General features: G+C 37.7%; 3 protein-coding genes across 3 annotated transcripts; all 3 read right to left on the reverse strand.

Annotated features, from left to right (window-relative positions):
• Positions 1-804: 804 nt before the first annotated feature.
• Positions 805-16,485, reverse strand: ACBD3 (acyl-CoA binding domain containing 3). The gene is made up of 8 exons (XM_026682091.2): positions 16,163-16,485; positions 10,738-10,879; positions 10,091-10,231; positions 8,676-8,834; positions 5,929-6,103; positions 5,176-5,359; positions 4,250-4,534; positions 805-2,983 (listed from the first exon to the last, which is right to left on the reverse strand). The coding sequence occupies exons 1-8, from the start codon at positions 16,440-16,442 to the stop codon at positions 2,772-2,774; spliced, it is 1,578 nt and encodes a 525-aa protein (XP_026537876.2). The 5' UTR covers positions 16,443-16,485; the 3' UTR covers positions 805-2,771.
• A 7,734-nt stretch (positions 16,486-24,219) lies between these two features.
• Positions 24,220-50,146, reverse strand: LIN9 (lin-9 DREAM MuvB core complex component). Its single transcript, XM_026682067.2, has 15 exons — positions 50,053-50,146; positions 43,756-43,788; positions 40,577-40,671; positions 38,805-38,909; positions 37,668-37,801; positions 36,656-36,781; positions 35,344-35,501; positions 34,340-34,473; positions 33,639-33,758; positions 33,403-33,501; positions 30,222-30,302; positions 28,900-29,025; positions 28,338-28,520; positions 27,459-27,556; positions 24,220-25,381 (listed from the first exon to the last, which is right to left on the reverse strand). The coding sequence occupies exons 1-15, from the start codon at positions 50,129-50,131 to the stop codon at positions 25,276-25,278; spliced, it is 1,677 nt and encodes a 558-aa protein (XP_026537852.1). The 5' UTR covers positions 50,132-50,146; the 3' UTR covers positions 24,220-25,275.
• Positions 50,147-55,070: 4,924 nt separating this feature from the next.
• Positions 55,071-92,591, reverse strand: PARP1 (poly(ADP-ribose) polymerase 1). The gene is given in 24 exon segments (XM_026682051.2): positions 55,071-55,562; positions 56,375-56,489; positions 57,326-57,387; positions 58,030-58,157; positions 58,910-59,062; positions 60,489-60,587; positions 62,999-63,127; positions 63,613-63,735; positions 65,042-65,125; positions 65,604-65,732; positions 67,153-67,348; positions 68,780-68,912; positions 69,471-69,539; positions 71,545-71,787; positions 73,548-73,688; positions 74,658-74,799; positions 76,509-76,685; positions 80,386-80,502; positions 80,990-81,086; positions 85,585-85,799; positions 86,852-86,932; positions 86,934-86,971; positions 87,969-88,131; positions 92,225-92,591. Coding segments are annotated over 24 exon segments (3,036 nt in total). The 5' UTR covers positions 92,345-92,591; the 3' UTR covers positions 55,071-55,480.
• Between the last annotated feature and the right edge of the window lie 51,588 nt (positions 92,592-144,179).

The raw sequence follows: 144,179 nt of genomic DNA on the forward strand, positions 1-144,179 counted from the left end.
TTTTTTTTTTTAGCGTATGGCACGTTAGCCAGGGATCACCGAGGTGGCTGGCTGCCTGTGTGAAAGGATTTTTTTCAGACAGTGTTATCTTTAGCCGTGGGATGCCTGAATGCCAGTAGGTATTAGGAAGAGGCTCCTTTCTTGTCCCTACGTGGTTTGTTCGCTCACGGGAATTGAGCTGCCGACCTCAGTGTGCATTGCCCAGTGTCTTACCACGTGAGCCATGGCGGCCCCATTGTTAAGTGGTCTGATTTCAAAGAAAAGAACAGATTTAGAATATTGGTTCCTTGTACATCTCATTTGTTGCAGGCTGAGTTAAACTCTGCAACTAGAATGAGAATGGTAGGTGACATGAAAATTATTGAAGTATATCCCATGTTATTCAAGTTTTGGTGGCTTGGTTCAATTGCCTAGTTGTCTGGAATTATTTTCGTACCTTCTTGCATCACAATTGTTCTTGGTTTGCAGTCTGGCTCGATTAGATTCACATGAGGAGGCTGATGGAATGTTCGTATCAACCTTCAATTTAACTCTGGCAATATGGCCTAATTAATCTGAATTCTGAAGGCAGAAATCTTTCTGAACGTATGGGCAAATCATGCAAATTAAATTTATGTTAACAGGCAAAGAAATATATAAAAATAAATACATGCTAATGAAACATGGCTTGACTTAATCTCTGAGTTAAAAATATAGTTTAAAAAGAGTTCATTAAAGGTACATTTCTAGTATTGTATCTAGTATTATATCTGTATTTTCCTTCAGCCAAGTAATGTTGATAAAACTTAAGAAAAAGACAGAAAATCCATATAATCATTTTTAATTCAGATTAAATATATTATTCCAAGATATTTTGAATGCGCACTTCTCTGCACTATTTAACAGTAAGAGGCAACTTTTGGAGTTTGGGTATCCACAAAGCCTGACAGCAAAAAATTGCCCCTGTTTACAAGTATTGCTCTCTAATATATGTTTTATTTTTGGATCATACTTTGTATGGTTGAAAACAAATGGAACAGAATAAATGCCTTCCTCTAATTTCCTTTTAAAATAACAGCTTTGAAAAAGCAAATTATTTTCAACTCCATTGCTTATATAGTATTATGTACACATGAGGAAACAACATGTTAGAGCAGAGCTGTCCGGACAGCATTAGTTGGACAGAAGCTTAAAATGTAAATCAAATAAGATAACTCTCCATAAGATATGAGAAAGGAAAAACATCATGTATATACAAATATTCAAACAATGTCCAAAATACCAACAGATTTATTTGCAGTGGAACAAATATGCATGTCAGCCTATCCAAAGAGAAATGGGTGAAGGGGAGTCGAGCATAACACATCTCTACAAACTGTTTTTTTAACATCTACACTCCTACCTTGCTTTTGGAAAGCATACTCTATAAAAACTGTTATATAACTGAAAATAAAGAACAAAAATCCACTTTAGTCATTGTTGAGCAAATATGTAATTTTAGTTTTGGTCTAGTCTTGATATGAACGTTGGAATATTATGTGTGAAAGAACAAGAGTGCCAGTGTTGGAAAAGCAAAAGTAACCTAAATTAAGATAAGGGTGGGCCTGGCAGTGATTCTAAGAACTTTAGTGCAATATTTATTCTACAATAATGCAAACTTTTTTGATAATGTATAAAGTGGAAGTGAAAGCTTCAGTTTTCAAAAAAAGGAAAAGATCCCTAGATTATAAAACTAGTGCAGACAAATGCTAAGAAATATTACCGGTATGTATTAGGACATTTACCTATACAGTTCCAAAAGACATGTAGTCCAAAAGGAATGTCTTATACCTGTTTTATTGCAAATTTCAAAAGCAAAAGTGGCTTTCATTAATTTTAGGTGAGATAAATCGAGAGTTTTACCAAATGTTATGCCTGTTTTAAAATAATAACAATACACAAAATAATATTAGGAATAGCAGCAGATACAGGGGAAAGGCAGATATCTGTTATTTTCTTGATGCCCAAAATCAATTATTTGTAAGCCTGTGATCAAACAAAATATCCCTGATGTATATAGGTAAGCATATGCATGTATTTATGTATATGTACACTCATGAGCGTGCACACCTTTTGACAAGGACACTTGCTTGCATGCGTGCACATCACACACACACACACAATTTCTTTATCTCATTCAAATCATATTATACTAGGCTCCAAATAAATTTTTCAATGAGAACAGACAGCAAATACTTTTCTAAACTGCATCCACTAAGGTTTCAAGTTTAATGGTGTAAAAATCTGACATTCAAATACAGTATTAAGAAACTTGTTTGCTACAGTGCAGATGGCATCCAACTCCCCTGTTCCCCACAAGTAAGGCTGGTACCATCAAATGAACAGCTAACAGATTTGTTTTTAAAAGTTCAAAGTTTATACATCAGGTAACATCATGACTGCCAATAATGAAACATCTCCCGGTGTGTGTTTGTGTGTGCGTGCGTGCGTGCCTTAGAATTGAGAGCATTTTGAAAGTCAATGCATAAATACAATTGACTTTTCTCTTGACTTCTGGCAAAGAACCATCACCAGAAAAGATGGAAGATTCTAGCCCCACCTATCTCATTTATAATGATCTATAGATAAAAGCCTCGTTCCCAGTATCAAAATTAACAAGCACACACTTATCCACACACAACCACAGCTACATTAAACAGGATAACGAAGTCAAATAGTCCAGTATGCTTGATGTAAGTTCCAAATAACATGATGTCTTCCCCACCAACCCAACCTCCAACAATATAAGAGCTTTATCTAGTATAATACACTCTGTAGTAAACTGTTTTTGACCTCCATAGTGAGTAAGAGTTGTCAAATTTAAGAAGGTAGACTCCTCTCCCTGGGTACTGATGGCTGCCAGCATACACTTCTTCATGACAGTCTCTTCTGTACACAGGCACTATTTCATCTAGCTGAGGTTTGTTCGCATTCTTTTTGGCTTTCTCTTCACAGCTAGCATGTTCTGAGAAAGAGACAGAAATAAAGTATGAATTACTGTATGCCTTAATGCCAAATAAATCCCAGTATCAATTATTTATAGACGATTGTTTATAAAAATAATCTAACCTTAAACAATTCACAGTCTGAGGTAAAAAAGCATGACTTTCTGATACCAGGATTTGCAAATAAGCAACTGAAATTAATCCACACATTGCAATCTGGGGCAATCTTCTTAACTAATGAATGAATGCTTTTGATCAATGTAAATACAGAATAACAAGTGTTAGATTTAATTCCATTATTTTACAGCTGTACTATTATCAGGGCCTAATAAAATGAAGATTGGACCTTTCTTTAAATATTTTTTGAACCTTTCTTTAGATATCTACTGGTGATGTTAATAAGACAGTTCTAAAAAAACTTTAAGTGATTTCTCAGTAAAATCTTGATCCCATTTTTTTAGGACAACAAAGTGCGGAATTATTGTCCTCATGATAATGGGGAAAAACTGGCCTAGTTGTAATAGCATTGTTTTCCTAGTTTTTGGAAATGGAAATGAAAGGATATTTGTTAATATAACCAAAATTGCTAAAAGGTTGTCTCACATGAAGGAATAATCAAAGATGGACCCCATAAATGTCAAGACTTATTTCATTAATAAATGAACTAATTTGAATTAATTCAAATCAAAATTAAATTAGTGCAAATGAAATAATTTGAATTAATTATCCTGCAAGCTTGTGTTATGAATTGCATGTAAATTAAGATTCTAGTTTAAACACGCAACTAGCAAAGAACACATATACATTTTTCTAGCACCCATTTGTCTCGCTCTTTGAAGTTGCCAAAACTTAGGAGTGAACTGGTCCTCACTTACTGATTAATCATTCAGTAACTATTCAAAATTGTGACAGCACTAAACAACTAAAACTTAAGACTAGTCCTAGAAGTTCCGGCCACCACAGCGCCCCTGTTGTCATGCAATCACAATTCGGGTGCCTGATAATCAGCTTGCACTAAGTGACTGGTTGCAGCAGCACCCCCACAGTCAAGCGATAACCTTCAGCCCACAATGACTTAACCCACTGACCAGCTGGTCATTCTGAAAATCAGTCCCAATATCTTTGGAAGTATCAGGATAAAAGATGATTATTTCAGTATTTATTATTTCCTATAGGATTTCGTTTGAGGTTTTTTTTAAAATTTAACAAGTGATGTAGACCAAAGAAGTGACAAATGGAGAGTCTCCAGCACGTTTAAACCTTTGCTAGGTATATAAATAAGATACCTTCTTCTTCTTCCTCATCTTCACTGGATTCACTAACATGAACACTGACAGCTGTGTTAGGGGAGTCTGTCCATTCAAAATATACCCCAAAACCAATGTCATAATTGTCTGTAGCAAACTCCCAGAAAAGATAAGAGCCCTCTTCATGAGTTGGAACTCGAACTGTCACTACTTCTCCTCTGCCCACTGTGATTACGGAATCTGCATCCTGGCGGATCTTCTCTTTGAAGTCAGCAATCTGGGGCCGTGTCCACATGGAGGGTGCTGCTATGACTGGAACTGATTCTAAAAAGAAAGAGGGGACAAAAGAAAGTGCAACAAACTAAGCAATTTACATTTTCCCACAGAATTTTCTTGGGATGGTATATATAAATAGATATAAGAATCACAGTACAAAGAAGAACTACATTACAGGGCTGCACTTCCCAAATTATTTAGTAGGCCCAAATGGAAAGCAGTCTCACTTTGCCAAAACCACATAGCATCCACTGGTTTGAACCACCTAAAGGCTTGTCTGTAAACAAGGGTTAAATCTCCAGCCATGTGCCATGTCCTGTCTTGGTACAGATGAGGAGCCAAGCTCAGGGTAAACAATACTGGGCTAAGCAACAGTCCAGGAATAAAGCAGTCTCCTATGATGCTACCTCGAAAGACCAAATGAAAAACCACAAGAAACTGCATTTTTCCTCCACTAATTTTTATTTAGCCAATTTCTGTCTGTGAATAGGATTCTGCACCCTGCATAGTTACATGGCAGTAAGTCACAGATCTGCAGGCTATTAGTTCCAATCATTACAAAGGGTGGGCATATAGGCTTTAGTTAAAAACAAAAAACAAGCAGGTCTCTATATTTTGTACTAAATATGATACTAAATACTCAAACTATTTCTTGTGTTTAAAGAGTCCAATAAACATCAGTCATATACCTTTTGGTCCATTCTCGAGTGCTTCTTCTAAAGCATCTATTTCCGGGTCTTTTTCAGGGCCGCCTGAATGTACACTAGCCTGTCCATTGACGGATGAGATTTCCCCTGCAGTGGCTGAATTTGCCTTTGATACTGATGTAACTAAAGCTGTAGCAGCTGCTTCTTGCTGCTTCTGTAAAGCTGCCTACAAATCAAAAACAAACAAACCCTTATTGCAAAATCAATAAAAATGTGCAATGTATTTGACATCTAATGCCACCTAATGTAAGCAATAATTTAAACAGAATTTTAAAAAATGTAACAGAACGTACACACACAATCATTATGATTAGGGCTCCTGGTGACTGCATGAGCATATTCATGTTCATACATAAAATACCATGCTGCCCTGGTGATTATATCCATATTGTTTTCTCAGTAATAATACAATAATGATTTTCCACCATCTTTTTCCAAGATGTTCTTTCAAATTCCCAACTTAGTTGATAGCCCTTGAATTTCCTGAGTCCCATCCAAACATTAGTCAGTCTGGAACTTGTTTAGCTTTTCAAGGTCGTCATTAGTTGCCTAGGTGCTGCCACTTGGCTGTAATATATTTTATTAGAATTTATTCTACCTTGATAAGTATTTATTCTTATTAGAATTTATTCTACCTTCAGAAGTACCTACATTATAACTTAGTAGTTTCAGTTTCAACAGAAAATTAAAAAGCTGCTATTCTGAGAGATGCATTGCTACCATGGTGTACTATACCTGCTGCTGTGCAAGTTGGACCTGATAAAGTTGCTGCATATACTGTTGATAATGCTGCTCCTGGAGCTGGCGAATTAGGATTTGTTGCTGCTCGTAGTTGCCTGGGTATTGTTGGGCTGCATATTGCTGGAACTGGACAGCAGTCTGAGAGTTCAATGCTGCCATTATCTGTTGCCTGGATTAAGAACAAACTGCTCCAGTAAATAATTCAGCAGACATAGAAACAGCAGCTATTTAACTGGATTCAAGCATACTAAATTTTATTTCTAAAATAGTAGTATCTAAATTTTTTTAGTGAAGTTTATATGAGAGTACAAGTGGAATATGAACCCTAAAGTCAAAAGCAGTAATTAAAAAATTGAATTACATGTCAGAAAATCTGTATTTCACACCTTTCCCAAAAAGACATTTGTGTTCTTACTTGGTATCACTAACATGCAAAATATGATAAATAATCACACATATTATTTAAGTATATATAGAGCTATTTTGCTTTCCATAATACCTAAAAATATAATTCACTTCTCAACATTTCCTTTTTGGTATCCAGAACAAACACCAAATTCACTGGGGAAAGCCTTACAATCTATTATGGGTAGTCCTCAACTTATGACCACAATTAAGCCCAAAATTTATGTTGCTAAGTGAAAAATTTGTTATGTGAGTTTTGCCCGATTTTATGACTTTTCTTGCCACATTTGTTAAGTGAATCAATGCAGTTCTTAAATTAGTAACATGGTTAAGTGAATCTGGTTTCCCCATTGACTTTGCTTGTCAGAAGGTCGCCAAAGGGGATCACAAGACCCTGGGACACTGCAACCATCATAAATGTGAGTTAGTTGACAAGCACCTGAATGTAAATCACGTGACCATGGGGATGCTGCAGCGGTCATAAATGTGGAAAATGGTAATAAGTCACTTTTTTCATCGTTGTAACTTTGAACAGTCCCTAAATGAACTGTTTTAAGTCACGGACTACCTGTATTATGCAGTGTTCATATTATCTCAGGGTCAGAGTCCAGAATAAAAAAAAAACATAAAGAGCTTCCATTCAATTTCCCACAAGCAGCAATCTATATTTTAAAGCCTTATTAAGATTGTATTTCTGTCCTCAAGTCTTCAAGGCATCTCCTCCAACAAGATCCAAATTAATATATTTTCTTTATCCTCTCCCTTCCGGCTTAATTCCGTCGGGAGAGTAAATCCCCTTCAGCACCTCAAAATAGCCGCTTTTTTTTCTTGTGGAAGAAATCATCAGAAAACCATCTTTTCCAGGAATTAAATTAGATAAATCTCAAAGCCCTGGGTCGACCAAGAAGAACTTTTACTTTCAATAACTTTCTCTTCTTCCTCCTGCGCATACTTGCCCGGCTGTCAACTTCTTTGTGGCGGCCATTACGGACCGCCGCTGCACCGTCCTGGTAACAGGGGGTTCTGCCCGGCCAGGAGGGGTCTGCAACACCCCAAACCCTTCCTTCGGATCCCCTTACCTTCAGCTACCCCTGCAGGGCAGCCTTGCTCCGCACCCGTCCGGGTCGGAGCCCCAAAACGCTAGCGCGGCAGGGATCAGCGCAGCTTCGCGAATCCCTACCGCTCGCGGCTTCGACAAACCGAAACTCCAGCAATCACCAATTCTAATTTGTATGAAAGCTCCCTGCATTTTATTTCTTCTATTTAAAAACCATTTAATGAATTCAGGGTCTGCCAGAGTAAAGGTCACATCAATGTTGGTTCTCTCTCAGGCTTGCTTTTGAAATTTTGGGGATGCATCCACAAGAAGTTAACAGCACCTCCCGATTGCAATTTCATAAATGTTCAGAGAAGAATTTTGTATTTTTCAGGCTACTCCAAGAGTTCATGCCGAATGTATTACAACTTTTATTAGCTTTTCAGTGTAAATGGTGAATTCTTATTCCAATACTAAAATTCAGGCACTACACTTGAATGAAAATTCAGATAAAGTGATCCAGGTTCAAAGAAGAGTAACAAGGATGAGTAAGAGACTAGAAACTAAGTTGTATGAAAAGAGGATCAAGGAAATTAGATTTTTTTAGGCTTAAGGGATAAAAAACTGAGGATGAATGTAATTTCAAATACCTGGAAAGATATTATACAAGGATAAAGCCTGTTCTTCATTATTCCAAAATCAAAGTCAAGAACTCATGCAATCAAAATACCAGAAAAACCTTTTTAATAGTTTAATAGTAAAACCAATTACTTGAGGAATGATAGATTCATCTTTCATGCTTCAAGCAGAAGCTAAATAACAGTGCAATCATTTAAATTTTCTGCATTATTGAATTTGATGGTTTAATGTCCTTTCAGGCTTTATAGTTTTATAGCTTTCTTAGCAAAACTCTCTTCAAATGGACTTGTTCCTAGTCCCATCAGTACATGAATTTAGATATACTTTTGAAGAATTATCTATTTAACAATATAAAATTTTGCCTTCGGTATTTTAAATAATCTCAAAAATGGTTTGCCTGTCAAAAATATTAGGTTGAATCTAAAGCTTATTGTCTACAAAGTTTATTTCTTGTAAACTTTGGCTTACTCCTTCTGTATATCACTTTGTGAGGGCCCAAAACATAATTTTAAAATTATTTAGTCACTTATAAACATTATTTGTATGGTCTTGGGCAAGGTGGCATTTCTATTACTGTGAGAATAAACGAGATCATCCCATATTCAAAACCTCTTAAAAAAAGACTGAAATGTATGATAAATCATGCATTACTGAGTCCTACTTTTGCTGTTCCATTCGGAATCTCTCTTCTTCTATCCTCCGTCTCTCCTCTTCTTCCCGTCTGAGCCTCTCTTCCTCTTCTTGCCTGCGTTTCTCTTCCTCTTTTTGTAAACGCTCTCGTTCTTCCTCTTCATGTTGCCTACGTTCCTCTTCTTCCCTCCTGCAATATTTGTATCTATCACTTAATTACTCTGTAATTCTTTACAGCTTCTCATGCTGCAATACGAAAAATGGAAGTTTCAAGTCAAGTGTAGCTACTCTCCAATCTATCACTGGATTTAACAATAAAGAATATATGAGATTATCTCCATAAAACTATCAATAGCTACTACTATAAGAATTATATTTCTTCTATTAGTTAAGGACATATCATTCCATTATCTACTGTGGGGGAGCACAAGAAAACAGAGTCTGTCCTGCAAGGTACTTTTTTGAGGCTTTTAAGAATGTTGGACGAAAAGAAATTATTTTCGAAGTGCCACTCATACAAGCAGAGGATGCTTGTGCTTGCACAAGAAGCTCCCCTCACTTGTGCTCGCATAGAAAGCTCCATTCACGCATGGAACTTTGCGCAAAAGGGCAAGCGCCCTCCACTTGCACGAGCGGAACTTCATGCATGCACACTTGCCCATCTCTCCCATGGCCCAGTTTCGAAAAGGTTGCGGACCAGTAATGGGCCACGGCCTAGGTGTTGGGGATCCCTGGTCTAAGCATTTCATGTACTTTATATACTTAAGTAATTGACATCATTTGTGTTAATTGATGCCAACAATGCCAATGATGTCAATTTAAATTTAACAGATATTTGGATTTAAAGGAACATCTTCCTTCCAAATGTTCTTTTACATCATGGTTTTACTGTAGTGTGATTTTAGGACTGTAATCTTAGAGAAATTTACACCCTGGAATCAATCACAATGATGGCTGCATAGTAAGGTTAAAAAACAACTCAAATGGACCACAGAAGTCTTAAGTAACCTCTTCTCAAAAATAATATTGTACACAGAACAATCGCAAAAACATTAAAATAATTTATTATGCACCGGAATAATCCAAAAGTTTACCAAGAAACCAGGAAAAATGCAACAAACCTAACTATATTCTGCTCTGGTGCAATACAAAACAGAACAAAATGTGTGTCTTCACATGATGAATTTGAACTGATTCATCTATAAACCACATTACATATTTACAAAGATTCTTATGCACTGGTGACAAGCATGTATTTAGCAATGTTTAAAATATTACTAATAATCCTCATATTTGTAACGTAAGCAAACAAAAATTGCAGTAAAAAAACTTCATCATCAAGACTGTTACAAAATAATAAGAATTAAGAGATTATTAGAAAAGATCCCCAGGACACAGGAATCTCTGTGGACTGGAACGTGGTTCCAAACAAGTAAAAAAGCATACCTTTTCTTCTCCTGCTCTTCTTTCTCTATTTTATGGGATGTAACATATGTTGAAAAGAGTTGACAACATCTATTCAGGAGTTTTACAAACTCTGTCATAGCTTCTTGCTTTGCCATACTGCCAAGCGCAGCCCATTCTTTCCTGCAATGAGATAAAATGAGTTGGAATAAAAAGAAAATCATTTCCATCAAATTAAGTATAAGCACAACAATTTATGCTTAAGTTGATCCTAAACAACCAGGCAGGTAAATGTTCCCAGAAAACAGCTCTGAACATGGATATTTTTGAAAGCAGTGCTTGTCCAGAATACTAGGAATTCCACACGATGAGACATATACACATACAAAATCTTGTCAGATGACTCCCCAAAATAACAAATATGGTGGTAATTAAATATTTCATTCATATTTCTGTCTTGTGTGAGAACAAGAATAAATGTATATAGAGTACGGTTTAACTATTAAATTCAAACCTGCTGTCAATAAATAATCACTTTTTAAGTCTTCAGGAATTTTAAAAATATGCTCAGATGCTGAATTGATAAGACATCACCATACTACCGATATTTCAACTCACACTGCAATCTTAGGTTAAAATGTCTTGGTCAAATAAAACAATCTATGTTATATTTATAAATATTTTTTTACCTTCTGTCATTTCCAAGTACATCAAAGAATCCAACTTCAGGGCAGCTATCTGGATTGTAAGGTCCCAGCAGAACTTGTTTATGCAGGGCTACCAGTCTAAGTTTTTCTTCATAGGTGGGATGAAAGGCTTTGCCATCTTTTTCTGAAAGTAAAAGATACAATACATTTCAAGATATAAATAATAAATGTCACAATGCTACGTTTCCATAGTTAAGAACACAGTGAAATGTCATATCTTCTATAATAGTCCCTCAAACGGATATCAATCATGCTAGGCCAGTGCAAAAAACTGAGGAATAGACTTTTTTTCCAAGACTATCTCCAAGAAAGGTAATAAACCAAGACTTACTTATATTTTCAGAGAAAAACAATCCTACAGTTACAGAGACCTAAATCCATGCGAACACTCAGAACATAGCTACAACCTTATTCCAGCACGTTTACATGGAAAGGCATCAAGAATGGTAGTTTCACTTAACAGCCTCTTATGTGGCAAGGAACTTTATTGAAAAAAGGTATAGTGTGATAACTTAGCATACTGAACTAGGATCAAAGATCTGGATTAAGTCTCAATTTAGTAATGAGCTTCCAATGGATGGCTTTGGAGGTCTGTCTTACCCACCCTGCAGGTATTGTGAAGATATAAATGCTACAAGCTTTCCAGCACACTTCATAAAACTAGAACAAACATTTTGCAATAAACAAAGTCACAAATCTATATTTATGCAGCATTATTTTAACAATGTGATTTTGATTTTACAAAAACAATGTGCTGTTCTTTTATTATTTGCAGTACATAAATCCTATTTTAACTATCCAGCTAGGATAAAAATACACCTAGAAAGTATTCATGCTATTTTTATATACCAGAATATAATTTATATATTAAATTTAAATAATATAAATTACTTAATAAAATTACAAAAAGATTAGTGAAGTAAACAAATAAGTTTTACTTTTAATTATTAAAGATAAGGTTAATTATTTACATATATGACTGATAAATAAGCTAAAAGAGAGGCAGGGATGGAAAGACTGAAAGAACCTTATTAAAAAAATACAGCAAATAAATAATGAACCATTTCACAAATTTAAACTAGTTTTTATAAACATTTAACACAAAAGGAATATCATCCATTTTAAATTTATGTTCAATAAACATTGATCTGGCTTCAAAGGATTCACCTGAAATAAGCATCAAATATAACTGTACTTAACAGAACAAACATAATACAATAATTTAGTATATTTTAAATTGTAACCCAAATCAACAAGTTATATTTAAAAAACACACACACATATTTAGGTTTCATGAGCATATGCCAATTATAGTACATTCAGTGAATTTGCAAAACACACAAAAGAGCAAAAGCTATTGATTGAAAAAATGCTGACTGATGAAACATGAAACAAAGATGCAAGTGCAAGAATTATTTTGTTATACAATAAAGCAAAATAAAGAATTTATTTCTGTTACACTATTATCATACTAGAGTCCCTATGAATACCTACTGAAACTTGCAAAATCATGCTCTTGTTGACACTGACATCAGAGGTCTCAAATACTGGCTACGCTAATTTCAAGCTAGACAGCATAGGAGGAATGTCTGTTTATTCTTTAGCCACATCTTCTGCAAAGCCATTTTATTTATCTGAATATGTTTGAAGTTGGATGGATAAGGTCTGGAATTATTCTTCTTATAATAAAACCAGCTTCCCAAGTTTTTCATAATCCATTTGCATCATATACTTGGGACTTTAAAAAGATGTACAATTACTATAATAAAACAAGCCTGGATTGCCATTTTGAGGTACTTTACCTGATATATTTATCTCAACTTATTATTTTCTGGGTCAGTCACAAACGCTAGTAAGGGACTCATTTTATGATAATATACTTCCAATAATAAATTATTTAGGAATTATCGATACCAGTGTTTCTCAGAATCCCAACTTTTAAAATGATGGAGGACCCCAAAAATAGCTTTTTTATATGGGTTATATTTACCAATATTATCCATATTAAAAATTAAAATTGATGCATTTGCTGTCACCACCACTTCTCATGATTGTTTGATAGGATTTTATTATTGTATTATTTTTCAACATAGACTGGCAAAAACATTTGACTCCATGAATCTCTGAGAGAGCCTTGGGGAGCCCCAGAAGACGTAGGTTATTGTTGTTTGGTCGCTAAGTCCTGTCTGACTCTTCACAACCCCAAGGATCACACCATGGCAGGCCTTGCGGAGTTTGCCCAAATCATTTTCATTGTGTCAATGACACTATTGAACCATTCTGCTGTCCTCGTCTCCTTTTGCCTTCAATCTTTCCCAACACTGGGGTCTTTTCCAATGCGTCCTCTCTTCTCATTTGGTGTCCAAAGTATTTGAGCTTCAGCTTCAGTATCTGGTCTTTCGAAGAACAGTCAGGGTTAATTTCCTTTAAGATTGAATGATTTGATCTTTCAGCAGTTCAAGGACCACAATTTTAACAATGCTAATTTGTACCATTTAAAACAAGATTAATGAGGCACAAAATCCAAACTGGCATTCAGGAATTATTTACTTCAAACGATATTCCTGACAATAAAGTGACAAAGTATAATAGTGACCTGCTTCTCCCCACTAAACCTTATTTTTTCTTACAGACGTATATGTTTAAATATCTCTTACTTATCCAACGAAAGAGAAATAAGGCCTTCCAGCAATGAAATGTATGTACTGTCCCTATCTGCTCAAATAATACCATTAAAAAAACCTATTCACACCAGGAACTTAATTGCTGGATGTCTTTCAAATATAGTTATATGCTCTTTTGTCAATACTATCCTCTGCTCTACCAATAACAAAGAAGTCAGTACCTACACTAGATAAAACTGGGAAGACATTAACACCATAAAAAAGAGGAAAAAACTGAAACATTAGATGTGCCAAAGATCTTTTTTAAAAAAGCCCTTCAAAATACATTTCAATAAGGATTGAACATAGTGTCTCCAAAAACAATGGAAAAGCCAGGAGCTCAAAGAGATAGTGATACCATCTTGATACCATTAATCCTCATCCTGAAATAGGGCAAGGTTGATCAGCAGATATCTCAACTGCTGCACTCTTTGTTAGGATACAGTGAAACATGGCAGATAAAATTTCTCACATTACCTATATGGTGTGTCTGCTGACTAAAATGACATAGATCAATGATATCAAAAGAGAGGGACCTACATTAGCAGTTCTGGACTCCATAATTTAGGACAGAATTCTATCTGCTGCCATCTAACAGTCATCAGGATTTTTTCAGCCAGATCCGATGGTAATATCCTACTACCCTACCTAAAACTCAGTTGGATTTCATTGGGACTAGAATTATGGGGACTTTCTTTTCCTTCCTTCCTTCCTCCCTCCCTCCCTTCTACATAGCAACATTTCAGACAAAGATATCAGATAATACTGTATTTATCTTGTATAAATCTGTGTTCTTTGAAAAGAATACAATAGATATATTGCACCTGTATGTCTGTATAAATCAACCACCCAAGGATAACTGCAAAGAGTTGCCAAAGAAAGATAATCTAGTCTTGTAACACTGCAACATAATCTACCAATTTAAATCTTCCAACTTTTAGAACATTCAATTTACCATAATTTTTCTTTCTACTTCACATTACTTTTATTCGTTTTGCTTTGTATTCCAAGCATAGCTCAGTAATAACTTGTATGCAACATTTTTTACAACAGTAACAGTGACCATATTTCTTGAATCCAGTTTGTGGCAGTAGCCACAATCTATAGTATGGCTGTTTGATATTTGTTTGTATTGCACTTTCTCCTGAGTTTATAAAAGATATTTAAAATGGGCTGTGAGGTGGTAAGTAGTATTTGGTTTAGCAACTCCAATATTTTTCAAAGAAAACTTGCATTTTTCTGTTTTATTAGATGGTCTAATAACTTAGGTACACGTAGATCCCCAATCCTTTCACACACCAAGAAAAGAGCAAGAACAAGATTAAGAAAGCAACCCTTTCTTACACAGAAGGTGACTGTTTAGGCTGACCTTCGAAGGTGACAGTATATTTCGAGAAATGGATATTCATGATAATAGAATATTGTATATTATCTCAACGTTTTTAAATGGGCAGTTCGGGCTCACTTTGGGCCCAAAATATGTATAAATATTTTCTTCCTGGAGAAGAAACAGCAATGAAGTATTTACATATTTCTATGCACTTGTTATGGCTAGCAAAGAACTACTTGAGACCACACTAAGTCACATGTCTTGTCACAGTTATGACAAGATCTTAAGTATTTCAACCAGTTTCCATGATCTGATATGTAATGTAAGTTAAACACATTATAAAATATACAATATGCCCAGGAATGGCACTTATTTTGCTCAGAAGTATAATTCTACTTACATCTGATATTACATTTTTATTATTTCATGCTTTGAAATAAAAATGAATATGACTGCACTACATGATAGATAATATTGAAAGCAACAGCAAAGATATGAGAGCAAGTTTCAAATGTGGGTTTTTGTATCTTTCCCTATTATTCAAAGATATTACATATTGGGAATTTCTGTAAAAGTTGAGTACAGTATTATAACACCCAACTCTTCCTCATCTGAAAAGAGTATTCCTTGATGACTTTTATAATTCACAGATAAATTTCAACACATAAAAATTGCCAAGTGCAGTAGTACTGCATGTACTTGTAAGCAGAGCATGAGCAACAAAAATGGATTTATAACATAAGTTTATGCAGCACATGCTATATTTTGGCCTACTATTTTATTTAAAAATGAATTTCAACTATGTCCTTGTTTATCTTTGCTTTTATATTATTTTCTGTGGCTTTATTCAAAATATATCTACCCTTAAAATATTCTGGGAAGGTTTTCAGGATTGTATATGTCCAAATGAACAATAGTTTACAAAATGGCAACCAATATTAAAAGAACAAGCACAGTATCATTTTATAGGTCTCTAGGTTCCCGTATTTCTATAAGGTTACATGTTTTGAAGAAAAAGTGTTTGATCCATATACAATTCAGGCTTAGTTTAAAACATTAATACACTTCATTTAGCAATTTCGCCTTTGCCTACATATTCGAAGCCTACTTAATGTCACTTCTGCAACTAATATGTTCCCCTGCAAACTGAATAGTGTCGTTCATTGAATATTTCTCTTGCTTCTCAACAAGCGTCTGAGGGTGACGCCGGTGTCTCTCCACAGACACAAACCAACTAAGTAAACGTACGTCTAGTTTAAGATTTCGGGGGCTCTACGAACGTGAGTCGGGGCCGGAGGCTACCAAGCTTTCTCCCCCTTAGACCCCTCTTACGAGGGAGAGGCCCGGAAGTCGAGAGAGAGAGCCGGGACACTTTAGTCACTTTCCCGACTTGGCAAGAGGCAAAGGCGGTCACCTTTGAAGAAGCGCAACGCCAGGCCGTACAACTCCTCCAGGCCGAAGCCCCAGCGCCGCTCCAGATTCAGCACTCCGCCGCCCTCGCCGTCTCCGTCTCCGCCGGCCTCTTCCCTCACCTCCTCCCCCGGCTGACCAGAAGTCCCCACTCGGCCCCCAGCCAGCGGGAGCGGCCTAACGTCTGCCTGGCCAGGCCTAGCCTCCTCCGAGTCCGGGCTCAGGGTCAGGCCGTCAATGGAAACCTCCAGCCGCTCCGAACTGAGCGCCGCCGCGGCCGCCATCGCCTTCCTCGCCCCCTGCTGCTCAGCTGGGCGGCCACGTCCCGACTTCCTCCTCCCGCCTCACGACCCGGATCTTCCGGCGAGGCAGGCAAGTCGGCCAGCAGCAGGAGGAGGAAGAGGAGGAGGAGGAGGTGCTCCCTCTGGTGGCAGCCGTGTTGTTGCTTACCTCCTCCTGAGGTAGCAGCGGTTTTTGCAAAGTTGCCTGCCTTGCCGCGGGCATCTTGGGGATATTTCCTGACCTGCCTTTCCTGAAGGCGGTCCTAGGGCAGTCAAGCATGTGGAGTTCAGGGCGATTTAATTCCGAGTAAACGCGAGCGAAGTTGCCTTCTTTTATTTCCGGACAGAAATCTCTTTGACGTCTGCATGACAACCACCGATTCACTAGTGCTGCTGTTCAAACTGCCGGCGAATTCCCTCGGATTATCGAAAGGCAGAGCGGTCTTGATAACAAAGTAACAACAATACTACCACTACCACTACTACTACCAAGTCAAAAGAACAATCAATACGCACCCTTCAGTCTGTCCACAATCTCAACCTTAAACTATCCACTATTGACCTCACCCCATTCCATGCCTACCGTCCCTGTCCTGTTGTCTCCATTTATTCGTACCTATTTCCTGTATTCTTACTCAGGTTTATACTCATACCTATTATCTTGTAAGCGATTGACAAATAAATAAACTTGAATTTTGCTCACACGACATCAGGCAGAACTGCTCCGTAAAGTAGTTCCCAAACTATGCAATAATGGGGTGGTGGATGTGTGACCTTCCAGATGAGTCGCTACTCTCCCATTTGGTATATTAGTTGAAGTTCATTTTGAGCAAGCAATTCTGTCTCTAACACATTTCTATATTCTGAAAACAGTGAACACACACATACACAGAGTGTTAAGTAATCTTGTGAAGGCTATGCTAAAGGACTTTTAAAACTTGTTTTCTATTTTGTATAAAAGCAATCTTCAAGTTTATGGAAATGATGTAATGCTATCTTCACCTCCTCTGGGACAGCATATTAAATCTTGTGCACAGTATCGACTTTATGAGTCAGGAAATGGGCTCTTCAAATCCTAGACCATCTGTAAGAAAGCAAAGAAAAAGAAGAAAGGGATAGTGCAGCTGTTTCAGTCAGAAAATATTTACACTGACTTTCCAAAATCTCCCTTCTGATGGAAAAAAGGCAGCCTTTGAGAAATCTTTGCAATTGCCCTTAGACACAGACAGTAGCACTGTCTTTAGAGCCTTAGGCTGAGCTCTTCTGTGAATATGAAAGACATTTGCTTTTCCTTATGCAAATTACAAACTGAACCACTGAACTGTAGCTTTTGGACTGTAAGAAACTGGCAGCCCTTAAAATAATGCTTGTGCAGGCAAGGCAAAGGAACCAGTTAGCAGCAAACTGGGCAGAGAGACAACAGGTCCATAATAAGTTCCTAATTTCTGGTTCCTGCAATCAATTTATTTGGCTTCATGGTGTTCATTAAGTACTTGCATGTTTAATTTTAGAATAAATGTCCTGTTCATAGCTTAACTACCTGGCAATCTGGAACGAGATTTACAGTGATATTTACAAATGGGAAAAAGCTGAGAAAAATAGTCAGAGAAACATCCATTACTTTCTCTGTCTTTTCTCTTCCATGCTCTGCTGTAGAGTACTATAGAATTTAGTTTTGAGTTGGCTGCCAGGCTGTAAACTGCAATATTTTATCCCATGCTGGAGAAAAGTGAATGAGAAAAATAATGAGTAAAAAGAAGTATTTTTATTCTTTTTTTCCAGAAACATCCTGCATCTTAACTTTCACTTCTGCTTCTGTCAAGATATTCGATATAATCCAGTTTTCTTGAAACTTCCACAGGGACTGGCACCTCCAGAATTCACAGATAATAATTCAAATCAGAGTTCAAAGCTGATTTTCAGAGAGAATAGCTGTTTTGTTTTAGTTAAGCCTGTCACAATTTGTTTATGTTCTACATTATACTTAATATAACTTGGCTGATGAAGTTCTATCAATTTAATTAGATCAAGTATTTAGTATGTGTTATAAAGTATATCATTTCTATGATGGTATCTTTTTCAAAGCTGGCTCTTTAAATACAGAAATAGCAAAAATCTAGAAAAGGAATACTGAACAATTGAAACTCAACTGCCATCTGCTGGGTTATATAATGAATTTTGCAAAGCAGATGATTTTTTTTCTTTTTGCTCAGTCAAGTATTACCATTTTAAGGACTATATATATTGTTAACACGAAAAATTTCAAAATCACATTTTTTAGGGAAAAAAAACTCTTTTTAAAGCACTACTAGAAGAATTGAATGGTAAACCACTTCCACACAGTTACCGGTAAGAAACTTGTAGTCTTCAAGGTTCAGTTCAACTTGAAGGAGCCTTTATTTTTAATCTACATATGTGCAAATAAAAAGGATACGTATCTGAAAAAAATGTAATTTTCAAATGTTAGAGAAAAGATTATGAAGAGTACAATTATACATTTCTTTCAGAGGTTGCCCAACCAAGGACTTACAAGATTACAAAAAGCGTCAGAATTCTGATAACAGGAAAGGCAACTGGGGGCCCTGCAAGTGATTTGATCTTCAACTCCTATCAGTTGCAGCTTCTATGGCCAATGAAAAACTGAGTCTTTTAATTCATGCTATCTGGACGGCACCTGGTTACTTATTTTTGCCAGTAGAATTTTGTGCTACAATTTTGATAGATATATTTTGCTTTCCATCTAGAAAACTGCTCCACCAATCCAATTAGGCTTTTAGAAAGGCTAAAAATAGGATAAGAGAAAAGAATGCACACATTCTAGATTTCTCTTGATAACAGGCATGTTCCTGTTGGTACAACTTTGCACTTGGCTTGGGTGAGGGAATTTTCCTCTGCTTGTGTTCAAAGGGAAGGGGAAATAGCTGATCCCCTGTTGAGATAATCTCACTCACACTGTCAGAGTAGACCATAGGATAGGATTTAACTTGGCACATAATAACAGCATGTAATCTCCAGTGTATTTATAACCCTCAAAGAAGGAAGGCAAACTTTACTGAAACATGAGGAAGGATATATGGGAAACTGTTATTTCTTATATCAAGGTAAATATAAACTGTAATACAATAGAAATATCAGAAGACTAGGTCCCTCTACTCCAGGTGACAATATCTGGCCACAACTATAAATCAGATTATTATATGCTAAATCTACCTCATCTTATTATTATATTATTATCTTATCATCTTATTATTATATTATACCTCATCTTATTATTATATTATTATTATATTATTATATTATTGAAGGTAATCTTGTGATGGAGAAAGAAGTTAAAGAGGCAGGCAAACAAAACGTAATAGTTGGGGACTTCACTTAATCTCAGTCTGATCTGTTCATGTTCAGACTATGAGAAAGGAAGATTTCTAGATACTGTACATTATGATTTTAGAACAGTTGGCCTTTGGAACTGATAGAATTGAGGCTATCATAGATTTAATTTTAAGTGATATCTGAAATCAAGTGCAAAGCAGTATTGTGGAATGATTTAAAACACTGACCATAATGCTAATACATTTAGTATACTTTCAGATGGGAAATACAAGCTAGGTGCAAGATGGTCACATTTCATTACAAAAGGAGAAACTTCCCCAAAATAAAGGAATTGATGAAAAAGACTGAAAGGAAAAGTCAAAAGGTCATAAAAGTCATAATTCCTGAAATTATTTGAAATAATGCAGTAAGTTGGTATTCAGATGGGATATATTATACAATGTAAGAAAATGTAAATCAAGTCCAGAAGAAAGTTGAGTTTTTTACAATTTGTAAAAGTTAAAAGTGTCTTCCTTCAGGAAGTACCATAGAAAACCTGTCATAAAAAGCAAAAAAAATTGGCAGGAAAAGTATTAAGGAATGTTTAAAAACAGGATCTGAGAAGTATACAGCAAATACGCCAGATGTCTTCCTGATGTCTTTAAAGTGAATCTACTGCAAAAAGATTAAAAATTTCCTGCTCTCATGCTTTCAGAGTTATAAGGCAAAGTGGGATTGGTTTTAACTAGAAGAAACAGAATCCCAGGAATCGATTCTTGATGTTCTCATGCTTTTTCAAAAACTGTTGGTGGTCTAATATAAAGCTGACCCAACAAAAGCATATTTCTCGCAGAGAATGGTACAGAGTTTGATTTTTCTTGTTCTCCTAGGTTTAAAAAATGCCTTAAAGGAGAGTTAAGTCCATTCCTAGGTCCGGAAAGTTTGGTTCCCTCTTTATTGTCCCTCTAGTCTAGATATAACTTCTTTCCCTGGTAATAGAAGTCATCTCCCCAGGACTACATCACTCCCCATCTGTCCAAAATGAAACTACAGGTTGTTTAAAATGTTGGAAGCTCGGGCTAGGCTGGCAAGAAAGGCCAAGGAGGGTCCTCGCTCCTTCCATTCAGCATTTCTTACCGTGTTTCTCACAAAATAAGGCTGGGCCTTATTTTTTTTTTGAGCCCCGAAAAAACGCTAGGATGTATTTTCAGGGGTGAATTAATTTCTCCCCCCCCCCCCGCGCACCAGCACTGTCTCCAACAACAGCGTCTGAGTCGCTCCCGCTTTTCCCCCGTCCCCGTAACAACAGGAAAAAAAAAGATTTTGAGGTACCTGGGAGCTCTTGCGCTGCGTTTTGGTTTAATCCCGAGAGGCTGGGTGGGCGTGAGAAGAGCCGGCGGCGTCTCTGCTGCTGCTACCCTTGGTGTTCCAGCCTCGGGCTCTGCAAGTTTGCAAAGTCCCGGTGTGCAGCCCGTTCCTGCATTCCAAGCGCCAAGGCTGAGCTGCAGCTGTCCCTCTCTCGCCAGCGCCGTCTCCAACAACAGCGGCAACAGCAGTGGGAACTGTGGAAGTTACGGAGGCGGCTCCCCCACCTGAGAAGCGGCTGAAACGCTTCCACGGTTCCTGCCACTGCTGCCGCTGTTATTGGAGACGGCGTTGGCGAGAGAGGGACAGTTGCAGCTCAGCCTGGGCGCTTGGAATGCAGGAACGGGCTGCACACTGGGACTTTTGCAAACTTGCAGAGCCCGAGGCTGGAACACCAAGGGTAGCAGCAGCAGAGACGCTCGCTCGGCTCTTCTCACGCCCACCCAGCCGCTCGGGATTAAACCAAAACGCAGTGCGCAGCGCTCCCAGGTACCTCAAAATGTTTTTTTTTTCCTGTTGTTATGGGGACGGGGGAAAAGCAGGAGCGACTCAGATGCTGTTGTTGGAGACGGCGCTGGCGAGAGAGGCGCCAGCACTGGTGGGAACCGTGGAAGCTACGGAGGCCTGAGAAGCAGCTGAAACCCTGCTGGACATCCATGCCGACGCTGCCCGTCTGCTGACCCAAATAAGGGAGCCCTCTGTGCTCCACCATGATTGGCTGTTAGGAGCGGCTGATGGTGAGGCGTAGCTGCCCACGGGGCACTCCTAATGGCAAGTTCCCCCCGCCTCCCCCCACAATTTTGCATGTTTTAAACTAGGCCTAAATTTGTGGGGGAGGGGTTTAATTTCATTTTATGCCTAGAAAACATTCTGGGTCTTCTTATTGGGGGGGGGTCGTATTGTTGGAGAAACATGGTAGTTTGGCAACAATTGGCCCAAGAGATCTTTCCTCCAGCTGGGGAAAAAATAAGCCGGTGACAGGAAGTGATTCTGGGAGTGGGGAATGTCTAATCCAGAAAGGTGTGCAGGGCAGTGGGGGAACAAATATGTGTGGGTCTCCAACTCTCCAACTTGCCTGTGCCTTTGCAGCCCTTCTCTGCAAAGTGTATTAAAAGAATAGCTCTTCTGAACAGACACCACCCTTGGAGTATATAGGCATTTGGAAGATATTTTCCCCAACAGCAGCTTTGAAAGTGCTTGTTTTGTAAGCAGGCAGCTTTTTAAAAAAATGTGCGCCCTCCCTGAATAACTTTTCTCTGCGCTTAGTTTCTCAATTTACCAATTTGGCCTTTTGGAGAGGAGTAATGAAGGTAGAATGTTGGTGCATATTTTGTGTATTGGGGCTAAACGTCTAAATTAAGGTATGTGGGATATAACCTACTGCACTCTTCCATTCTTAAAACCAAATAGCCCTTACCCCATTTATGCCAACCTTATATAGTGGCCTGATAGGTGTGCATTTGAGGAGTTCACAAACCTGGAACTGGCTTATAATCCTCTTCCTCTGTCACTACCCAAAAACCAGTACAGGTAGTCCTTGACTTATGACAAGTGAGCCCAAAATTTCTGCTGCTAAATGAAGAGTTTTTAGTGAGTTTTGACCCATTTTATGACCTTTCTTGTCACAGTTGTTAAGTGAATCAATATAGTTGTTAAGTGAATCTGGCTTCCCTACTGACTTTGCTTGTCAGAGGGTCGCAAAAGGTGGTAACATAATCCTGGGACACTGCAACTCTCATAAATATGAACCAGTTGCAAAGCATCCACTTGTAATCGTCATATGACTGTGGGGATGCTGCAAAGGTTAAGTGTGAAAAATGGTCATAAGTCACTTTTTTCAGTGCTGTTGTAACATTGAACATTAACCATGGTTGCAACAATTTACTAATCAAATGATTATAAGTTGAGGACTATCTTCCCTTCCCCCAATTATAATTTTACCTTGGTTTTTCACTCACTTAACAATAGTTTTCTCCATTTCTCTTTTCAGTAAATCACTGCATTTTACCATAAATTTCTCACACACATCTTCCATAGAACCTGTCTCATTTCTTTTCCTTGAAAACACTTGCTATTGCCTTTCCACTGATTGTATTAAATGTATTACATCCTCATTTTGGGGATTTGGCCAGAAATGATTAAAACTATTTTAAGTAGTGTTAAGGGGTGCCTAAACTAAATATCAGTGTCCTCTGTTCCCGATACTATGCTTCTGTTACATGAAACGTTGTACATTTTACTCAAGAGGATAATAGAATAGTATTACTTTCATTTCTTATTACTTTTGATCTTACTCAGATGCTCTCAATAGGCACATGAATTTCTTCACAGGTATCATTGTTTATATACACTCCTTTCTCCCTTTTTGATGTGTTTTGTTAGAACACATAATACGGTATTGTTCGAGCTCTAGATTTCAGCAATGGGTCCCATCCCACATTATCTATGACACCTATATTTTTCTATGTTAGGATTTCTAGCTCCTCCAATGGATTAGTGTACAGATTCGAGAGATCGCTATTTACTGGTCTCCCACCTCATTATAGGGATTTTGAATATCCTTTTTTGTTTTGAGCCTGTTGCACTGTCACACACAAATATGGCTCTTGTGCTGATGTGGTTTTTCATGATTGAGGAGTATAGTTTTACCTCTGGCATCATTGTTATTGGTTGCAGATTTGGTGCTGCCTAGAGTTATTGTGAGATGGTGGTCATATAAATTATGTAAGTAAGTAAATAAATATTCTCAATGCCAAGAACTTCTCTACTGAGTCTGTGTTTCTGTCTCCTCCTTTTGGTTTAATGTAATGCCTTCCAGAAAAGGCTTGCCAAACTTTCACTAAATACATTTTCCTCAGTTTTAAGAATTTTTTGCTTTACATCTCCATATCAGGTAAGAATGCATTTCTGAAAACAGTTTTTCATTTCTGAAAATTATTTCAACCTTTTCATGTTTAAAATGGTTTCCAATTTTTGTAAAACATTGCAGCCTTCTCATCACTCAATGAGAATAAAATTTATGCATTTCATAAAAGAACAGGCTTTGCTAAATATAGACTCTGCAGTTAAATTCTGAAGCAGCATAAATGCAGACACAGAATATAGATTCATTTTTAAAACTATACAAAATTTAAAATTGAAAATAATTGTTTACATTTTCTTTATACATTAACATACAAAAGACCTCATTTTATGAGGTACCAAGGAATCAAAACATTGCTACAGCTATCTGAAAATTCTAATCTGAAAACAATTTATTACACTGAAGCTTTACAAGGTTATACTAAATATAACAACTCAATACACCTTTTTACAAGATCAACATTTTTCTATGCTCCTCGGGTCTTTAGTTTTTAAGGCAGTTTGGAGGACTGGCTATCCAATTGCATTATAAAATTATATGAACTGCTTGATAACCAAATGTTTAGTTTAAATTGTGCAAACCAATCAGTGGAAAGTATTACCAGTTATTTGTGTGAAATATCTTAACTAAAAAAAATAGTCTTCTTTTCTATTCCTTCATTCAATTACTTTTATAAGTTATAATAAATTAAATATTCCAAAGGCATTAACTGATTTACAGGGATTCTCAATATCCACAAGTGTACAATAGCCATCTATTTGCTATTACTCCTTCAGGTATTCTATTATCCTGCTCTTTCTCAAACACAGGAATATATTATACTGCTTTATCAATTAGCACACTATTCAGAGGCTAAAATCAAAAAGCTAGTAAGTCACAGTATTAGCGATCATGGTTTCCAATAAGAAGAAATTACTAATATGATCTCTCAACTGTATCATATTAGTTTTACTGTTTTCAAAAACTTCTAATGTAGTTGCCAGCATTTGCTGCAACCACGTTTAGTTTTTCCTTTGTTATGAAAACGTGTCTGCATAACTTTCAGTTTAAAACAACAAATACACACACATATTACAACTAAAGTTTAGCTGTTAAAACAAAATAATATTATGTGCATAGCAAGTGATGAAGTCCATAGCAATGCTGGTAATTTTATGCTGGTTTCTTCAGAAGTAGTACAAACACTCTCAAAATATCCTTTTTTCCTTTGTCTTCCAATTGGTAGAATATTTGGTAAAGCATACACACCAAGCATTTTCCTCTACTATATTCGGTACACTTGGAGTATATATATTTCTCTCAGTCTCTGTTAGTGTTATTTGCAGCAAAAGCATGTAAATTTCCCATTTGGCTGAGGCCACTCTGGATATGTGCAACATGGATCTCTACATTATTTTGGAAACAGCTAAAGAAAGAAAAACAGTTCTTTTTAAAACAGTCCAAAATACATGCAGATGTATTAATGTGCTTAGATACATATTCTAAGTTTACATACAACAACGGTTTCATGATATTCAAGTATTTATTTGCCTTTTTTGGTATAATTTCAGGTAATTTCATGAAAAGGAACCATATTTCTCAATATCAACCATGAAAGAAAATAATGTCTTTTAACACAGTGAAGAGCAAACATTATTCACTTGAAGTAGTTTCCATGAATTGAGTAAGAGGGTGGTCTTACTGATGGTCTACTGAAGGGGAGGCAGTTGTATATTCCATTAGGCTGGATAACTTCCAATTGTTCCCCTTTTGGGGAAAGTAGTGGGATTGCAGTTTTAGAGTGTCCTGGAAAAAGCAGATTATTAAGATGCTTTTCAATGAGATCCTGGGCTTGAGAGATGGCATTGTTTTTATAAATGATCTTTCGCGGGACCAGGGTAGAGGTAGTGCGACTCTCCTGCCCTATTTGATCTTTTGGTGGCCTTGATACTAACATAGTAGTATCCTTCAAAAATGTCTGAGGATGGGAGCAGAAGGCATTGTAATAGTACTAATTTCATCATATTGGTATTGATAAAGGGAAAAGAGCGAGACTTAAACACCTGTTTTGCAGAGTTCCTTGAAGTTTAATACTTTCCTAGCTTCTGTTTCACATAATATGAAACTACTAGGTGTGGCCATCTACTACCATGGGACAGTTATCAATATTTAGATGATGCCCAGTGATATATCAAAACTGCTGACAACTGATTCTGTTGTGGTACTATCCAAGTTTTGGACACTGTTAGGATTTGAATAAGGAAGAAAAGGTTTAGGTTCAAACCAGCAAGACTGAGTGTCTGTGGATTCATGAGATCTTTATTACGAGTGGCTTTTCAACATTGATACTCAGTGGGATAGCACTTTCTCAAAAAGAACTGGCACATAGTTTTAGGGGGTCCTCCTGGACTTATAGCTCATGATCAAACAGGTAAAATTTTTGACTACCAGAGCCTCTAAACAAATCCACCGTGGGTTCCAATTACACCCTTTCCTAATTGGGAGGTCTTGTTCACAGTCATTTATGCCTTAGTCATCTTGTGCTTGAATTACACTAACAAGCTTACATGGGGCTGCTTTTCATGACTACTAGGAACCATCAACTGGTCCTGAATGTACAAAGAACCTTAGATCACCCAAGTAACACCTCTGCTCTATGAACTACATTGGTTGTCAGTTGTTTTCAGTTATTACTTGACATGTGTAAAGCATGTCTCAGGGCCTATTGCTAATTGCTCTGTTATATTTAATAAGGGCAGATTCCAGGCATTAATTGATAAAATTATGTCACCTTGTGGGATCTCAGACACTTGCTTCTTCCATGGCTATTCATTGGAACGGCAATCCCTCAAAGTTCATACAACCCTGACCCTGCTTATGTGGCTTTTCAGCATGTTCTGGGGCAGAGCAATTTGTGACACCCTCACTGATATATATTTATTAGATTTGTAAGGCTAATTGTCCAAAAAACACAAGGAAGTGTACAAGACAAGTTAAGACTACAATATGACAATACAAAGAGAACCAAATAGAAAACATTTGTCCAGGGAATTCAAAAATTGAAATAGTCATACATACATATTAATGAGTCCACAAAATCACAGAGCCCAGGACTTGCTGAAAGAGCCAAGTCTTCATAGCCTTCCTGAAGGACACCTGGACTTGGAAGGAACTGATATTGGGATGAATTGCTATTAATTTTTGGTGCTATGGTATTTTTCTTCTCGGGTATGGTTGTTTAACAAGGTTTGGGTTATTATTCTTTTACTTTTTAAAAATATATTGTACCTAATTTATATAATGCATTGTACCTAATTTAGAATCACTCTGTGATTAATGCAGCATATAAACTGAGAAATATGATTGTCTCATCATGAAATAGATTGACGTGCTGCTACATTCTTCTTCCATCTACTAAGAGGTCTGTATTGGCATATGATGGTGATCCCTTTGAAAAGATTATTGTAAATATACCTGAAACAAGTTTAATTTCAAGTTCTTACCTGATATTGGTAGAATCGATAGAATTCTTAATGTCATTCAGTGAATCTGTTAATGACTTAAACTCAAATGAATTTAGATCGCCTCCTTCTGCTAGACACTGGAAGAAATTTCATGAAAATAATCGTGTAAGTTTTCTGTTGTATATTGCTTAAATACATGTAATCACACATCAAAAACAGAAACATGGACAGGGTGAGGAAGCCATCCCCAGGAAAAACAATTGTGGACATGATTTTAATCTTACTTTATCCTGCAAAGGCTGGGAAAGAAATGATTACTACTCCAATATTCATAAGTATAAGTAATGGGGAGTCACTATAGACTAGGCTTCGCTAATAAAATGAATACAAGATAATTGAAGATTGTATAGGAAAATTACTTCCTATATCTAATAATTGCCTATTTATGAGTCCAGATTCAAGCAGGTGATTTGATCACAACAAGTTTCCTAACCCAAAGTGATAGAATGTATTTCTCAAAATACAACCACAATTAGGACTGGAATTTTTGTTGTAAGTCATTGCAGTCATAAGGCAAGTTAGATCCAACTTTTATCATATTTTTCTTTTTAGTGTTCATTAAGCGAATCATGCAGTTGTTAAGCAAATCCATCTTCCCTAATAGGCATTTTTTGTCAGAAATTGGCACAAAATCAGGGTCACATGACTGTAAGATGCTACAACCAATTGTAAATATGTGTGGGTTGTCAAGTGCCCAAATTGTGATCATGTTATCACAGGAGTGGTGTGATGGTTTTAAGTGTGAGTACAGATTGTAAGTCATTTTTTCCAAGACCACTGCAACTACAAATGGTAATTACATGAATGATTGTAAGTTGAAGACTAATGTAAGCGTTCTCATTTTCTTAATGAATTTACCTTAATCTGCAGTAATATTGTTGTGAGTCTAGCAATCAATTCTGTCAGATTTTCATTTTGAACACAAGGTTGTCCAGTTGTTGATGTATTTGATTGCCTGACAATCTTCCGAGCTTCTTCCTCACATCTTCGTGTCAGATCTGTGGGATGGTCTGAAGGTTGAAGACCTTGTTCTGGAGCAAGCTGAAATAGAATAAGGAATTGAGAATTGAGCCACTTTTAAAAGCCAAGATTCCAAATGCTCATTTAGGCCATATTTTCTAGGGTGGACACTGACATTTCAAAACTATAGCATTGTATCATATCAGCTTTTTACTTGTGACAGAAAATAGACCTCACCTACATCTGAGTAGCTTATCCTATTTCTTCAGTCATCTGCAGATACCAGTTAATTATAATTACATCAAACAGAAATGAAAGATAACTTCTATGCTTATGTGGCAGCATAGAAGATATATCAGTAATGTATAAATATAGGCAATGCATATCATTAGGAATATATTCAAAAGAACCCGTAGCTTCTCCTATAATTACTGAAACATGAAACCAGCGAAACACTTACCTCATAACAATACTGCTGAACTTTATGTAAAACTTTATTTAAATCCTTATTCAGCTGTTCAAGATCTAAAACAATAGTTGCATATCTTCTCTGAAATTCAATACCAATAGGCATAGAATAGGATTTCTAGAAAATATATATAAATAAATTAAATGCATTAAGAGGCATAATTTTTATAATGATCAGATTTTTAAAACACAAATTAGTCTATAATTTTTGTTTCCTAACATTTAAACATGACCAAATATTTCCTTAAGTATATTTCTGCTTTTACCTATCTCTTGTAAAAAAAATATACAAATGTATTTTAAATTTATTTGATGAACTAAGAATCCTCTTATTCAATTGCTGCTAACAATTAAATTAATAAAACTCTATTTTAAAATTAACAATACCTGAAACCCATTGTGTTCTAAACTTTACACTAATATTATTTTCATTTGATATTGCACTGTATATTGCACAACAAACTGTCACTCTTTTAATAAGAACCAATGAAGCCTGTGTATATTTTGCTGCCTACTGAACAAGACATTCAGTCACACTCATAAATATTAATAATTTTATTACAGCTGATATCCCCACACTTGCTTGAAACTAATTTCCTGTTATTTCAAATACATTTGGACTTTTATTATGTAGCTTTTCAAAATCAAAGTTCTAATCACCTTTTTGCTGCTTATTAATTTTTTAAATGTATTCAAAACTTATTTTATTAAGGATTAAATGACTCAACCAGTGTTGTCAAACTTGTAGATTCAACTGTTCCTTAATAACTGAAAAGCAGTCAAGCAATTTTCAAACGTGATTAAAAAAGGATGTTAGGAACCCAGAGTCCTTTTGAAGATGCTGACTGTTTAACAAATTAGATATTCCCTTTTTTCCCTGTGCTCTAACCCTGTCAGAGAATGCTATTTTTCAGTCTCCTTGTGAAGAGCAACTGTATGGTGCCCTTATGGGTGATCTCTAATCCTCTTATTTGGAGAGGAAGTACAAACAGCCGGTCTACATGCTGACTCTTCATTCCACCACAGTCATAGGCTCTGCTTCAGTTCATAATTTCTTCCCCAGAAAGAAATCATTATTGTATTATTTTTCAAGTTAGACTAGCAAATAATTTTGATTTTGTAGACCTCTAAGTGGGTCTTCAGAAACCCAAGAGTCCTGGGACCCCATTTTAAGAAACACTGCACTAGTGGAACAAATTTTTACTATCCCTGCAGCCTTTAGAGCATGCCTGCAACGTGTGAAGAAAAGACTAATATGTTTCGGGATCACAAGTTGATATAATAATGACCACTGAAAAAAGAGCATATATTTACCAATTTTTCTGCTTCTGTATTCATCTCCCTTAACTGCTTGATATGTTCCTTCTTGATCATAAGAATTTTTGATAATCTGGTCTGAGGAAAGCAGAGAAAAAAGTATAATATATTTTCCATTTATCATAGAAATTGGAAGTTAGTAATATAATGTTGTTTTTCTAGATTGGTCTATATTAAAAACAATAGTAGTAATGTACTATTTGTACTATGGTCTGGAAACATTTCCCAAAGAGCTTGCTATGGTGTTGGAATGAGAGAAAGGTACTGTTTTCTACCCAGTCTAAATAAATTTATTTATTAAATACTTAAAGTTCAAGCACAAGTCTACCATTTCAGGCTTGATGCATTAAGTTTGCGGCAGCCAATTCTACTAACATATCTCCTGCTAAATGCAATTTACTGATTGGTTGAATCTCTCTGCCTGGAAGATCTACCTCCACACTAAATTGTAGCAAACATTATTTTTCATTTTGTTTTTTGACATCTTTAGATCATCCAGGGATGCTGCATGTTGAATATACCCATGTAATAAATATTTGCTTGATTAGCAACCTTAAGTTTGTTTTATAGATACTTTGCTTACCAACTGCCTTGTTCACCAACCAAAGTTATGATGATGCTAAAAAAATAACTTTGCAACCCATGCCCATGTTTATGACCTTTGCAGTCTTAGTCACATGATCAGCATTGCAGTGAGTGTCACATGATCTGTTTTTCTTTCTCCCCACTGTTGCAGAGCAGAAAGATTGGAGAAGAAGGAATTACAAGAAGGCACACAATGGAGAATATACTGGCTGTCTGATGAGCACTCTTATGGCTCCCAATCCCATGCTTGGGATTGCTGGCATCAATGCATTCCTTTCAACCTGTACTTCCCTTTGTGTGCTTGCCTACTCTCTTGTGATCCCTTCCTTTCCAATTAATATAAATATAAACATCAATTCCCTTCTTCCTAATTATCCCAGTATCAGGATGAGAACTCTAAACAGCAGAGATGGGCGAAAGAAAAATACGGTTGCAGACAGGCAATCTCCCATTTAGTGACTGCTTTGCTTAACAGCAGAGCTGCCAATCCCAATAATTTAATATAAACGCCTAATTCCCATAAGACACGAAGAGTATGTCTGGGCTCCTACAATAAACTAAACTGCAATCTACCCGACTTTCATTTTAGCAGAATCTGGCATACTCTGTGACCCAAGCCTTCAAATTTCATACTTCAAATTTCATAAGTATGAAATACTAATAGTTTTACGTACTATTGCAACCTTATATAAGCACAGGATAATTTTGCTTCTCCAACCAGCAGAACAGCTTGCATGCTGACTCTGCATTACAGGATTTATAGTTCAACACATCTAGATGGTACATAAAATGTACTAATAAGGATATTAATTATATTAACTAACAAGGTAGAGGATGGTTTGATGCTTGACCAGTAGGAAACAGAAACGTGACTACTGTTTTCTTGTTCCTGATTTATGATTAACACTGTATAATGGAAGCTGTAAAATAAAATATGATATATTTCCATTGTATCTGCTCTAGAAGATTGGCACTAGCAGAAATGTTTAGATAGCCATATTGTGGTTAAACATTTCTGCTAGTGCCAATCTTCTAGAGCAGATACAATGGAAATATATCATATTTTATTTTACAGCTTCCATTATACAGTGCTAACACAAATGTGCTATTATTTTTCTCCAGAGATTCCACAAAGAATGGATAGACAAGACATGTAAAAATCTATCATTTTATCCAGGTAAGAGGAAGATCTGATGATTGAGTCCCCTTCATGTCATTTATCAAAATGGGTGGAAATGAAATATGAAGATTACCCATGAGTAAAAATTTCTCACTTCATATGGTTTCCCCTTTAGATTGTGGAATACTTTTAGAAGTATATTTCCTCTAGGAGCTCAAGATGACAAACATAACTTCCCAGCTCCATTTTTCCCAGCAACGGGAGATACATAAGATATATCTGGAGCGGAGAGTAAGTCACCCTCTGAATTTCCATAACTAAAAGTGGTCTTGAACCTCTGATGCAGAATCTCCTTGATTCCACATCTTCTCAAACAATGCCCTTTAAAACAGAATTCGCCAACCGGTGGTCCATGAGAAAATTTTGGTGGTCTGCAGAGAAATGTCACCGCCAGAGCACCCCCCAAAGCAATTAATCCAGGCTGCACGGGAACACAAGGCTGCGCTATCCACATGGCCCGCGGGAACCCTCCCCGCCCATTCACTCCTTACCTGGCAAAGTTTCCTGGTAAGTTGCTATTTTTCCTTTTTCTGATCATCAGCTGTTCTGCTGAACTGGGAGATTTAGATTAGCTAGAAAGCAGGAAATTGTTGGATTTCTTGCTTTCTAACTAATCTTGAGATCTTTAGCTCTGCTTAGGACTGAAGCAGTGCAGACTCAACTAGCCGATGGCAGAAACACAGATCTCTAAGTGAATCTGTGATTCTGTGAGCAACTCAATCTGCCTGCTTTGCCTGATTTTGGGTAAAAGTTGCTCTTTTTTAATAAAAAAATTCAATATTTATATAAATATTTATAATATTTACATAAAAGCCATGCCCAGCCACTCACATGACCACCAAGCCACACCCACAAATTAGGCCACACCCACAGAACCGGTTAGTGGTCCCCAGGATTTAAAATTATGAGTTTGGAGGTCCAAAAGGTTGGTGACTCCTGCTTTAAACTATGGCTAAAGGATATAGGCTGAAGAAGAAACTTCAAATTATGGTTAATCAATTCAAATATAAAAACAAACCATAATTAAAAATCTTAGTTGTGGCTTGATTTGATGAATTAAAGTCCACTTTCTACCATAATGGCTGCAATTCAAAAATTGTGAAAGTAGTTCTTAAAATCACATCTCACTGCTTTAATATTTGCTATTTTTGAAATAGAATTTTCTCAGCTGATTGCATAACAGTAAACCAACCTTTTTGGGAGAAATAGTTATTAGTAATCAACAGTTCCTCCGGCCTGCAACAAATCCTTGTGAAACCCCATGCAATCTTTGATTTAATAATGATTTCTCACAAACGCTGTTCTCTAATATGACACATAAGAATTGATTATTTTGAATTGCAGTGGTTTATCCCTGAACAAAAAGTGTCAATCCATCAATATGGGTAAAACTGAAAAACATTTGAGACTCACCACTTGGATAAGGAATTCTACTGGAAAACCACCTAATGTTTCACTGTCTGAACCTGAAATTTTGTTTTTCCAAGAAGATCCTAATAAAGGATCACTGTCCTACAAAAGAAAAAAGTATTTAATAATTATTATTTTTAAATTGTTTTAATTAAATGTTTTGAACTATTAATGTTTCTGAGTCTTTCAAAATTCAGCTAATTAGTAAATGAAGCAAAATTTTAATTTACATCACTTACTGTAATTGGTGATTGAAGGGAAGGTGTATAATGTAATTGAGGAGGTGTCATAATATATCTAGAAGGTCGTTGTTTTTGTCCAAAGGCAGCAATTGGCATGGTATCATGAGGTTCATTACTCTGAAGTTATAAAGGAAAAAATAAATTAAAATGATTTTGTATACAGGTAATCCTCTACTTATGATCCCACTGAGTGAAAATTCCTGTTGCTAAGCAAGACAGTTAAATGAGTTTTCTCCCATTTTATGACCTTTCTTGTTATAATTGTTAAGTGAATCACTGCAGTTGTTAACTTAGTAATATGATTGTGACTTTGGCTTCCCCATTGATTTTGCTTGAATTGATCACATGACTTCAGGATACCGCAATTGTCAGATATACATGCCGATTGCCAAATGTCTGAATTTTGATCACATGACCATAGGGATGCTATAACAGTTGTTAAGTGCAAAAAATGTCATAAGTCACTTTTTTCAGTGTCATTTTAATTTTGGTCCATTAAGGAATGGCTGTAAATAAATCTAGGACAATCTGTAGCTAATGGAATGATCAAGTTTTAGTTGTGTTTTGAGAGAGAACCAAGTATATTTTAGAAACATTGATAAAATTGACAGTATTGATACTGTTATCTTTTCATCCCTGAATTATCTTGTAGTTTTTCATTATTTTACTTCTTTAAAAAATGAGAATACAATACTTACGAGGACTTCATAATCTGGGATTGTGTGTGTCCCAAGTCCTGTCCTCTCAAAGGTTACTCTGTAAGTAGCATTAAGAGTGTCAACAGCATCAATCTGTCCAGTGAAGAGTCCATCATGGGAACCACGTAACCGTGCTATGATCAATATCACATTATTAATTGGAGAAAAATACAGTAAGCCTGCTGAGCTATGACAAAATTTAAATTGCATGGTCAATTTAGCTTTCCAAATTCTGTAACAAGCTGAATTCTGTAACCATTATAGCAATAAAACTAAGTAAGCATCATTTTTTAAAAGTATTTGACTATTTAAAAATAATTATTTAATTTATTTCCAAGTGAAAAAAGATTCAGAAAGGTATCTCTAATTTCAGACAGCATCTCTGTAGCATGTGATTTTATTTGGCTTTGCTTGTGCAATGTGAATGGCTGTCCTCATAAAATTATAAAAAGCTAGATTAGATTTTCAGACAATGCCTATGCATAAGTACATATTGTTAAAAGTGTCAAAACTCAAAATGGTAGGCAGTTAAAACAAAATGGTATTACTGCTGCTCAATAATGCTAGATAATGTTGAAATAATTTCATTCTAAAAAGCTGACTGTAATATTGCTGGGTATCAGTGGGGTTGGATATACCCAGGATTATCATCGTGATAATCAGACAAGTTGTATTAACTACAGGAAACAGATTAAATGAACTTTGGCTACTCAGAAAAATAAAACACTGAACGACATCAACCACAAAGATGATAAACATAGTGTGGACATAAGATTTCACGATATGATTCTTTGTCAATGATGGAAAATTTTGAAATACTATTTTCATATATTTTATAACAAACTGAATTATTTTAGACTTGAAATACTTAAATCAGCTGGAATCTCTTTATGGATGGATGTAATAGTACATGCAAAAAGAAAAGTTATTTTCAAACTAAGCTAGATCAGTAAAACTCAACATTAGTTAAAAAAAGATTTTTATGTAAAAGCAGTAAAAATTACCTGTAACTTTTGTGCCTATTACTAATGGCAATGGGATTTCTTCTGGAAGATCTTTAAATTGAGATATATCTGCCACTTTTCGCTGTTGCAATAATCTAATTTTTTGCCGTTTCTGTTTTAATGCTGACCTTTCCTCTTCAAAGAATGCAGAAGAACATCTGCAAACAGAAAATGAAACTATTCTGATGTCTTTCACCTATGCTCATGAAAATATGTTAAATCCTGCAGATGGTCCTCTGGAAGTACAGTAAAATGTTTTTATGAAATATTTACATGTGGAAATCCTTTCTAAGCAAAGCTAGCAATAAGCAGCATGAACTGTTTCTTGAAGGACAAGAGCTAAATATTAATGTTAAATGATGGGAAAAAATAAAACCCAAGCCTGCCAAAAACAAATTCACCCATTAAAGAAAGAACAGTATAGTAACAGCTACATCACAGTATGGCAGGGCTAGGCAACATGTTGCTCTCTAGATTTTTCTGTAATTCTATTCTCATAACTATAACATGAAGTCATGTTGCTCATTTCTAAAGTGCTGTTGACAGGCTTCGAGAATCATGTTTTTATTTCAGCAATTAACAAATCAATTTTGTGCACTGAAAGTTTATTTGGAAAAACTTTTTCTTTACTACCTATTGCCCTTCAGTGAGATTTACTTTTATGTAAATGTACATATGATTACAACTCAAGTATTCCACAGGACAGAGCTGGTATCATCAGCATGTTAATGATACTTACTCCAAAATACAGCATTCTCTTACAAAGTAGTTTTGAGAAGATGAAGGGTTAAGAATAGACCCAACTGAAGGAGTTCTTTATTTTGATTCTCAAAGTAGTTTGATATCAAGTAATAAATGACTTTACCATTATGGAAAATCAAAGCAGGAAAAATTGTTATTGTGTTAATCAGGAATTGCATTTTTCACCTACATAATTTTTAATGGCCCAGAGGAATTAGAGGATTGTGGTAAGAAATGCACTCTATATGTTACTTTGTGATAAGAATACAATATATGATTTTAAATTTAAGACACAATGGGCCAATTTTTAAAATTTATTACCCAACTTTGTAGAACTGGTTTATATAGCAACAGCCATAAATCGTATCATTTTCTATTAAGATACAAAAATTGCATCTAACAGTTTTTTGACAAAAAAAAAGTATATTTTTTTCATTTTCAACTGTACTTATAAAACATAATCTGTATTTTAAAAACTATTCAACACTTTTTAAAAGGAAACCATCAAGTAAAAGTAATTGTCCCCAACAATATAGCTTAAAAGACCTAATTCTTCAAAACACAGTTTTACCTTCGTGGTTTTCCCATTAATCGTCTAATTTTTCCCCATTCCACTCTGGTTAATTTCCTTGTTTTCAGATTTGGAAAAGATTCTTTCAGGCAAACACAAAAGTCGTTATCTCCTTCAAACAATGGCCTATTAAAAACAAGTGATATTCTGTCACTATAGGCATGTATGTTTTCAGGAATTATGTAATAATATGTTAGGGCAAATTCTATATACATATATTGAAGATAACAATGTAAATTAAATGTAACTTGAAAGTAAACATTGATTCCTAAATCTGTGAAGAATGAACAGTTGTCAATTTAATGTAAATATCAGCTTTCATTCATAATTATTACTCGTAACGAGATACAAAAATAACATTAAAATATTTTACTATAATTTCTCTATATACTATATGTCTATATTCTCATTCCCTCTCCCTCCCTCTCTCTTTGTATATACTAGATAGTATATGCAGTACATGCTGTTATCTGTTAGAAATCATGTTAAGGTACAATATGTAATTATTTATGCCAGGGGTTCTCAACCTTTCCTATATTCTGGACCAACCTTTTCTATACCCAGCACCCCTAGAACGCTTCTGATATATTCTCACACCTGTTAAAAATAAATAATTATATGCATATAATTATGCACATACACTATAATTTTGAAACTTCTAAACCCAAGTTTTTGCACCTCCTAGAATATCATCTCGCACCCCCGGTTGGGAACCCCTGGTTTAAGCTATGAAGCTGAAAAACATTCCCAGATTGCTGTCAAGAAAAAGACATAAGCATGACTATGAAATCATCATAAGTTGAGCTTGATAGAGTTTTATCTTATTAATGTTTTATTTTGATAATATTTAAAGTTTACCAGCAAAGCTGTTTTAACAATGTTAAATACTGTCAAATATATTTTGCTATACTGCCATTAGTTAAATTTTTAGAGGACTATGGCCAATGAAAATAAACAAAAAGCTTAATAATCATAAACTGATTTAAAGTAGTAGATGAAAAGTCATACATACTTATCTATATTTGAATAGAACCATTCATATATACACCATTTGTGGGCCTTAGGAAGTTTGAGTAAATTACGTAGCCGCAAACCAATCTTTTGTGATGCCTTTTTGTCTGGTGTTGGTACAGTTACAGTAAATTTCTAAGTAACAAAGATAAATAGAGGCTTATTAATATATGACATTTAAGCATTTAAAGTGAAATATTAATGATCAATAGAGACTTACATGTTTTGAATTTTATCTACCATATAGAATACAAATATATTGTTTTTTAACAATTTTTAACACCTCAATATAGTGTTAGCTCCAATTAGTAACTTCCACAAAAGGACAGGCTCATCTATTCATAGAAGATTGCTATACAATGATGGCACAACCAGGAAAGGAAAGTCAAGAGAACATCTTCCAATTTCTCTATGCTCTTGCTTTGGAATGAGTATCATCCCCTTAGAACAGGGAAGTTGAACATATGGCATGTGTGTCAAAGGTGACATGTCACACCATTTTGGATAATACACATGGTATTCACCAATATCCGACAACATGCTCTGTTCTCACACGATTTTCCAAAGCCGCTGAGGCTGCAAAAGAATGGGGTGTGCTCTTGCACAGCCTCCAGAAATTGTGCAGCCTCCAAAAATTCAGTGAGAACAAGGAATACTTTTGCATTGTTTTTGGAGGCTGAAGAAATTGCAAAAGAGCATTTTCCAAAGCCATTTCAAGAATGAAGGCCTTGTGTGACCCGGAGCTGCCTGTGGCTGATGGGTCATAGGGACCTCTCAAGAGAAAGAGAACATTGCTTGAGGATAAGAAGCGTGTTGCAAATCCAGCAGATCCTGGAGATCATACACAATTAGACTATATATTTTTAATTAAAAATGAATATGCAAGGAATTATTTATCTTTTGTTTGGGTTGTGTGTGTGTGACATGTCAACAGAATCAAGTTAACCATTTTCCAAAAGGTTCGCCATCATTACCTTAGAACATACTTTTAATGGAAGGAATGAGTTACAGGTAGAAACTGCAAATTCCTTTTTTACAGGCAAAAAGTGATGTCCCTAGCTTTTAATATAAGTAAGCTCTATGTAACACAAACTTGTTAATAAGCAATCTACTTATATATGAACAGCTTCATATATACCTGTGGGACCATTCCAACTCTCTGATTTCTTTTTGGTGATCTTGTATTCATTTGTCTTTCATCTTCTTCACAAAAGGAACGAGTTCGTTTGGAATTTCTGAAAGGCTGCAACCAAAAAAATACAACCAAACAAAAACTTGATTTGCAGGCTGTAAGGTTTCCCAGTACCAGTTCTTGCAATACAGCAAGCTCATTATAATTTTTGTTTAGGGAAAAAAAAAACCCTTATCTATATTGAAATCTAGAACAGACTTCTCTAACTTGATGGAAAACAATAGGAGATCAAAGGAGAAAAAAATGACAGGATGTGTGAATACATTGTGAATACATTGATGATCTAATTACAAATACATGTAACCAGTTTTTTAATGATGTTCTCTGATATTCACACACATAAATCAGTAAAAAGCTTCTTATTTGCAGGAGGACTTAGTCCTCATAAGGCAATTGAAGAAACAACAGCTTTGCCAAAGGTTATATCTCTTTGGGGATCAAGCTTCAATCTATAGTCCTGGTAAGAAGGAGAATTAAGCTCATCTGTCTATCTGATATAATCCCAATAGAGGAATTATCCAGAAGAATATGTTCTAGAATCAAGGAGCATTATTAGTCTTGAGACAGATACCTACGGGTCTGTTGTGTTGGATGCATAGCTGATACCAATGTCTAATGAGAAGCCCTGGGCTCATGCTATTTCTATTTGAGAGAACAGTAATTTTTGCAGTAAACCATGAATGGTAATAGAAGGGAATTAAGTAGTATTGCTGCAGTCCAATCTATGCAGTATAAACCACTTGAATCCCACCCATAATATTACTTAGACTTAGTCCTGAATAATCTGTTCTCATCCAATGAAAAGCTTTTAATCTCGAATAGCAATGTAGGAGGGCAACATAGTGTGATGGAAAATGTTGCAACACAATAAGCCATATTTAATTCAGGTTAGGCAAAACAAATTGCTACTATGTGAAAAATCTAAATAATTTGTCACAGTTCCTTGTAGCTGAAACAGGAATGGAAAAAGGGATGTTGTTCTTTACTCCAACATTAACAGCTAACTTTATTACAGTGGAAGCATCCACAAACTTCCATGATCAGCATATATAGCATATATAGCGGTCCTATATATCTGATGGATTAATGTCCTCAAAACAAAATCAATTTGCTGTAATGGTTAAAGCACCAGCTTAGAAATTGAGAGATTGTGACGCCTAGTTCCACTTTAGGCACAAAGTCAATGGGGTGACTTTGGGTCAGTCACTTTTTCTCAGAAGCAGGCAACGACAAACCACTTCTTAAATCTTGTCAAGAAAATTGAAGAGACTTGTCCTAACAGTTGCCAAGAGTCAACATTGAAGACACAAATACAAAACAAAGGCAAAGAAACAATTGTTCATGACATCTGAACAGGTAGACTTGGAGAGAGTTACATTAACTCCAGAATCTGTCATTCTTATGGCTTGCTTCCTGAGAGGAGTTCACAAATTAGAAGAATGACTACAACAAACCTCATTGGTAAATGTCTTCTGGTACTACTTTTAAAAAAAGTATGCATAGGATTTTTCTTTCATAAAAATATTAAATTTCTAATTTTATAAATCAAGCAAAAATAATTTGCTTTCCATCATATGTTATAACGAAAAGCAAAAGGAAAGAAATTTATGGGGTTTAACTAGCTTTGTAGACTAGACCAGAGAAGAACACAGTGTTTTGGAAGAACGATAGATACAAATATATTAAATCAACCTATAAAGATAAAAGTTGCTACTTACCATTTCTACAGTAGCTCCTGCATTTTTGCCTTTCCAAATAGGTGTTTTCTGCAAAGAACTGAATTTTTCATTCCATGTATTGGATAAACTTCCCTCTGTAATAAATAAGTTATATATTTTAAATATAATTTCTTTCACAAATTATACATATATTAAAATGTGAATTATGTCAATTATATTCTTATTCTGAGAGTTTAGATCAAATTAATTTCAAGTTATGATTTCATTTCAACCAGAGGAGTATATTTTCAGAAGCAAATTTTCAGCTTTCTTTGCTCTTAAACCCAATCAATTATATTTGTATGCTTATACCTCATTTTTATTTTCAGATTAAATTATATCCCCCTCCCCCATAAAGGTAGGGAGGAGGAGTATTTGCTGCACAATGATCCACCAGGGACAAACTTGCTAATACTCCCTGGACAAAATTGGGCAGTGGCATCTGCAGGGTGTGTGCATGTGTGTGGAAAGTAAAGCAAGATTGTAATTGTGGCAATAGAAATGCTGCATCTTTTGTATGTGTATCAATGTTGTTGCATACATGCACAAAAGGGTGAGATTTTTGACTGTCACATTGCAATCATCATCTTGACTATTTGACACACACACACCCCCATCAGATACTGCTGCAACTGGGCATCAACTTTATATAAATGTTGATTTTAATTCACAAAGTTAGAATTTATTAGCAGAAATGTTGTGTGTGGCATAGTAACATGTGAATTATCTTGATTTGATTTTTTTTGCACCTCAAAAACCTGGCATTTTAACGGCTGTGTAGACTTTCTATATCCACTGTATATTGTGAAAGAAAGTATATTAAATTGCAAAGAAAGTACTGTGGTTATAGACAGCAAGAAATTATTACAATTGAAAGAGGCAAAAGAAATGCAAAATAATTTGGATGGAAATAAAAAGTTGTTTTGGAATTGCATGAAGAGAGCCAAATAAGGAGTCTCCAGCACTCAATAAAATGATGAAATGATGTAGGATGAAACTGAAATGAAGAATGCTCCCGTGGGTATTTTAAACATTTGTATGGGAATAATAGTGACATATTGAAGAGTGGAATTTAAGCAAATGCTATGTTAGCGTTGAAGAAAAAAATGACAAAGTAATGCTGAACGGTGTAGGAGTGTTGAATATGGTAAAGCTAGGTTTTGATGATGTACTAGAGAAATGAATTTAGATGCTTAAGAAGTGACCATGTGGATTGTTTAATGTGTATGTGAAGACTGCATCTGTGCCTGTCAATTGATAGAATACTGTGACTGTCTCATGTTCACTCATGCTTAATGTAATTATGAACGTATATGGAATATTTGTGTTGAAATTAGAAATGTATTCATCTGGGATGTGAATGCGCAGGAAGTTTTATATCCAGATAATGCTGTATTGTTGGTCAAGAACCCAAATGATTGTAGCACAAATAGCAATAGAACTTAGATTTTAAATACTTCATATTGCTTTACAGCACTCTGTAGCAGTATTAGACAGTATGATGCAACAAATCAATTATAGTCATATAATTTTTGTAATTTATCAAAAGCCATGGAAGAGAAATACAGTATTTTTACATTAATGTTGTACATAAATGTTGAAAACAATATACTGTAATATTATGTATTTTGCTTTTATGAAACATGAATGGAAAAATTTTACAACATACAAATGTTGTTAGAATGGTTATGAGTAGTATGTAATCTGTTGCAAAGAATGAATGTTTGTTGAAAGAAGTGAAAACAGCGATGTATTTTTGCTGTGTACTTTATTATATAGGAATTTGGTATGCCAGAAGAAATATAAAAAAGTTGAATGCAATGAGAATGAAATACTTAAGATACTAAACAGTATTAAGAATGAATACTGGATTGAATATGAAAGTGAGTAATCAGTGCACAAAAGCATGCTGAGATCGTTTAATCAAACAGAATAAAAGGAATGGCTCATAAAATATACTAAATATGACTTAATGGGTCATAAGAAAAAAGAAGACCCAGAAAATCAGCTGGAGGATTTTCTTTTCTTACCTCATACCTTGCTTTTCTTTGGCTTACATTTTTAGGACTTGGCATATTGCTTAGCCCCAAAAGAAACTCTCTCTCTCTCTGTGTGTGTGTGTGTGTGTGTGTGTGTGTGTGTGTGTGAGAGAGAGAGAGAGAGAGAGAGAGAGAATATGTTTTCTCTTTCCAATCTGACAGGAAATCATGAGCATTTTAGAGGGAAATTATAGTTTTAATTTGAAAATGACGTACTATGGTACTTTTTAAAGTACAATTTAAAATGTTACATTGATTTTTAATGCTGAATTTTAAAAAAGATATTGAATTAAAATTTCAAACTTCTTAGATACAATATTCAAATAAAAGCTAATTTTGATATGTTATTTAAATGGACTCCAAATTCATGCCTATGAAAATAAAATTGGAACTTCTCAATTTATTTATCTTCCTGATCTTCACATTCCCATTTCTATAAATCTAGAAACGTATTGTAGAATAAATACATATTTATATTCATATAAATTCATTTCATATTTTTATTTCTTGCATAATTACAAATTTCATTCTGGAAAGTTTTGTGGATTAACTTAATCTTTGTTTATTTCAGCCATTAATTTATTGCCTTGCTTTATTGCTTATTGGCTGTTTCCACAGAACTACTGGGTCTTTGTCTGCTTGACCGCTGGATATTTAACAGAAAGAAGTATATACAAAAATAAAATAGAATAAAGATGAATACAGCATAATAAATCCAAGTACATTACACACATGCTTATATAAACCCACATGCTTATATATACCCACATGCACATACATATTCAATTTTTCCACAAATGCCATCCACTGTAGATACATTACAGCTGATCTGATGTCATCTGAAGTTAAACCTTTGGAGTTGAGCTTGATATCATACATATAATCTCTTGACTCTATATTTATATATGGTCACTTTATGCATATTTATCCTCCAGCTTGAGTTCTCTCTCCCTCCCTCCCTCCCTCTCTCATCCAAGTAATAATTGGGACCAATCTTGCTTTGTACAAGATTAACCAAATTCTGCCACAAATGAGTAGGTAACTTATAAAATGAATTTATACAACTTAAATCATGACTTGCTTTGGGCTCACTATGATGCATATAAACATATATATGAAGAAATAATCTGGTTGTCCTACCTTTCAAACTAACCAAGGCTTTTGCTGATGAACCTGAAACAAACAACAACACTCAATAAAGTCATATTATTTCTAACAATACAGTTATTAGTCTTGCTGCTTTTACATCTGACAGACTTAAGAGCTCAGTCTTTAAATCCATAAATTGATAACAGATCCAAAGACATTATATTATTCCAGATAGATCCAATCCAAGCCTTTCAAGTAAGCTAGCACTGAAATTGGCATTGCTAATTTATCCATTTACTCCAACTTAAACACCGTCTGCTTAGTCAGCATGGCACAGCAAGATTAAGGATGAAATGGTAGATTTGCAATTTCACTTTTCTGTACTTCACGATTAATATTTTGACTTCATATTTTCTTGTTAAAAAGAAAATATTTAAGCCATATCTACTTTATAGATGTAAACTGATTTCAAAACTTTTACAAACTCGTACAAGGAAATGTAACAGTTTTGCAGAAGGAGAGATTTTTTTTAATAAAAAATACTTTCATGTTGCAAAAAAAGCATGTATTAAAGAGATTATAGATATATTAAAAACAAAATTAAAATGTAAAACAAAATACCAGAAGCATATTAGTATAAATTAATGTATAGTAAATCAGAGTTTGATGCTATAGGGCAGGCCTGTGTAACTGGTGCCAGCGGGCCAGATGTGTCATGTTCAGGCCATGCCCACCCCAGCTCTGCAAAAGCAAAAAATGTCACATGACGCGATCGAGTTTGTCACCTGAGCTATAGAGCTTTGTGCTTGCTCATTTCAGCACCTACTGCTCAATTTATAATAAACTGGTTGCATTTAAATGGTCATACCATAAATTTTACTTCCCTGCAAATCAGGATCAAAGTCATACATTCATAAAAAAACATTTATTGCAATTTCATACAAGATATAACATAGGATGCCCACAAGGGAAACTTTCATTGGAGATTAACAATGTATATTCTTTAATCAACATTACAGAAGGTGTTTTTGTCTCTCTTTAGTTTTACAATAATACTGCTATATTATTTTAGTGTGTAGGTTACACTGAAATAGTGAATCCTACAGATGGCTTATATTTTACATTAAGGACCTAAAATATTTCAAGATGAAACAATATAATCTGCAATTGTTGGGTTAATATATTTATGCATCAGATCAGGTTTTTCTTTAAGAAGAGGAAACTATGAGCATGTTTTTAAATTTTATTTTAATATGTCATATTTATTTTTCAGTAATTCTCATTTGATGGATTATATCTTCACTAACAGTGTTTTAGATGAACAACAGGCAGCTCACTATACAGCTGAATAAATTGTAAAGAAAAATATTAGCAAAGATAAGATGTAGAAAGATGCAACTGTCTGTTGAATCAAACCACTGTCCTATCTAGTCCAGTATTGTCAGATGCATTCCAGAAGCTTACAAACATGGAGTGTTATAATGCTAAGCCTGAAATTATCCCTTCATGTGGCTTAATAGAATGCTCTATAGCAGGGGTCGCCAACCTTTTGGACCTCAGAGACCACCAAACTCATAATTTTAAATCCTGAGGACCACTAACTGGTTCTGTGGGCATGGCCTAATTTGTGGGTGTGGTTTGGTGGTCATGTGAGTGGCTGGACATGGCTTATATGTAAGTATTATAAATATTTATATAAATATTGATTTTTTTATAAAAAAAGAGCAACTTTTACCCAAAGCCAGGCAAAGCAGGCAGGCAGATTGAGTTGCTCACAGAATCATTCAGTGATCTATCTATCTGCCATTAGCTAGCTCAGCCTCTCAAGTTTGCTTGCCGTGAGTCTGCACTGAATAATAGACCCTTCAGTCCTAAGGGAGGTTCGGCTGTGCTTAAAAGCAGAGCTGAAGATTTAAAGACTAGTTAGAAAGCAAGAAATCCAACCATTTCCTGCTTCCTAGCTAATCTAAACCTCCCGGCACAGCAGAACATCTGATGGTTAGAAAAAGGAAAAATAGCAATTTAGCAGGCAAGTTTGCTGGGTAAGGAGTGGGCGGGGAGGGTTCCCGCGAGCCATGTGGGCGGCGCAGCCTTGTGTTTCTGTGCAACCTGGATTAATTGCTTTGGGGGGATGCTCTGGGGGTGAGATTTCTCTTCGGCCCACCAAAATTTTCTTCCGGCCAACGAGTTAGCGACCGCTGCTCTATAGAGAAATTTGTTAAATTAAAAACCTATTATATTCATGCTGCAAAATTATTCCATATCATTAATGTTATTTCTATTTTCTAATTACCAATTCATACATTGTTGTATGAAGTTAATAAGATGTTCTCTATGTCATAAAGCAATACATGTTTTCTCAACTAGATTGGCTAATCACAAGGCTTATTTATTCAGCAATAAAAAATTGATAAATATGTCTATGAGGTCTATAATGTACTATGCTTTGCAGCCCTATTCTGGCATCCAATGTACTTCAATTTGACTTCTTCGTAAATATGTTTATTATTTTAGCTTAAATTGGGGAATTTAGGTAGTAGACTGTTGGAGAATTATCTAATTTTCTAAAAATCAATTTTAATTATATGTATGTTAATTTAAACTGTTTTATCAGTATACGGACATGTATTTATACAAGTGATGGCTATGAAAAGGCTTGCTTTTTAGAATCAGAAATTCCTCAAATATTAATCTAAATCCCTTTCCTTTGAAAATCAAGTGTTCACAGCCAGATGTAGAACTTAAGTAGACTCTAACAGCTGTGAACTCTTGTATAAGAAATATATAATTACATGAATCTCAGCCTACAAATTAAACTTTTGAACTAGAAAACCCAAGTAGTTTTGACATCTAGCGTTTGAGAGAGTTAAATCAAACACATGAGAAACAGGCTTTTCTAACCAGATGTTAGATTCTGGTTGTCAGCATCCAGATGTTCTAATATTGTCTGGTGCTTATGAAAGCTAAACTCCAGCAATATTTACAGAAACCTAAGGTTGTGCACCTTAGGTGGTATACTTGGAATGGCATGAGATTACAATAATAATTTAGACGTGAATAAAATTAAACCTTATTTAGAATGTAATTTATTCCTCATATAAAAGAGCTTTTCTAGTAGGTCAAGATATACAACAAAATGTGATAGATGTGCTCTCAGCATTTAGCTTAAGCAGTAAAAGCAAAAGCAAATGACATGGGAAGCATAAATAATTCAGGATTTTTTTTATCCATATTGATTCTTCATCATGGCACACATTTATTGGTGGATTAGTTAATTGAAAGGTACACAGAATTCAAAAAAGTAGCAATGGTTTAATTTGCAACTTTGTATAGTATACCGTGTTTCTCACAAAATAAGGCCGGGCCTTCTTTTTTTTTGACCCCTGAAAAAACGGGTAGGTCGTCTTTTCGGGGGTGACTTAATTTCCTCCCCCACTTAGAACAGCCCATGCGCACGTACCTCGCCGTAAGGCTGCTTCTATCAGCCGACGAAAGCTCCCTGAAGGCAGAGTCCCCAGCTGCTTCAGGGCGTGGCGTGGCTGCCCGTGTCCCCTCGCCTTTAGGCAGTCTCTTTCGGGCGATGGAAGCTCCCCAAATGCAGTCACCAGCCACTTCACTTCGATCGTCCGGAGTGTGTGTGTGTGTGTGCTCGCCCCGAGGCCGCTTCTACCGGCCGATCGAAGTGGCTGGTGACTGCATTTGGGGAGCTTCCATCGCCCGAAAAAGACTGCCTAAAGGCGAGGGGACACGGGCAGCCCCGCCTCGCCCCGAAGCGGCTGGGGACTCTTCCTTCAAGGGAGCTTTCGTCTGCTGATAGAAGCGGCCTCGTGGCGAGGTGTGTGTGCGTGTGTGTGCGCTCGCCTCGAGGCCACTTCTACCGGCTGATTGAAGTGGCTGGTGACTGCATTTGGGGAGCTTCCATCGCTTGAAAGAGACTGCCCTAAAGGTGAGGGGACACGGGTAGCCACGCCACGCCCTGAAGCAGCTGGGGACTCTGCCTTCAGGGAGCTTCTATCGGCTATCGGGGTATTCTAGCCTAGGCTACCTGCAGGGCACTCCTAAAGGCAAGTTTTCTCCCCATCCCCCCACCCATTTCTCTTTACCTCGTGTAGTTCTAACAAACGATGTGAGAAATGGCGGGGAAAAGCATGGTTTGAATAGGCCTAAATTTTGGGGGCGGGGCTTAACTTCACCTCATGCCTAGAAATCATGCTGGGCCTTCCTATTGGTGGAGGCCGTATTGTTGGAGAAACACGGTATTTATAAACACATTTTCTGACTATATAATTTACATATTCTTTCAGTTACATATAGGATAACAGAAAAATTACCTAGTATTTGAATTTTTTTACACTATATTTTGAATGCCAAACATTTTTGACTATCAATTTGATGTTCAAATTTGTTGACAATACCATATACTTTGTCATAAATATAATACAGAATATTAAGTTCTGCAGTGTGTATATGCCTTGTCTCTTGTCCAGCTATCATATATATGCCACACAAGGAAATAGTCTGAAATCCATATGCAAAAGTTCACTCCCCAGAGTGAAATTTTCTTCTCCCTTCATTATTACATAACCTATAAGTCCGAACTAGACAGTTCCAGATTCCCCCAAATAATCTTTGAAATGTGGAATTCTTCACATTAGATTGAAGAATGAAATCTATAATTTGATTTCTTCCATATTATAAAATAAAAATGCTTGTAATAATTACATTACTATTTCAAAGCAATATCCATTGATTATATCTGTGTTGTCTTTATGTCATTTCATGTCTTTCACATCAATGGCCTTATTTCAATATTCACTGTGCAACATCTATACGTGTTCCACATATCTTTATCAAATTCAATTGCAAAATATAGACAAGAATATTTGATATTATCTTTTACCATTAAAAGTAATAGTTCCTTTTATTTATATATGTACATCATACATATTTACAAACAAGCCAAACAAACATCTTTACCAAATTGCTTCTAGAGTAACTCTCACTTTTATAAAAAAAGTATCCTTCCTTCAATGAACTATTTTCTTTCCACTTCACTGGTGGCTCAAATAGTACTGTGTGTGTGTATGCCATACTAGTAATGATGAATTCAATCTTCTCCTCCTTAAATTACAGTGCTGAATATAAGAAGCATGGAATGATGCAGATTTATATTTATGTAAGGAAGAAGTATGCCATATATTCAAGTCCTGATTTTAATTTAATTCCAAGGAAATGACTTCCCACCAGGTCTGATTGATGAATCTCAGGATTCTATATGAAACAAAATTAATTCTTCAGATCTGATGTTTGTTGCTGCTCTATATCCCCAATTGTTCAGTCAGTACTTTCAGAGAGGCGTGACTTCCATTCTCAGTTTAAAACATTTGAAATTGCTTCCAATAATTTTGCCAGCCTACTAATTTAACCATACAGTTGGGGCCATTCAAGATAATAGTAGCATAATTTCCCAGATATAATACACAAATTGTTTAAATATATAGGATGTAGACAACCATCAAAACAGGACTATGGGAGGCTTGCTTTTCTATTTACAGACCATTGAAAGGTTTGCCACCTATATAAATAACATTATCATTTTGATATATACAAGATAGGCAGATACAAGAGAAGAGTTAGACTTAAACCCATTACTTAATGCACTTTAAAAACAGTTCCCCACGAACCAGTGCACTTCTCAGAGTAAAAGTCCAACAGTCAAATCTCTCCAAGCAGACAGGAGGCCAACGTCATGACAACTACTAGAAGGATGCTCACAGCAAGACAAATATCCCCCTCACTTTATTTACGGCGTGAAGCTCTACTCGCCCTCCCTGCTTATCCCGGAGAGGCGTAATGCCACTCGCTGCCCTACACACAACGCTTCTCTGGCCGATTTGAAAAGCGTGCGTTCTTCCATGCCAAAGACGGACCCAATCTCGGTTCCGGCCTGCTCAGAGACTCGGGGTTCAGGGTGCGGTTCAGTCCCACCAGGAGAAGGGCAGCTTACATAATAGTGGCTTCCGGCCCTGCTCGGTTGGCCTCTCCCCCACCCCCACGCAGCCCCCTTCTAAAAGTCGAAGGAGAGGCCGGAGGGGAGGCCATCAGAAATCAGAGCTGGGCCAGGCACAGAGAGAGAGAGGAGATTGTGACGCCGGCCCCGCGCAGCTCCGGCTCCTACTACAACAGCAGCAGCAGGAGCAACAAAAGAAGTAGCAAGCGCCGGTGGAGGATCGAGCCCGAGACTGTGACTCAGGAAAGGGGAGCAGACGAGGGTCCGGCGGTTAGAACCTCTATTTCGGGAGTGAGTGAGCAGGAAAGGCCGGTGGTGGGGCAGAGATCGCTACTCACTCTCGTCAGGCAGCTGATCCAACTCCGCCATCTTGAAGGAGCCGCGCCGCTTTTTCAAAGGCTGCCTGTCGCGGTGCATTGTGGGGGAGGAGACGGCGTCCTCTAGCTTTTGCCTGACTGGAGGGAGGAGGCGGGACGTGCGCGAGTCGTTCGCTTTACCCGGGCTCTACCGAGGCTCGGGCGGGAAGTCGGCTGTCTGGTGTTTCTCTCTTCGGGCTCGGCGAAAAAAAGTTGTTGCAGTTTCATGACAGTTTTACTGTCATCTTTCCACAAGGCGAGAGGAGACGAGTTGGGGAAAATGGACGGCTGCATGCAGTGGCCGCATCTGGTCGATGGCTTCATCTGTGGGTGGCTCCATCACTGGAGGTTGGACACTAATTTGGCCGGAATGGTATAAGATCTCCTGCTCAGGCAGGGGGTTATTTTTTTTTTATTTTATTTGGTTTGTCAATTGCTTACAAGATAATAGGTATAAGTAAAAATATAGTTATGAATACATGGATACATATAAGAAAAATAAAAAAAAACAATAGGACAGGGACAGTAGGCACATTGGTGCACTTATGCACATGCATAATTGGACTAGAAGACCTCCAAGGACCCTTCCAACTCTGTTATGTATTCTGGACAGCAGATTGTACAGGTAGCCCTGGACTTATAACTGTTTAGTGACTGTTCAATGTTACAACGGCACTAAAATGTGACATGACCAATTTTAATGCTTCTGACTGTTGCAGGATCACCATGGTGAGGAGATCAAAATTCAGATGCTTTGCAACTGACTCATATTTATGACAACTGCAGTGTCCTGATATCATGTGATCATCTTTGGCAACCTTCTGACTAGCAGAATCAATAGGGAAGCCAGATATAACCGTGTAACTAATTTAACAATGAATGCAATGTATCACTTAACAATTGTGGCAAGAAAGATTGTAAAATGGGGCAAAGTCACTTAACAAATGTCTCAGCAACAGAAATGTTGAGCTCAATTGTGATTGTAAGTTGAGATCTGTATTTATAAATACTGTATGTTCTGCTTGCACAAACTGTTCTCAGTGGGATATTACTCTTGGGCAAATACAAAGCAATACCATGGTATCAAACTTAGTAATAATTTCTTAATATTTAATGTTGGACTCATGTGAACTGAGCAATACCAATGGTCTCTTATTACAACTTTTTTTTTTTTGCAAAGATGTCATGAATACATAATAATCCCATTCAGAGGTGGTATTCAGCAGGTTCTGACCAGTTCTGGAGAACCAGTAGTGGAAATTTTGAGAACCAGCAAATCCCACCTCTGACTGGAGATTTTACAGTATCCTTCCCCTGCCACGCCCACCAAGCCACGCCCACAGAACCGGTAATAAAAAATTTGAATCCCACCACTGATCCCATTTCACAAAGAACTGGCCTACGATACCTTTGAACAGTGCCTCCTGTATATAAACTACCAGAGAATTTGACTTAATGCTTATTTGGGCACTCAACACTGCTAGATATGGCACAGGCCTAACAATAAAAATGGGGTGTCTGGATATTGCATGGTTTTTATAAGTGATAAAATGCATTTATGATTTTCAGATGAGATGCGGCCATCAGATTAAAATATAAGATTGAAATATAAAAATCACAGACTTTAGCATTTCAATTACTGCCATGTACAAGAACAGATATAGGACATTGTGCCACATGAATTCATGTTACACACATCCCTCTGGGTTAGATGATGTAACCTGGCATTGGCTACTGCACAAATTCTATTGACAAGATAGAATATCATCTGGGATATATATGAGCTTATTGATCCCAAAGAAGTAGTTGGGGTTCTAGGATATGTACAGTAAGCTCCACAACCTGTTAGATTCCTACTCCATTTGGCTAGTGAAAGCTGCCAGAATGAGAGGAAGTTGGATGCAGATGATGGTTAATATGACCTTTTGAGATGAGGTAATGTCACCTGCCTTGAAGGGAGCTGTTTTGTGCCCTCTCCTCAATCACTTACCCTGGTTGTCTTAATTATCTTTTTTTCCCCAACTTGCCCTTAGGTAAGATTGGTGAAGAAGTGATAGGAGAGCAAGTGAAGAAGACATAATGAGAAGCAGATTATCTCAGTTCTTTTCTTTCTAGTTTCAGCCCTGGTTATAGGATTAAGACTGCATTAATTATTTTTGTTGACCTGGGTGTGAGACAGAGTAGTCCATGTGTAATGCTCCTGATCCTGCTTGATTTCTTGATAGCCTTCATTACTACTGACCCTAATATCCTGAATGGGCAGTTCCAGTTGGTGAAGAGATCAAGCTCTCTAGCATAAGGTGCCTTGGGGTCTCTCCTCTGCTGTTCAATATCTACATGAAGCTACTGGGGGATCTAATCCCTTGGATGGAGTTGCATTCCTGCATATAAATCAATTCTGCAATATGAAGTTTTTCCTAGATTCATGGCTCCTGCAGGAGGAGCAGGTAAAGATGTAGTTAAAAGGACCTGCACAGCTTCACTTTATATGCCTGTTGCAGCTACTCCTGAATTAGAAGTTATTGTTGACAGATCACTCTACTCTTGTAACTCAAGCTATACTAGCTGTATAAGCAGCTGCCATCCATGCTGTCCTCTAAATGAAAATGTCTTAAGTTATCTTTCCTATACTTTAAAGAGCATACATTGATTTAAAATCATTAAACACTTGTTTTACAGGATAGGATGTATAGAGACATTAATTTTTCTGAGATGTAACATGAATACTGATAATTCAGAGCTACTGATAGCAATGCAGATTCTCATTGAAGCTGGATTAACTATGGATTTTGCATGAAGTTGCCTGAGATTACCACTTGGCAAATGCAGCATGAAGCAATTATTTCTCCAAAAGGAGTGCTAATGTGTTCCCTTCTGACCAGACAACCCTTTTTGCCCTGTAAAGCTATAAAAAGCAGATTTATCCTCCCACACATATCTACAAGGATTGTTGACAAGAGTCTGTATTTTAAAGTTAAAAAATCCTCAAATAGGAAGAGAAAATGTGTTTCTTTGAACTTTTAGAGAAAAGCCAAGGTATAAATTTAATAATTAACAATGGGCTTTTCTATCAGCATTACCAGAAGCAATTTGCCATCACCTGAAACTCTTGTTTAGCAAACTGCAATATCCAAGTACTAATTGGCGTCAAACCTCATAGCTATACCAGCTGCTGAGATGTAACTGCATAGGTATTATCCACAAACAATTTGAAATAAAGAGGCAAATATAGATACACACAAAGTGAACTCTTCCTTTCAAGATCAATAAAATGTACCGTAATCACTCAGCCATGTCAGAATAGCACTGATCTTCAAGAATTCCAGAGGACCTCCCTCCTCCAAAGGAATTTGCAAGTTACCAGTACATCCCAATTACCCTTTAAGTGTATGATAATCTGTGAGCAATCAAAGATCCTGGAATTTTTGCTTTATAACGATAGCTGAGCATTGATACCCCAAGATAAAATTGTGCCCAAAGACAGGAAGGAACCAAAACACCTGTATCTATGGCTGATTGTTAACACACGTCTACATGTAAGATTGTTTTACAAGCCTACAATTTGGGGCCATGCTATTTGAGACTGCCTCTCCCAATTATATCTACCCAGAGCAGTAAGGCAGGGTATTTTGCGGGTCCAACTATCAAGCAAGTCCATCTGGTGGAACTTTGGAAAAGGGTCTTCTCTGTGGTGGCTCTCACTTTGGAACATCATTCCCTAGAGATAAGATTGGTCTACACATTGCTCTTCTGCAAGATTTTGAAGATATGGTTTTGCCAGTGGGTTTGGGGGACCCCATTTGGAATGAATCATGTGGCTTGGTTGATTCTGTTGTTGCCACCCTGGGGTGGTGTATGGTTAAATTGTGAACTTTTAATGTACATTACACAGACTGAGAGTTGGGCAGTTATATTAATTTGTTTAATAAATAAAAGGGCCCAATTGTTATTATTGAATCAGTTTGATATTGCAGCTGCGTGATCTGTAAGCAATATGCAACCCAACTATGCCACATTAACTGAATGTTAATGTGCAAAGCAGTGCAGATTTTGGGCAGTCTTAAAAGTGTTGTCTGGCAACTTGGTATCACCTCCATGACATTCATTCTTTCAAGCATCACACTGGTGCATAAACTGTTAGTGCATCTATTGCTGTTGTACCATTTGTATTTCCCTCGTTAACATTTTGATCCAACTACATTGTTCCTCATCTAGTTTCTGAGGTACAGTATTTGTTAAGTTACTTCCCAGGTTTTCCAGACCAGCTGTTTCTCTGTCCCATATTTCTTTCTGCTTGACAATGGTAGAGTAGGCATCCTACTTCTCCCATAATGCAGCATGCAAAGTACTTTTAATAAAGAAATATTGCAATATAGAAGCAGATTGCTATGGTAAGTTGTGGGTGTAGAAATGAAAGTTATTTCTTCCTTTTTAACAAGTCTGCTAAAGATAGAGGGAAGGGAAGGAGGTGTAGGTATGTAAGAATGAAAAGCACCTGTGAGTGCATGAGGGTGATGTACATATTAGGGCTTTGTATCCTTAAAAAATAATTTAAAGAAATGCTTCAAAGCTCATGAAAACAACCGCACCTATCATTCATAAAATAGCTCTTCTAGTTTAGGCTTCTACACAACCCTGAAAGCATTATGGCAGAGTCAAGTTAAAGTTAATGTAGTGTTGGTGATACATCCTTTTTCAGGCTTACACAAAAGCCTGCAATAAGCCATATTTTAATTAAAGGTAGAGAGGTGCTATGCTTGTGCTAGGTGTGTACTTTTTTTTTTGAAACATGTAGATTTCACATATGCCTGAGTACACTCACTTCCCAGCATGCATCACAAGAGCAGGATAGATGCCAACTCCAAAAGGATTGTTCCTTCTACACATAATCAACTAACAGTTGTTGACTGAGCAACAGGTTGATAGGATCCACAAACATTATATTGACTTCTTACCTTAATACCTTATACAAAAGTACTGTATTTTGCATACAAGAAAACTTTAGTATGAAAGTAGCTTTTATTTTTTACTTCAAAATAAACACATTAACATTTATTCAGAATACAAATTAAGGAAGATTTGGAAAATTAAGGAAGATTTGGAAAACAAGAAAAAAGTGTGTAAACAATTCTAAATCTATCTCCCCTGTCTCTTATACTAAAAGTTTAATTCAAGGGTTACTGACTTCCCCTCCCTTTTTGGGGAATGGGAGATTGTTGTTAGTTAAAGATGTACAATATGTCCAAACTAGATTAAGCCAAGAGGGGAAAGGAGAAGAGCGGGGCGGGGGGAGAGAAGCACAAATACAAAATTGCTCAGCATTTTTCATCTAATCTTGTATATTTATCAAAAAATAAAATAAAGGAGGAGTTCAAAAACATTTGTATTATTAATTCAAAGAAGCTCATCTTCACCAAAGATCAGTCTTATAATTGAACTTTAATTTCAGCAGATACTTCAGTTTCACCTGAGCAATATCATAGACAATGTATCTGAAGAAAGTAATGAATGAAGGAAAATACAAAGATTTTTGCTGTGTTGTTCTGTATTGTCAAATAAAATAGGAAGACATAAAGACCATCCTCCAAGCCCTCTCAGATTTCTCAAATTCTAGGATTTTAGCCCAATACTTCTGAAAGGCAGCATACCGAGAGATCAGTGGCATGACAGTCGTAGTAAGGCACTTATTAAAGTTCCTGATACTGTATTTTAAACCAAGTTATGGTCTCTGAATTACCACTAAACGTAATTCAATATAGCATGTTGCAGAAGAAAGTACCAAAATATGAGAACAGCAAAACTTCTCCTCTCCACCAGAATCGATGCACCAACGAAAAAACCCCTCTCCTGTTCTCCAGTTACCACTTAAGAAGCATGGACCCAAACCCAGAACTCGCTTAGTTCCTATGCCACTCAACTGAAGGCAACTAACGGCAACTAAATTAAATATTAATTTCCCTTGACTGCATGATCTATGGCATCACTATTTTATCAGGTTTCAATAGTTTTGATTGCTTTTAGATACTTATATGTTAAGATACTTAGAATTTTAGGAATAAGGGGCATGCAAATACATGGATAACTAAATAAAATGTACAGGTTTTAAAACTCTAGTAAAACCTATACTTCTTCTTCTAATTGTCAATGACATTTATCCCAGAATTATAAAGGTAACTTACTGTACATACTGATGCTAAAAATCCAAATTTATTAGGACTGACAGTATTCACCTGCCTAGAAGCAACCACATTCAGGTATCCTCAATGGCTATTTATATTCCGTTCTAATATTGATCAAAGGATACTCATTATACATAAGAGAAGTATTGCTAATTCCAGATGGAATTCCTTTTCCTAAAGGAACATCTGCACCATCAAGAGAAGCAGTGGATGTGGGATCTGGGGCTGTTTTGCCCAAACCTAAATAGGAAACAAACAAATGACTGTAATTAAATCGAATGCATTCACATGTATATTGAAAAACTGAAACTCATCTGATCCAAATTATAAGATGTTAATATAGCATGCAAAATGATTATGGGGATAGAATAGTTCCCCCAATGTTTAGCTTTTTTAAACCGTTTATTAATTGCAAATAGTTCCATCTGTCCCTTTTGATTTGCAAACGAGTTGGGACTGTAAGCTCCTGTCTTCTTCAGTATGACACAGCAGTAGGGTATCAGGTTGGGCAAAGATGCCTTGTACATTTGGAGAGGAACTATTCAGTTATAATACAATTGATGGGTGTAGATCAGTTTTAAGATTATCATCACTTAGCACAAGCTATTTAGGTAAGATTAGATAAAAGAAATATTTTTAAATGGACAGTACCTATGTTTTTTTAAGTATTTCTGCAAACTAGGGGACCTGCTTCTTAGCAAGTTTAGTATAGCAATCTTAATAATGAAGTTCTATTATTTATTAGAATCTAGCCTTACCTTGGATCAGCTTGTTTTTCTTTTTTGCCTAAAATATGTAGCATCCATGCTATATAAGCTCTGATACATTAACACTATTTTTCAATTTATGTCATCAGTTTGGTTTCAGATAAAATTATTAACTGAATGCCTTTTTGAAGGATGGTGGTATCTTAACATTACATTAATCTGATTTAATGAGATTACTGAACAGTAAAACATTTTCCCAGTGTTCTCATAAACAAAAATCTGGGTGAAGTCAGTCAGTCTTGGATACAAAATAAATATCACCATCATCTGTTCTTGAAGTTAGCAACGCCATTTCCAGCAGGCACTTACCTTTGACGCTGTGCTTGCCTTTTGGCAGCTTGGTTATATGGGAAGCATTTTTCAATTCAAACCTATCAAACAGAGAGGATAACCATTTAGGAAACAATATTTCACAAATCTAAAGAAATTGCTGTCTCCTTTATGGATTTTGCTTTCCGTAAAACTAAAGGGCTTCTTGCTTCAGAATAAGGTATTTCCTATAGCTTCTCATCTGCTGTGAGACACAGAAAGAACATTTTTGTTTAGAGTAAATATATTTTCACATCTAAATTGATACTCTACATCGGTGGTATTTGACCGGTCTGGTTTTAGAGAGCCGGTAGGAGCGATGAGCAGCGGAGACCAAATCAGTTGTCTCCGCTGCTCTAATGGCTCTGCTGTTCAGCCCACCCGTCCGCCCGGGCTCCCATACTCACCTTTATCCGCTGAATTTTAAGCGCAGCTGCTTTGCGCGGCACACAATAGTGCTGCACGGCAGCTGCTGAAGCAATCGGGAGATCGTGCAGGCTTGCAGGAGGCGAGGTAGAATGCCTCTGCGCCTGCGCAAATGCCTCTGCACTTGCACAAAGTGCATGTTTGGCATGCACATGCACGCAATGTGTGTACATGCGTGCAAAGCGCGCCCACCAAACCATGCCCACCAAACCGGTGGCAACAATATTTAAATCCCACCACTGCTCTACATGCTATCACTGTAAGAAGATATCACTCACATGTTTCCAAGAGCAACTTCTCCCAGCAAGATTAGGCCTACAGGATCAATTTGAGAGGTGTGACAATAGTTGGCACTTTTGGACACCATATCTGCGAAGTAGATACCCTTGCCAAACATATAGCCAGTCTAAAAAAAGAAAAGAAAATTATTCTAAGCTTCCCAAAAGTCATCTGACTAGGAACTCCAATGGGGATTACAACTCCGTGTAGAGAAAATTTTAGCTCTAAATATATGCCAATTATATAAAATGACAAAAAGAAACATTTTTTTCCTAATCTCTAGATGTGTTTTATTTTAGCCTTGGGAAGAAATGGTAGTTCGATGAAATTTTCACATTGGAGGGCAATATATTTTTCCCCTTTCAAATTTGAATAGACAGAAATTCTGTATTTTATTTATTTACTTTCCCTTTCAGTTCTGAACCTGCATCTCAATATCCTAGTTTAAATAAACTGTATTTCTACTATGCATGATTAGACTGAATAAAATAATTGGTCAGAAGTCATTGTCTAATTGCTCATAGGTGGTGAGATGACCTTTACATTGTCTGCATTAATCAATGATTAATCTAGAAGTATAGAACATCTAGAATTGTGAGTGTAATTTCCCTCTATGTACACTCCATTGAGAGCACAGAAGAAAGTCAAGCTAACTAAAATGGAAACTCTACTAAAACAACATGAAATTCCATCCCCGAAACTGCAAGATTATTAGGATAGAATGTATTGTAAGTCCCTCTAAGAATCATATGTCTCGTATTTCTGAATTTTAACTCCCAGCATCCCTCATGCCATTGCTGATTGAAGCCTGTTGGGAGCTGAGAATTTGGCATCTGGAGAGTCACTAACACTGCATTAGAAAATTAGCATATTACAAACCACTGGGGCTTCAGGTGGAGCTATTCGGAGACCCTGTGACAAGATACCAGCAAAATTGGTAGTGCGAGAACCATGCCAGAGCAACTGGCGATTGTGTAAGTCCCTGAACGGTTCATAACGTTGATATTCTCCGTCACGTTCAATCTTGAAAATCTGGAAGAGAGGAGAAAAAATATGACTGATAAAACAGATATATTGAAAAATAATTCAATATGTAGAAAACCACCCTGAATTCTTAGGTACTGTATATTCTTTCATTTTTGTAAAGCTAGTCCCTGAAAGTCTCACAGTAACATAAACTATGCATCAAACTTAAATCCAGATACTTCATTTAATAAAACGAATACCCTCTACTGAATAAGCAATGTACTGAATGCCATATTAAAACTGATTCAGAAAGGTACTTAGGAGTGTTTAGGGGGTACAAATGTGACATCTCCCTGTAGCTCTTTAAAGCAGTTGTGTTTCTTTTTCTAAATTACAATGGGATCATCCTACAAAAAGATACAGATACAAATGTTGTATTCATGCCTTGTGTGCACCCTTTTAGAACAGAATTTGAAATATCTACAGCTGTAAAAAAAAATCTAACCATTTTTCTAAAACATCTTAAAACCAAGTTAGTTTTGAAAACTTTGAATATACAAAAAATCTGACTATAAGTAAAAGAAGTGGTTGCTCATTGAGCTTTCTAAAAGTCAGAGGCATCCGAAAGAACTTTTAAGGATGTGTTCATCCTCGTTGAATTTCATTACTTCACTTTTGTCCATCACTATTTTAGAATTGATTTTGTGAAGACAGAAATAGATGCTACACTAGCAATCTGTAACTGGGTTTCTCCAGATAATTCTCTTAAATTATGCATGCCGTACTTATCTATGCAGTCTGCCCAACTTATATCACCTCTGTAGGCAGCCATTTTAATAAGATAATTATGCATAGAAATCTAAAAATACATCTAGCACCTATTTCCCTCCTGGATTTTTATGTGTACAAACAGAGCATGTCCTTCCTACTTCTTGCAATGCAGCCTTCAGTATGTGAATATGTGCCAGTGAAGATTCTCTGGAAGCCGCTGCTGGTATTCTGAGCACAATTCAAAGTCCTAACCACTATTTTTGAAGTTCTACATGGCTGGCCCACTAGGATTCTTGCTTCAAATGGAAATAAATCTACCCAGTGCAGGCATTTGACGAGAGGGCACTGTAATTCAAGCACATGTGAATATACATCCCCTGGAGGTGCAGGGATGTATATTCAGAATGTAGATATCTACATACAGTATATATGAAAGACATTCATTTCATGAATTTCCATGCTCACAAGCCTCAGATTTTGGGGAGTGGGAGAAGAAGCTCAGAATGTCCGCTCCATAAACACTTTGTATTAACTCTCAAGGTACAACACTATGAGAAGAGATTATGTTAACAGAAGTGAGGTAATCATGAGTCTTGATTACAGTTCCACAAAAGTATTATTTAGCAACAGTTACCTAGATACTCCAGCAACACTTACAGGAAAGACAAGTTAAATATAGACCAGTTCCTTAAAATACCATATCCCCCAACCATGAACTCACCTCCACAACTTTCAAATCATATGCATTGTGGGTACTTGCATGGGTGTTCTTAACATATTGTTTTATAATCTTGGCTTCTTCTGAATCCTTATCTACGACCTGTCAGAAAGTTGAGAAAAAATTCACTGTCGTAAATTTAATAATGTAGAAAAAGGAACCTATAAATGTATTTGGTCATTAAAATGATGTACACAATCTACTCCTGAAATCCTGATCTCAGTGATCTGAATGTTATTTTTTAAGCATCATATGAAAGAGAAGCAGATACTGTTGAAGATACTATCTGCTTTGCCAATTGTCCTTGCAGGGTGAGACAGCAGAAGAACTTACCAACTGGAACATCCAAGCATTCCCTGGGCTAAAAGAAATACTGCCCTGAGGTAGAAGTATTGCTAAAGAGTCACTATATTGGTGTCAGAGGTGTTAAGGAGATGATGGAACTATGGGGAATACCTGGGAACAAAGATTACAAGGGTAAGAGGCAGGAGAAGATATGATGGGAAGCTGCAATCTGGGAGAAGGGAGTGCCTTTCCTTTTATGTTGTTATCTAACCAAGTCTGGGTGATAGCCAAAGTACAGCCTCCAACCTAAAAGTCTTGTTTTGCCCAGACAATTTTTGAAAAACATCTAAGATTATAGTGAAAATGTCTCTGAGTCTATGGAAAGAATAAATTAAAAGAGTATCTTAAGATAGTAGTAATGTTCTTATGACATTGTTTTTTTCAAAATTACTTTATTAAAAAAAGAGCTTTAATCATCCAGATTTCAAGATTTATCAACATACTTATACTTTGAAACCTATGGATTTTAAGTTACTATTTCTAAAGCCTTTACTATCACAATTTTAAAGTTTTTATTTGTCCCTCTTGATTATTTGTCTCTTGATATTTTGGCAGGGATTTACCGTATATGCCGGCGTATAAGACGACCCGGCGTATAAGGCGACCCCCAACATTTCCTCAAAATATAGTTTGTTATATACTCGCCCCTCTTCCGCACGCCTTCCACTTTTGCACTTTTTTTTTTTTTTTGAGGCACTTTTGTCTACCGTGAAGCAGATCCGTGAAGCGAAAGGAGCAGCCAGCCTTCTCCCAGCTCCCAAGGAAGCAGGCTCGCACCGCCCGGGCTCCGCTGAGGTATCCGGCTGGGGCTGTCAGGAGTTGTTACCGCTGGCGCGGCTCAGCTGCTCCAGTCCCGCGTGCCTCGGGAAGGAAAGGCAAAAGGAAGAGCCGCGCTTTTGCCTTTCCCTTCCCGAGGCAACGCTGGGACTGGAGCCGCGCGCGAGCGCCAGCGGTAACAACTCCTGACAGCCCCAGCCGGATACCTCAGCGGAGCTCGGGCGGTGCGAGCCTCGTTTCCTTGGGAGCTGGGAGAAGGCTGGCTGCCCTTTCGGCTTCACGGGATTCGTTTCCACGGTGCGCAAAGTGCCTCAGCCGCGGCAGCCGCAGTGCTTCCCAATTACTATTTGCCGGCGTATAGGCGACCCGGCATATAAGACGACCCCCAATTGGAGGCATCTTTTTCAGGGCAAAAAGTCATCTTATACGCCGGCAAATACGGTAACACTAATTTTAATAAACAAATATCAGTTGCTATTCTTGCATTTAAGGCTGCAATATGTATTTGACTTATGTTGCAAGAGAAGCTCATACTTGATTCTTATTCCTATGAGAAAATGATACTAGGGGACAATCCCTTCTTGAGAATGGCACCTAATCTTTTTTAGAAGCTCATGAACAACAAAAACCAAAATTTCTGATGAACTTTTGCTCAATCACTCTTCTAAAATATCTGTGTTACTGCAGGAGCAATTGGAACTCATTAAAATGTCTGATGGAAATTTATCCAATTTCCACACCTTCTGTCTACATAATTTTGAACCAATTTTGTTAGTATTCTTAAACTGTTGCTATATTTGAAAATATAATAAATGATTATTTTTACAGATAACTGAAGAATATTATATATTTGTCAATCACATTTAGATATCACATTTCCAAAAGACAATTTCTAGTTTGCAACCCAATTATTAAGACTGATATTGGCAGTGTGCAAGAAATATTATATTGTATATGGGTTGATTATATATATCTATTGTCCCCTATGAATGGATTTCATATCAACTTAAAGAAAGGATGGGTCAATAATTTGTTGGGTGCCCAAGTTGAATACTGAAAATGAGCCATTATATTTTTTAAAAACCTGGGCATTCCAGCATATACATGTAATTCATGTTATATATGTATTTTCCTGTTTTGTTTTTCTTTTTTTTTTATGTTTTAGAGCATCATTTTCTCTTTCTTCTATATTAAAAATAACAAAAAAATAACCAAATGTATATGAGCTTCTAGACAGCCAAACTTTAAAAAATGGTTGAAATTGTTACAGATGAGCAGTTATCACTGAAGTACCAAAATGTATATCTCACATATACTCATCTAAATTAACCTTGGAAAGTTGGAAAAATATGGAATCAAAAGAGGATAACACACATCCGTGCCATTTTTACCTGAATATTGGTTTTGAGCTTCTCATAGTTCGCATCTATTGGATCTTTATCCCCATCCTGACCGCCACTTCTTAGAAGGCTATAAGCGACCTCTATGTCAAGCAGATTATCCAGCATTTCCACTTTAGTCTTGATAAATGAAAGATGCAATTACTTATAACAATACATGCATTGCACAGTCTTTGTGTTTATTATCTCAAGAGACTCCTTAGGATTCTCCAATTGCTATTTTCCAAAAAGTAGCAATAGTTATCTCTTCTGACAAAAAATGAAAATTCCCCTATTTTTTGTCTTACACTTTATGAAAGGAACCAAAGGATGATGGATTTGATTCCTTTAAATACACCCAATGCCCCCTCCTTTGAAGTATGAATCACTCCTGTAATAATAGTATTTAATTAAACTGAAAGTGATTGGCCACAGGTTTACCAAATAAACATAGGTGAGGCATGACCTGAACCTGAACCTCCTGCCCGTGTCCAACAGTGTATTAACTGTTCAAACTGGACTAGAAAGTTGACTGTTAGGCTGACATAACTATCTTAAAATTACATCTATTAAAACATGATTTATATTATTTCTGTATTCAAGTGTCAGAGTTAAATGCAGAGTACCTTAATGTAGTCAAGATTGTTTAGAAGTGGAGGCTTCTTCATCCCAAAGTCATGGGGAATTAGAGTGTAGAAGCGATTGGAGAGATCTAATATCTGTGAATCTGTGCCACCATCAGAAACTGCCTACATGAAAAGAAAAAGAAATAAAACTATAAGAATCAGCAGCAATAAATGCATATATTTGAGTTATTTGCCTTAGTAAAAAATTAGTTTAAGCTTAAATGTCAGTTAAGGCAGCATTTTGAAATGCTTGTCTAACTTTTCTTAGTATGATGCCTTCCCAATCCTCATCAGTAACAAAGCGACTGAAATATGACATCATGGGATGGCAGGAGGTGAGAATCCATGATGTTAAATGTTAAACAAAAGCAAACATTGCAATATGCTATTTTCCCACATTCAGTTCAGGAAGGACTGGTCTACATGTAATTTCATGGCCGAGATTTCTCCCTCCATCCATTTTCTATAGCTGCCTAACTCAACAAAATGATTCTGGACGGCTTACAATTCTAAAGTTAGAAAAAAAATGAAATAATTTAAAAACAATAAAAACACTCACAAGATAAGTACAAAGCTGTGATGATCTATCCCCTAATAGTAAAGCCAATTAAAGGGGCCCTTAATGCATTCCAAAGTCCAGGTCCAGTTACATAGCCAACAGGTTTGGGGCCATTCTAATGTCTGGGAAGAATATTTCGTAAGGCAGGGGATCCAGCTAAAAGCCTGCCCCTATAGTTCCTGCCAATTGACACTCCTTGATGGGATTTGCAGCATGGTCAATCTGTTGGATTGAATTGGGATAGCTAAAAACTCTTGGAAAAAGACGGTCCCTCAGATCACCCAGTAAGGCTTTAAGGTGACAAGCAGCACCTTTAATTTTTTCTATATTAGAAAATGCTCAACAAATAGCCCACTTAACTGGTTCAGAATTGCACCCTCTCTTTGACATGTTTGCCCCCCGCACTCCTTTTTGCCCCTTCCTGGGCCCCAAGGAAGCTTCCTGGGAGCAAAAACGCTCCCCAGCAGGCTTCTCTGAGGCCCAAAAACAGAACGAGGGCGAGCTGCTTCCCCACTCCGTTTTTTACCTTCCTGGGCCCCAGGGAAGCCTGCTGGGAGCAAAAGCGCCCTCCCAGGAGGCTTCCCTGAGGCCCAGGAGGCAAAAAAAAAAAAATGGGGAGGGGGGGTTGTTGCAAAAAAAAAAAAAAAAAAGCTATGCCCACCTAGTCACATGGCCATGCCCACCTAGCCACGCCCACAGAACCGGTTGTTAAAAAAATTGAATCCCACCCCTGGCTACCAGTTAGATAACTTTTAAAGGAACCTACCTACATTTGTTGATGGTTACTATTCTTGAAGATTGTAAACTACTTCTGGAATCAAATGAATATTGCTTTAAATAGCTGAAAAGGGAATTGATCTTTTTATTTACCTGTTGCACTTCACTCAGAATCGAGTATGCGCTCTGTATCTGCCTCTCACTTAACTTCCCCAATGGCATCTTCTGGAGATCAATCTAACAAGAAAATAAATGGTTCCAATTAAAGTAGAATTTTATTATGGGAAAACATTGGAAAACTGGCTGCAAAAGAAGATATAGCAAAAAAAATTCTTAACCCAAGGAATAGAAATACAAAGAGAATATAGGATGCAACTTTATTCTAGTCAATCCATTTGTGTGAAATGATTTAGCTTAATATACCTGTTCTCTTTAGATTTGCCCAATTAAATACAGTTAAGTACTGTAAAAGTTTTTTTAAAAAAAATAGATAAATGATCTCTGTGCATCTGTTTCCAGATTATATTTTCACATTATGGGAAACAGGTTAGAAAATATACATTAAGACATAACTTTATTTTGCCAAAGAAAAATCACTATGTCATTCTTGAAGGATAAAGAATGCCTTTTCCCATCAAACTGCATTCCTGCCATTATCATTCTGAGAATATCCAACTAATAACACCAAGTAGTTAAGCAAAGGATGAATAATAACCTCAAACTCCACCATGGCTTTCTTCATACTTTCTATATCAAAAATCATCTTAATAAGATCTTGGACAGCCTTTGGAAGCTTTGATTTGGTTCCTGCACTCACTGTCAGTTTCTTGACTGCTTCTTCATCCTATTGGGAGAGGGTTAGGAGTTGAAGGAACTTTTGTTAAAGCAACATACATTCACAAATTAAGCTACTTCTTTGCTTCTTTAGCTAAGGACAGAGAATACATGAAGTTCTCAATTGATCTTCGAAAGTTATTGCTACCCATACTTACTAGAATTTTCAGAAAATCTGGACATTTTATTTCCACCCGTTGCAAGGAAACAACAAATTGGGCACAAAAGTTGTTTGCATCCCCCTCCTCTTGCCCTCAAAGAAATAAATTGATTTCTAACTTTAGAGTACTTAGAAAATACCAGCTCTGATTTGGGATGATGATGGCTGGAAGATAATGTGGCATTGTCCATTACCTAGTCCTTTGTTGCTGTTTGAGAGACCTAATTCAAATATAGGCAATCTATCATGCTGTCAAGTTTTGGATGATTTTAAGCAATGGCAGCTAGCATGGCCAAGAGGAATGAATTTAAAAATAATTTAATTTGATTTGATTAATTTTAAAATATCTGAAGGACCTAGATGACAGAACATTATTGCTTTTTTAAAAATAGGGGAAGGTTATAATCTGTAGGGCAATCTTTTAATATATTACTGATACTGATCTTCAGCAGATCCACATTATAAGATTATGGGAAGCAAGATTAAACACAATATGATTGCCATTCCCTTTATCAAATGTTATAGAATCAACAAAGTCACATATTTTGGGTGAAAGATGGTGCTTCTTCATATGCAAGAATTGAAGCAAACAAGCAACGGACTATGAGTTCAAGTCTTGCCTTAGCCATGAAACCAAGCTGGGTGACCGTGGTCCAGTCTCTCTCAGCCCAACTCACCTCACAGGGTTATTGTTGTGTGGAAAATAGAAGGAAGGTACAATAGGTATGTTTGCCACCTTAAATTATTTGTGAAAATAATAAGGGCAGAATATATGATGTGAAATTCCAGTTTAGAACATATAATAATAGGATTGGAAGGACCTTGGAGGTCTTCTAGTCCACCCTCCCAGGACACCCTATACTATTCCAGACAAAGGGCTCTCCAGTCTCTACTTGAAAACCTCCAATGATGGAACACCTGTAATGCCTGGAGGCAAGCCATTCTACTGATTAATTGTTCTCAGTCAGCAATTAATTTACTTAAGCAAGGTTGAATGAGAGCAGGTGACTAGTTTCAGATATTAAGTCTGCTACACGATGTTGCAGTAAATTTAAGTTTTCAGTTTCCGTCAAACTATGTTTTGATTTCACACCAACACTAAATATAACCCTGTAACATACAAATGAATGAATGAATGGAGCTAAAAAGTGTTTGCTATAGCGAAGTGTTTGCCTCAACACTAAAGTTTTTCCTGGTTACTCCAAAGCATGTTCTGTTATATGTAATCTTGACAAAGGAGAGCATATCTTTTTGAAAAGAAACAAGTTACCTGACCATAGTCGATCTCCAAAGGGTAGAATTTTTTGGGATATTTGGTGAAATTTTGGGAATGCCAGGAATTGCCTGTTTTATCTTCATACAGATCTAGAAAATGTTCAACGGCTTCTTCTTTAGAAGGCATCTTCTCTAGCTTATTACTTCCAATTGATGTGCCAACACGACCCCATGAGCGAAAAACCCAGTACCTAAAGACAAAAGTAAATGAAAGAAAAATATGAAATAATCTAGCAAGCTGTTCTGAAAGGGAAGATATAAAACCAAGCTCTTTGTAGCACACATAACTGTATTCGTTATTACAGAAATTGATAATAAAAATACAAAACAGAGAGAAGGATGACTGTCAGTTCAATATTAGCATAGAACAGCTTCCTGTGCTACATTTAGTAACAGTATGCTTGGGAAACAAGGATAACTGGTAGGAAAGCTTTGCCTAAATGCTAATTCAAAGTTAATCTACAAAGAAGAGATTTATATATACAGTGAACACCCCCCTCCTGACATTAACTAATTTGGCATCATTTAAACATTGATTCGAGTTTACACACATTCAGTAGGCTGAGCATAAGCAAATCAGAGTTTAAAAAATACAGCTGGATCATATATATATAACAAAACATTACCTTTTTTATAGGACAAAAATTGCTTGGAGGAGTATAAGTGTGAACCTACTCTAATGCAGCTGGAAAAAAATATGAAATTGTGCTGAGATTTGGATAGAATCTACTAGGTGAAAATAGTATGGCCCACCAGATCATGTTGTTGAGAAGCATATCTAAGCTTGGTAGGGACCACGGTCATGTTTACTGACAAGAGTATATATAGAAATAAACAGACATGGAGTTTCTGCTGTACTGGAGCTCACAAAGGGCTTTTATACCATCAACTATAAAAATTATTGATACTAGATATTAGGCTAGCATTAAACCAGATAGTTAAGAGTTGCCTACTTCTCTGCAACTAAGTTCTTTTATCAGACAAGTATAAAAAATAGAAAACTAAACATCCTTTTCCTGTAATGGCTAAGATGAAATAAAAAGTTTATAGTTCTTCTTTTTTTTTTTTGCAATAAATTTTTCTGCTGTGCAGAAAGAACACTGGAAGGTTTTTTTCTGTGATATATCTCAAAGCTAATAGAAATTAGGTATTTTCTGCTTCTATTAAGATATTTTAAGTTGGCTGTTCTTTTCTTAATTTTATTCCATTTAAGTTACATACTTTTTAACTTGTGGGGAAAGCTAACTTTGGAATTCCATGTGGGGGATGAACAGAAGGCAAAATCAATAAATAAAGTAAGCTTCCCTCTGCACTTTTTCTTATCTGCAGTTATGTAAGCATGTTACAGATAAAACTGCTTTATATATTTGCATTGTACTTCATGAAAATCTAGGCCCCTATATAATTGAGTTTTAACTAAGGCTAATTAAAAAAGCAAACTAAGTTCAATTGAAGTCATTCCCAGATAACAACTGAAGATTGGTTTTTATATAGGGTACAAATTGTTTTAGTTTTGAATTCTTATCACCTGTTTAAGAGCAAGAACAACTATTTAAATCAAACAAATAAAAACTAAGTAGAAATTTGCATGTGGTTATTGTTTAGAAAAGGAGAACTCTCACCTGGTCTCTCTGTCATCCTCTAGCAGTTGAAGTTTGTAATAAGAATTTGTTCCTTGGACAATATCAACTAGACCCAAAGTGGCACTGAAGATTTTTCCACTTTTTTCAAAAACATGCGCAGAATCTTCCAGACCTATTTATGTATATAGCAAATGTTAATTCTTCCTATTCCGAAACATATTTCATCCTATTCAGATTATTAAATTGATCATAAGATTGGAAAAGTTGGAGTTTTGATTTCTCATCCACAAAGGAGAATTGTAACTGCCCTTAATTGATTTATAGCAAATCATGTTGCTTCTTTCAGACTTCTAGTACTGATTGCCAAAATCACAAATTTATTTTTCCAAGCATCCATACGCAGGTAATCCTATCCTGAATACATAAGAGCCTTGTTCCAGCTCCCAGAGTGCCAATTTCCTTGTTTTGTGCTAGGAAACATCACACAAAAGATGCTAGGTAAAAAACCAGAAGTCTTACTATTGTTTATCTGATCATAAAGTATAATTACATATATATAGGATAAATTGTGGTATCAATAGGACAGAGGCATTAATACCACTCATGCATTAGAAAAACTGGAAAAGCAGACCCAATAAGTGAAAGCAAGGATATAAGAACATTCCCTGGCTGCCCAACTTACTGATGTGAGAAAAGGGACGTAGAATTATTTTTATGAAAATAAAAATACCTGAATCAGGATCGACAGCAGCCCCTCCTTTAACTGTCAACTTCATTTTCTTCTCAGACTTACTTGTTCCTAGATAATGACGGGAAACAAGGCAGTAATTTCTTTTTCTCTGGGTAGATAGAATTCATCCATCAATTTAAAAAGTATAATTAGGTGATTATACAAATGCTCCTTACATCTTGCAGGAACTAATTCAACCTGTAATGCAAACTGATCGTTTGCTGAGTTACTCTGTCCACTGTGAGGCAGTCTCTATGTTTCCAATAACTTGATAAATAATGTTATTTAGCGTTTGAATAATATTAAATTGCCTTTGGGATTATTTTAAGCTTTGTAGGACTTTAATACTTTTAAGTGAATATTTTACTGATTTTTGTTTTGTTTAAATTATTTTAACGTTGTTTTAATTTTTAAATGGTTTTATTTGCCTTTGGAAGTATTTTAACCAATGAAAAAGCAAGACAGGAGTAGGAGTAAAAACAGTAACGATTCTTAATAAAATGTGTAGTTAATTGTAATTCCCCCCAGTTCAGACTAGTCTAGAATATTAGAATTGAACATAGTACAGATTATAAATCTTATAAATCAAAAGAACCGTTTGCTTTTTGTTTAGTCCCTGTTAAATCCAATCACCTACCTTGCCCTCAGATAATTCTTTTGCAGCAATTTTTAGAACCTAGAGCTCAGGGTACCTAAAATTCTTATTTGAGACACAGAAGGCATATTTCTTGGATTTGTCAATTTATGTTTTCCTGAGATTACAAAAGAATAATTCTAAAAAACGTAGGTCCTTCAACTAAATACTATAAATAGAACTATGGGCTTCTGTTTGTAACAAAATAAGGATATAACAATTGTTTACAGACAATCCTATTCAATGTCAGTGATTGGGATTACAATTCCTATTACTAAGCAATGTGCAAAATTATGTAACCATTTCACTTAGCAATGGCAATTCTGGCAGTCCCAACTGATGGTGTTAAATGAGGATCTCATTGTGATTTCTGGCATCCTAGCGACTTCCCCATTGATTTTGCTTGTGGGAAGCAGGTAGGGAAGGTAACAAAACATGATCATGTGACTGCAGGGGACGAATAGAACTCTTGAGTTCAATGCTGTCATAGATTTAAACCACCTCTGAATAAGCAATTATTAATCAAGGACGACCTTATTTGGAAAAGAAGAAAACAAAAAAATGAGGATTCAGATATTTCTTTTGAATTTGGAAAATGGACCTCATATTTTAGTATTCATATTACACTACCATGGCATAAAAGTTCTTGGCGGTACACAACCTTCCAGTTTAAGATTCAGGTCAGCCTTCTCTACACAGGAGGGATTTCCTTTGAGCTATAGCTCCCTTCTTGATAAACGTTGCAGATGACCATAGTCCAATACAAAAAGAGGGTGCCATGATAGAATATGCTACCTTAGCAATAAGGTAATTGCAAATAAATGGCTTTAATAACAAGTAAGCTTCAGGCAAGTTCTAAAGAATCTGAAGTACAGAATACCAAGCATTTCTTGAAGAGATCTTTCAGCTTGCATATTTGTGCCAGAAGCAACAAGCAGAATCTACTATGCAGATACTCAGTTCATTGAGACTACTCTTGCATATCAAGATCTTCTTATCTAGCTAGCCTTGAACTAAAGTAAGCCTCCTCTATTCAGCTTCCCATGTTCCAGTTGGCAAGTCAAAAGGGTTCATTTCTCCTGTTCTTTAGGCAGTGGAAGGGCACACTATAATGGGGAGGAGGATTTCCTTATCTAAACAATGGATGGTTCCTTTTGGTTCCTTCCCTTTGCCTGGTAAAAACTGCTTCACTTATTTATTCTTAGAAGTCCAACAGCAAGTGCAATAGAAAGAAACCTGTAATATGAAGTGTGGCCATCACAGGTGACAGCTTTTCTTATGTTTTTTTACACAAATACATACCTTTCATTCTTGAATTGCCTCTGTTTAGGACAAATCCTGAAGTGGCTATTAAGGATCCTATTCTAAATGTTAACTAATGTTCTTAGTAAGAAAATGGCAGTCTGAGGTGAAAATAACTACTACTATTTTGGCTTTTACCTTGCTCTTCCTTGTTCTTCCCAGAATTTTTCAGGTTTGAGTGTCCACTGGATTTTCCACTCACAGATACTTCTTTGTGTTCCTGCTTTACTTCTGTACCCCAGGGAGACACTGCATGCAGTGACCGAAGCTCCTGAAAACCCTTGCTGGAGCTTTTTATATCCTGGAGGAAGTCCTCCGACACCACACACAAATGGGCTTTCTTTACTTCTTCCATTTTTTTGTTCATTTTCTCAACTTCCTCTGTAAGATTTACATTTGAGGGATGGGGGAGAGAGAGAAGAAATTGAAAGGGCAAGGCACAGTATGTTATCCTTTTTTAGCTCAAACAGCAGAACACACTAATTTGTATGGTACAGGAACTTGTAGTGTCTGTCTGTATTTGTGCCAGAAGCACCTACAAAGCTAACCCAAGAGTGCTAAATGAATGAGGGCTCTGCTGGACCACACAAATCTAGTTAATCTAGTATTGTATTCCAAAAGGATAGTTTCATCTGCTCAATTGTAGCAGCCCCCCTTTATTTTTCTGATATAGCTTCCTCCCCTCATACAAATACCTGACAGGTCAATTATCACGATCATATACTGTATTAAGTATGATCTCAGAGCTTCTAATGCTATATCTCCAGAATTCTATTAAATCCTATGTTCTGGTAGTAAATTTATTAGTTATGTCGCCAAAAGAATATAATCAATATATCAAGTGTTTAAACCAGGGATGTCAAACTCAAGGCCTGGGGTCCAGATCCAGTCCGCGGGTATTTAGATCTGGCCCGTGGAACGGCCCTGGAAACAGTGAAGGACTGGCCCACAGTACTTCTGTCAGTAAAAATGGGCTCCCAAGCTCTGTTTTCGGCTCTGGAAAATGCTGTGTGGCCCTCCTGAGCTCTGTTTTCACTGGCAGGGGGTTGCAGGAGGCAGTCACAGCCAAAAGCGGAGCTCGAGAGCCTGTTTTTGTTGACAGAGCGCTCGGGCCACTACAGTGATGTCAAGCTGGCCACACCCATCCTGGCCCCCCGAGGTCAAACGCAACCCTGATGCGGCCCTCAATGAAATCAAGTTTGACACCCCTGGTTTAGACTTGTGGGAACAGATGCACAAAATCCCTATCAAAACCCCTACTAAACTGAAACTGGCATATATTGTGACTTTAGAGGGTAAATTTAAAACTAGGCAAAAGAGTAGATTAGATTTCCCAGAAAATAATATAGTTGGGTGGCAGCACTCACTGAATACATACAAAATATATAAAAATTACTCTGTTTCATGTCTTAGTTCTAAACTCAATTTTTAAAAGGGAAATGTAAAACTTTGTTGTGATCTAAGCTGGCATTCACAGAATAGCTTTTTCTCATGCATGAAATCTACATCCTTTCTGTCAATCAGGAGAGTTAATACCTACCAACACTTAAACCACAGAGATCCTCTTAATCCCTCCTCTTTCTAAAAACTTAAGTTTTGTAGTTTCAGTTCCAGTTTTTACCCTTCAATGTTTTCTGCTGACTCCTCAAAATTCCCCCCCCAAAAATTCCATTTCCTTTGTTCTTATTAATATAAAATTATATTGATATCAATACTAAATGGACTACCATTTGTCTACCCTACAGCAAGATGGGTTGAATCTTTTACCCTACAAGCCCAGCTTTGCACCACTAAACAGCATTACAATTGAGAAGGTAGAATGAAGTAAAGAACCAGTAAGTTAACAAAAATGAAGTAAAAACAAAAGGCTAAATCGATGGTTAAAAAGATTATTAGTAACATTTATAGGCACATAAATGTTTGATTAAAAAATAGACATAAAAGCAAACTAAGGTATTACTTAATTGTATCAAATAAAAGCAGTCATAATCAGATTGTATGTAAGATACAGATGAATGCTCTGAGTTCCTTGCATTAGCTACTAAATTTAGTACAATCTACTCTCCGCTTTTAGGCCTTTGTTTAATGTAACACTTTTGCTATTGAGAATGTCCCTGTTAACAGTACCACCATCTACTCACTTTGAGAGCTGATGCACAAGTCAGCTTTATTCACAGTCACTGTCACCTTTCCCCCAAGTTCTTCAATGATAGATTTAATTTCATCCTTGGTCTTCGACAATTTCCCAAGGACTATTATCTTCATGTTGTTTAATGGCTTATCTGATCAAGTGAAACAACAAAGCATATAAATATATTACACTTTTACTGTACACACTACGCTGACTTTTTAAGGTGTCACTTGAAAATCTTAGGTTAAATTCTTGAGCCGGTGTCATTTTTTCTATTGCAGAATACAGTTATGCTCAGATATTTTTTTTATTCCATGAATATTACAATGCAATTTAAATACATTTATGCATAATAGATGGGACTTTATTCATATTTAAGGGGATGGGGTGAGAAAAGATGTTCAATGCTTTCCTTCAAGAGAAAAAGAATAATTCAGTTATTATGCAATAAACAGCAGTTGACAATGTCAGAAAAAAACCTTCCATTCTGTTCCAACAGAATCCGCCATTCATGTGGAAAAGAAATAATTATGAAATAGTTTCATGTATGAAGTGTTTGTTTGAAAGTACCATTCTATTAAAATTGTATTTTGGACCAAAAACATGGCTGTTGTAGAAAAGACAGTAAACTTCTTAAGTGTTCAAAAGGTTTCGGAGAATGTGTTTGGAAATTAATAGGTAATATCCAGGATATCATTATGTATGCAGAGTGTTCTTATAGGTTTTTTTAATGTTTTAAAATAGTTGTTATTGATAATAGCTTTAAGTATTTTTTCTTTTAGCTTTGTTGTATGCTGTACAAAGTCACTTGTTTATGAGATAGGCAGCTCTATAATAAAATAAAGAAAAGCATATTTATCATACTATACAAAAGTATGCATAGTTTAGTGTAGTATAACATAGCACAGCATAGTACAGTAAGAATCATAGGGCAATTTGTTCTGAAAGAATAAAGAAAATTAAATTGTAATCTGGTTTATTCATTCTAATGGTAAATAGCGTTTTTCAGTAGGTAGACTTTTTTCTTCCCCTGTGGGAATAGTAATATTTTAATGAAAAATTAACATGTCATGCTTTTAAATCAAAACAGTTTCTCACAATGGCCTCCAGTTAATATTACCTGCTGGTGTAGCTGAATTCTCTGTAATAGGATCAGAAACTGCTGAAGGTGGTACAGAATTTGTAGAAGCAGCCTCTGGCAATAATGCTCTATCCCGCTTTTTAAATTTGAATTTCTTTAGGTAAGGGATCTCCCGGAATTTCTGTTGTACAGAAAGTTGAGGATTTTTTTTTTTAAATAGTAATAAGAAAAAAATTCTCATAAACTAATACAATGAAAATAGGCAAGTACATTCAGGGGTAAAGTTTACTGTTTACTATTTACAAACTCTTCATATCAGAGTGGGCAAATCATAAATAGTGATTTACAAATATATAAATAATTTCAAATAAATCACCAGAATCTTCATAACTTAATATTTCAAATAAAACTCTAAAAAAGCAACAATAACCTTGTAATGGCTCACCTTAAACTAAACATCTCTCACAGGAACAAACTAGATTGAGATAACAACAAATCACAACGATTGGAATGAAGGAGCCCTCTAGAAAATGCTGCCCTTACATTTATAGCAGTAGAAGGTAATACTGAATCAACTTAAAAATGATCCTGTAGACTCAAAGTATAAGTGATTTTTTTCTTAAAAAACAGCTGGGAAGCACTAATTGGTCCAATTCCCCAGTTCTGCTGTAATTAAAACAATAAACATTTAAGTGGAGTGAGATGATCCAGACTCTATCCATCCCTTGGTTTCAATATCCTGAAGCTTTATTGTTGTATCAAATGGTAGTCTCTAATAAGTTGTAGTTTTAGTCTTTTCTAATTAGTAATAAAATGTATAAATATTAATTATATTAGGGATGGAGAATATTTGGGCTCCAGCCATTCTGAACTAAAACACTCAGTAGCACCAGCTGCCTCTGTTTTATATAAATGCAAAGGACCATCTTAAACTGATTCTGATTCTCTATTTCAGTATTTTGCATATATCTCTAGTTGGGGGTCTCTAAACTGCGGGCAGGCAGCTTTTCACCAGTTAAGGACCACACTTTAAAAAGAAGACAGAATAAACTTCAAGGGCAACAATGTTAAAATAGTACTTTCACAGCTCATGTATTTTGCCTTTTTTGGGGCGAGGGGAAATGAAAAAAAACAACAACCCCAAATCATGAAACAATCTGGGGAAGTTTTGAGGGCTGCAAAATGATTGCTGGGAATGCTGAAAGCTGTAGTCTAATAAATCTGGAGGTCCCTGATTTTGGGAAAGTTGCTGCTTCCACAGGTATTAACAATATGAATCTCAAATTTTTCATTTTAAAACGTGACATGTATCATAGTGATACCAGTTGAGTATTAAGTCACAAATTAAATAAGGCCTGTAAACCAATTAAGCACTATTGCATAGTACATTCATAGCACACTGACAATTCTCCAGCAATCTCACTGTATGGCTTTATCCCCCATCAATCCTGTTCAACCAACATCTTCTTGGCTAGAGATCAGAGGCAAAAACATTTTATTTGTTCATAAATTTGAGCAAGGATAGGTTCAGCACATCAGGTTCAGGTTTAGCAAGCCGTGTTTTTTCTCAACAATGGAAAGCAACCTTGCATGATAGATATGGAGAAGCTGCCTTCACTTCCTCGTCTTCCCTTTCTTCCTGTAACTGGAGGTAGGAGCAGGAGAAGGAGAGAGAGAGAGAGAAAAAGGCAGCCTAATCTCTCCAGATTTATATCCAACTTCCTTATATAAAAAGGAGAAAGGGCTGAGAGGGCCTGAGTGTCTCAGAATGTTGGCAGAAGGACTTGGGCAGAGCGAGAAACGGAAGAAAAGAAAAAGGGCACAAACATCTCATAAACAATGTTAATCAACGTGATAACAGGAAATGGGTTAGCCAACCTCACAGCCTACCTTTGGGATTGTCCATTCTTTCCTGATGGGCATCTGTGTCTTGGCAACACATTTGGTCCAAGCTGTAATATACCCCGTGCAATAATAGGCATTGCTCTTGAACACAAACTGTCCCTTGCACTCTTCACAGGGAAGCAGAGCTCCAAAAGCCATCCCATCTGCAACACAGTCCAAGATCTGAAGCAATGAAAAAGCAAAAGAAGTAAATGTGTAATGCCCAGTGCCACAGAGGCCTTATTCAGAGTATAGGATGTCAAACAAATTTCAACCAGAGCTCCCCCCTAAAATTATAGGAGTCCCTTCTCTTCGCCTAACCTCTTCTCACTGACAAGTTGCAGTGGCCAAGAAGCCAACAATAACTTAAGTTCCCGGAAGTGGACTCATCTGTCCCTCATCTTGTTGAGACTTATTTTATCTTCTGACTAGGAAGGACAGCCCTGGAACTGGACAAAGAAACCCGAGAGGCTCATTTGGATGTCTAACAGGAGTTTCTCCCAGCTTGCTTCAAGCAAGATGATGTATAAAAAAACTACAACTATTTTAGAGTTAAAATATACAGAACACAAGTAGCTGACTCATTTTGTGGCTTCTGCATGTTTTGCATTACAAATATTGTACTATAACTTCCAGCCATATAGACATAAAAGAATCCCTGTGAAAGATGCACCCATTTCATGCTGAGGATTCTTAAGAAAAGAACCAAATATAAAACTGTCAGCATATCTATGAAGAGAGACACTTGGAATATGTTGTTCAATTCTAGCTACCCTTGGGGGAGGGGGGGTGAATGTTGCTGGAAAATTGCTGCAGTTGTTTTCAAGTGCAGGAAAAAGTAACAAAAATTAAAATTTTGAGGACTGCTGAAATATCAGCCTTGTAAGGAAAGGTTACAACTGTTTTTCTCTTTTCTTAATATTAGATCCTGGAGTCACTCAAATGAAGCCAAATGGTGAGATATTCATGGCAAATAAAACAAAAAGTTCACACATGCATCAGTAACAACAAATCCTGAAGTAGAATGCCACTCACATGGACAACTTTATGAAGGAATTACATCCATTAATGGGAGAATGGCATCAATAGCTTACATAGCTGGATGGCCATCTACTCTTCCCAATACCAAAGGCTGTATGCATTTCAACACTGTTTGTTGAAAAATATGAGGGCAAGGATACTACACAATTGTTTGCTTGTGTTTCTTTTAGGCATTCCACTAACCAGTGCTAGACAGGGTGGATTTGATTTAAATCAAGTCAATTTAAACCACGATTTAACTCACTATTAAAAGGGCTTGATTTAAATCATAATTTTTAAAGAGCAATTGTCATTTCTGTCCCGCAGCGACAGAAATGACCCACTGTTGACTCACCAACAGTCCCATTAACTTTACTGGGATGGCTGGTGATATGGCAGTGACACAACAAGGTGAGGGACATGATGGTGTGTGGATGCCCGCTAACAGGTGCTACCATGATGGATCTGAAATCACAGGTGCTCTTTAAACATAAGGACTCATTCTTGCTTGTAATTAGAATCTTTAATATTATTATTTGCAAACAAAATGAAGGTCCCCTATTTAGCTTACAGAGCTTGATTGAATGAGTTTACCAAAAATATAAATATTGCAGAATATACAGCCTCAAGCTACATAACCAAGCTCTATTTTGTGCTAAATAAACTAAATTATTATTGTATCTTCAATAGAAAACTATTTTTAGATAGATTTTTACTCCAAAAGCATTTTATTAAAATAAATTTTATTTAAAAAAAATCCAATTTAAATTTTTAAAAAAATCTGTTTTAAATTTTTTTCTTAAGAAACATCAATTTTTATCCGCCCTGGTGCTAGAACAGAATCTGAATTAAGCTGGCCTTTGGATTCTTACAGGAGAAACATCCATTGCTCATGGAGAGCAGAACCTGTGATTTAGGTTTCAGCAGTCTGTAGTCACATGCTAACAATACCCCTAATCTGTTGATCATCAGAACTATGACAAAATGCAGCATTATTATCAATTGCATCAGGACCTTCATATTCTAAGAACTTAGTAGAAGCATTGAATTGACTGTTTAATAACCCTTTCTGACTCCTTAATGCTATTCTATTTCTGATATCAGGACTTCCCCCACAATTATTTAAGATACACTTACAGGTAGCCTTTGACTTTCAACACAACTGGGACCAGTCTCTCAGTTATTGACCAAGACGCTGTGACTGCTTCACTGAACTATTGCAATCTTGGCATTCCCAATTGTGGATAAGTAACCGTGTGGGTCATTAAGCAGGCAGCAAAAAAAGCTGTCCACCAAAGGAGGGCTGGCAGCTCCCCTCCACTGGAGAACGAAAATCATGCGCTGGATAGTAGAAACAAGGCAGGGATCACAAAGATTCCCCCTTCACCTCTCCAGCCCAGTGCATCCCCTTCCCTCCATGTGCATAAGGGAACTTGTGAACTGGGCTGGGGAGATGAAGCAGGAATCCCGAAGGTCCACACTTCAATTCTGTAGCCTGAATGGTGGTTTCTGTCCTCAACCCCTGATGCATGGAGGAGAGGGGAAATCTTTTGGCAGGCAGTTAGCAGCTTGCAATTTTCCAGCTAGCTTCCTCTTTGAATTTCTGGGGAAGCCAGCAGAGAAGATTGCAAATCACCATCTTGACAACTGTTCCCATGTGCACAGGTTGCCAAGGGTGATTTTACGATAGCCAGAAATTCTTTAGAGCGTAAAGCACCCTTTCTGAGCTGTCATAACTTTGGACAGTCGTTAATGGGGCGTATGTTAAAAACTATATTGACAACAGACTGCCTTTAGACGCCACCCTTGCTTCCTAATTCCATACCCTTTTATGAAAACCATTAAATCCACCCTAGAAAGTTAAATTTCATTAGACGTACTCCTTACTTACCAATGGTAATCGGGGCTAGGAACTTAATTGCTAAGTGATGCTGTGACCATGCTGACTGACTTAGGACAGCAGTTCAGGCAGACATTGTTGCCATTATTAGGTGAATCCTGTTGAGTCACAACATCCCACAATCACATGATTGCCATTTGCAACTCCTGCCAGTTTTTCTACTGACTTTGTTTGTCAGAAGCTGGCAGTGAAGCCTCCAAAAGGCAATCAGGTAACTATGAGAATCAGTGGTGGGATTCATTTTTTTTTTTACTACCGGTTCTGTGGGCATGGCTTGGTGGACGTGCCAGGAGAAGGATACTGTAAAATCTTCAGTCAGAGGTGGTATTTGCTGGTTACAACTCAAAATTTCCTCTACCGGTTCTCCAGAACTGGTCAGAACCTGTTGAATACCACCTCTGATGAAGATGCTGCTATATCTGCAACTACAAGGATCCATTATCAGTCATTCTTATTAGGTGCTGCTGTAACAGTGAATAATCGCTGAATGAGTGGTTGTTAAATACTACTTGTGTTAATAGGCCCAAGCCATATTTCTTGAGTTCTTTTATCTTATTAATGAAATGTATATAAGGCCACCCCATTCCATAATAACTCTGGGCAGCATGCAACTCTAAAACAAAGGAAAATGAATGGTATATCCAAATCAACAGAAAAGGGTAACAACCTAAGGGGATATAACACAGTCCAAAGAGCCTTACTACCCAACCTAGGCCAAGGCCTAAGGAAAAAAAAAGTTTTTAAGCATCTTTTGAAGGAGATCAAATGTAGATCCATGTAGATCTTTGAGGGCTGCAGACATTCATCTCACTTCAATTAAATTTGCATGAGCATTAATATTTAGAAAAGGCTCAGTGTCTGTGTGTATGTGCACTCAAATAGATAAATAAATACAAAATCATTTTCTTCTTTCTCTTTCCTCATTTCCATACAAAATGTCAAATAAAATGGAGCTCAACTCACAGCAGCTTCCCCCGAAGGAACTTTTTGCTTGTTGGCTATCAGGAGCTCCTTCAAGTCATTGGTAGAACAGGCTTTCTTCAAGTCATCTTTGATATTCCAAATCAGTTCTGTCTGATCCTGTAAGTAAATAAATGTGCAAAGTATCACATTTAAGATTTCTTTCCAACACCTTGCTACTAATAATAATAAGAGTGGCAGGTTTATAGAGCAGACGCAGTTTATATAATTCAGTACCGTTGTTTGTATTCCTACATGAAATATTAGTTGGATGATGGTTCAAGAAACAAGAGATTGCTTTTAGATATTTAGAATAACCAGAAAGTTATGTCAGGCTAGCATCTTCTCACTGAGATTTGACTTGCAGTTAAACCGAGCTACCAAAATATGAGACTGGTTCTAAATGAAAGCTGGTAACATTGTCAGCTTCTTCAGTATTGTCACATTCCACTTACTTCAAGCACCCTTCAGGGTCAAATCATATTCAAAACAGTGAAAATGCAGAAGATAGCAGTCTCCATCAAGAAGTCAAATTACTCTTAGAGTATTTCGATCTCCTCATCAAAAGATGCTTTAAATGAAACTAATTAGTCATAGCAAAACAAACCTTTAGCAGCTTTTCCTGTTTTGATAATTTTTCTTTCTCTTTCTTGGGTCTTTTTTTTGAGATCACATTTGCATCCACCTCATCTCCTTTTCTCTTTCTGAAAAGAAATAATACATACAGTGTGCTGAGGAGAGAGTTATTTAAAGTTATTTCCCCAATTTCTTTTAACATATATAAGATTAATTCGGTGTACAATTGAGTGATTGTATACAGTGAGTTTATATAGTGTATATTCACACGCAAATATGCATACACACAGAGATACCAACCTTTCTTTTAGAAACAGGGTGGTGTACTCTTCCTTTCTTCTTGCTTTTCCCAATCCTGAACCAGAACCTACATTATGTTGGCTATCAGCTTATGTTCAATACAAGTATCCATAGCATTTCATTAAGGAACAGAGATTACATAGAAAAGTTGACTAGTACAAATTCACTGCAGCAACCCTGAACACCAAAAAAAGGAAACAGACCGCCTATATAATATCTTCCAACAAAATGGATATCCACACAACTTCTATGGAAAAATGTGTGACCACTCAACACAATCAACACAAGCTATGAAAGGGATAACATTACCATACATCAAAAACATCTCAGAAAAAACAACAGACTATTACAGTCACAAAGTATCATTTTAGCACAATAAAGCCCTCCAAAATTTCTTAAATAAGCCAAAAGACCCAATAACCCAAGAAGGGAAAACAGGAGTCGTTTGCAATGTACAATATAAGGACTGTAACAGCCACTATGTGGCCCGACATGCAGAAGAGCAGCACAGCACATCCATAAACATCAACTAACATTCAGAGCACACAATGAAAGCTCCTTAATTTTACAGACTCATAGTTTCAACTAGGAAATAGTGAGCATGCTAATAAATCAAGATGAACCCAAAAATGCTAGGGAATTTCTGGAAGCTTGGCATTCAAACAAATCAGCCATCAACAGAGATAAACCATATTCACCCATCATTCAAAAGACACAATAAAAACACTAAAGAGATCAGAGCACATCCTCTCCAGCAGCCTACAATCAGACCATCATAGTGGGGTATGAGCAAGACTAATTTCTGTTGAATAGAACATCTTGTCAATGTTTATATTTTGGATGTACTTGAATAACAGGTTGATACAAACAATTATATGAGAGATTCCAGTAAAATGAAGAATCTAATTTCATCTATCCATGAAGGTGGCCACCTTGCTACATAATGGGTTGGATAACTCCACACACAAGGCAAAAAGGCACCCCAGGGTAAATATCTGAAGTAGAAGGTAGTAGATAATTAGATATACACTCACTATTTGGCAATGTGGATGTCAGCGTTCCAACTAACAATCTAAACCAATAAACTCAGACACAAACATTTTCTCAGAGTTCTATTTTATTAGAGTTGTCATATTGGCACATCTGGGAAAACCGAATATGAGAGTTCCGGGTTTTCTCTTCTCAATAGAAAGTCAAAGATCCAACCCCTGTACCCACCAGTCCATCACACGGTCCAGTCAAACACTGTCCCAACTGGACATTCCTCGAGCCACTCCTCTCCAGGTGCAGACTAACTTGTCCTTTATTTCAAGAAGAATGTTGTTGAGTCTAATCTTCCACCTCTCTATGAAATGCCCCCCTCTCATTTTCCCAGGCACTGTAAAATATGGCTTTCAAGGCTGATACTGGAATAACTTGATGCTCATACCCCAAAAAAGGTATTAGATTACTGTCCTTCAAGAAGCCTCAGCAAATTAAACTACACTGTGGTTGGTAAAACAATGTTCTGTGGTTTAGAAAATTGTGAAATTCAGCTAAGCATTATGTGTCCACAAAATGTCCATTTCTAAGGAGGGATTTTTTTACATGTTTTTTTTTCCTTCTGTTAGGCAACATCCCTTCTATAAAACTGATGGAAACTAGGTCCAGAAAGTGGCATCTATCTTCCAGTGTTTCAACCATTACAGTAGCAAACTTCCCATTCTGATCAAAAACTATACAGTGATGGTATCGGTACTGAAAGCTTAGGTTTCCAATTTTGCAAAAACTAACAAGATCTAGATTTCAGCTGGGGGCCAGATTTTGAATCTAAAGCAATCAACATTTTAGGAATTATTGAGGTGATAATAACCTGTGGTTATAGACAATAACTTTGAAGGCAGTTCTGAGATCTAAATCCATATTTCTTTTTCTCTGAAATCATTCCTAAGAAATCCATCCTTAGGTGAAATAATCACATATCCTCAGTCAACTTTCACTAAAAATACATAACCATTGGGTATGTTTGTCAGGTAACACAACAATTCTGTAGATCTTTGATTTTTGAGTAGACAATATTCCTTCAGAGTAAGCAGTGGACTCAGATGTCAGAATTATGTGAATCACAATAATAAAGATAATGCTATTACTTCTAAATATTTCTGGATTATATTGTGACTTTGAGCTTTCAGAGAAATTTCATGTTTGCCAGAAACAAGAATTGAGGCATTGGAATTACTGTTAGGTTAAGAAGAACATATTTGAGAATGGTAAAGCATAGGGCATTTGCTACTTTAAAATCCTTCCTTGTTTTACTGTTCTCATCAGGAAGAATATATCTCTACCACTTATGTGGTGTGTTTGTGTATATATGTTGGTGTGTGTGTGTTAGTGTTAATATTTTATTTTTATCGCAGCAACCCTGAAATAACTCAGACCACTGCTATTAAATCTCCTGTATGAAAAAAATCAAAATGGGAAATTCAATAGCATGGGGATTTGGAATTAAATGGGCTTAAGAAAAACATTCACTTAATGATCCTTTCAGAATCTTCTTCATTCTATCTTTTGCTCTGTGACTGCCATTCTTTTCACTTTTCAATTCCTTATAAAAATTGGCAAATGATCTCCAGTCTCTTAAGTTTGGGCATGATGCCAGTGCAATGGCTTTGTGGAAAGATGCAAGACTTGAGCATTCACTGAGGACTGTATCGGGAATTTTAAGGAGAAAATTAAGGAATTTGCTTTCTGCTGCACTCTTAAAAAAACAGAGCAATAGAAATAGAAAGCAAAAGAGAATGCAGCATGTAGGGGAAAACCCAAAAGGATCTGATAGATTTGTTAAAAAGATAGTCAAACACTGTAATGGATTGTGACTCCTACTTCTCCTGCAGCTATAGAACACTGGCTTAGGTTTTTGTTTTTGCTTAAAAAGACCTATAGAGAGCATTTTATGAAAACACATCCCGAAGTATAGAAAATGGACAACAATTTGAAATAAGATAAAAATAATTTGAAAGTTATTGTGTCAGAAAACAACATTAATACATTAATAAGAAATGGAACAGATCAGGGGTCACAAATCCCTGGTCCGTGGACCAGCACCAGGGCGCCACATGCTAGCAACTGGGCCGTGCAAACAAGCGAAGCCCCATCTGTAAGATGCAGGCAAAATGCAAAACCATACCCCCTCCGGTCTGTGGAACAACCTTTCTCCACGGAACCAGTCCCTGGTGCCCCAAAGGTTGGGGACCACCGGAATAGATGGATAAGAGCCAATATTTTTTAAAAAATCCAGATAAACAGGTCTGTCTTATAGTTATGCTGAAAGCTAGTAAAATTCAGCGCCAACCATAACTAAACTGAGACTGAATTCCACAACACAACTATGTACCAAGAATGCCTCCTCTTATGTTCCTGCATTATGTGGCACCCTCTATAGGATCCTGGGTGACCAGCAAATTCAAATGCTCCATCACATACTTTGATTCTAAAATATATACATTTTGTATGTCATTCCAAGAACCTTGTACAAACTGGCATCCAGTGCAATATCTTCAAATAGGCATGATACATTTTGTCCTCCTCAGCAATCTAGCCTCAATGTTTTGTACTTCCTGCTGATTCTGGACAAACTCCAGGGTAGACCCAGCTACAATATATTGCAATGACCGGTTGTTTAGACTAGTAAAAAATGAGAGAAGGGGAAAAAACACAGAAGATCTTTAGCTAAACAGAAAACAAATACTGTATTTACATCAGCTATCTAGGCAAAAAGGTATAGCTTATCTACATCAAAGAAACTTTGCTTCCTTCTGCATTTATAGTCACTTTGGATAGTGAGATGGACAACATATAAATTTAATAAACAAATATTCTCATGTTTCAAGCAGTAAGATGGAATAAGCAACTTGTGGCCCACAAACTCCTTACATATGACTTCAAAAACCACTGTAATGGTGCCACCAAATCTCAGTGGTATAGTAACTTAGAAATCAAAGTTATTGTCCACCATCTTGTTGAAAGCAACATATACAAATAGCGTAAGTCTAAAGGTAAGCTTGTCAAGGGTTATTTTTTAAAAAAATCCTCTTGCAAAAACAATAAACAATCCTAAGAATTAGAAAACCTCCATCTGCCATGTTGCATTATCACTCTGATCATTGACAGCTTGACAGCTTTAAAAAGCTTAGTGCATTTACTAGCTAGTCTGCAGCTACCTCTCCATAATAGTCACTACTGGAGATCTTCCATAGTCAACATAAGAAAACATCACCCACACTGGTGTTTTAGAGTAATCAGGGGTCAACAGCATGACATGCACCTTTTTTGGCATCTTTTACATACCCTTCATTCTTGACAGAGGGTAGCTGCATCTTTAGAGTTTCTTTGTCTTCTGCCTTCAGGAGCTCAAAGCCCTGGATCTGAGAGGCATTAAAGGTGGGAAGAAAACCCAGATCTGTTCTGCGGCTACTGAAACAGGCAAGATGGTACCAATTGTCTATCATCCCCAGCTGTGGCTTTTGAGCAAGCACCATTTTCTTTGAGATTCTGATCTGACCCTGCACAGACAGGAAGAGAAATTAGAAACAAACTCACAAACAAACAAAACTAGGCAAATGCCTACTAAGGTTTCAAGCCAGGACTTTAATATTTTTATTTATTTTATTAATAATAATTCAGAATAATGCATTTTGGGTTTTCTTCACTGTTTCTGGAAGTTAAGATCGGTGTTTCCAAAAAACACATTAATAGGAACTTTGTTTCTGAAATAAAAATGGAATGAGCTCCTACTTTTGAATATAAAACAGATTCTTTCAGTCCCAAATGTTTTCACTTTTTGTCTTTCATGCACACACTAAATTCTCTCTATCCTTTATTTCTTTAAATAGAATAGAATGTCAATAAACAAATGGATAGATACTATGTGTTACTATATAGACCAAAAATTAGAAGGAAAAAAATTACTCTTCCACCTCCATTTCAGGAATAATACAGAACTGTTAAAGTTTCAAGCTTTCATGTTACATTTCTTCAATGTCAAAGCTTTTATTTTATGACTATACAACCCATTAAATCTAGACCATGTGAAATTTCAATTTCTATCTTGCCTCTTCAATTATTATATAATCATAAATGAATTCCATTAATGTTTTATTCAAGGGAGAACTATGAAAATGGAGTATTTAGACCATATTCATTGGGATTTAAAGACAAAAAAATAACCTGGGCGGTCAAAAACAATCAGAATTTCTGATTTGGAGGGATGCTTTAGGACAGAGTTCCCCAACTTTTCCAGCTTGATGGACTGGTACGTGGGTGTGTGTATGTGTGTTCAGCATGAGCTGTGGGCAAGTGCGCATATAGCTCCATTTACGTGAGCAGTGGAGCACGCTTGCAGGCATGCGCTCTCCTGCTGCTCGCATAAGGGGGGATATGCATCCCGGCATTCACCCACTGCTTCAGACGCCTTGGTTTTGAACACCTCGTAGCCCAGTAGTGGGCTGTGGCCCAGGGGTTGGGAAGTTCTGCTTTAGAAAACATTTCTGCCATTAAAAACAATGTTTGTGTACCTTTGTGTGAATGTCTACGTCTTTACACACAGAGAGTTTACCTTTTCTATCTTTTGTTCACAACCTTTGCAAGTACTTCTATTGGACTTTGCATATTCTGCTGCAAAATCATTTAAACATTTTTTCACATTTGCCACCTCCCTCTTGGCCACCACCTTTGCCTAAAAAAAAAAAAGGGAAAGGAATAATTTTTAGGTTCTGATTTAGTGAATCCTGTGGGACAACAAAAATAAGATACATAAATCGGTTAGATTTGCTCAGGAATAAATAAATACTTTCTGAGACCATACTAAGAAAGATAAATGCTTGGTTGCAATTAATGTTTTGTAGAACAGGGATCAGCAACCTTTTGGACCTCAGGGACCACCAAACTCATAATTTTAAATCCCAGGGACCACTAACCGGTTCTGTGGGTGTGGCCTAATTTGTACTTGTACTTGGTGGTCATGTGATTGGCTGGGCATGGCTTGTATGTAAATATTATAAATATTTATATAAATATTGAATTTTTTATTAAAAAAGAGCAACTTTTACCCAAAATCAGGCAAAGCAGGCAGGCAGATTGAGTTGCTCACAGAATCATTTAGTGATCTATCTATCTGCCATCGGCTAGCTCAGTCTGTCACATAAAATTTGCTTGCCGTGAGTCTGCACTGAATAATAGTGCTAAGGGAGGTTCGGCTGTGCTTAAAAGCAGAGCCGAAGATCTAAAGACTAGCTAGAAAACAAGAAATCCAACCATTTCCTCTTCCTAGCTAAGAGCTGATGGTTGGAAAAAGGAAAGATAGCAATTTAGCAGGCAAGTTGCTGGGTAAAGAGTGAGTGGGCGGTGAGGGTTCCCGTGGGCCATGTGGGCGGTGCAGCCTTGTGTTTCTGTGCAGCCCGAATTAATTGCTTTGGGGGGGGGGCTCTGGGGGTGAGATTTCTCTGCAGCCCACCAAAAGTTTCTCGCGGCCCACCAGTTGGCAACCGCTGTTCTAGAACATGCAAGAATGATACCAGAGGACAAAAGCAATAGTAATTCACTGAAACTTACTTCCAAATAATTTCTTAAGCATTTATATTTTGGAGACCTTCTAACATTTCTCCATTAATGAAATCTGCTCTCAGCATAAAAATAACAGCCGTTTCTCTTTCTATTACCAGTAAGTAGCTTACCTGCTGCAGCTCCTCCACTTTCTATGTGTTTTTTAATTTTTTCCTGGTCTTCCCAACGCAGTTCTGAGAAGCCCTCCAGATCAGCATGGGACAGCAGCTGAGCTTGTTTCCAGAAGCAAGAATAGTGGTGCCAATGAGGTACTTTGCCATCAAACATAGGGGACTGAAAAGAAAGAAGGGCAGGGGGGAGAACCTCAGGCATGTAAACCAATACAACTGAATTGGGTAAGAAATAATGCCATACAGTATAATCAGAATCCAGACAAAAATGTTGGATTGGAGCACCAACAGATGAGCTTCATGTTTGGGGTGGCTGATTGAGTAATTACAGATCCAATCCTTTCCCCTTCTTATCATATCCCATCTTTTTAGCTAGGTTGATTTTACACTATAGTATTTATATTATGATAAATTATAGTTTTATTTGTTAATATTGTAAGCCACCCGGGGTGACTGTGTGGCAAGATGGGCGGGTAATACATTTTATAAATAAACAACTTGTGTCCATCTATGAGTACTGTTTCCTTTTCTATAACTGCCCATGTCCAGTTATTATCAATCAGGGTGGATTTGATTTAAATCAACTCAATTTAAATCACTTGTAAAAAGGCTTTATTTAAATCAACTCAATTTAAATCATATTTTTTAAAGAGCAACTGCCATCTCTGTCCTGCAGCAGCTCCTCCTCTAACCAGCTGTTGACTCACCAGACAGTCCCATTCACCTTAATGGTTATGCGGCAGTGACAAAACAAGGTGAGGGATGCGACGGGCAGCAAGCGCTAGCTACCATGATGGATTTGAAATGACAGGCCTCTTTAAATGTAAGAACTCATTCTTGCTGGTAGTTAGAATCTTTAATATTATTTGCAAACAAAATGAAGGTTTCCTATTTAGCTTATAGAGCTTGAATTCATTGAATGAGTTTACCAAAAATGTAAATGTTGCAGAATATACAGCCTCACGCTACGTAACTAAACTCTATCTCATGCTGAATAAACTAAATTATTAATGCATCTTAAATAGAAAATTATCTTTAGATAGTTTTCCACTCCAAAAGTATTTTATTAAAATAAATTTGATAAAAATAAAAAAATCTGCTTTAAATTTTAAAAATCTGATTTTTTTTAATTTTTAATTTTAAAAAATCACCGATTTTTATCTACTCTGTTATCAATAGATCTGCTGTTCAGATTTCCATAACATCCAGAAGTAACTATAGTTCCTCTATTCCTTTTGTTTCCTTCTGCGCAGGCTTTAATAAGAATTTGAAGATGCAACACTGCCTACATTGAACTGTAGAAAGTTAGCACCCACCCCTCTCCTAGAAGAATGAAATATTCTAGGAAATATTTAAAAAGGGCAGAATATTATATTTCCCTGGATGAGAGAAGGAGAAATATGTTTTAAAGACAAAGCAGCTTCTTGCAGCTTCCTGTTCCTCCTTCAGGTCCAGGGTGATGGGATTAAGGATGGCCCTCGGGGAAATGATAGGATTACCCACCTCACCACATAGTCTGGGAAGATTGCATTAGCCAGCACTCAGGTGAAGCCATGTGGTCCAGACCAAGTTTACAAAGTTAACTAAGACTCCAACCTCTGGGAGTCTGACAGCTAATGGGATACATTTCTTACACAGGAACAGGATACATTAATGTGGGTTAAAAACCTCGTTTTTCCCAATCAGTCTCTTCCCAACGATTGCACTGCCAAAGAAATATAATTTAAGTTGGAGTGGTCTTACAGAATCCAAACTAGTTTCTTATGACCTTTCAATGGAGTACCTCCCCACTTTGGATTACAATTAGGGCAGTCATATGCTCCTTCAGAAGATAAAGCATGTGCAGTATCAATTGGAGGTCAACAGGAACCTTGACAACAATAGAATCTGGATCTCAAGGTTCCCAGAACCAAACAAATATATGGCATCTCTCAGTTTCCCTAGGTTGAAGAAAGGCACAGTGTAACATCTTGCCATTCACGTTCTTTCTGGTAAACAGTGAAAAAAAACTTGGCTCATGCATTTGAAAAGAAATCAAAACTATCACTCACATACTGCTGTACCAAATTTTTTTTATAGGGATTTATGGAACTCATGCTATCTTGCAACAACATCCCAGACAGACAGATATTTGGTATATAAACCTTTTACTTTCCAATTCCAATGACAGCATCCCCAATACTGTGCCCAAATTTTCTGTACCATCAAATAGTGTATCCCTGATTACCAAATATTTGTTTTTATATACTTTTACATCTTATTGTAAAAGTACAGATAAAGTACGGTAAAAGTATGGATCACTGATTGCAATAAAGAGGTTTTTCCAGATTAAGAGTACAAGGCATTTAGTGAAAGAAGCCCCTGAATCATAATTATTAGTACATCAAAGTCTAATCTAATTTGGCAGTCAGTTTTCTCTTTCAAAAACATTTTATAAAAAACAAAAATGGCTAAAGCAAGACATTTCATAACAATGAAAAGGTAGAATAGCTAAAATAGGATAAATTTGTCTATTAAGTATTGTTGCTAACAGATTTACATCACTGAAGACTTAACTAAACAAAAATATATTAAATAGTACTGTAACAAATAGTACAAGTTACTAGGCAAGTGTACAAGTACCATCCAGCAAAATGGTTCCATGATCACCAATTTCCCCCATTTTACAGAACATCCATTGCTACCAAGTTTGTTTGCTTATTTCTTTCATAATACAGTCTTCAATATGGAATGTCATTAAGCAGTGAATGAGTATTCTATTTGGGGGCAGGGTTTTTTTTGTACTTGAGAGGGTAAGGTCTACAGAATAATTCAGCATGAACAACTATATCCAGCAGTACTTTTCTGTAGCAAAGTTCATCTACACGCCAAGGATAAGAAACTCAAATCATCTTCCTGTTCCCCTGCTAGTATATCTAAAGCTGCTTGCTCTCTGCCTCACCTACTTTTCTAAGTAAGAAGTTATGAACAAATGCGTTTGCATGCTCCTCAGAGAATGAAATACAGTATACATTGCACAACAATAGGCTTTAAGTCATTACACTATATATACTATCATTATCATTCCATTTATTTCATTTCACCCTATTGCAATCAAGCTGCCTTTGTTTGGTGAGTTAAAAATTGTCAGGATTATCAATTACATTATTTTATTATTATGTCAAATGGAGTCAAATTCACAGGCTTATTGCAAAAATTATCAAAGAGATGGAAGGATGCAGTATTGCTTGGCTGAACAAACTCCTCCTAACTCAATAGATATATACTGTTTTTGGCAACAGATCAGACTAGAGTAAAAACTGTATGCTTGAAGACTTTATGACCCACTGCAGAATATAGCATTCAAATTCAGATTCCAAAATAAAGATTGAAAAATATGATTGCAGTGCATGTCTATTTTTAACAAAGCAAGCAACAGCTGTCCTACATTCTAGATTTTAAAATCCTCTCCAACTCAAAGATAACGATTCCATATGTCAACTCTGTCCAATATATGATTGTCCCAACTCTATTAATTCCAACTAGACTGGGCATCAGGATCAAGAAATTTGTTAATCCCAGGGAAAAGCCTCATTCAAAGTTGTATGAACATTTACTCGGAACTGTGCACTTCGGAACAAGCCTTTAAGAGGGTAGCATTATAAATCATATTGTGAAAAACGGGGTATTGGACTTGGTTGTGAGTTTTCACATGAAGCATAGCCATCGACGGGGAAAAAAAAAAAAGGTGAAATCCACCACCCACTGCAGGACGAGCAGGTAAACCCCGCGGCCCTAATGGGACAACGTAGGAATGGACGAACTACTGTCAGTTCAAATTTCTCCACCCAGACGTAAAAAACCCAAATAATTTCCTCCTAAGCGAAAAGATAAAGAGGCATGCAGCTTAAGGCGGCCCGAAGGCAGAAAATGGCCCTGGCAAAAAATTATTTCAAACTAGAATCTCTGGAAGGTCCTCACAAGAAGGGAAGCTAAAAAAGGGAAAGGGCGGTTCCTCCTGCGCTGCGCTCCGCATCCTTCAGCAGCCTTGACCCATCGGTGGCACATATAACAAAACGGAATCGAACCGATTCCGGGGATCAGGCGCATAGGGCAGCGGCGAACAGATGCACCGAGGGGCGGCCACAAAGATGATTGATGATCGCCTGCTTCTGCAGGCAATGTGGCGCTCCTGGGCCTGGATGGCCTAGGGTGAAAGCCTTGCTTTGGCTTAGGCTCTGAAGCCTGCTTGAAGAGGGAAGATAGGGTCCCCCTACCTGCACCATGATGGCCAGGCGGAGCGAGTCCTTGGCGATGTTTTCCTTGCATTTCTTGCAGGAAGCCCGGCCGCTCTTGGCGTACTCGGCCCGGTATAGCTTCTCCGCGGGTTCCGCCATAGCCACCCCTAGACCCGCGACGTCCCCAGGGAAAGCTTCCCGCTGAGCCTCGAGAAAGAAAGCGGCAATTTCTGCTCGGCGGCGGCGCCAAGATTGTGCCGAGCGCAGAGCGCGTGATCCCGCCCCGTCCGAGCGCCTCAGCTTCAGCGATTGATTAGCCTCGCCTCGCTGTGGAGCTCTTCGAAGGCCGCCCGGGACGATGGATCCTTCCGAAGAGAACGAGACTCCAGCGAGGAGGGTGGGCGGGAAACCCTGGTGCCTGATAGGGAAACCACGCGGTCGGGGATCATGTGATCAGGGGGGCTTTCCTTTCTGCTTCCCGTTACGCCTCCCACTCGGGGGCGGGTAATTTGTTTCTCAGAGCCCCCGGGACTTTCCCTGCTACCGCGGCCGAGGGATCGCAGCCGCGCCGACTTCTTGGGAATTCCTGGTGTGTCTGAATGAGTTTGGATACCTCTGTCAAGGTCTCGCTGGAACAGAGCTGTTGGTCTCTCCATAAGCATGTGCGTTGTTTGATTTTGGGAGGCCGGAAGGGAGCAACTCGGAAAGAATTTGCCATTAAAATCTTTTTGGATTTTTTTTTTTCTAAATTCACAGTATAGCCCATAGCTCTGGGATCTTCTGGTGATCTCCGATTTAAATACTAATTATATTACAGGTAGTCCTCGACTTACTACAGTTGACTTAGTGACGTTTGTGCAGTGGCACTGAAACAAGTGACTTATGACCATTTTTCACACTTATGACTATTGCAGCATCCCCGTGGGCCCTTGATTTACATTCAGATGCTTGACACTCATGTGTGACAGTTGCAGTGTCTTGGGGTCATGGGATCACCTTTTGCAACCTTTTGACAATCAGTCAATGCGGAATCCAGATTCACTTAACAACCGCGTTACTAATTTAACAACTTTAGTGATTCACTTAACAAATACAGCAAGAAAACTTGTAAAACAGGGCAAAATCATTTAACGAATTTCTCACTTGCCAACATAAATTTTGGACTCCGTTGTGGTGGTAAGTTGAGGACTACTTGTATTTAGGTAGGTCCTACCTAGCTTTTCCAAAATAAGTCCAATGTAAATCCTACTAGGCTCAGGCTATAATGATCAGCATACCAAATCCTGTTAAAAACAAGGCTGCTGTTAAATAAATACATGCACAGCCTAGTATGGCAAACACAAATTACAAGCTAAGTCGGTATGCAGCACATAGTGTACATTTCAATTACATGCAAAATGCCATTTAAAAATCTCTGCACTTCCTTCCCCACTCTTCATTAAAAATTCTTAACACAAAAACAGGCTTTTGGGGGCAGGACAGAATGGGATAGCCTTGTTTCCAAGTGAGCATTACAGGGTTGAAAATAGTTCTTGTGTGCCTCCATGAGGATGAGGAAGAGAAGAATTCTCATCTTTTGGATAGATAAAAAGTATCACCTTTTTCTTTGCAGGGCAATTCTTTTACACATTAATCAGCCCTTAGCTGACCTCATGAAACAAAGATTTTGATGATTTAAAAATAATGGAGGAATACTAATGCTATGATAGGGCATTGAAGAAAGAGGCATATGTTTTGAAAGTACCTCTCATAGTTGTGTCTGAGAACAGCTAATAAGAGCTAGGAAGAAAAAAAGTCTGATAAACAGTGTTAGGGATAACATTGTTTACCCTAACTGGTTTGGGTAAAAATAATAAATATGGTATGGTTTGTTGATTAAAGTGTGTGTAACTTTAACTGCAAGAATGTAATTAAGGGTGTGGTTGTAAAAGCACAATATAAGAAGCGAGGCAATTGCAGCTCTCTCTGGCTTACTGATCCCTAATTACTGGATGGATTGATGACTGCGTTCTTGCTGGAATGGGGAGAGAAAAAGGAGTGTTGATTTTTCTCAACGGAGAGAAGATAAAGATTGGACTAATATATTGTAAGTGAACTGACATTGGCTATTCAACACGGACTTTGCAAATAGAGTATCCCGACAAGACTTGATTGAAATTGATATATGACTAATGGACCATTTATTTTGACTATGCTATAATTCTTAAATGGAATAAACTATATTTTTGATAGCACAAGCATATCTGTATTTTTACTGCGTGTTAACTAGAAAACTTATCTCACACATTTACCTGTCTTCCTATCTGACTTCGCTGCACGTTCTGTTTAGTTTGTTTTCCTTAACACCCGTTGGGGAATTCAGGCTTAACAAACAGGACAACTGTGAAGAGGTCAGGCATACTGTTATGATCCACCTGTTGATTTTGGCTGGCTAAATGGGTTATTTGGTATTTTGAGAAAAATTATACCTTGAGAAAATGCAAAGCTTGTCCACTCTTACCCAAACAAAAAAAATTCATTCATATAAGCATATTTATTATTCATGAAGTAAATACTTTATTCATGAAAGGAAATAAAAAGATAAAAAATACTTTATTCATGAAGTAAAATAAAATACAAGTAAACAATGGTTGTGCAACTGCCCTGCTAGGGGACCAAAAGTCCATTGTAATAAAACCATATCTTTACTTTTTCTAAATGTAGAGAAAGTTTGGATTTCCAGAGCAGAAAATTCCTTAATGAGAGTTTGCTTACCAAGAAGGGATTTTGAATTTGTAACCTACCTCTCCATCACAAAAGGATTCCAAATATGTTTAACAATGGTGACAAAAGATGTAAACACAAAACAGTAACACAAAGTAAAGGATTAATTTTTTTTAGGATTGTTATAGTTTCTTTAAAAGCAAATGTCCTCTTCAAAATAAAGTAAGGCTCAATCACCACTACAGAAAAAGGAGTATGTTTCAGTGAGGGAAAAACACAAGAAGGCCTTGTCCAAATAGCTGACAAAGGTGTTTCTGCAAATGGCATTTTCCGAAAATCTTGTTAATGGAACAATGGCAATAATTGTTCCAGACTCCCTATAAAGTGTGGGGGACACATCAAAATATAGTTCAGTACAATAAAACCTTGATTTAACAGATCTCTCTTTAACTGGATGGATGGAATGGACTTTATTTCTGCCTAGGCATCTCCCCCCAATTTTATATTGCTTACAAAGTGTTGATTTTATATTGCTTACAGTGATTTGTGTTGTTTGTGTACTGATAGCATTACTCTGTTGATGTAAATTGCTACAAGTGACCTAGTTTTTGATTTAACAGACATTTGGAGATCCCAGACTTCCATTCCCCAAATGTCCACTTAATTAAGTTTTCATTGCATTTGAAATGAACAAACTATGTGCGTTCAAGGAAATAAAATTAATCCATCAAGTTATTTTGACATTTTAGATTTCCCTGAATAGTTTATCCGTCACAGAAAAAGCTCTCTATCTACACTATTGAATCCAGAAATGGAGAACATCTCAAATGGGTGTCATGCTCCGGGGAAGCTTCAGCCTGAAGTCTGATTCTTGTATCTTGTCCTTTGTTTTGTTTTTCAATAATTAACTGTAACACTTTCTAAGTGTGATAATAGCATAGCCTAAAAATATTCAGTATGAACAAAAAGCTTATCTGGAGGTTATAAGTGCCTTAAGAAGATGCCACCTCCTTCCCCTCCTTCTTCAGCAACACAGACTAGTGGTAATAATCGCACAATTGAAAGAAAAGCAATTTCAGCAATTGAAAGAATGGAATTAGTTCCTGGCACAGGAAGTCCTCAGCTTATGACCACAGTTGGGACCAGAACATCGGTCGCTAAGCGATGCAGTTGTTAAGTGAATCATGCCCAATTTTATGACCTTTTTGCTGCAGTTGTAAAGGGAATGTGACATTCCTCATTGACTTAGCTTGTTAGAAGGCCCCACCACCAAATTACAAATGGTGATCACATGACCTTGGGATGCTGCCATGGTTGTAAATGCAAGGACCAGTCTTAAGTCACTTTTTTCAGTGCTGGTGTAACTTTGAACAGTCATTAGACAAATTGGTCACAAATCAAGGTAGGGCAAAATTTGCTTGATGAAAAACTGAAATTGACAAGTATGATGTCTATAAGAAAATAGGTAGCATCTAAATAAAAACAATCCAGTATATTACTTCTCTCACATCCCTTAATGATAGCCCATTGGCATTTTAATATTTTAATATTCCTTTACTTGAATATCCTTTTAAGGAGATGTTTAGCTCCTAAAAAATGAATTTCATAGTTTGACCATTATTTATTTAATTTATATCCTACCTTGTGGCTGAAAAATGGCATTTGAGGCAGGCATTGGTAACAAAAAAATCAACAGTAACATCATTAACATTAATAGAACTGACAGAAACAGGCAGGATTTATCCAATTTGGCAATATACCATCTTTTAAAGCCTGCAATATTTTAAACAAGTGGAATTCTTAAGAGTTGTCCTCATTTTATAAAATACAAAAGCCTCTCTATTGGTTGATTTATGAATTTTGTTGGCATATGGCAGTTTCTTTAGATTGGTTGTTCATCATTTTCATATACTTTATTTGGGTTTGGCTTAGAATGTGGGAGGAGGGAACCCAAATTGCAACTTATTCTACAACCATGGCTAACCAAATCATTGCTTGTATCAATCCAACCTTAGTTGTTCGATTTAAACATGTTGATATAGTTCTTGAACTACATGTGTATCCTGTTTCCAAACTCATCCATGATTAGTTATTTAGATACTCAGGAGAATAAAAAAAATATTATATTAAGGGATAAGAAGAAGTATAGTTCTTTATTTTAAAAAACTGGGAATCAAGGGGTCTGTCTTATCTATATGTAAACACAATTTTTGTGCTGGATTTGGCTGGAGAATTCTTCAATTCAGATTATATTTGTAGCCACTAGATGTCAGTATACGCAAAGCTAAAATACTGCATATGTTCAGAAACAAAATGCTCTTAAATTCTAGGAATCAAAAACAAATTTTGTGGTTTTCCCATGGGGGTGAGGGAACAGCAGTGATGTTATCTGTAAGCATAGCTTTGCTTTTACAGCTTTAACTTATATCTATTACTAACTGCTGGGCTGTCTGAAAGTGGAGGGAAACAGGATTATTCCTTTGTCTCCTTGCAGATCCTGCCCACACTTACTTTGGATATGAGAAAATACATCCAAACAGACCTGGCAGTGTGAGGCAAGAAGAGCAGAGAAGATGAACCCTTTTAAATACACAGAAGGGTTACTTGTGTGCTGTTGGATTTTGATATTGGGGGAAAACATTCTGGGAGTATGGCAAATAGCAGAGTAGATCAAGATATCATTTTATTTATTTATTTTATTTGGTTTGTCAATTGCTTACAAGATAATAGGTATAAGTAAAAACATAGTTATGAATACATGGATAAATATAAGAAAAATAAAAGAAACAATAGGACAGGGACGGTAGGCATGTTGGTGCACTTATGCACCAGACCTCTTAGGAAAGGGGTGAGGTCAATAGTAGAAAGTCTAAGGTTAAAGTTTTTGGGGTTTGGGGAAGAAACCACAGAGTCAGGTAGAGTATTCCAGACGTTGACCACTCTGTTGCTGAAGTCGTATTTCCTGCAATCAAGTTTGGTGCGATTAACCTTTAGTTTATATCTATTGTTTGCTCTTGTATTGTTATGGTTGAAGCTGAAGTATTCATTGACAGGTAGGACATTGCAATATATGATTTTATATACTATACTTAGATCAGACCGAAGGCGGCGTAGTTGTAGGTTTTCTAGGTCTAGAATTTCAAGTCTGGTGGCATAAGGTATTATGCAACAAGTAGAGGAGTGGAGTACTCTTCCTGTGAAATATTTCTGGACTTTCTCAACTGTGTTAATATCAGATACGTAATGTGGGTTCCAGATTGATGAGCTGTATTTGAGTATTGGTCTAGCAAATGTTTTGTATGCTCTAGTTAGTAGTGTAATATTACCAGAGAAAAATCTACGTAGGATTAGGTTAACAACTCTTAATGCCTTTTTGGCTATGTAGTTACAGTGGGCTCTAGCACTTAGATCATTAGAGATGAGTACTCCAAGATCCTTGACAGAGTTTGGATCGTCAACAAGGTCTTGACTATTCAGCCTGTATTTTATTTTCTGATTTTTTTTGGCCAATATGTAAGACAGACATTTATTTGTTGAGATTTGAAGTTGCCATTCTGATACATAGTCGAGGTCTTTTTGAAGGGTAGCAGTATTGTCTGTTGTGTTGAATAGCTTTACATCGTCAGCGAAGAGAACGCAGTTGCTCTTAATACGATCACAGAGGTCATTTATGTAGAGTATGAAAAGAGTTGGTCCTAGGACACTGCCTTGGGGGACACCACTGTTGACAGGTACAGAATTTGATAGGACGCTCCCAATTTTGACCATTTGTTGTCTGTTTGACAGGAATGCTTCTATCCAGTTATGCAGGTGTCCAGAGATACCATAAGATTTTAGTTTTAGGAGTAGTTTGTCATGTACCACTGAATCAAAGGCTTTACAGAAGTCTATGTAGATTGTGTCTATTGCTTTGCCCTGATCGAGTTGTGTAGTCCATGTTTTTGCAGTGTTAAGAGTTACAGATTACAGGATAGTTTTTTTCTGAAATCAAATTGTTTATTAGAGAGTAGGTTGTTTGTCTCTAAGTGGAGGATAATAGATTGGTTAATAATTGATTCCATGACTTTACAGGTGACGCAGCATAAAGAGATTGGTCTGTTATTTTCAACTAGGCTGGGGTCTCCCTTTTTGAAGTTGGGGATGACTGTGGCTTGTGACCATAGTTTTGGCAAGGAGCTGGTCCTGAAAGATTTTTCAAAGATTATGCTATCCACTGCTATGGCCATGTCCAATAGATAGAGATGGTTTTAGATTGCGTAGTGTTTTTTCAACATTGTCTTCTGTAAAATCAATATGTATTAGATTGTAGTTGTCTGTGGTTTGACTAGTAAATACTGGGCATGATCCATTGCTGTTTACAAATACTGAGCCAAAGAATGTGGTAAAGAGGTTGGCTTTAATGGTGTCATCATTGCAGCCTTTACCATTAGGTCCTTTCAGGGGTGGGATGGACATTGAGTCTTTTAGTTTGTTGTTTACAAAATTGTAGAAAGCATGGGTGGAATTGGTGCGTAGAAGGTTTTCCTCTTGTTTAATGTGATAATTGGTGCATTCAGTTTTTATCTGGTGGCCTAAATTTTTGTATTGGCTTTTGAAGTTGGCAACGTAACCAGATTTGTTTTTCCGCCAAACAACAAACCAAAAGACTCTCTTTTTGGATTGAAGCTTCCTTATTGTTATGGGTAGTCTGTTGTTTTTTCTGGTTTTTGGAGTTGTTATTGGTACATATAGTTTGATGACTCTTTTGACTTCAAGTAAAAATATGTTGTAATGGTCTTCAACGGTATAATCATAATTTTTATCATAATAATTCAACAGTATAACCATATTTTTGGACATTATTAGCTGTGGGTATAAGACATGGGGCCATCCCACCCTTGTATCTAACCAACCAAACAAGCCTCAGCAACCTATTTATTCTGCCATGTACCTACAACACTGCCTTTTTCTACTTCCCAGCCCATGAGTGATACAGGCTTAAGTCATCCTTAACTGTTTTAAAGTAGCATTTCCCCCCATAAGCCAACTGTAACATTTGGCAGTGTCTAAATGAAAGTATTGTTATGCTCTTTGCTGACTACAGGTAGGCCTCGATTTACCATTTTAGTGACTATTTGATGTCATAACAACACTGGAAAAAATAACTTATGACCGGTCCTTGTATTTATTACTGTTGTAGCATCCTCATGATCACATGATCAAGACTGAGTACTTGGCAACTGGCATGTTTTAGGATGATTGCAGCATTGCAGGACCATGTTTGTGATCTTCCTAGGCAACTTATGACATGAAAAGTCAATGGGGGAGGCCGGATTTGCTTAACGACCATGGCAACAACGGTTGTAGCCACCCCCTTGCTGAGCAATGGAAATTCTGGTTCCAATTGTGGTTGTAAATCAAAGATTACCTATATTGTGTTGGCAGAGCAATGAGATAACTCTGAAGACAGCCTAGTACTTTACTGACAATTTCAGCTTATGTAAACAATCCCCATTTCTTGGTGGATTGCATACTTTCCTTCACTGATTAAAGTGGGTTTAGTGCTCTTTCAGAAGTGTGTTAAATCCAATGTCCAAATAAGGCCTCCAAACAGCTGAATGTCAAGCTGGAAGAGCTGTCCACTATTAGAGTCTCTCCCTTTTTACTGGACTGCCCTCTCATTGCTGCTAATTGGTATGTCAAGGCGTAATTTAGGGTTTACCGGATAAATATAAAGAACAAAAAGATCAAGAGAGCCAGCAGCAGGGTAACAAACTTTGAAGAAAGTATATTAAAAATTGTCCCCAAATACATTCAAAGCACCAGAGGCTCATCCTTAATATGCCAGGTAAACTCAAAAAGCAGGATAGTCTCTGGAATTCTTTTTTAAAAATAATGTTATTAAAAAAAATTAATTACAACAGTGAAAAATAATAGAATTTAAGGAAAAAAAGAAAAAAAATGCAAGAAAACAAGAAAAAAATATGAAAAAAAGGAAAGCAACTTCCATCTGCATCACAAATATAAGCAATTTCACTGTCTTTTTACCTCCTCTTAATTAACTGATAAAAAGCTCTTAATCCCATATTTCATCTCTTGACTATAGGCAAATCCGATAATAATGTCTTCTCCAATCCAGGTGTCAGCAAAAAGTCCAAACAGCTCTAATGTTATTTAACTGATATAAAACTCAGCATTCCCCATGTCATCTTTTAGTGTAGGCAAATCCATATTTAGAAGAGATAAAGTGGTTCCAGAACCCTAACATGAACAAAAGACAAGAATTTAACATGACAAAGAGAGATTCTTTATTCATGTCGGAAGCACCTACAAATTACAGATTTACAACATTCAACACTGAGCCAATAAAAGATATAAAATGCGATAACAAATATAGCATGGGTAAAAAGTATGTAAAATAAATAGGATTCAAACTAAATGACATTCGCCCAGTTTCTGGCCACGTCTATAGCATTTTTTTCTTGACAGCAAGAGGTCTTCCTCCATACATTTTAAAGAACATTGTATCCGCAATAGCATATGTGAGATGGCTTATTCTTTTCCGCATTCGCTCACATACAGTATCTTCTATAGGCAAGCCCCATTTTCTTAGATTGTCCATTGATTTTCCTACCCTGGCACACAGTCTATTTAGCTATTTCCATACAGGCCAAGGTTGTTCTTGACCAGGCTGCAGACAGCTGTGTGGTTGTGCCCAATTGCCTGGTAGCTCTTTATTCATCTTCCATAGTTCCAAGGCGAACTGTGATAGCCAGTTATTAGGGCAGGAGGATGGAGGTTTTGAGGAAGCTGTCCCTCAATCTCAGTCTCAACCTTAGAGGCAGTATAATAGGTGCATTTCTGTACACATTGCTTTAACCCATTCTTTCCGAACAACATTTTGGAGGGGTGGGAATACAAGCTGGATAATGCACCTTTTGTATTGCTGTCTCTTTTAGACACACTGTGACCTGTCTCACTGTTTCATTTAGGGCCATGCTCACCTGGTTTGAATGTTCTGATCTGTACCAAACAGAGCTGGCATGTACTCCTGCTATAGGGGGAGGGCTAATGTGGAACTTCTTAACGCGTGCCCGTTGTTCTCCTCAGAATGTTGTTCCTAACAAATATTTGAGAGATAAGGGGAGATCATTCAAAAAGATGCTATAGCTGATGATACTGATGGCTACCAAGAGTTGCTGCATAGCTCTTCCAATTGCCAACATAGGTCATTCGCAAAGGCAATTCTTATTCTCTCTGAAAGATGTTTGAAATATGTTCAAACAATCAATATGTTCTAGCTATGCCTAGAGTTGTGAAACTGTAATTTTTCGGATCATCTTAGCCATAAATGAAAATTTAAGAGTGGGAAGTATTTTCCCAATTCTTTTAGTCAAGGGAACTATAGTTTACTAATGATATTACCACTGTCCTGTTTAAATTAGTAGGGACACATTCTTCCTACATGGAAGAGTTAGTTTACCATAAACATGAATTTTAGTCCCTCTGGCCAATGTAGTTGATCAGGATAGTCAAATAGGATTGGAGGCAGCCTTCATATTTCCAGACATTCTTCCTACACCCACCAGATCCACAAGTTGAAAAGGTTCAAAATAAAAGCATACGCAGTTGGCACACTTGAATCTTTGTGTAATAACATGCCCCACTAGGGTGGGTCTGAGCAGGGATGGGTTTCTACCGGTTCTGTCCACCTCTGTAGAACTGGTAGCTCTGAAGAGCAGCAGACATAGAACCGGTTCTATGCTGCTGTTTTTGCCCAGCCGCCCACCCGGGCGCTTACCTGACCTTTATTTCCTGCTTTTTCAACTTCAGCTGCCGCACCAGGCACAGCTGCAGTTAAAAAAGCAGGAAAAAAAGTCCTTTTTCAAAGGCTGCTTCTCTGCACCCAGCGTGCTGATGATGATTTACAGGCGTGCTTGCAGCGTGCAGGGAAGCACCTCGTAAATCACTGAACCAATAGTTAACCCTGTCGTATCCCACCCCTGGGTCTGAGTGATTTTAAATGAAGTTACAAACCATTCACAGCCAATGTGCCTAAAGAAAGACCCAGCCCTTCGGTGGGGTATGTCTTGATCATAGAAATCTTGCATACTTCATCTGAGAAAAAAAAAAAAACACCTGAAAAGTTTCCAAAGGTCCTATCTTCTCTCACATCTACCTGCAGTATTCTAGCTCTTCTATAAACAAAAAAGGAGCTGGAACAGACATGTATATTGGGGCAAAATTCTGTAAGTGGAGTAAGGAAAACCTTCTAAGCACCAATTCCACCCGCGCTTTTTACAATTTTGTAAACAACAAACTAAAAGACTCAAGGTCCATCCCTCCCTTGATAGGACCTGATGGTAAAGACTGCAACGACGACACCATTAAAGCCAACATCTTTAACACATTCTTCGGCTCAGTATTTGTAAACAGCAATGGATCATGCCCAATATTTCCTAGCCGTACCACAGATAACAACAATGATCTAATACATATCGATTTCACAGAAGACAATGTTGAAAAAGCAATACGCAACCTAAAACCATCTCTATCTATTGGACCGGATGGAATATGTGCCTACTTCTTAAGAAAGCTATCCACTGCCATAGCCAAACCTCTAAGCATAATCTTTGAAAAATCTTTCAGAACCAGCTCCTTGCCTAACCTATGGTCACAAGCCACAGTCATCCCCATCTTCAAAAAGGGAGACCCAAGCCTAGTTGAAAACTACAGGCCAATCTCCTTATGCTGCGTCACCTGTAAAGTCATGGAATCAATTATTAACCAATCCATCATCCTTCACTTAGAGACAAATAACCTACTCTCCAATAAACAATTTGGTTTCAGGAAAAACTATCCTGTAATCTGCAACTCTTACACTGCAAAAACATATGGACGACACAACTCGACCAGGGCAAAACAATAGACGCAATCTACATAGACTTCTGTAAAGCCTTTGATTCAGTGGTACACGACAAACTACTCCTAAAAATAAAATCCTATGGTATCTCTGGACAACTGAATAACTGGATAGAAGCATTCCTGTCAAACAGACAACAAATGGTCAAAATCGAGCGTCCTATCAAATCCAGTACCTGTCAATAGTGGTGTTCCCAAGGCAGTGTTCTAGGACCAACTCTCTTCATACTCTACATAAACGACCTCTGTGATCATATTAAGAGCAATTGCGTTCTCTTCGCTGATGATGTAAAGCTGTTCAATACCACAGACAATACTGCTACCCTACAAAAGATCTTGACTATGTATCCGAATGGTCAAACAAATGGCAACTTCAAATCTCAACAAATAAATGCTCTGTCTTACATATTGGCAAAAAAATCAGAAAATAAAATACAAGCTGAATAGTCAAGATCTTGTTGATGACCCAAGCTCTGTAAAGGACCTTGGAATACTCACCTCTAATGATCTAAGTGCTAGAGCACACTGCAACTACATAGCCAAAAAGGCATTAAGAGTTGTTAACCTAATCCTACGTAGCTTTTTCTGGTAATATCACACTACTAACCAGAGCATACAAAACATTTGCTAGACCAATACTCGAATACAGTTCATCAGTCTGGAACCCACACTACGTATCTGATATTAGCACAATTGAGAAAGTCCAGAAATATTTCACAAGAAGAGTTCTCCACTCCTCTACTCGCTGTAGAATACCTTATGCCACCAGACTTGAAATTCTAGAACTAGAAAACCTTGAATTACGCCCTTCGGTCTGACTTAAGCATGGTATACAAAATCATACATTGCAATGTCCTACCTGTCAATGAATACTTCAGCTTCAACCATAACAACACAAGAGCACACAATAGATACAAACTCAAAGTAAACCGCACCAAACTTGATTGCAGGAAATACGACTTCAGCAATAGAGTGATCAATGTCTGGAATACTCTACCCGACTCTGTAGTTTCTTCCCCAAACCCCAAAAACTTTAACCTTAGACTGTCTACTATTGACCTCACCCCTTTCCTAAGAGGTCTGTAGGGGCGTGCATAAGCGCACCAACGTGCCTACCGTCCCTGTCCTATTGTTTCTCTTATTCTTTTATTTTTCTTATATGTAACCATTTCATGTATTCACAACTATGTATACATTTATACTTATTATCTTGTAAACAATTGGCAAATCAAATAAATAAATAAAATAAATAAATAAATAAATAAATAAATAAATAAATAAACTGATGATTATATACGCCCAGGGGATTCAAATCTTCTTTGCTCCTCCCTACTCAGCATCTTGATGGGCAGCACATCATAAAAAAGTCTAATCTGTGCAAATGTAATGGAGGCAGTTAATTAAATAAGTTAATTCTTCAAAGAAATGTAAGTGCTATAATAGCTTTATTTAGTAGCTTATGTCTCCTACAACAGTGATCCCCAACCTTTTTATGCCGCGCCCGGCACCGGCATCAGCTGGGCGCCGCGGCCGGGTACGGCATCGCTGGCGCCGCCATCTTTTTGATGAAAAAGTGCTTCCGTGACCTCACCGGAAGCACTTTTCATCAAAAAGATGGCGGCGCTAGCGCTCGGTGAGCTTTTCCGGTAGAAATGGCTTTCTACCCGGAAAAGCTCATCGAGCGTGGCGCCGCTTATCTTTTTGATGAGTGCTTCCGTGAGCTTTCTACCCGAAAAGCTCACCGGAAGCACTTTTTCATCAAAAAGATGGCGGCGCCCAGCAAACCAGCGCCCGGTAGGACTTGTTCCACGGACCGGTACCGTCCGCGGACCGGTGGTTGGGGACCCCTGTCCTACAAGACTTTCCAATATGCTTTAGCTCCTCAAAGTATTCAGCAATGGATATGTCAAAATAGGTTCATACCGTTTTTATTATTGCTCTCGGGAGATTTGCTTGAATCCCTTATTCTGTCTCCTGTACTTTGCAGAGAACATCACCATCCCTCCACAAGGGACTTGTTATATAGATGAATAAATTAGGCATAAGGATCTGGGCTTCCTGTTTCCTAATTATAGTTATACAGCTGTTTCTTCTTTAGATGTTCACACTTGATGCAAATGAGGCTTTTGTGTTTTAGCTTCCCCTTCCATTTACATATGTACAGTGAAAAAGAAGTAGCAAATAAGGATGCAAGAGGAGCTGGCCACCAATTTATGTGAGATTGCTTGCCCTTTGGACAGAAATGTACATGTACAAAAAAATATTTAGATGCCTTTCTACCACTCATTTGACTTCCATCTCCCAAGGCACTCTTTTTAAATTCCATCCATGAAAAGCCCTCATCCTTTACCTCTCCCACTTTCCCTAACCTCCCTTTCTACGCCTATTGAGATCTCTCCTTTCATTCCCTCCATCTCTAAAGTCTTCCTCCTCAGTCCAAACTCTATTTACAACAAGTTGCAAGCAAAAGTTGTGACTGGCATGAAGTATATCTTTTGATCATTTATGTGATGGTGTCATGATATGAAATCTCTTGTACCACCCCTCCAATGTTCCTATTGGGAAAGCTCACTTCGGAAAGGGCATTTTATTTCTTTTCTAAGGCACTGGAAAATGCCAGTGAGGTGACTGTTGTTGGGAAGGCTAACCAGAGAAATGCTGCAGTCCATGTTGCATTCCCTTTGTCTCTGCAGACGATCTGTGTCCTTCTATATAGTCTCCCACTGTGTGACTGATTTCCATAATACATGACAAATACAATAAATTATTGTTGGCAAGAGCTCAGAATTTGTGACAGCCATCACCTGGATCTGTCAGCTCTCAGTGACAACCTTTTAGATATAGGAGTCAATGTGTTTTTCTTCATTTTGTTGAGAAGCCATCAGCAGGATTGGATATGATACACACTTAGTTGATACTGGTAGGACAATTTGGATTTTAATTTAATATTAATGCACCTGAAAAAAAGACCCGGCCATTTTTGGTGGGGTGTATATGGTCATAGAAATCTTGCATATCTTTACTGAGGTTTGCTTCATCTGAGAAAAAGTATGTACAGTTTCCAAGGGCCCTGTCTTCTTTCACATCTACCTGCAGTATTCTAGTTCTTCTACACACACAAAAAAGAGAGAGCTGGAATGGACATGTATATTGGGACAGAATTTTGTAAGTGCAGTAACTGATGGTTGGTTATATACGACCAGGTAACCCAAATCTTAAAAAGACTTTATTCTCCTGAAATGTTGCAAAGTGTTTGTGATGACCCATAAACACAGTCACAAAAAACAGGTGAAGCCCCTTTTATTCCTTCACTTTGCTTCCAAGCTCCAAATATCTTTGACTGGAGACAAAAAAACTCCCACACAAGCAGTTACAAGAAGGAGGAAACGCCGTTTAAATTATAAAGAGTAAAAAACAGCACAAACCAGGCAAGATAAGGGCTTGAAGACATCCACAGATATCAGAACATGCACTGGGAAGAACACCAAACTCAAAGAGTAACAATAAACTAGAGATATATCCACACTTTGTTTCCAGCACTCACCTGTATGCATGTCCGTCCTCTTATCCAGTTGTCACAGCTGCAGCCCATAAGAGGATCAAGGCCCTCTCCTCCCCAATAGACCATGTATCTCCCCTATCCTCTCCTCCCTGCGTGCCCTAGGATGGAGAGGGGATGGGCCTGGGTCCTCCTCTGACTGCCCAGATGGCCTCTGCCCTTCCTCAGCCTCTTCCACAACCTCTGGAGCCACACTTCCACTCCCTGTTGGCTGTTCCTCCTCTCCCTCAGAGTCAGTCTCCACCAGGGGCATGACAGTGTTTGTGTTTATGCAGTTTATTTATTTATTCAATTTATATAGCCACCCATCTCACATTTATGATTCAGGGCAGCTTATAATTGAAACATAAATGATTGTCCCCACCTCCCACCCCAAAAAGCAAAAAAAATAGAACAATACAAAAAGTTAAAACAATTAAAAACAATCGGAAACTATACAATGCAATCACTGAGAGAGCACAACATTTCAAGAACAGAGCTGCCATTTTGCAGGCTCCATGCCACTGTCTGATGCCCAGGCCTGATGGCAAATCCAGGTTTTCAGGTCCTTCTTAGATGCCATCAAGATCGGGGTGAGCCTGTCCTTGGGGAGTGGGAGTGGAATTAATATCCTTACTTCAGCAATTCCCAAGGGCAGATATCAGAATATGCCTTTCCATTTACTGTATGTACTGGTCCTGCCATCCAAATACCTATAATACCATGAAAGCGCCCCCCCCCCCCAATAACACAAACATAGATAACTTTTCAATAAACTATGTACCTGGAGAAAAGGACTACAAAATCACATGGCAGCTCATAGAATTCCCTTTGTTAACTTGACAAGTATGGGCCTGCTGCATGGAAAAGCAAATGATACAGCAAGATAGATATGGATTGTCTTTATTATTGTATGCTACATTGCATTTTATATTGGTTTTGAGTCATTTTATGTAGGTTATACATCTTTGTTTTCATTTTTCATTATCTAAAGCAATATAATGAAAGTTTGACAATGGTCTGAGATTATGAAATCATTTATTAATTCATTGATTTAATTTTCTTGGCAACAATACCTAGATTCACTATGGTGACTAGGCAGCTATATAAATTAAATAAGGTACCCCTTACCATTTTAAGCTATACAGTTTTTGGTTAATCTTCCATACTTAACTTTTGGGATTGCCACAACCATTTGGATTACTATCTAGCTCAGGGCTCTCACAACTCCAGGCCCATGGGTGGGATGCATCATGCGCTGGCCACACTCACACCTGGTTCAGTGAAGGGGAAAAAAGTCCCAATACATCATCATGTGACACCCCCCTGACGACATGAGTGTGACACCCCTGATCTAGCTGATCAAAATTTACATATGCTAATTGCATAATATTGTGCTGATTCTCCTTTGAGAATGGTTTGCCAGTATAACAGAGGTAGTATAGCAAGTTTCATTACTTTCTTTAAAAATCTATGATTTATAGAGTTAAAAGAACATTCCATTCAACTGACTCTAAGTGATGTGCAGGACCAGCTGCCAAAGACAATGCAACAATAAGTACACTAATATGCAATACAAACTAATACAACATGGATTTACAATTAGCCACAGTAGTGATTCTTTTGAAAGCAAAATGGCAGATAGAGGCTGAAAGACCCCTGATGTTGCTGTTGAGATAGCTGTCCACTGGGCAAACCCCATTGTATTTATAAGTGACAGATCTACACTGGAGCCTCTTTTAGCTGAGATACCAGATTAAGGCCAACTGATGCCCTAAATAATGGCCCAACAATGAGGTCCAATGCTTAATAATTAATCCAGACTGTGACTGTGGCATCATTTACCAAATCATGACTGATGTTCAACAGGCATGTGGTGAACAGCTTAGTCCAATATCCATGTGAAGACAAGGTATATATGCCTTCTAAATTTGGAGTAGTAGAAAAGCCCTATGTTCTTTTAGTGACCGATAGCACTACAAATTTTTAATTTATTTTTTATTTATTTATTTTGGTTTGTCAATTGCTTACAAGATAATAGGTATAAGTAAAAACATAGTTATGAATACATGGATACATATAAGAAAAATAAAAATAAATAAAAGAAAGAAACAATAGGACAGGGACGGTAGGCACGTCCCCTACAGACCTCTTAGGAAAGAGGTAAGGTCAATAGTAGACAATTTTTATATATTTATTTTATTTTATTTTATTATATTAATATTAATTTTTATATAATAGTAGACAACAAATTGCAGGATCATTTGATTGTTTATGGTTTTTAGTCCAATTTTCTGTCTGAATGTGCACAGATTTGAATTATCCCATTGGCTGTAGGTTTTTTTTTTAATCAGCTGTATCTTGTCCACTGATCTCTAGGAGAAAGAAAGAGTCAAGGACACCCTCTCCATCCAAGTTCATCTTGCCCTTGCTCATTGTATAGTCAGTTTCAATGACCAGTCTCATGAGATGTTCAAATCTAAACATTTTAAAAATAATTCTTTAGTTTCACAATGCCCATAGAAACCTCCGTGGCCTGCTTTTCCCAAGCTTATGTAAGTGCACCTTCCCACAGCAGCTAAAACTGAAAATGCTACAGCTTTGAAACACACTGTACCCGCCACTTCACAGAAGCCACTGTTGCCCCAAAGAGCTGCCATAAAAGCTGTCAGGGAGAAAACAGATTGTTGCGAGTAAAAGCATCAGGAAGATGGGCTGGAACAGGAGTTATGTGTTTTGGGAATAAGGCAGCCATCACTGTGATAGGAAATGATTTTGCCCTTGAAAGAAGGGCTTCTGATGAAATGAAAATCACATTTGATAGATACATGGTAGAGTAAGCTTTCAAACTCTGAGGCTCTAACCAGATTGACAAGGGATGTTTTATGTTCTTTAAAATGTTAGGAGATACATAAATTCCTCTATACGTGTATCAGATATGGGATCGTGAAGTGGGATTGCATCTACTAGCCATCCCCTTGGTGTCAATTGTCCCATAGTCTTATCTGTCACACATTTGGTATAGTAAGATAGAGCTTTGCAAAAATGTGTTTCCATAGGCTATCCCAGACATATGATTAGCAGACTTGCAAATGCATCAGAAGATTCAGATCTATGTGATAAGTGTTAGGTCCCTTTGTGCATAGTAGTGTATAAACATAGTTTTCCCAGAGAAAGAGGATGGGTAGGAAATCTAGATTGAAGTGGCATCTCTCACCCATGGATAAGTTCTGTCCAAAACATGATTGTATGAAAACTGTGTCTGTGAAATAGATATTGCCCTCGTGGAATATAAATTATTACTTAATTTCTAGTAATAATTCAGAGCTATTATCCAACCAGAAGGTGGAAGCAATTCTCACTAAATACAGAAGAATTGTATTATGTAAGGCACAGTTCCTTTATTCTTAGATTACTGCATAGGGACTATGAAAACACTTGGTTTCAACAAAGGGAAATGTCACTGCTTTAGTTGATAGAATTTCTTATGGCAAGAGGCATTATTGTCTATCAGATCAGTCTATCAAATTTTTCTTATCCTTATCCTTGTTCTTCTGTTTTTTTCTTCTTCTTCTTCAAAAAAGTAGTTAATGTCAGGCTTAGAATTTTCTACAGATTCCTGCTGGAAAAAAGGCTAGGTGCCCCAAGGATCCCCAACAAAGCAGAACAGTTTAATGTGGAGACCTTGGTGCACTGAAGATGATACTAGTTGGGTAATGAAATGACTGCAGGAAAGCAACCAAGCTCAGAGCACCAAGGACTCGACAGTTCAACCGTGAGCTACAAATATTCTGTTCTATTGATACAATCCAATGTCAAAGACAGTTTCATTGCTTGGCATTTGAAATACTTCTACTAAGATGAACCTTGAGTCAATGCTGCTTTCAACAGGTAGAATTTAGGCCAAGATTGGTAGATAAGTATTTGTATTTAAGGTTCAGAGAAAGTTGAATTCATTCTGGTTTGGTTCTGCCAGCCAACAGGACAGACACAGACTTCAGAGGATAATTAGGACTGCAGAAAAAACAATTACTACCCACCTGCCTTCAGTTGAGGACCAGTATACTACAGGAGTCAAAAAGAGGGCTGTGAAAATATTTACAGACCCCTCACATCCCAGACATAAACTGTTTCAACTCCCCTCAAAACGACGCTATAGAGCACTGCACACCAGAACAACTAGACACAAGAACAGTTTTTTCCCGAAAGCCATCACTCTGCTAAACAAATAATTCCCTCAACACTGTTCAACTATTACAAAGTCTGAACTACTATTACTGTTAATCTTCTCACCATTCCTTATCACCCATCCCCTCCCACTGTTTCCTTGTATGATTTGATTGTTGATTGTACCCTATGACTATCATTAAGTGTTGTACGTTATGATTCTTGATTCTTAATGAATGTACCTTTTCTTTATGTATACTGAGAGTATTTACACCAAGACAAATTCCTTGTGTGTCCAATCACACTTGGCCAATAAAGTATTCTATTCTATTCTATTGTTGTGCCCATCTGTCAAAACTTGCTTCCTCCCCCAGCACTACCTTATGTTAGGGGAAACAATTAGTAGGTTTTCTGCCAGTAGGAAAAGTTTTTTATGTTAAGCCATAATCTTTTTTATCTATGGTTTGTTCAGGAATGGATAAGGGTTGGTTTCTTGCATTATACTAACCTGTAAATCCTGCTTTAAATCTAATTATTGGATTCACAGATGCTAGTAAGTCAAAATCAAACAAATCACATCACACACGGAATAAGCTTTGCATAGGTCTGCTTTCAGTCCTCTCCTGGCAGTACAATTCGATGGGTTAATCACCAAAGAACCAGTGCATCTTCTAACCTGCTCACCTAAATTATCTTTTGATAATTGGACTTCCGGTTTGCAAGCTTTCGGCGGTGGCAGGGATTCGCGACACCGCGCGATCCCTGCTGCGTTCGCCACCAAGGTTCCCCCGATCCGTTTGGATCTGGGGGATATAGCTGCCCCGTAGAGGCAGCTGAAGACAGGGGAGATCCGGAAAGGGGTTTGGGGGTGTCGCAGACCCCCTCCCCAGCTGGCTAAACCCCCTTTTCCCAAGGCGGAGGAACGGCGGTCAGCAATGGCCGCCACGAAGAAATCTGCAGCCGGACAAGCAGGTGCAGGAGGGAGAAAGTCGGAAGAATAGTGAAAGTTGCTTCTAACCGGGACAAGACAAGAGAAAGTGACCTGGAATCTTGAAGGCTGCTAAGTATGTATTGTCTCTAGTGAGAGTTACAAGCTGCGAATATTATAAAAGGGAAAGTTTTTTCTTTGTTCCACTCTCCTTCCTAAAGTGACAACGGAGGGAAAAAATCCTGTTGGCTGTGAGTGGGAAGGGAGAGGGGAAAAAATTGGAGCAAAATTTGAAAATAAGGAGAAGATTGCCTAGAATTTTAAAGAGTTACTAAATATCAATAAGACTTCCAAAAAATATATTTGAAAGGGAACTTTGTGATTAAACTTTAACTCCAGAAAGAGAAAGTGAAGAAGAAGAAGGTATTTAAAAGAAACAGCCTGTTTGGATTGTTTGGTGACTTTGGAATTTTTGAGAATTATTTCTGATTAAAACATCTGGGTGGTTGTTTGGGAAAACTTTTTCTCTACACAATGGCATCATTTGTGGATGGATTGAAACTTGTATATCAAAAATATGAAAAGAAAAACAAGAAGGGAAAGATGGTCTTGGCACTATTTTTCAATTTTTAGAAATGGCGGTTTATACTTATGTGAAGCAGAATGAACAACAGGATGAAGGGGACAAAGAAGAAGCCATCTTTGATGAACAAATGACTTTGGTTGGAGAAGGGAAAAAGAAAGAGAAAAAGGAAAAGAGGACTTTAAGATCTGGAAAAATAACCTAAAAAGAGAAGAATAAGGTGAAAAAGGGACATTATGTTAGGAAACAACAGAAAGGGGGAAAACAGAATAAAAGGGAGGTGGAGAGACAAGGGGTTAAAGAGGACAAGGAGAAGAAGAAGCAAGGGAGAAAGGAAGGGATGAGAAGCCCTAATGGTGGGGAGCAAGATGTTAAGAAGCTAAATTATCTTTTGATACTATAATAGTGGTGACTTAGAACCAAATCCTCTTAGTTGTATAACCCAATAATCATGTTTTTCCCCATCAAATTAAATAGGAAGGGGGAGGAGAAAAATGCAAGAAAACGTTTCTGCCCAGCAATTATCCTATATTGTAAAGGACTTATTTTTTCTTCAAAATAACTTGTATAACTCACATGTAGTAATGCCTTTACTCATGGCAGTTGGATTGTTGAACAAGGCTTATTCCATGAAAATTTCACTTAAAGACTGTGATGTATTTCTTCTTCTGCAGCACAGTTAGATAAGTTACACAGCCCTAGATTTTCCAGGTTTAGTGAAGTGCAGCTTTAAACCTTGCAGACTCCTCCATGAAGCTTTACTGATCTTGTAACAGTTATTGATAATTTAACTGAGGTATTTCTTGTCATGTGAGACCAAGATGACAGAGGCTGTCAGAGAATCGGATAGGGTAAAATGTAAGACATACTGCCTTTATTTTATTAACTAATCCACTCATAGATTTAGGTTGAGAGGAGAAAAAAATGAAAGGGATTTGAAAAAACAAGATACCTTAAGTGGAGAATCCACAAAAATCCATTTTACTTACAGGGAATTTGATACAGTTTCATTTCAGTTTTTCATTCTAATCCTGTATTTGTAGAATTGACTGAAAGTATATTTTATTACCGATTTTCATTTTGGCTTAAATAGATTAGTTCCCCCTAGGTTGCAGGTGTGCAATATGATGCTATAGTTATTAGGTTTTCTAATGAAATGAGCCACCATATTTTGAACCAGTTTTTACTTCAGAATTAAGAATGTCTCATGTATTTTGGCCTTTTCAGTAACTCCAGATGATAAAACAAAAATCATTTATTGAGACTGATGCTAAAAATGCTGGCAGAAGGAAAGAAAGTTAAGAGGAAGACTTTTTGCTGTAGGGTTGCATCTGCAAAACTACTAAATTTCCACTGAAGTGGTTATATATTATTTTTTTGTAATTTCAGATTCTGGATTTAAAGATTTTCAGGCAAACCCTTTCTTTAGATGATAATTTATATTATTTCACTTCAAAATGGAACAGGTCACTTCACATAAGCATGTAAGAAAGGCTCTCTTAGATCAAGAATCCAATTATTATATTGGTGGAAATATGATTCTATTCTCAGTTTAGATCCTCCTATTATGGAGACTGGGCTGATCTGTCCTTTTGCTTGTCCCAGCTTGAGCATCGGTCCCCCATCATTTGGGGTTGTAGGAATGGAGGATGTCATCCTAACACTTCCCCTCCCCTTGCATGCTGGGATGGTGACTCCACCTGAGATTTCTCACTTCAAAAATAAGAGTATCCTCTGTCTGCTGGAGCCAGTATTAATATCCAGCCTACCTGATCCATCCAGTAGAAATGCCTAATTCCAATTGGCTCATGGCTAGAAATACTTCTCTGACCTCAGTTCTCTTGCTTCAGTGCGTAGTTTGTATTGGAGCTGCCTGCCATGAAAGATTGTGTCCTTCTTAGGAGATATATGCACAAACATCCCGGAGAGATGGTTTCAAACTTTACTGAGAAGTTTGTGAAGCAAATAAACAAGAGGCAAAGGAAAAATGAGTGCAAATGCACACGCAGAAGAAAAAGCAAGTTCCCCAGCAAAACTTACCTTAAGTGAATTTTAAATCCAAAACAGCAGGCAAAGTGTGGCCAAGAGAAGTCCATGGGTCCAAATGTTGTAGGAGAGCCATCAGCTGATCCAGATCCAGAGTCCAAGTCGCGAGGTTTCAAGTCCTGAGCCAAGACACACAAAATCTGGGTAAATGAACCATTGTTGCCAACAGAGGCTTGAGCTCACTGCTCTTCTTAAATAAAAGTAACCCAAGTGTTGTTCTGCTCATTTGGAAGGGTGAGCTCCTTTGTTGCAAGGAGCCTTGCTGAGCGCCTTTTCTCCGCTCTTGTCTCCACAGGGCAAGCCCTTTTACTGGAGGGAGGAATAGCATCTTGGACTTCTCATCTTCAGAGACTGGTGGCAGCTATGTCTTCTGGTTGCCAAGCGGTGCAGTCTCCTGCAGCTCCCCAGACAGCAGTTCGTTCAGCAACTCTGGAACTAGCTGCTCGTTACTAGTCCCCTTGTCAGAGTCTGAGCTGCTGGCCATGACAGATTTGATTTTCTTCCCTCCCTCCCTTTTTGCCGGTTCCATAGAATGACCCAGGCTACAGGTAGTCCTCGTGTAACAACAACTTCTTCACTGACCATTCATTATGATGTTGCTAAACCAAGTGGTACTTATGACTGGTCCTTGAAGTTGTGTGGCCATGTCGTCAAAGTATGAGTGTTTGATGACCAACTCACAATTATGACATCACAACATACATGATCACCATTTGCAACTTTCACTACTGGCTTCTGACAAGCAAAATCAATGGGGAAAATGGCAGGAGGCCATAAATGGTGATCACATGACTTTGTGCTTAACAGTGTCACAGGATTTGCTTAATAGTGGCAAGTTGAACTGCCAGATCTGCCATACGATGTTGTACTTTACGACTGCATGGCTTAGCAATGGGAATTCTGATCCCAATTCTGTCGTTAACTGAGGACTACCCAGGTAAGGACTACTACTTACTACTATTACTTCTTTGGTTAGGTTTGGTTAATTTTTTTTAAAGAAGTGGATGACATTGACAAGAGTTCTGTCAAGTTTCCCTTTATAGTGCTCGAAAGATATGGCTATCTATCCAAGAAAAAGCAACTGGCACCCATTTTCCGGGTAAAAGAAGTAGGGGAATCCACCTATCAGGGGAGATCACTGTGGTTAAAGCAGAGGAAAATATGGAAAGGGATTTCATTAATGGACTTTATTTCAGTTGGTTTATGCGCAGGAGACAAACAGCTAAAGGCTGGCTGCCCTGCAGAAAAGCCCTTTCTCTTGGGGCAAATCTGCATGTATGTCACTTTAATAACAGAACTGGGAAATTCTTGAGTCACAGGCCACATGAGCAACAGCTCCTTTCAATCCTTCAAAGATCACTTTACTAAAATGCAATGACAAATGCCCAGTTTTCAAAGGTTCAGTTTTAAAATTTGAAAATGGAAAAAAAAAGTGCCCTTCCCTCCATGAGTCAGGATGGACCATTATGGTTTATTGGATTAGTGGCAAATGCCTAGGCTTCTGATAAAAAATAAAAATAAAAGCATTACAGAGGTGACACATCAACTGGGGAGTAAAACCTAAGGTATATTCCCCCTTTCTCCTGTTTAGTTCCAGCAATGTGTGGGAAGTAACCATCTGGAAGTGCTCTTAAAGCCCTTTGAAATTTCCTCTAAAACTGCTGAAAGCAATCCAAGTCAGCCAGATGATCCAATTAAAATCTGTCTACATAAAGCAATATATGAAAAAGTGCTTTTTATTTCCACTTCCTCTGTCTAGTAACCAGTATTGAATCGACACGTAATTTCCTTTATTTTTGAAAAAAAAATCTGGCCAGAATATCATTATTAACTGCATAACCTTTCATGCTTCAGGAATTTAACAGATCAAAATGACAAACTCCATTCCTGTAAATATAAACTTTTCCCTCAAATACATTTTTCCATGAGCTAAACACTTGTTTTAAATAGCAAGCCTGTCTCCAAATATTTTTCAAATGCAAGGGGCCAGACTAATGAAAATGCTGCTTCCAAAATAGCTTAGCACATTGACCAGTGTTTCATGCTAAAGCAAAGAATAGCAGGCACTGGAGGCAGTATGAAATTTTTTTGTGTCATGATGGAGAACAGCTAAATGGAAATGTTGACTCAATACACCATGGTTATGATTAAAAAGGATTCATTTAAGGAAGCGTTAGGAGAGGATGGCTGATAAAAAGTTGATACTGTAATTAGAAGCGGATGGAAGCCTTTAGTTTTTTTAAAAGTGCTGGTATAAATTGAATAAAACTGCATTTGACAGCCCATTATATATCTCTGAACATAATTATTTTTGGATTTTGATCTTTGAGTAGTCTCACATATAATCTCCTAAGCTGTGAAGTGTGCTGAATTACATTATATGTATAATATGAGAACATTTATAGACATGATGAAATTGGCCAGAGTAATTATCCCTACAAGCACCAACTAACTAGATATTGTAAGGAAAGCAACGTTTCGGCAGAATCTCATCTGCCATCATCAGGCTTCTGTATAGTGTTTGTCTGTGAGTCAGACTTTCACAGCCGTTTTAAATTTGGTGCTAGCCTACTGCTGTGCCAGAATGGTTTTTTCTTCATCCTGATTGGTTGGGACTCTTGGTCTGTGTTTATTGGTCTTGGAGTTTGCTGTGTTCTGCTTGATTGGTGTTTCTAATATCTTCTGTCTGTTTTGTAGCTTTTTTTGGTCTTGATTGGCTGGCAACATCGTGTTCCTGTATTGGAGGCTTTTAGTGCGGCTTAGCTTCGAGTAAATGGACGGCTATCATTTATTAGGAAGCTAGGTTTCATCTGGGTGCCTGGTTGGGGTGTGTTTGAGCTGGAGGTATCAGGGGGAGTCTGTTTGTGCCCAGGTGTTTGTCTGGCTTGTGGTGTGGAGATTTTTTTGTTTGTGAGTGCAGGCTTCCAAAAAATTGACAGTCTGGTGGAATCATCTCTTCTATTCATGCTTTCAGGTCTTTTTTCAATTTCTATGGCTTCTTTGATAATTCTGTGGCTGGGGTTTTCTGTAGTGGCTAGGGTTTTGGTGCCATTGAAGTTGATGCTATGACCTATTGCTTTCATGTGTTGGACTAGTGAGGAAGTGTGTTCCAGCTTTTTTACTGCATTTTTGCGTTCATCCAGGCGGATACTTATTCTTCTATTGGCCTGTCCAATGTATGTGGCAGGGCATGATGCACAGGGGACTTCATATATGCCTTGGTTTTCCAGGTCAATTTTATCTTTGGGGTTTCTTAGGATGGCTGCTATTTTTCTGTCTGTTTTGAAGGCAGTGTTGATGTGATGCCTATCTTACTGATTTTGTCTGTAGTACCTCTTATGTAGGGCAGGACAGCTGTTCCATAGGTCTGTTCATCTTCTAGGTCTCCATTATGTCTCAGTGTGTTTTTGTGGATCAAGCCAGTGATTTTGCTTTTGTGGAAGCCGTTGGCTGTCAGTACTTTAGTCAGGGTGCATAGTTCAGTCTTTATGTGTGTCTTGTCTGCCAGGCGTTTGGTTCTGGCAATTAGTGTTTTGGCCATGGAGTTTATCTGTGCTGGGTGGTGGTGGGATTGGGCGTTGAGGTAGCGGTTGGTGTGTGTTTTCTTCTGGTATATGGTGTGTCCTAGTGTGCCATCTGTTTTTTTATAGATTAGTACATCTAGGAATGGTAGTTTTGTTTGTTTCCGTTTCCATGGTGAATTTGATTTTGGGGTGTGTGCTGTTTAGGTATGTTAGGAAATTGTTTAGGTTTTCTTTTCCATGGGGCCAAATCACAAATGTGTCATCAATGTATCTTAACCATAGTTTGGGTTTGTGGGTGGCATTAGCTAGGGCTCTGGATTCGAATTCTTCCATGAACAGGTTTGCAATGACGGGTGACAGTGGTGATCCCATAGAGGCTCCTTCAATTTGCTTGTATCTTTGTCCTTTGTATATGAAATATATGTTGGTTAAGCAGTGTTCTGCTAGTTCCATGAGGTGTTTAGCTGGTTGGTATTTATTTTTGATGATTTCAAGAGTTTCTTTTATCGGAACTTGAGTGAATAGTGAAACCACGTCGAAACTTACAAGCAGATCTTCTTGTTCCACATAATTAAAATTATGTGTGTGTGTGTGTGTGTGTGTGTGTGTGTGTGTGTGTGTGTATATATATATATATATTTGTTTTCTTAAGTTTTCGCGGGTACTTACATGTATGGTGTTCGGCTTGGTTGGGTATTTTCCCACGTCATTGTAGTTGTTCTTTTAAAGTTGTAGCAACGTTTCAGCAGAATCTCATCTGCCATCATCAGGCTTCTGTATTGTGTCCGTCTGTGAGTCAGACTTTTACAGTGGTTTCAGATTTGAATTTGGGGCAGCCTATTGCTGTGCCAGAATGGTTTTTTCTTCATCCTGATTGGTTGGGAGTCTTGGTCTGTGTTTATTGGTCTCGGAGTTTGCTGTGTTCTGCTTGATTGGTGTCTCTAATATCTTCTGTCTGTTTTTGGCTCTTTTTGTATCTTGATTGGCTGGCAGCATTGTGTTGCTTTAATGGAGGCCTTTAGTGCAGCTTGGCTTCGGGTAAATGGACGGCTATCATTAGTTAGGAAGCTGGGTTTCATCTGGGTGCCTGGTTGGGATGTGTTTGAGCTGGAGGTATCAGGGGGATCTGTTTGTGCCCAGGTGTTTGCCTGGCTTGTGGTGTGGAGATTTTTTGTTTGTGAGTGCAGGCTTCCAAATGATTGACAGCCTGGTGGAATCATCTCTTCTATTCATGCTTTCTGGTCTTTTTCAATCTCTATGGCTTCTCTGATGATTCTGTGATTAGGGTTTTCTATAGTGGCCAGGGTTTTGGTGCCATTGAAGTTGATGCTATGACCTGTGGCTTCCATGTGTTGGACTAGTGAGGAAGTGTGTTCCAGCTTTTTGACTGCATTTTTGTGTTCATCCAGGCGGGTTCATCCATTCACTCAAGTCCCGATAAAAGAGACCCTTGAAATCATCAAAAATAAATACCAACCAGCTAAACACCTCATGGAACTAACAGAACACTGCTTAACCAACACATATTTCATATACAAAGGACAAAGATACAAACAAATAGAAGGAGCTCCCATGGGATCACCACTGTTACCTGTCATTGCAAACCTGTTCATGGAAGAATTCGAATCCAGAGCCCTGGCCAATGCCATCCTCAAACCCAAACTATGGTTAAGATACATCGATGACACATTCGTGATTTGGCCCCATGGACAAGAAAACCTAAACAATTTCCTAACACACCTAAACAGCGCACACCCCAAAATCAAGTTCACCATGGAAACAGAAACAAACAAACAACTACCATTCCTAGATGTACTAATCTACAAAAAAACAGATGGCACACTAGGACACACCATATACCAGAAGAAAACCCACACCAACCGCTACCTCAATGCCCAATCCCACCACCACCCAGCACAGATAAACTCCGTGGCTAAAACACTAATTACCAGAACCAAACGCCTGGCAGACAAGACACACATTAAGACTGAACTATGCACCCTGACTAAAGTACTGACAGCCAACGGCTTCACACAAAAGCAAAATCACCAGCTTGATCCACAAAAACACACTGAAACATAATAGAGACCCAGAAGATGAACAGACCTATGGAACAGCTGTCCTGCCCTACATAAGAGGTACTACAGACAAAATTAGTAAGGTACTACACAGACATCACATCAGGACTGCCTTCAAAACAGACAGAAAAATAGCAGCCATCCTTAGCAACCCCAAAGATAAAATCGACCTGGAAAACCAAGGCATATACTAAGTCCCCTGTGCATCATGCCCGGCCACATACATTGGACAGACCAATAGAAGAATAAGCACCCGCCTGGATGAACACAAAAATGCAGTCAAAAAGCTGGAACACACTTCCTCACTAGTCCAACACATGGAAGCCACAGGTCATAGCATCAACTTCTTTTTTTTAAATAAATTTTATTAAATTTACAATTAAAAACATATCGACATTACATACACAAAAGGAAAAAAACAAAAAAGAGAGGAAGGAACACTCGGTCTTACAAACTGGAAAGAAAAGAGAAGAGGAGATGTAAAAGAAAGAAAGAAACAAAGGAAGAGAAAGAGAAAAAGAAAAAAAGATGCGTTTAAAAAAAAAAAAATTAACTATAGCACTTAAAAACAAAGAGGCTTCAACATTTTACGATAATTGGAACTCTTGGTATAATTGGTTAGTCCAGAGATAAACTGCTTAATGGACAATGGGTAATTTAAGCATAGATATCGATAAGATGTGTGTATTCAAATTAAGGTAGGAGAATTGGATCTTGCAGACTGTCAAAAAGGATATTGTCTGTTTTTAAACTCATAGCATCAACTTCAATGGCACCAAAACCCTGGCCACTATAGAAACCTAATCACAGAATCATCAGAGAAGCCATAGAGATTGAAAAAGACCAGAAAGCATGAATAGAAGAGATGATTCCACCAGGCTGTCAATCATTTGGAAGCCTGCACTCACAAACAAAAAATCTCCACACCACAAGCCAGGCAAACACCTGGGCACAAACAGATCCCCCTGATACCTCCAGCTCAAACACATCCCAACCAGGCACCCAGATGAAACCCAGCTTCCTAACTAATGATAGCCGTCCATTTACCCGAAGCCAAGCTGCACTAAAGGCCTCCATTAAAGCAACACAATGCTGCCAGCCAATCAAGATACAAAAAGAGCCAAAAAACAGACAGAAGATATTAGAGACACCAATCAAGCAGAACACAGCAAACTCCGAGACCAATAAACACAGACCAAGACTCCCAACCAATCAGGATGAAGAAAAAACCATTCTGGCACAGCAATAGGCTGCCCCAAATTCAAATCTGAAACCACTGTAAAGTCTGACTCACAGACGGACACAATACAAGCCTGATGATGGCAGATGAGATTCTGCTGAAACGTTGCTACAACTTTAAAAGAACAACTACAATGACGTGGGAAAATACCCGAACCAAGCCGAACACCATACATATATATATATATATATATATATATATATATATATATATATATATATATATATATATATATATATATATATATATATATATATATATATATATATGTTTTCTTAAGTTTTCGCGGTACTTACATGTATGGTGTTCGGCTTGGTTCGGGTATTTTCCCACGTCATTGTAGTTCTTTTAAAGTTGTAGCAACGTTTCAGCAGAATCTCATCTGCCATCATCAGGCTTCTGTATTGTGTCCGTCTATGGGTCAGACTTTTACAGTGGTTTCAGATTTAAATTTGGGGCAGCCTATTGCTGTGCCAGAATGGTTTTTCTTCATCCTGATTGGTTGGGAGTCATTTACCGAAGCCAAGCTGCACTAAAGGCCTCCATTAAAGTAACACAATGCTGCCAGCCAATCAAGATACAAAAAGAGCCAAAAAACAGACAGAAGATATCAGAGACACACATCAAGCAGAACACAGCAAACTCCGAGACCAATAAACACAGACCAAGACTCCCAACCAATCAGGATGAAGAAAAACCATTCTGGCACAGCAATAGGCTGCCCCAAATTTAAATATGAAACCACTGTAAAAGTCTGACCCACAGACGGACACAATACAGAAAGCCTGATGATGGCAGATGAGATTCTGCTGAAACGTTGCTACAACTTTAAAAGAACTACAATGACGTGGAAAATACCCGAACCAAGCCGAACACCATACATACATACATACATACATACATACATACATACATACATACGTGTGTGTGTGTGTGTGTGTGTGTGTGTGTGTAATTTTCACAATCAAAAAGATGCATTTTTATGTTTCAAACTGATCCTAGACCATCATTGGTTATTATTACAGTATCGTGTGGAGGGATTTTAGGGTTGAGAAAGATATTAATTTTACAACTTTATCTGCATATCATTTTCTCCAGTTTTTCTTTGTGTGTCATATTCTATTCCCACATACTTACTCATGAGGAGAAAGCTAAAGCTTTAAACCAATATTGAATTGACAATAAATTAAACCACTATTAAATCAATCCACATTTTGCATCATTATCCTGGAACATGTATCTTTTGCCTTTATTCGTGAGAGATATGGGCAGCTAGTACTTTGAACAGTTCAACTTTGGGAATCCTTCACAGCACATGAAACATCAATTATGAACAACTACACTTCCTACACTGATGCATTTGGAAAGTGGGGTTCCACACAGCCTACAATATTGACCACCAGTCAGTTCAGAGGTGGGCAGTCATATGGCACAAGCTTTCAGCAAACATATGTTACCGTGTTTCTCCAACAATACGACCTCCCCCAATAGGAAGACCCAGCATGTTTTCTAGGCATAAAATGAAATTAAGCCCCTCCCCCCAAATTTAGGCCTATTTTAAAACATGTAAAATGGGGGGAAGGGCTGGGGATTGCCGTTAGGAGCGCCCCGCGGGCAGCAATCCCTCGCCACCAGCTGCTCCTAATGGGCGATCATGGCAGAGTGTGGAGAGCTCCCTACTCCTGCCAAGCACCTTTGCAGCAGACCCAAGACCTTCAGTGCCCGCCGCTGTTGATATCCCTTCTGCCCATGCCGCCACCGCGTTTGGAGCTGCCACTTCCACGTTTGGAGCACCACTGCTGTTTGGAACACCGCTGCCGTTTGGAGCTGCCGCTTCTCCATTAGGAGCTGCCGCTGCATTTGGAGCTGCCGCTTCCACGTTTGGAGCGCTGCTGCTATTTGGAGCACTGCTGCTGTTTGGAGCTGCCGCTTCCACATTTGGAGCTGCCGCCGCGTTTGGAGCTGCCACTTCCATGTTTGGAGCACTGCCGCTGTTTGGAGTTGCCATGTCCGCATTTGGAGCTGCCGCCGCGTTTGGAGCACCACCGTCATTTGGAGCGCTGCCACCGCTCCAAACATGGCGGCAGCTCCAAACGCGGAAGTGGCAGCTCCAAACATGATGGCAGTGCTCCAAATGGCGGCGGCACTCCAAATGGCAGCGGCACTCCAAACACAGAAGCGGCAGCTCCAAACATGGCGGCGGAATGGGCAGAAGGGAAAGCAACAGCGGCAGGTGCCAAAGGTCTTGGGTCTGCAGCAAAGGTGTTTGGTGGGAGTAGGGAGCTCTCTGCGCTTCGCCATGATCACCCGTTAGGAGCAGCTGGTGGCGAGGCTATCCACGGGGCACTCTAGATGAGGATGCAAGGGGGGGAATTAAGTCACCCCCAAAAAGACGGCCTAGCCGTTTTTTCGGGGCTCAAAAAAATATAAGACCTGGCCTTATTTTATGAGAAACATGGTAGAAGTCTTAATCAATGACTGTCATCTAAGATTGGGCAAATATAAAGCAGCCATCAATATACATAGGGGGCATTGTCTATCACAACTTGAAGAACTAGTCACCCATCCAGAAAATGTTATTAGGAGCCTGGTAAAACAAAAACAGGCTAGAAAAAGGAAACAGTTTGATGATAAAATTCAAAACCTATGTGAACTTGGTACATAATTTATCAAACAATTAAGCCAGTGGGAATTACAAATACTTGAACATGATGAGAGATTTAACATGCAAGATGCCATGCCAAGAGAATTTATAGCAGCATTAGAATCCATACTCAACAAAGTAGAGCTAGAAGAGCCAGAAAAACATGCCATCAGACAAAAAGTTGCTATCATGTGTGATGAACCACACAGATTATGAAATGAAGGCATTTGCCCTGCTTAATGATTCCTCAGCATATAAGCCAGCAAAGATATCAGAGATGAAAACGATGATCACACAATTGAATGCGTATCTCAGCCAACTCAAACAAAACAAGTGTATAACAGAACAAGAATGTTGGAAAATGAGAGCAACAGATGCCGCCCCTGTGAGATTTTATGGTCTCCCCAAGATACACAAAATAGGAGTCCCCCTCAGATCTATTGTAGTGCTATGAGAAACTCTTACCTACAACCTGGCTAAATGGGTGGCACAACATTTAAGCTTCCTGACCCCACCCTCAAACAGCACAATCACATCATCCAAATTATGCATTGTACTTCTCTTGGAGGTGGGAGATACTTCCAATGTATTCTATCAAATCCCTTGCATGGATTACCCCCGTGAGTATGTATGACAAACGGGAGGAAGCTAACCACCAGATTGCAAGTGAGTGGTCAGACGAGGAGACCTGAACTCACTGCAATGAACAAGGATACACATTTAATTTTGCAGCAACTACGATTGTTGGCCATGCAGGTACAAAGATAGCCAGGGAAGTGATTGAAGCCTGGGAAACGCGCCCCTTGTCAGTTATCAGGAGTGCTGAATTACCACCAGCTTATCAAATACTAGGAGCCAAGGGCTTGGCACCATAAGGAAATGACAGCCAATCGCCAGCCATCAACAGACCAATCAACCAATAGGAAGGCACCACATTACAGAACAGCCCAAAGCATGTATTCCAGTAAAAAAAAAATCCCTGAAGATGGGCTTCAGCATGAGTCCAAAACCTCGGAAGAGTAAATCTCTGGTCCTGTTGACTGACCCAAATTCTATTTTGCATCATTATCCTGGGACTTATACATTTGCCTTCATTCCTTTAAACCAGTGTCTCTTAACCTTGGCAATTTTAAGAAATGTGGACTTCAACTCCTAGAATTACCCTATTAGTTGGCTGAGCAGGCTGGGGAATTCTGGAAGTTAAAGTCCATACATCTTAAAGTTGCCAAGGTTGAAAAACACTGCTCTAAACAAATCTGTATGTTCACAGAGATGTGACTGTAAGATAAGGCTATGGATCTCAGCTGCAAAAAAATAGATTCTTTCGAGATGGCTGTAAAACGTTTTTTTAAAAACCACAAACCCCTAAAAACTTCACCTGGCTTTTTACACTTACAATCTGATAGTCCTTTATTAATATGACCATATTTCATAATATGGAAATCTAAATCAAACTTGGGTGTCTGTAAGCCAAATTATGATGCTGAGGCTGAAGGGCCCATAGAGAAGAGCTTCTGAAAGTGCAAGCTCAAAAGTAAAATGTATAATTAAGAATAGAGGATTCCTTGGGGAGGATTTCAGTGCCAAGAGTTGAAGCTGTGGTGAAATTCCATCACCTCCATGTAATATGGGTTCAGTTCCAACCTACCCACGCTGGAAACAGCATCTGCCACCAGCTCTTGCCTCTCTATGTATCTTCATTCCTGCCTGGCATTCTGGCTTGATTCCCAGGCTGATCTTGGACTTGCTTTCAGATGCTGATTTAATTCTGTTCTTCCATATTGTTGTTCATCAGGTTCTGGCTAGAGGCCTGTTGACTTGCTCCTGAGAATAATTTTGATGTTCACCTAAAGGATCTGATTTTTCCTATAAATGTGGCAGTGAGTCTGTCCCATTTGCCTATCAGCTCTACTACAAGACATACTCTACTCTACTACAAGACATACAAGACATTACGCCGTCTTCGGTCTGACTTAAGCATGGTATATAAAATCATACATTGCAATGTCCTACCTGTCAATGAATACTTCAGCTTCAACCATAACAACACAAGAACACACAATAGATACAAACTCAAAGTAAACCGCACAAACTTGATTGCAGGAAATACGACTTCAGCAATAGAGTAGTCAATGTCTGGAATACTCTACCCGACTCTGTAGTCTCTTCCCCAAACCCCAAAAACTTTAACCTTAGACTGTCTACCATTGACCTCACCCCTTTCCTAAGAGGTCTGTAGGGGGCGTGCATAAAGCGCACCAACGTGCCTACCGTCCCTGTCCTATTGTTTCTCTTATTCTTTTATTTTTCTTATATGTACCCATTTCATGTATTCACAACTATGTATACACTTATACTTATTATCTTGTAAACAATTGGCAAATCAAATAAATAAATAAATAAATAAATAAATACTGAGTAGCTGTGTACAGAAGTTCCTCCAGCATTTCCCCAAACCTGTTGGTTAACAGAGTGACTCAATCCTGAAGACCTCCATCCTAATGTTGCCATTATTAGACTTTTGCCTGGAACAAGAAGTTTCCTTCTGTCCAAGCACCCATTAAAGATACCAAAGAACAACTGCCTTACCCCCTCCCACTTGTCCAGGATTAGTCATTATATTCTCTTAAGCTTTTGTAGCCTAAAGCAAGTACCCTAATGAGTTGCAAAGCTTTTTCCCCAAAGAAAACAAGTTAAGAGTTTACAACAAAATAGTTAAATACCAAATAGCTAGTAAATATTGCAGACAGAATTTTCTGCTGAACAATAAATTAAGCTACAGTGATTTACAATCAAAGGAGAACTTTACAACAATAAAATGAAGAAAGAATTTTACAACAATACAATGGAGAAAGAACAATAAAATGGAGCAAAGAGCAATGCATTTCACAGTAATAGAATGCTTTTATACTCCTACTCTATTCATGGCTTTTCAAAGCATCTGGTTGACCATTATGAAAACAGGCCTCTGGATTAATACAACAGCTTTTAATGCTCTTAAGTTTTTATGGTAAATGTATAATAAAAGTAAGTTAAAAAAAAAACCCACCTCTTAGGGTGAAAGATTTGGTTTGACAGATTGATTTCTCCAGGAGACTTTATGGGCTCAAGAATCCTTTTTCTCCCTATTGTCAAATAGCTACAATTAAGTTTGTTAAACAGCATTCTTTGTGATATCCATCAAAGAAATTAGGGACAAAGTTAGTATCCAAAGAAATTTGGAAACAATTTCATTAAGGTAAAGGTAAAGGTTCCCCTCGCACATACATGCTAATCGTTTCCGGCTCTAGGGAGCGATACTCATCTCCATTACAAAGCCAAAAAGCCAGCGCTGTCTGAAGACATTTCCATGGTCATGTGGCCAGCATGACTAAATGCCGAAGGCGCACGGAATGCTGTTACCTTCCCACCAAAGCGGTCCCTATTTTTCTACTTGCATTTTTATATGCTTTCAAACTGCTAGGTTGGCAGAAGCTGGGACAAATAACAGGAGCTCACTCATGCAGTGCTAGGGATTTGAACCGCCAAACTGCCGACCTTTCTGATCGACCAGCTCAGCGTCTTAGCCACTGAGCCACTGCATCTCCCAATTTCATTAATTAATATCAATTCATTTTAATTAGATCCTGACCACCTGTTTAAGGAGTAAAATAGAGTTCATTTGATAATTTTTCCTGAGTATTGCCTAGGAGTGTGAGCAGATTCCCTATAGAACTCCAACTTCTAGATGTGTTTTACAGATTGAATGATCAGGGTAAGTGGGGGAGGAAATCTATCCTAGAAAGACTAAAAAAGTCATTTTTAGTCAATAAGACCTCCCTTTCCCACATCCACCTACATGCTTTTTTTTGAAACATTGAATTGTGTTGTGAGTTACATAATCTCTTATCAGTCTTTTCCTCTCTGGAGTTCTTCTGTAAATACTGCTAATAGCTAAAGACATTGCATAAATATGCAGCATGATCTGACTTTGGAGTCCTAGAGAAACATGCAAAGATGACATTAATAATATATTTCATCTCACGGGTGTTGGTGGATCTCTACCATGGGGCTACCTGCACCCACGTTCACCCCAGAGGATTTACCACGGCTGCCGGGATGGAATATAATAGATATATATTCCATTTCTAGAAGGGAGAGAGGGAAATCATCTCTGTAAACAAGAGAGATTAATTGTAACTGATGAGAAGCAATGTGAGGTAGAAGAACAATAATCAAACTTGACTAAGGCTGAAGGACTTTCCACACCATCAGTCTATTGAGCAATAAATGAACATTTCACTTATGCTTCTTGCAGATAAGGCCACTTCTATATTGTTTCACACAGGCAATGTTTTCAGACTTGAGAAAAACCCTCAATTTAATTTTTATAACTATTGTTATTCTCAATGGATGGATCTATTCCCCTTTTAAATTAGTGTATATTAGCAGCCATCTCCAAGTCTTGTGGTAATGATTTTAATAGGTGAATAACACACTGAAATAGTGTAAATATTGTTTCCTTTTGGCCATTCACCCCCTTCCCATCAGCTTCATTTAAATGATCCCTGGTCCTATTGTTTTGAGAGGGGGGACATTTTTCATTGGTGAATTACAATGGATTACATTATCCACTTTTTCCTTGCTATTCATTATCATCCTTGGTCATTTTTTCCCTAAATTAAGTAATCCCCCAAACTCTAGACTTCTTTTCATAAGGAAAATGTTTTAATCTCCTGATCATTTTGGTTGCATTCTTTTGATCCTTCAGGAATTATAGGTACAGGTATATGTTGATCTGTATAATTGCATTCATGGACTTTCAAAATTCTATTATTATTATTTTTTTTTTAATTTATTTTGATTTGTCAATTGTTTACAAGATAATAAGTATAAGTGTATACATAGTTGTGAATACATGAGATGGGTACATATAAGAAAAATAAAAGAATAGAGAAACAATAGGACAGGGACAGTAGGCACATTGGTGCGCTTATGCACGCCCCTACAGACCTCTTAGGAAAGGGCTGTGAGGTCAATGGTAGACAGTCTAAGGTTAAAGTTTTTGGGGTTTGGGGAAGAGACTACAGAGTCGGGTAGAGTATTCCAGACATTGACTACTCTATTGCTGAAGTCGTATTTCCTGCAATCAAGTTTGGTGCGGTTTACTTTGAGTTTGTATCTATTGTGTGCTCTTGTGTTGTTATGGTTGAAGCTGAAGTATTCATTGACAGGTAGGACATTGCAATGTATGATTTTATATACCATGCTTAAGTCAGACCGAAGACGGCGTAATTCAAGGTTTTCTAGTTCTAGAATTTCAAGTCTGGTGGCATAAGGTATTCTACAACGAGTAGAGGAGTGGAGAACTCTTCTTGTGAAATATTTCTGGACTTTCTCAATTGTGCTAATATCAGATACGTAATGAGGGTTCCAGACTGATGAACTGTATTCGAGTATTGGTCTAGCAAATGTTTTGTATGCTCTGGTTAGTAGTGTGATATTGCCAGAGAAAAAGCTACGTAGGATTAGGTTAACAACTCTTAATGCCTTTTGGGCTATGTAGTTGCAGTGGGCTCTAGCACTTAAATCATTAGAGATGAGTATTCCAAGGTCCTTTACAGAGCTTGGATCATTAACAAGGTCTTGACTATTCAGCTTGTATTTATATTACTTTTATATTATATTATATTATATTATATTTATTATATTATATTATATTATATTATATTATATTATATTATATTATATTATATTATATTATATTATATTATATTATATTATTATATTATTATATTATTATATTATATTATATTATATTATATTATTATATTATATTATATTATATTATATTTATTATATTATATTATATTATATTATATTATATTATATTATATTATATTATATTATATTATATTATATTATATTATATTATATTATTATATTATATTATATATTATATTATATTATTACTTTTCTAGCAAGAAAGATTCTTCCTGAAACCCAAGTGGCTCGCTCTTCCTGAGTTTGACAATCTTGCATGGTTTGATACCCTTTAAGCTTCATCCAGTTGCTTGCCTTCTGGTTAGTTCCAAGACCAACTGCAACGTAATTTAGAGTATTTAGCAAATTGGTAAATTACCTTCAGGGTGAATGTACCCAGTTTATGTGAGGTTAACTAAAGGCTCCTAATAATACAACAATTTGTCTCCTTCTTTCTGATTTCTTTCACCTTCTTAAGATTACGTTTTGAACAAGTTTTGTTCAGGTGGGTAATAGGATATTCCTAAATATTATATACATTTGTAGTTAGTTATTGTCCCAAAGGAAGACAAATACAGGTTTCCAGTGTTTTCTAGTATGGTACATTTTATATCTTCTTTAATGCAAAAAGTAACTGCTGCGGTGGAGGGAGGCTTCCCCATCCATTTTTTAAAGTTGGTATACAGGAGTGACCCCATCATCTTGCCATTTATCAAGGTTTATAAAAGTGTCCAATGCACATGTTTTTGTTCAGAATCATGTGCTCTTATGTTCCCATCATTGTTTAGAAATGTCTATTATTGTCTGTGTGTGAATGTGGGTGTGTGTGGATGTAGTTCTTCACGTAGATTCATAACATTCCTGTGAATTCCTGTGACTGGAAAGTTGCTTTTTTGTTACTCCAACTTTTTTTTGAAGTGGGGAAATACTTCAAATCTGCCTTTACTCCTAGTGACTGCTTGGACTTGTCCCTGTGGTTTTCTTGGCAAAATTTCAGAAGCAGTTTGGTATTGCCTTCTTCCTAGAGCTGAGAAAGAGTGATTGGCCCTAAGTAACCCAGTTAGTTTTGTGCTTAAGGCCAGTCTAAAATTCATGGTCTCCAAGTTTCTAGTCTGTTGCCTTAATCTCTACACCAAACTCTTCACTTCAGTTATGCAATTACATTTATTTATTTATTGTTTAGTTTTGAGCCTTTATCAGCTATTACTATTTTTCCATGTATTTCTTGCCTTAACAAACTAGAAAACTTATTTGGACAAAGGGTCCTGATTTTTATCATCAAAAATTTGGCTTGAACAAGCCTATCTCTTGTAAAGCCAATTTATGTAATTGCATACTACATAAGGAGAAGCTATTTTTATCATTCAAAATAGATTTCAGTCATTGAAGTGGGGGATAGGCAGGGAAGGAAGGCTATCAAAGACTTTTCAAACACAAGTGATTCCATGTAGGGAATGAAGAAAAGTTGAAAGGGAGCCAAAGGAAGAGACACATCAGTCCTTATTGTTTTTTTTAACAACAGAGTCATTTCAAAGAATGTGTTATTTGGAGTGAATCATTCTGGTGAACCAAGGACATATTCATAATAATATTGCTATCACTGATTTTGGTTGTATATTCCAAATAAGAACAGAACAATATATATTTCAGGTCTAACTTTCCCCTTGTGAAAAATACAATGCTAAAAGAAAATGAGTTGAGATAAGACCTATATATTCTGCCAAAATACCAAACTGATGTGCAGGACCTGCTGAGCTCAGAACCAGTGAAATGCCAGAAACCTTATAAAGCCAGGCACACGGTATTCTGTTGTAGTAGAGAAGACCTTCCCAAGTTTTTAGCTATGGACTCAGGTAACTGGCAAGTGAAGGAGATCTCCTATAAATGGAAAAAAGTCATTAGACATTTTGCTGGCTGGCTGCATCTTATGCTTCCTGGATCTTTTTGTAGGATAAGGAAATCCCTGCCTATGAATAACTTTTTGATAAAGGCAGTTAAAATGGTGCAAATTTGAAATCAATTTCAGTTAGATTTTCAGCTGGGATGGATAACCCGTTTTAAGAACTGGATTGGAGGTGTACTATGGTAATTTATTTAGATTTTATCACGTCTTTCAATAAAATTGCCTATGGCAGGGGTCTTCAAACTTGACAGCTTTGAGACTTATGGACTTCAACTCCCAGAATTCCTCTTCCAGTCATGTTAGCTCAGGAATTCTGGGAATTGAAGTCCACAAGTCTTAAACTTGCCAAGTTTGAAGACACTTGGCCTATGGTATAGTTCTGGACTACTAGAAGACATCTCAATCAGTATGAAATACATTAAGAACATAGTTAGCAGTGTACTATATTGGGATCATTTTATGTAATGTTGAAATATTACACTGGTACCTTTTGTTTTCTGAATATAACAAACTGTGTTACTTTTAAGCTTCACTCTGGATTTTTTATTTTATTTATGTATTTTGAGTTGTCAATCGCTTACAAGATAATAGGTATAAGTATATACATAGTTATGAATACATGAAATGGGAACATATAAGAAAAATAAAAGAAACAATAGGACAGGGATGGTAGGAACATTGGTGCGTTTATGCACGCCCCCTACAGACCTCTTAGGAAAGGGGTGAGGTCAATAGTAGACAGTCTAAGGTTAAAGTTTTTGGGGTTTGGGGAAGAAACCATAGAGTCAGGTAGAGTATTCCAGACATTGACCACTCTGTTGCTGAAGTTGTATTTCCTGCAATCAAGTTTGGTGCAGTTAACCTTGAGTTTGTATCTATTGTGTGCTCTTGTGTTGTTATGGTTGAAGCTGAAGTATTCATTGACAGGTAAGTCATTGCAATGTATGATTTTATATACCATACTTAGATCAGACCGAAGACGGCGGGTCTCCCTTTTTGAAGATGGGGATGTCCGTGGCTTGTGACCATAGGTTAGGCAAGGAGCTGGTCCTGAAAGATTTTTCAAAGATTATGCTTAGAGGTTCTGCTATGGCAGTGGATAGCTTTTTAAAGAAGAGGGCACATATTCTGTCCGGTCCAATAGATAGAGGTGGTTTTAGATTGCGTAGTGCTTTTTCAACATTGTCTTCTGTAAAATCGATATGTATTAGATCATTGTAGTTTTCTGTGGTTCGGCTAGGAAATACTGGGCATGATCCATTGCTGTTTACAAATATTGAGCCAAAGAATGTGTTAAAGAGGTTGGCTTTAATGGTGTTGTCATTGCAGTCTTTACCATTAGGTCCTATCAGGGGTGGGATGGACCTTGAGTCTTTTAGTTTGTTGTTTACAAAATTGTAAAAAGCACGGGTGGAATTGGTGCATAGAAAGTTTTCCTCTTGTTTAATGTGATAATTGGTGCATTCATATTAATAATTTTCTCAGAGCCTCTCTCTATTTAAACTTATCTGAGCATCAAGGCTGCCAGTAGAATCCCATTTAAACTTCCAAACACCTGTTTGTTGAGCACATGAGAGAAACTAGTCTACAAATAATTTACCAATAATGGAATTTAGTTCCACAATAACCGTGTTTCTCACTAATCTTTCAATCTCTATTCAGGTCCTTTGAGCTGAATAAATACTAATTTAATTCTTTCACTGTTTGTTTTTCATTATTAGCCATCTTGGTGCACAGTGGGTGGAAAAGTATAGATTTGAATAGCAAATAAAAATAGACCATTTCAAGCAGATTCTGTGCAATATTTTAAATAGGGTACTCTCTTATGCATTGCCAAAAAAGGAAGCACGTCACCGGAAAAGATACATCTGTATAAAATTTGATATGTCAATTTTTTATGCACAAATGAAAACTTGGAAATAATAACCATGAATCAGACAGAAATGCAGTACATCTAATTATTTTGGGGAAGTTGTGACCTGTGACTTCTTTTACTCTATGCAGATATGGACATAATTCTGAAGTAAGAAAGCAGTTCTGAAATAAGAGTTTAATTTACTCTGTAAAGTATGAGATGCCAGGATAATTTGGTCTTCACTATATTTTAGTGTTCAGCATAATCCTTTGCTGCAGGACCTTTTTTATTCTATTTATTAGTTATACATACAAATCAAAAATATATTGTGCAAAATCTCTCCCCCACCTTCAATGAACTGAGGCAGTATTGTTTGCCTTGGGGAACAGCCAGAAGCAGCTTGTCATCAAAAGATATATGCTTCCAATGAAATCCTGCCTTCCAAATTAGTTTCTCGGTGTTTGATGACCCAGGTGGGAGACTGACAAACATGCTAGTACCGTCAGGAATCAGGGTACCAGGCCCCAGCGACTTCTGAACAGCATGTGAGTCATGTATTTGTCAGCTCTTAGTATGCCTCCTGCTTCTGTCGTTATTCCTTCCCCTGCATCCTGTATTAATTGGTGTTTGCAGCTATAGGAGACCACCAACTATTATCACCATTAGTGATCCCTCTGTCAAACCATCTGGTTTTAATCTACTTCACTCTGTCTAGAGACTAAACTGAATTAGATGTGAGTGTGACGCTGGGAAGAAGTGCTCTGCCCTCTATCAGTGGGGTTGGAAAGATTCCCGTTGTTGCGACTATAGTGCTAATATGCAAACTATTAAACATATTGTACATGCCCATGATGTGCATTCTCTGGTTCCTTAGAATAGAGGTCCCCAACCCTTGAGCCACAGCCCACTACTGGGCTGTGGCCTGTTTGGAACTGGGCTTCGCAAGCAGCTAGTTGGCACATGTGTGCATGCATGCAGCTTGACTGGGGGGGGGGCAGCATGCACATGTACATGTATGCAGTCCAACTTGCACAAGTGGCAAGCCAGCACACATGCATGCTGAGTGGTGGGCCGGCACACACACACACACAGCTCAACTTGCATGAGCAGTGGGCCGGTGCCTACACATGTGCTTACACGCCGGCACACTGCTGTGCAGGCTAGTTCCCCTCTCCCTTCCAGCAGGCTGTCAAGCCATAAAGGTTGGGGATGGCTGCCTTAGAAGATCTGTATGAAGTAACCGCCAGAAGCAATCACCTGGATAAGCTGAATTGGACATCCAGTTAACTTCAAAACATACGTATCCTGTCGCAGCCATCTTTTTGTTTCTCAGCTTGCTAGAGATTATGGGGCGGGAAAGAAAGATTTGGAATGCTAGCTCAGACGATTACAAGAAATTGTCCTGTGGGAACCAAGGTCATCTCAACAGATGTTTGGCAAGGTCTTGAAGGAGTTGCCATATACACCAGAACATCTAATTGGACAAAGGAGGAGAAGAAAGAATTCATTCCTTAATTAGGCAAAAACAGCGGGAACTAGCTAGAGTTGGTTTTGCTTCGTGCATGCCAAAATGATGTATTCAATAAAGTTATGCTTAAAGAGATCTCATCATCTTGACATGCTAGCTTGGTTGAGTTTGTGAGTAGGAACCTTGACATTTAAACCAACTCTAGCTAGCTGTACCCGCGTAGAAGTTTTGTATATAATTATGTGGATTGTGTGTATATGTTTAGTTCTCTTTGTCATGGTCTCAACATATGCTAGATAATAATCAGCTATGTAATGTAAGCATTTCCTGAATAAGTTTAGGATGCTCTGCAGTGTTGTCCAAAAATCCAAGAGAAGAAATTAACAGATTTGGATCCATTTCCAAGGCCAATCAAGCATACTTTTTATGAATTAGTAGAGGCATTGGAATACCTCTCCTCAAATTCCACAGCAGGCAGAAAATATAAATACTAGAAAGTTGGGGGATAAAAATTCACAAAGAATGTTTTGACATGAAAACATGCCAAAAACCCTACAACATTTTCCTTCACATCTTTCCTTGCAAAAATGGAATATCAGCTCTCAGTATAAACAAAATCAAATATTGAAATAGCCTGAATGTTAATCCATCTCCAAGAATTTTTTTTAGAAATCTAATTCCTAGTGTTGATGAAATATGCCACTATAAGCATGATTATACTCCCCACTAAACATAATAATTAATCTATTAAAGGAAAGGAAAAAATAAAAGCATAAGAAAACTCTGTTTTGTTTATTATATTCATTTACACAGCTGCCCATCTAACAATTCTGGTCAATAAATACCAACCAAAATTAAAAAACCACCACAGTAAGGATAGATCAAAACAATTAGCATTAACACAATAATAGTACAATGGTCTTAATTGTAAATACAAGACTCTGATTCTCCAAACAATATTACTCACTTTCTATGATACATAGTGAGTCTTGATTCTAATTACCAAAAATGAACATTCACACATGTATCCAATATCTTCACTATATTAAAATGCAAACACTCTTTAAAAAAATCAAACCTCACTAAGTTTCTTATGTTAATTATGATTGATTTTTCTTATTTCAGTTATATGGAACATGTTACAGCTTAAAGCTACTTTTCCTAAATTTAAATTTTAAATTCTACTTTTAGTGAGATTTTAATGACAACTGCTTCCTATATTAATCCTTTTTATATGGTTGTCTATTACGTAACTAGCACAAATTTTTAATTAGGAATAGTGTAATTTCTAGATACAGCCACAGCAGGTGGCAGCATTTGGCTGACTTTAACTGATATCAAAAAGCTTATGCAAGATTAATTAGCATATTAGTTAGCACTGGACAAGTCACTACTTGGAAATCACTGTAGACTAGAATGGAAATTGGAAAAAAGATCCCCAAAGAAATATTAATTTGTATTATCTTGGTTGAACATTTACTAAAGATGGGGACAATATCTTAACAGATTCTTTTTGTGCACTAGCAGTCCTTGACTTACAACCATTCATTTAGTGACCATTCAAAGCAGTGGTAGGATTCAAAAACTTTTACTATTGGTTCTGTGGGCGTGGACATGTGACTGGGTGGGCGTGGCTTTTTTGCAGCCCCCACCCATTTTGGGCAGCTTCCTAGCCTCAGAGGAGCCTCGGGGGGAGGGGGGCGTTTTTGATCCCCTAAGGCTCATCTGGGGCTCTGGAAGGCAAAAAATGGAGGGGGGGGGGGCTGAGCTCCTTCCTCCATTTTTTGCATTCCTGGGCCTCAGCAAGGGGAATCCCGACACAGCTGATCTTATCTACAGCTGATTGTCGGGAGAGAAAAAAAAGAAATACCTTAGGCGAATGTCAGGCAGGCGGGCGGGGTAAGCGAGCATCAGGCAGGAGGGTGACCGGGTGGGGGGGGGCGTGGCCAGCCAGAACTTACTACCACAGAGATGCTATTCGACTGGTTCGCACCTATTCGGGCGAACCGGTAGCGGTTATTTGGCATGGGTCGCCGAACTGGTGGCAATCCCTGGCTGGCCACGCACCCAACCCGGTCGCCCGGTCGCTCACTTGCGATCGCTCTCCTAGCTTTCCGTTCCCCATGTCCTCTTTCTCCCTGGGAGAAAGCAAGAAAGACATGGACACTGCAAGTATCGCTTTCCCCGTGTGAGTTAAAGTGTTGGGAGTGAGAAAGAGTGTGGTCTGACAGAGGGGGTGGAGGTGAATCAAGCCTTGGAGCACTTTTGCAACGTAAAGAAATGCATTTTGGAAGCAGGTCTTTTAAAAACTTCTCCAAGGATTCCCCATGGACGCTGCAAGTATCGCTTTCCCTTGTGAGTTAAAGTGCTGGAGTGAGAAGGAGTGCTGTCTGACAGAGGGGTGGGGAATCCACTCAAGCCTTGGAGAAATTTAAAGGAGCTGCTTCCAAAATGCTTGTCTGTTAAGTGCTCTGTGTGTTTGTGTGTGTGTGTGTGTGTGTGTGTGTGTGTGTGTGTATGAGAGAGAAAGAAAGAAAAAGAAAGAAAGAAAGAGAGAGAGAGAGAGAGAGAGAGAGAGAGGGAGGAAGGTAGAGAAAGAAAGAAAAAATAGGAAGAGAGGGAGAGATAAAACTCTGTGCTATTATTTTTAATTGTTCCATTATTTATCATGTGTTAATATTTTACACTGTCCCTACACCTAGAGTGATTTTTCTGCCTTTCTTTTGCCCAGGGCTACCACATATTTTTCAGGGTTTACATGCATTCAATGTCAATAGTCCAGAGCATAAAATACACATGTGTTTAACAAGAGTTGAAATGGACCTTGGAGGTCTTCTAGTCCAACCCCCAGTTCAGGCAAGAAAACTGAGGATGCCAAACTCTGAGTAGAAATCCTGGGAAAGGTGTCAGAATAATACTTAGAAGGGATCTTGGGGGGAACCCTATACCATTTCAGAGAAATGGCTGTCCAGTCTTTTCTTAAAAACTTCCAGTGATTGAGCACCCAGAACTTCTAGAGACAGGCAGTTCCACTGGTTAATTGTTCTCACTGTCAGAACATTTCTCCTTAGTTTTAGGTTGCTTCTCTCTGTTCAGTTTCCATCCATTGCTTCTTGTTTGCATTCTGCTTCTTTGGAAAATACATTGTCCCCCTTTCTTTGTGGCAGCCCCTTAAAAGCCTGTTGCCTATCACACTCTTGAGTAAAGCATGTGAGCCATTTCCTCCTTTCAGTGGTCCATGAAAGTACATCTATAGTATGCAGATAATAAAGTCAAAAAAGCTGAACAACATTTTTACAGAACTATAGATAAGTTGAGGCTGGGTGACAAGGAATGGCTGGGAGGGGAGGGGCCAGGTGAGACACCCCTTGATGTGAGTGACATTGAGTTGGCCACGCCCACCCAGTCACATGGCCACCAAGCACGCCTACCCAGTCACATGACCACTAAGCCGCACCCACCCAGTCACATGACCACAAGCCATGCCCACCAAATAAGCCACGCCCACAGAACCGGTAGTTTAAAAAAATTGAATTCCACCACTGTACTACCGGTTTGGCAACCCATATCAAATTCTTGCTACCGGTTCCGGCTGAATACCCCCACTGATTCAAAATTACAACAGTACTGAAAAAAGTGACCTATGACTGTTTTTCACACTTACAAACATTGCAGCATCCCCATGGTCACGTGATCAAAATTTGAATGCCTGGTAATTGGTTCAGATTTATGATGGTAGCAGTGTCCCTGAGTCATGTGATCCCTGGGTCATGTGATCGTTATAGTCTCCTGACAAGTAAAGTCAATGGGGAGGCCAGAATCATTTAACAACCATGTTACTAACTTAACAACTGCAGTGATTCACTTCATAACTATGGCAAGATAGGTCGTAAAATGGAGCCAAACTCACTGAATAACTGTCTTGGTAACAGAAATTTTAGGGTCAATTGTGGTCCAAAAGTCAAAGGCTGTCTATATATAGCCCAGTATTCAGTACCTTCTGGTATCATCATTGCTTTGACGTTGTAATAACCCAAATAGCAGGGGCGGAAACAAGTACCAATGTACCTATGAAGAGAAGGGTATTGTGGGCAAGGGGTGGGAAAGGAAAAGGAGATTGCTTCATCCAGCTTTGGTTAAAAACAAAAAGGGTGCCCATTAGGGCTAAATGGAGCATGAGTTTCTAGGTTCATTGACTTCACACCCCAATGTTAGATCAATTGCATTATTTTTTTTAAAAGGGTAGCAAACTCTGATCAGCAGAGAACTTAGTAACTGGATAAACCAGAACTGGTTGCTCAGGATAGGAAAAACTGCTGGAGGAGATGGCGGGATGCTAGACATTGAATCAAAACGAAGCTGGGGATGTTTTAGATTAGATCAAAGTACTGGAAATCATCTGTCCTGGCATTTATGTGAGTTTAGATTGAAAAGCAGCAGTTTTGAATCAAAGGTGGAAAATTAGGCTGTATTTGCAGTGGGCTGGAAACGCTAGAAGATGTCATACATTCTTGCATTCAGGAAATGGTGACTGGTCTCTATTGGAACGGGGCAAGCAGAAGATGCGAATCTGCCCACTGTCTCCTAGATGTTAAGAACAATACGCGAGAACAGTGTGCAAGAATTATCACATACCGCCTAACACTTATATGATTTATATAGCACTTAATGATATGGGCAGACTAGTTCAGAATACTTACAAAATGTTTTCAGTAAACTTTCACCCACACATAAGTAATTTTGCAAATACATTTTGATCCTTCAAACTACATTGCACTTAGGAAGAATGATACACAAATGAGTAGTAACCCTAAGCCTAAAGCAGTGGTGGGATTCAAATTTTTTTACTACCAGTTCTGTGGGCGTGGCTTGGTGGGAATGGCTTGGAGGGTGTGGCAGGGGAAGGATACTGTAAAATCTCCATTCCCACCCCACTCCAGAGGAAGGATACTGCAAAATCCCCATTCCCCACCCCACCCCACTAACCTGCTTTCCAGCTCTGTTCTCCTGTGCAGAGCAACCAAAGAAGACCCAGCCAATCAGCTGGGACTCGGGAAGCAGAGAATAGATGGGGGTGGGGCCAGTCGGAGGTGGTATTTGCCGGTTCTCCGAACTACTCAAAATTTCTACTACCGGTTCCCCAGAACTGGTCAGAACCTGATGAATACCACCTCTGGCCTAAAGTAATCATCAAAGACTCCAGAATGATAGTAATTGGGGGTTTAGGACTGAAGCACACCACTTGAAGACTTATTACAACTTTATTTCAGCTGAGCACTATGTGCCAAGATTAAATCTGACATACAAAGAAAACAGAGGCAATAAAATGAGAGATAAGCCCTGTGGCTTGTTTTTAAACAGAACAGTAGAATTTTAGGAGAAAATCAATTGTGCCCTTGGCATTTTGTTACCTAGGTGGCATTTGACAAACAACAACATGGCTCCTTTCTGCCATAAAAACAAACAGCAAGCAATCTTTCTACAGCTAATAATTATGAGGCACTTGGGAAAGGAAAATAATATTATGGCATAAATCAAGGCAAACAAGTAATTTTGAAAACTATTTTCTTGTCGCTCAGGAAAAATGAGGGTAAGACTTTTCACCCTGTTTGCCTTGTCTTGCACACAAGAGGGAAGCTCATAACATTTCCTACCGCTGGAAGAATTATCCTTCTGGGTTCAGTTCCAAGTGGGGAAAAAGACACTGGAAACATGGAGGCTGTTTGGAAAGATGGTTTAATGGTGGACAGGATCACATGGCTTGGAGCTCCAAAGACGATCACATGCTTCAAGATGTTGGGTGAAGGAAAAAGGCTGAGATGCTGAGAGTGCCTGGGTTTTATATCTTCTTTTGGGATTTCAATTTGAGCTTGTATTCTGATTGGTTGTCAGACTCCCATGGGGCCATGCAGGGGCACTCTGTAGTCCCAGGCTGATTGAGCCTTGCTGGATGATGATGTAATGAAAGGGCTTTGGGCAATTCCTATTATAGCTCTACCTGGAGATCTTTCTTATGCAAAATAGACTGGCCTAGGCCAGAGTAATGGTCCATTAGCAAAGGTGGAGGGGCTGAGTTTCTCCCTCTCTGAGTTTCTACTTCTCTTTTTAGGGGAAATATTCTGCCTTTTCAATATTTCCTAGGATAATTTATTTTTCTAGGAGAGGGGTGGGTGCTAACTTCCTACACTACTATGTTTCTTTTTCACTTATCTTAGGCTGTAATCTTTTATCCACTTCCAAAGGACTAAGGCTCACTGAATTTAATAGGCCTTACAAGACATGTCTCTCGTCCTGGTGTTCCTTCTGAGTCTCCATGACTTATGCCTGGTTGGTTCTACAAGCAAAACAACTTCCTTCTTAATATAACTGGGTTTTCATGACACAATAGGCTAAAACGATGGTCGCTTTGGTTCAAGTTTCATTGTGTGTAACCAGCTAACCAAGTTAGGGAAAGAAACCTGTTTTCAGGGAGAAAAAAGAGGACAGAGTCTTTCTTTTAAACAGGGTGCTCTCTTGTTTCTGTTCCTTTCTCTCTCATGTTTTTGTCTGCAACTAAGTAAATTAAGAGATAGAAAAGTGATGAATGCCTCCATGTAACAAAGTATAAGTGAGCTTTCCTACACATCTTCTTCAAATATGCATTTCCTCCCATGGGACTGAGCCATAGCATCGGACTGCTTGCAAATAGACACTTCGTAGGTATTCATCTCACCACTCTCCACAACCTGCTACAGAGTCATGACTTATTTCCTGCAGAAGAGGGAAGGCAACAAAGCTGGAAGACAACACTTTGCCCGTCATATATTGTATGTGTATAATCTGGACAATACAATTTAAGCACTAAGTTAGAACATAGGAAGATGGGGATCAATGAGGGGTCAACAGATTTTAGGATTGTACAGTTCAGTGGATGGATATGGTAACACTTCAACTCAGCAGTCTGGAAAAACCCCTTTCTGGCTTCATTCATACAGTATGCATAATTGGAAGATGCTTTATTATATTACTGTACAAGATAGTTTCCTTCCATTCATTTAGTCATTTTATTTTGTAGTCTGTATCTCAATGCTAAATTGCAATTCAAGACAAATATCATTCATTCAATAAAATGTGATGAAATAGTCAAATAAATAACATTTATATATCACAGAAAATAATTTTGGAACAATTCATATGAGTCATGAAGCAGCCAATTATAATACAATTAAATTAAAGGTATCTGAGTGAATACTGTTTTGACATTAAGGTTTCCTTGCTAAAGTTTCTTTATTCTGTTAAGGGCTTTAGTTAAATATGACAGGAATTAGGATGATTTAACAGCAATTTTACTGTGAAAGAAAAGAAAAAAAATAGATGAAAATAGATAATTAAAGTATTTTCTAACTCAGGGAAGACAGAGCAAAAGACATTGGTCCAATTAAAAGAGGCTCTTCAAAAAACACGTAAAGTCGGCTTCGCGGGCAGCAGGGATTCACGATACTGCGCGATCCCTGCTGCGGTAGCCGTTTTTGGTGCTCTGATCCGGACGGGTTCGGAGCTAGGCTGCCCTGCAGGGGCGGCTGAAGATAGGGGGGATCCAGAGAGGGGTTTGGGGGTGTTGCAGACCCCCTCCCCGGCCGGCAGAACCCCCTTTTCCCAAGACGGTGCAGCGGCGGTCTGTAATGGCCGCCACAAAGAAGCCGGCAGCTGGGTAAGAATGCGCAGGAGGAAGAGGAGAAAGCCTTTTGAGAGTGAAAGTTTTCTTGGTTGACCCAGGACTCTAAGACATATTTAACACAATTCCTGGAAATTATGGCTTTTTGAATGATTCTTTCCAGAAGAGAAAAAAAGCGGCAATTTTGAGGTGCTGAAAGGAAAGTTTACTCTCCTTCCCTACGGAATTAACAAGTGGATACTGAGAAACCTGTCTTTTTCAGGTAAAAACCAGCTTTATGTGATAAGTGGGAAGGGAGAGGACAAAAAAATATATTTATATGTTAAGACTTTGTTGGAGGAGATGCCTTAAGGATTTGAAGACTGAAATATATTCTAATAAGGCTTTAAGATACAGATTTGGACTTTCTTTTTTTTGATTGATACTACCCCAGGAAGAGAAAGTGAGAACTTTGTCTTGGCTTGGATTGATTGAGGACTTTGGGATTGTTCTATTTTTTTTGAAATATCTTGGTTGGTGCAAGAAGAAAGAGGGGGAAAAAAAGAAAAGAAAAGATTTATAATGGCTTTTTTTGCTGAGGAACTGAGAAAAGAATATGAGCAAACAAAAACAGATGGCAAAGATGGTGTGAAAGAAGCCTTCCTTTTTTTAGAAATGGCGCTTGCTAACTATCAACAAACACTACAACAGATGGAGGCAGCAGAAGAAGAAGAAGAAGAAGAAGAAGAAGCCATCTTTAATGAATTTCAAAATTTAACTAAGAAAGAAGGAAGAAAGAAAGGAAGGGAAATGAAGGACTTAAGATTTTAAAAAACACTCAAGAAAGAGAAAAATAAGGTGCAAAATCAATATAATGATAGTAAACAAAAGAAAAATGGAACACAACAGAGAAGGGAAGCCAGTAAGGCAGAGGCTAGGAGAAGGGGGGGGTAGAAAGGTCTGCTGGGGGAAGAAAGAAAGGGAAAAGGTGGAGAAAAGCCACAAAGTTTTGAAATTGGATGGGAAAAGAGGAATCTTTTT

This window comes from Notechis scutatus, chromosome 1 (assembly GCF_049901735.1).
Source record: "Notechis scutatus isolate UNSWTSFEM ecotype Mainland chromosome 1, rNotScu1.2, whole genome shotgun sequence".
NCBI lineage: Eukaryota > Metazoa > Chordata > Lepidosauria > Squamata > Elapidae > Notechis > Notechis scutatus.

Coding starts and splice junctions, on each gene's coding strand:
- ACBD3 (XM_026682091.2), bottom strand. CDS start 16,442: ATGGCGGCCGCGGCGGCGCTCAGTTCGGAGCGGCTGGAGGTTTCCATT. Junction 6,104..8,675: donor TTCCGAATGGAACAGCAAAA/GTAGGACTCAGT, acceptor TTCTTAATCCAG/GCAACAGATAATGGCAGCAT. Junction 4,535..5,175: donor ACTCGAGAATGGACCAAAAG/GTATATGACTGA, acceptor CTTTCTTTTTAG/AATCAGTTCCAGTCATAGCA.
- LIN9 (XM_026682067.2), bottom strand. CDS start 50,131: ATGCACCGCGACAGGCAGCCTTTGAAAAAGCGGCGCGGCTCCTTCAAG. Junction 37,802..38,804: donor GAGTTGGAATGGTCCCACAG/GTATATATGAAG, acceptor TTTGTTACTTAG/AAATTTACTGTAACTGTACC. Junction 27,557..28,337: donor CAATATTACTGCAGATTAAG/GTAAATTCATTA, acceptor AATTTCTTCCAG/TGTCTAGCAGAAGGAGGCGA.